Source organism: Macrobrachium rosenbergii, chromosome 29 (genome assembly GCF_040412425.1).
Source record: "Macrobrachium rosenbergii isolate ZJJX-2024 chromosome 29, ASM4041242v1, whole genome shotgun sequence".
Lineage (NCBI taxonomy): Eukaryota > Metazoa > Arthropoda > Malacostraca > Decapoda > Palaemonidae > Macrobrachium > Macrobrachium rosenbergii.
In genome coordinates, this window is record NC_089769.1 from 13,690,706 (window position 1) to 13,834,884 (window position 144,179).

Sequence of the window (144,179 nt, forward strand, 5' to 3'; positions counted from 1 at the left end):
GTGTACGTATTATTTATCATTCGAACGGCCATTCTTTGTACTTTATTGTGCTAAATGGCAAAATGTGAAAATATCAATGTTTCTATATAAAAGTCTTTTAGCAAACAATTGACTTTACATGAAAAAAAAAACTTGTTTTGAGCTTCAATTGCTCAGAGGAACACCTATTGATTTTAGGTAATATATATATATATATGAAATTTATTCAGCTTTCCATTGCAGTTTTCACTTTTTTTTCTAGCATTATTTATTACTGAGTAACTACGAAAAATGTCACTGTATATATATACGCATTGAACGCCGTAGTTCGGCCAGAATTTATGCATGCGTAGATAATTCTTTGTACGCCTGTTTGTACATCTGTAAATAATTTCAATGTGCATATATTACATATCAATTGAACGGCCATTCTTTGTACTTTATCGTGCTGAACAGCAAAATGTAAAAATATCAACGTTTCTATATAATAATTGTTGCCGTATATTTTTAGAAAAAAAAAAAAAAAAAAAAAAAAAAAAAAAAAAAGATTGTCCGTAATCTAACGACAATTGCTCAATTTTATTCTAACAATACATACATCTTTCTTTTGTGCATATTATAGGAAATTTATTCAGCTTTCTAATGCCACCTTTATTTTTCTTCTATCTTTATTCCTTACTTAGGTATGATACGAAACGTCAACATTTTTTAATCGGTAACAGCTAATTAGCAAACACATTTATAGCAAAATGATTGTTTCCATGTGAAAGTTCAAACATTTCCACACAATTTACATATATAATAAACTCCCCAAAAACTAATTATTATATTTTTCATGATTTAAAAAAAATGTCTACGATTTTCCTTAAAAATTTCACATTCATCAAGTCTTTTTTATTATTTCTAAGCCTTGCAAAGATTTTCTGATTGCTTTAGGAAAAAATTCAATAATTTGCTGACATCATAAAGCAAACCAGAAGCCTATATCAGTTATAGTTTGGACGTATCGATTTCTACAAAGAAACTTTTCTGCACGAGCCCCACTTTTCCCTCCAAGGTACGCGTACCGGGTAGCGCTATAGGAACCCCCATAAGCACGAGAGGGTTAACCTGGCAAGTCTAAGTTTCTGACACCACTGCAGAGCAAATACTGTATAGTGATTTCAACTTATATAATCTTTGTTTGCCATATTATTCCAAAAAGGTCAATTTCTGTTTACTATGCTCAACAAAATCAGGTGCAAGTCACATTCCATATAGACCTGAGAGATGCTCATCTTGCATAGAACAATTCTATTTCAATTATCTACAGTTTTGGTACTTAACCCTTTAACGCCAACTGGACGTATTTTACGCCGACAAAGGTTGTCTGTCGGGTGCCAAGTGGACGTAAAATAAGTAGACTACAAAAAGTTTTTTTAAATATTCACGGAAAAATACTTATAGGCCTCGTTTGCAAAAAATTTTAAATTACGCACCTTGAGGGGTGCTGGGAGTTCATGGATCACGCTGTTGTTTTGTTTATAAGCGTGACCCAGCTGCACATGTGCGAATTTCTTTCTTATCCCAAAAGAAAGCATCAGCTAACTCTGCTGAAAATCTCAGAAATTCTTTAGTCACTTTGTTGTAATTTTTTGCACAGTTTTCTATTAGCCTTTACATAAAGTTTCATATAGGAAAATGTGCGCAATTTCATGTAAAAAACAACAAAAAATAACTCATGGTTGTAGCTTTTATCAATTTTGACATTTTCATATAAATCACAATAAGTGCCAAAATTTCAACCTTCGGTCAACTTTGACTCGACCAAAATGGTCCAAAAATGCAATTGTATGCTAGAACTCTTACTTTCTAGTAACATTCAATCATTTACCTTCATTTTGCAACAAACGAGAAGTCTCTAGCACAATATTTCCATTTATGGTGAATTTTAAAAAAACTTTTTCCTTACGTCCACCCTAACTCTGCTGAAAATCTTGTAAGAGCCTAACGCCATCTCTTCCAAACACGTGTGTTTGTCATCCATCGGAGTGGACAAGACAACCAGAGCATCTCGTTTTCTTTCTCTGAAGGAACGCGATTTCAACCATACAATATTTCCGTCTGTTTCTCCCTAACCATTGTTGTCTTGATGTATGTACAATCACCACTACTTGCATTGCCATGCAAGCATCTAATCATGTATTCATAATGTTCCAACGAATCTTCTGTATCAAACTGTGTGTATGTTTCTGTTTGTGAAGATGCCAAACGTCTCGCCACTCCGATGGACGACGAACACACGAACACACACGTGTTTGGAAGAGACGGCATCAGGCTCTTACAACCTTAGAAATTCTTTAGTCACTTTGTCATAATTTTTGCAGTTTTATATTAGCCGTTACATAAAGTTTTATACAAAAATGTGTACAATTTCATGTAGAATACAACAATAAATAACTCATGGTTGTAGCTTTTATCAATTTTGACATATTTTCATATAAATCACGTTAAGTGCCAAAATTTCAACCTTCGGTCAACTTTGAATTGACCAAAATGGTCGAAAAATGCAATTGTAAGCTAAAACTCTTACATTCTAGTAATATTCAATCATTTACCTTCATTTTGCAACAAACGAGAAGTCTCTAGCACAAAATTTCCATTTATGGTGAATTTTTGAAAAAAACTTTTACCTTACATCCGCGCGCACTAACTCTACTGAAAATCTCAGAAATTCTTTAGTCACTTTGTCATAATTTTTGCACCGTTTTCTATTAGCCGTTACATAACGTTTTATATATGAAAATGTGCACAATTTCATATAGAATACAACAAAAAAATAATTCATGGTTGTAGATTTTATCAATTTTGAAATATCATATAAATTACGTAAGTGCCAAAATTTCAACCTTCGGTCAACTTTGACTCGACCAAAATGGTAAAAAAATGCAATTGTAAGCTAAAACTCTTACATTCTAGTAATATTCAATCATTTACCTTCATTTTGCAACAAACGAGAAGTCTCTAGCACAATATTTCGATTTATGGTGAAATTTTAAAAAAAAACTTTTTCCTTACCTCCACGCGCGCTAACTCTGCTGGAAATCTCAGAATTTCTTTAGTCACTTTGTCATAATTTTTCCACCGTTTTATATTAGCCGTTACATAAAGTTTTATATATGAAAATGTGCGCAATTTCATGTAGAATACAAGAAAAATAACTCATGGTTGTAGCTTTTATCAATTTTGAAATATTTTCATTTAAATCACGAAAAGTGCCAAAATTTCAACCTTCCGTCAACTCTGACTTGACCGAAATGGTCGAAAAATGCAATTGTAAGCTAAAACTCTTACATTCTAGTAATATTCAATCATTTACCTTCATTTTGCAATAAACGGGAAGTCTCTAGCACAATATTTCTATTTATGGTGAATTTTTTAAACTTTTTTTACCTTCGCGCGTTACGAATTCATGCATCATTTTGTGATAATATTTTCTCTGTGTTGCTTTGATCATTTTACAATTTGTTGTACACCAAATTCATCGCAATTTAGTGTACAATACAACGAAAAAAAAAATAGCTCATTAGCTTTAACCGTTTTGCTCACAGCGCAATTTGTATACAATTATATATGAATTTTTTTTTTGCGGTCATTTATTCCAATATTTATATATGATATTTTTTTTTTCATTTCTGATGGTTGCATACTAAACTTCAGGCAATGGGAAAAAAAAGGAGCCAAAAATGAACTCTTAATCTTAAAAACTAAGCGTGCTGTGATTTTTTGAAAAAAACTTTCTTTCCACTTTGGCGCTAACTCCCAAACCCCGCTGGCATACGGCAGACATTTTTGTAAATAGAGGCTCGGCGTTTAACAACAAGAGAAATATGTACCAGCCCAAACCTATTGAAGCCTTTCCTTGAACACTTTTGGAATGCATTCCATAATGAGCTTTAAACATGGGGAAAGACAAAATATGTTCAGTGTTAAGTATGATGACTCATTATTCTTTTATAAAAATTTAAAATTTCATTGATTATTCAGTTAACTGAAGTACTTATAGTGAATATCTGTAGCTACCAAACCAAGATTTTCTTTCAGATCATTCCGATTCCACTTCGATTACATAATGCAGTATTTCTCAAGGTTAAAAAATACAATTCAGCACTTACATTACCTTTTTATATAACATTATACCTTTTGTCATCTAAATCCTACACGTTTATTTCAGCAAATAAAACAAATTAAATTACAATTCTGGTAATATAAAACTAAATACCTTACATTTCTGGTAATATAAAACTCAATACCTACTCTTAAATGTACCATAGGCAGAGGCAGTTACATTTGCACTGAATGGTTAAATACTTTTTCCCAACACCATTAATACTCTTTTGTAATATGTTACAGTCATTCAAAAATATTTTCCTCTGTGACTGCTGATATAATTTCCTCAAACTGTTCCCTTCTTTTCATCTGTTTGTCTATATATGAATTTAAATACCTAAGCCACAATTCCAAGTTCTCTTTGAAGTCTCTACATTCTCCTATGAAAATTTTACAGAAGTAATGTGAGGACATTTGCTCTAAATCAAAACTGTATTGCACTTTTGCAATCTCATCCTCATAAACCTTATCTAAAGAATCATGAGTCTGACATTCCTTGTCAGTAACTCTTACACAAACATTCTTCGTTTGATAACCGAGTTTTTGTTCTCCACGGTTTACCTCTGTCAAGAGTGTTAGATACTGTGATCGTTCTTCCCTAAGAGTTTCCTTCAGACTTTCATTACTTCGTTGCACATCTACCATTACATGCATCAAATGGTTTGATTTTATTTGTTCTTCTCGGGCAAATGCCTCAGCAATTTCAAGTTTTGCCTCTACTTCCTGAGAATGGGTTGAGGAAGGCAGAGCAAGCATTTGTAGCTCTGGTTTTCTTATTGGTTCATAAACACTTGTCTGTCCTATTTCCACAGGAGAGTGATCTGTTTTATTCTCTTCTAGATCTCTTAATTTCATATTCTGAGCTACATTATTCATTTGTTCTCTCTCAAAACTTTCCTTTACAGTCATAACTTCTACCTCTAATTCCTGGATTTTCATTTCAGCTGCATGAACTTTTGACTGCTCTTCATGAAGTAACCTTCCTAATTTCTCATTCCTCAACTGTTCCTCCCATAATGAAGACTTCAGAGTTTTCATCTTATTTTCCAGATGTTTCTGCTCATAACAGAGCTGACTTATATATTCTATATCCTGGGAACTGGGACTATTGCTGAGTTCATATGATAACTTTATGTTTAATGCCCTACAAAGCATAATCCTGAATTCATTCCAATGATTCACTTGATCAATGAGTTTAGTATTGTAATCTGCTATTTCATTAAACTGAGTAACTAATATGGAATATTCTTTTCTCCAATCTTCATTTCTCTGTTTCAGAAGTGACTTAAATCTAATCCCTTCCTCTTTTAGCTTAAAAGAGAGAGATTCCTTCACTTTCTCCAGTTGTTGGTACTGAAACTTTTGAGCTGCAAGTAACTTTCTCAATTCATTTCTCTCACATTTCAAGCTCTCAATTTCTGACACTAGTCCTTTGCTTTGTTGTAACTTTCCCTTTATTTTCAAGTTCAAACCAGCTTTTTCATCATTAGCCTGTACCTTCCTAATACTTCTCACAAGCTTTTCATTTTCAGCAACCTTATCATTAATCTCCTGTCTTGCTAATCCAAGAGAACCTAAAGTTTTACAATGTTCATTTCTTTCAAATTTTAATTCAGTTTCTAAATTCAAGACTTTACCTTTGATGACATCATTCTCATTACGCAAAGTACTTATTGTGGCAGCCAAGGTTTGTTTCTCTTTACATATAATTTCATGCAAATTTTTCAAATTCTGATTTTCCTCTTTCACAGTAATAACATTCTGCATATTCTCCAGGGCGTTCTTCTTGAGCTCAAGAATAACGCCTTCGCTTTCCTTTTTACTTCTCTTGCTTTCCTCCAAAACATTAGTATAATGACTAATCAACTGGTCTTTCTGGTTCACATCTTTCAAGAGGTTCTGGTTATGCAACAATAATTCATTAACTTTTTCCCTTTTTCCTCTCAGTATGTCCTCTATTTTGGTAACTTGGTCATTCTTCATCTTGATTTCTGCTTCCTTTTCCATTAATTTCTTGCAAAGTTCCCTATTTTCTGAATTCAAGGACTCAATCAATTCCTGTAATTGTCTTTTTTCAGTAATCCATGATTCTAAGGAATGTCTGAGTTTCCTATTTTCTTCGTCAATATGCTTTTTACTTTCAACTAAAAGCTGCTTTTCTGTTTCAAGTTCTCCACAAGAACTTTGAACATCTTTAATCTTAAAACTCAAAGATTCAACAACTTTTGAAAGTTCAGATTTTTCAACATGCATTTTGTTCACTATTCCTTCCAACTCCTTGTTTTCTCTGCATAGTGACATCAACAGTTTCAAGATTCTTTCCCTTTTAGCACCAGCACAATCACTTTGTTGTACTTTTAATGAGGTTGCTTCCTTAACAATTGGCAGGGTTTCTGTCTTATCTTTTAACACATCAACCTCCTGTGTCCTTGAATACCTCAGTGTCACTTCAGTAACATGGGACAAACTTTTCTGGCATTCTTGAAGATTTATGCATTCTTTCTCTTGAGGGACTGACAATATCCCCAAAGTCTGTTCAAGCAGCTTTTCAAAATTTGAAAACTCATTTTTGACAGATATTAACCCTTCAACTTTGTTTTGAAGTTCTTGTAAGGTATTCTCCTTTTCCTTTAGAATGCTTTCATATTCAGCAATTTTCTCATTCTGCTCCTTAAAAAATAGAATATTGTCTGAACATGAATGAACATCAACAGCTTTACATAGTTTTTTCTCTGTCGGAAATTCATGTGCTTCTTTATCCACATATTCTGGCTCTGTTATTTCTTTCAACTTCATCAGAGCTGAAGTGTTGTAGGTCTTCTTTTGCTGAAGGTTCAAACTTGAACATTTTGTTGTTTCTGGGATAATTCCACAAGCAATGCTTAGCTTTGGTTCTTCAGCATTCTGACTGTTCATTTCCTTTGGTTTTTGTTTTGTCAGAGCCTCAATTAAGTTAGCTATTTCATTCATTAAGATTTTGATACCATTTTCAATAGATAGTGAGTCTGTTACCATTTGTTCAAAATTTACTTCATAAGTTGAATAATCAGGCTTTGGCAGAAGTGATTCAAATGCTGCCTTCATGTTTTTAAGGTTACCTATATATTTACTGATCTCGATTGTAAAATTCTTCACTTTGTCACTTACTGCTTTTACATTAATAGACCCCAAAGTCTTGATATCAAGGATTTTACTGGCATCTGCATGTTCAAAGATCAGCTTCTCGATGTATTTCTCTTTTACTTGTTTTGATTTTAACTTGACTTCTCTCCTAGCTTTTTCAAACTCTGCTTTTTCTCTGAGCAATTCTACAATGTAATTTCCTTGATCTGTGATGACATCCATTTTGACTTTCAGTTGAGAATTTAAATCTTCAATACATTTTTCCTTCTCAGCTATTCTTGATTTCGATGTTGCCTCAATTAAGGTTTTTTCCTCGTTAAAATGCTCTTGCTCTTCCTTAGACCTTAACTTCTCCATAATTTTCCTATTTTCTGCCTCTAAATCTTTTAAAAGCCTAACAGTCTTTTCCTTACAGCCCATAGCTTCATCCCTCTCCTTTAATGCCTTGACCAAAGCCAAATCTCTTTCCTGAATAAGCACTACCTTTTTATGACAGTCTTCTTCTATTGACTGAACACGTTCTTTGAAGCTTTCATTATCTTTTTCTAAGGACTGATACCGTCTCCACAGTTGGGCCACAACAGCATTCCTCAACAAATTCTTAGCATATACACTTTCATTATCAAATACTGAACATTCACCACTTTTACTAACTTTTACTTTCATTTCTTTAGAACACTCAGCCAATGCAAAGACCTTTTTTGAACCTGATTCTCCATTTATGAAATTTAATCCCAGCACATGTCTTACCTCAAAATGGCCACCTTCATTACTTTTTCTTTCAGAGTCACCTCTACTTTTATTTGATTCACCTCTTTCCTCATTTATTTTAGCATAATTTGTTTCACAACTGACTTTCTTGCTTAAATCTTCACCTAAAAATTCCATTCCACACTCCTTTAAAGTTTTCTTTCCCTTTCTCTTAGTATGCTGTTCTTTCTTGTTCTTAAAAATGACATCCTTCTCTAAACCCCTTGAAAAACTTTCACAGTTCATACTATTTGTTTGTTTAAATACTGAGAAACATTTACCAGTGTACAGGGTGGAAGAGGTAGCAAAATTACTGTCAAATTTTAATTCTGATGTATCTGAGACAAATGAGCTCTGGCATGTGAATTTTCTCCTTTTCTTACCATAGACGCACTCTTGTTCTTCCTCCCTTTCTCGTTTTCTTGAAGCACTCACACTAACTGATGTACCTTCCTTTCTTCTTTGAATTTTATTCATAGGATCTATATCATCATCATTCCCTTCAATTTTCCCTGTTGTCTCACTGCTAATTAACGAACTACTGCAATCCTGCCTCCTGTGAAAACTATCCTTGTCTTTTAGTACTTTTTTATTAGATTTTTTCAGTGTTGTATTTTCATTACATGCCTGGTTTAGAAAATCATTAACTCCAGATCTTTCACTCTGGACAATGGAAGATGCTGAGTGTTCATGCATCACTTCTGGGTTGTACACATTGACCAGTTTCCCTTCTTGGCCATCTGTAGTGAAAATTCCTCCAGAGTTTTTCATTTTCTCATCGGATTGTGAAGAAGTCTGTGGGTATGTACTCTGCTCCTCTGTCCTTTTATTACGGTTAGCACCCTTTTGTAGTAATCTCTTAATCACAAGGGCACACGAGACCTGGTTCACTTTCCCCGCTCCACCTCCTGAACAACTGGGTTCTACAGACATTTTTCCAGAGTCACATTCCGGATATAACTCTTCTTCATGTATCTTTGCATCATCTGGCAGACAGGCTAACTCCTGTGACGATGAAACTGATAATCTGTCCACAGTGTTACAATCTTGTCCTCCACTTCCAGGGTTTCTATGCAACAAACTTAACTTTGCATATTCCTCTGATGCATAAACATTATGTACTACTCTTTCCTCAGCAGTATCTTTTGCCTCAGCTCTAAGAGTCAATGCTTTCTCCTGAACTAAATTCAAGCCTACACTCTCCAATTCAAAACACAAATCATTTTCTATTAATAACTGCTTAGGTTCAGGAGCCTTCTCCTCATCTGGAGACTTGAAGGATAAACAGTCTTTCTCATGGCACTGCTCTTGAGCATATGGTCTTTCATGAGTTCTTTTACAATCTACAATTCCATGACATACAGAATTTCTTTCTGGTGTTACACATACTGCATGAGCTTCAAAAGGTATAGGAGCTGCGCTCTGATTACAAAGACTAATATAGCTACAAGGATCCTGGAACTTGTCCAGAATGTGATTATTCTTTTGGGCATCAATTAAAATTTCAGTTCCTTCCACATTTCCATCACCAATCTTTCTGCATTTCAGTTGGCGATGACTCTTCTGTTTAACATCCATGAAATCCACACTAGACTTTTCTGATTTTTTACTGTTCTTGCATTTTAAAAAATCACTGCAAGTTTCATTATCCTTGTCTGTATTCTTTTTCCCATTCAACTTATTACCAGAAAACTGGCACTCATGTCCAACTTCATCACTCTCTAAAAAGTTTTCAAACTGCAAAAACCTACCAAGTTTTTCATCAGTTTCCATACATGAAAAAATCAGCAGTGTTACATCTGCAAATAGCATTTCCAGATCTAAATAATCTCTAAATACATTATTTGAAGACATTCTCTCTCTAAGTCTTATATCAAGTTCTCTAAGGATAGAAATAAGCCTAGGCATTTCATTTTTCCTTTGTTTCAAGAGCATAATTAATTCTTGGTTGTGGTCAACAGATGAAGTAACTCTGGAAACCACTGACCCTAAAGAGTCACTTTTGCCTCTGTTAAAATCAATATGATCATAACCATCTACGGATGGCACTGAGGTGTTCTCTAATAAACCACTGTCTCTCATTGCTTTCTGCTGTGCTAAAACTATGTGAGCAAAATATGAAGCTTCCTGCTGAAGCTGTCGAAGTGATATATTCTTCTCTTCAATATCCTTTTGGAGTATTTCTGTCTTCTCCTTCAGTTGTTCAATTTCCAGTTGTTTACCTTCCATGGCAGGTGCTGACATCTGTTCCTGAAGCAACTTTACTTGGTTCATTAAACTGGTAATAACAGCTTCAAGACTTTTGATTGTGTTATTATGATTAGTTATATCTGCTTCTAAGGTGCGAATGGTTCTATTCTTATCGGATATTATATTTGAACATGAAACTAGACGTTCCTCTAACTCTTTCAAGTGTTCTGACTGCTCTTTGCTGATACTGAACGCCCTTCCCTGGCAACGAAATTCTCTTCCCTCTTTAGGAACCGTAATGATTCTCTGATTTTTTTTAGTGTCCTTATCTTCCTTAATCTCTTTCAGTCTGCGCTCCAAACTACAAACTCTGAACTCTTCATGTAACAATTTTTCTTCTAATTCTATAACTTTATCTTCACAGTCCTTCATTTTTACCCGCTGTTCGTGTGCCTTACTTTGATAAAATAATAAATCTTTACACATTTGATCCAAAAGTAATTCCTGTAACTTTGCTGCATTTCTGTTTTGTGTGAGAAGTAAATTTTGTTGACTAATACAATTCAACAAACTTTCCTTGTCTTTCTTCTTTACAGCATGATGTTCATTTTGTAAAGATACTGTATCAATATAACTAGGTGGTGTAACAACTTCTGCAGCTGCATCTGGAATGGTTCTAACATGGCTGTCTATTGTTGTCATGCAAGTATTTGAAACAATTGGGGTAGATCTGCTAACAGTACACATGGCAGGGAAGTCTTTGTAACTCTCTTTGGCACTTATTGGATTCCAGAAGGGTTTTGCGATTACTGGTGAAGAAACACAAATACCATGGGATACAGAGGAAAACACGCAAGTTTCTCTGACCATAGATGATGGCGAAGGAACTTTTGGTACTACTGCAGGCCTATGCCCTATCTCAGATACTTGGGAGATCATGCGGGTACGAAGAAACACCCCTGGATCAGGAGCTACTCCAGACAATAACTGAACACTTGGAACTGGAGATTCCAATGGAAGGCCTGCAGGTGCTTGCATCAAGCCACTCACTGGGGTCACTGTTGAGGAGAGTTGGCTATTTGACAGAACTGGAATACCTACCAGAGTATTTTCAGGAATCTTAGAAGATACACAAGGGTGTTGCTCAAATAGGGTATTACAAGCATCTGCAGAAACTGCATTTGTTCTATGGCCAATGCAACAAACTGATGACTGATACCCCTGAGAAATTTCCTTACATTCCATAGGCACTGGTGACTCTCCCTCTATTCTGTTTGTTATCTGTGTTCTTGCAGTCATTCTGGCAGATTTTGGAGGAGGGGGGTCTACTTTTGAAAATAATGGCGATCTAATCTCAGCACCTGAGGCCCCATCTGGATTTTCGTTTGCAAACGAATTACTACTGCTGTGTGTATCAAGCGCGATGTTCAATGCAATGTTGACTTTATCACCTATATTTTTAGTCTCCCTAGGATTTCTCTGAATATTGGGTTTCTCCAGCTCAGACTCAAGATAAGCAATTCTTTCTTTCAATTGTTGGTTACCTTTCAAAGCAGCAGATTTTGAACATTTTAATTCTTCTTCCAAAGACCTGATACGACGGTGACACGACTCCAATCTCTTATTCGCTATTTTTGCAACTTTATGTAATTCTTGAATATGCACCACTTTTGTCTTAATTTTAGTTTTATACTTAACAAGTTCAGCTTTATTGTGGCAAGCTGATGACTCAAGTACCTTAACATCATGATACAAATCTAGCAACATCTGGTGAAACTCTGCACCAAGAGGTTTGCCAGTAATGATCTCACAAAGAGTGGTTAAAATCTTATCAACCTGAGCAACACATTTATACTTGTCCTTCTTGAAAGTAGAAACTTTTTTACCAACAACCTTCTTCCTACTAGTGACAGAGTCATATTTATTGAGATTACACACACTATTCAATATGTCACACAATTCTCTTATTACAGGGGAGCAACTACAACCACATAGTGTTTTGCTGCTTGCTTTTTTCTCAAACATGTTTGTAGTTGATGGCTCACAATCTAACTGCTTACTGTACCTCACTGATATTCCTAGTTCTAATTTGCTGTCTCTGCTAATTCTTTCCGTTCCTTTTTCTTCCGGTTCAACATCAGAACCAAACTCCTGATTAATGTCCACAAAATCAGTGCTGTTAGTTGCATTCTGAAATGGTTTACAAGGTGCATTTGATATACTTTGCTTACATCCATCATACTCCAATGCACTGTCCTGAACCTTCAGACATTTAGAATTCATATCAAATTCATCATCAACACAATTAGCTAAAGGATTTATAGAAGATGACAAATCTCTCCCAAAAATAAGGCTTTTATAAAAGTTCAGTACTTCATCTCTCATAAAGTCTTTTGTTTCAAACAGCACACACATTTCATTACACTTTGGGAGGCAATATCGGGAACTCTGAAGAATACTTTTCCATCTATGTCTTTTATCAACCTTTGTTAAATACTCAAAAAGTGCTTTTAACAACTTTAACTGCATCTGATAAGCCTTACTATGGTCTCTTATTTTTGTATGACGAATTCTTTTAACCCATTTCCAAATATGTTCATCAGTAAACATACCACAGTTAACGGCAGCATACATAATTTCTAAAGTAAGAGATTCTGAAGGTATCGGGACCAAGGTACCATCTTTCAGAGCATTTGCTTTTCTTAATATGGAACAAAGGCCTTCTGCAGTACAAGGTTCAAAGTTATGCAAATTCACACCTTCTGACGGAACTGCTGTAGAGTATCTACTTGTTTTACTAGAGAGAGACTCCGTCTCCATTGAAAACTGATTATCTAATTTCCAAGATTTGCCTGCACTAGTTTGAGGTGACTTATTACCATTAAAAATTGAACTTGATCCATCATTACTCTCAATTACTTGATTTTCTACATCAGTATCATCCTTAATAACTGCTATGAATGAACTATCTTTAATGTCAAAAGTTTTGCTGTCAGACATTCCTTCTGTTGAGGTATCTGTAGCAAACACTGATTCATTACTGCTGCCTTTTTTCTTACTTGTCACTTGAGTTTCACTTCCAGTATCCTGGGCTAGAGTGAAAGATGGAGTGTTCTTAGGCTTCTTAGTGAGATACTTATTTTTTACCCCTCGCGTTAACATTTTTCTGATGCGAGTTACAAATACTGGTCTTTTTTTGAAACATTTCTGGACAACTCTTACTTCACTAAAATTTCTATTACTCTGAGATAATGGTTCCAAGGTTTTGTTCTTTTCATTACTAGATTTCATTAACCCATAAGCTTTAGCACTCTCTTCTATATGACATGTGTTAGAAACTTCACTTTTAAGAATGTTTACACCTCTTGTCATATCCTGTTTCTGTTCTGAGAGAGAAATTTTTTCATTTTTATAACTTGAACATTCAATCTCCATTGCTTTTTCATAACTAGTAGTTCCTATAGAATTTTCACTACTCTCAGAAACTCTTCCCATAGCATAAGTATCATAACAATTCTTCGTGACATTTTTCTGAGGTAAGCTATAGTCATTTTCTGCAATCCCATCGGATATCCCCAGCAAATCATTTTCCTGTTTCTTCTCAATTGTCAACTGTCTGTCTTCATTTGCCTCAAAAGATATTTCTTTCTCACTCTGACATTTTATCTCCTTTACATCAATCTCTGATTCATTTAAGCTGTTACTAACCAAAGGTGCACAACATGCAGAAACATGACATTTACCTGATGGTCCACCTTCTGTTTCTTGAAAAGACTCCTCCAATTCCTGTGGTTTCAAAGGCTCACTTCCGATTTCTTTTCGATTCTCATGTTTAACCACATTTTTCTGGTGGTAAAAACTTCTTGATGTCAGAGTAGATGATGAATTGCGCTGTAAAGAGTAAAGGTATTAATAGCAGTAAAAAGAGTATATGCCAAAATTTTCAATCTCCCACAAATCATAAAAATTCCGAACCATTAAGCAATTTGTTTAAATCAACTACCAGTAATTTGTTTGAATCAACTAAGTTTTATTACTGGTGGCAAACAAAAATGAGAGCTTGCCTTAGAGAAAGACCATAAAGAATGAATGAATGAATAAAATTTGGGCCATACAGTACAGCACTAGGGCCCACGAGGCCACCCAGTGCTGATATGGCAACAAATACATTATTAAAAATTAGTGATTAAAAACTGAAAAAAATATACGGCTACATAAAAATTGTTCATAACATACATTTACAAAACTAAATTCAAAATAGATTTAAATGTTGTTAAAAACCTGGTTTTGATGTAGAAAAAACCTATTTTTGGTAGCTGCTGCAACCAAAGGAGTCACAAACTCATGGTTCTCCCAACCAATAAAAAAAAATTCTCTCATAGCTGGCTTCAGCCAAAATAGTGCTTGTTGACACTGATAGAACATAAATGACTCAGGACAAGAGGGCTCTATCTCCTGTCCAAGGCAACTACCTTGGTTTACCCTTCATCCGACTCACACAGATGTGACAACAGCACATATGTCAGCTACTTTCCTCATTACATCCCAGGTCTGTGCAAAGTAATGTTCACCCCAGTCCCATACCTTTTCAGGGAAAGCTGGGTGGGTTTGAGGACTCACAGCAGCTACCAAAAATAGAATTTTTCCTACGTCAAACTTGCTTTTTTGATGGCGTTGCTGCTGTTCGTCCTCAAAAGGAGCTTACAAAAGAAAGACAGATACGAAATAGCTTAGCTCGTAATAAATAAATACCAAATACTTGGATAAGTTTTTGGGCCATATTATATTCACAGATTATCAATCATTTTCTTTATATTCCAGATATCCATTACAGTTTGGAGAAAGAAAGAAAAGAAAAAAGAAAAAAAAACATATGAACTTATATATGTATCATCCCTTGTGGCTGTAAGGTGACTCACCAAACTATGTTGGGTCTGCCTGCGGGATTACTGTGCCTTCCCCAAAAATATCTCAGCATGGCCACCACTCTCATGGCAATAGTTTCAGGAATCTTTGATCCAAGGCCAAGTCACAGGTTATCAACCATTTTCTTGATTCCAGATACCCAATAAGGTTTGGCAATAAAGAACAGGAAAAATACAAAACCTATGTATGTACTGTCCGTGACTTAATTATGTCAGGTCTGGTTACGGGATTACAGAGCCTTCCCCAGTTCAGGAATACTACCTCTAATATGAACCCTGTACACTTGGAGATTTCTTCAAAAGAAACATTTCCGAAGAAAGTCAAAGACCTACTCACCTCTTTGATGTCATGTAACTTAGGAAAGGAGTGAGGATCTGCCTTTTTAATAAGGACACTACCATAATTCTCAGCCCATGCAGAGAGTTGTTTGTTTGTACTAGGTGTAGAAGAGGACCATCTGGGATGTTTCCCATGATATCTAGGAAAACCTTAGAGTACTTCAACTGGGCATAAATACTTTATCTAAAATACAGAGTTACCTTATCAGAACAGGGAATTTTCCCTTTAACCTGTTAAGCATTACCGACAACATACCACAGTCGCTAACCTCTATCACACCGCCTTCGACAGAGTAACATGTCCTCCCTCTTTAAGATATAGACTGGTGCCACATTGATCAAGCTCAAAAATACACTTTACTCTTATACATGCAGTAGGAACATCTTTTGGATTTATGAGCTAAATTGACAGTACATGTAAATGGCAACTTTGTTTGTAATGGAAAGAGAGTCTGTTAACAGAGGATACCTACCTCTCATCTACCAGTATGCTCCAGGCATTTATTGTTAAAATTATATTTTCATAATAAAATTAAGTTTCATATATACTTAACAAGTAATCACACAGCTAATGTATCTACCTCACGCAGCAACTTTTCTGAATTTTGCTGTAGAGCTTCTTTTGTTTATTATGGTGAAAACCTGCCCACTACTGAGGAAAGAAGGAACAACCAGCAGCCATATTCAATTTGTTTGCGCCCTCATGTCCAAAGAAGGGTGGAAGGTGGGCTCTGATTAGAATCAGAAATTACTTGGTTAAGTATACATGAAACTTAATTTTATTATGAAAAACTATCATTTTCATATAAGTAGCTTACCAAGTAATTACATAGATGAATCCCACATTTAACCCTTTAACGCCGACTGGACATATTTTACATAGACAAAAGTTGTCTGTCGGGTGCCGAGTGGACGTAAAATACGTTGACTACAAAAAGTTTTTTTAAATATTCGCGGAAAAATACTTATAAGCCTCGTTTGCGAAAAATTTTAAATCACGCACCTTGAGGGATGCTGGGAGTTCACGGATCACGCTGTTGTTTTGTTTACAAGCGTGACCCAGCTGCGCATGCGCAAATTTCTTTCTTCTCCCAAAAGAAAGCATCAGCTAACTCTGCTGAAAATCTCAGAAATTCTTTAGTCACTTTGTATTTGTTCTGCTCCTCTCTCCTTTGTTTGTCACCTCTCGTCAGTCATTACAGCCCAATTGCTTGTTTCGTTTAGAACCTGTCGATCTCGAAAAGCGAGATCATAATATTGGCGACCTTTGGCCAGGGTTGGTTCTGTTTTGGCTGGCGGGGGTGTGGCAGCATTGGGGAAGAGTATTTTGTTTGTTAAAAAAAAAAAAAAAAAATTTTATTGAAATTTTTTTTTTCTGTTAGGTGGGGAGGTGTTAGGAACAATCGTTTGCCGATTGTTCCCTTAGTGGGTTGTTGCCTCCTTTGTTTTTGTTTGTTTTTCTTTCTGGCGAGCTGAAGTCTGATGAATGGCGTCAGACTTCGTCAGTCAGGTTCATAACAGCAACAAGTCAGGTTCGTAGCAGCAACGAGTCAGGTTCGTAGCAGCAACGAGTCTGGTTGAGGGCAGCAGCGAGCCAGTCGGGGTAGCAGCAGCAGGTATCAGTACCTGCGAGTCAGATCCTGGCAGCAGAGCAGTGGAGAGTTTTTGAGGACGAGATGGTTGCCGTGTCGGCTCTGTCACGGTCATCGTAACTGGAGGAGGATGTCAATACGTTTCTTGGAGGACGAGATGGTTGCCGTGTCAGCTCTCATGGTCGTCGTAACTGGAGGAGGACGTCAGTACGTTTCTTGGAGGACGAGATGGTTGCCGTGTCGGCTCTGTCGTGGTCGTCGGTACTAGAGGAGGACGTCAGCACTGTGCATGAGGACAAGATGGTTGTCGTTTCGACTCTGTCGGAGTTGTCCTGCAGTGTTCCTTTGAGCTGCAAGTTTATGTATTTAGTTCTGCTGCCTGGGTACTGTTTATATTTTTGAATGGCTTATTAATTTGCTTTCGTAATGTTTACTGATTTGGTTTTATATGTAGATTTTCCTGACTGTTCAATGCCTATTGTGTTGGTAATTTGTAATGTCTGTTGAGCTGCTCATCCTTATGATGCTTTTGGTCATTTATATGTTCATTTATGTATTGACTCTTAATTTATTTTATTGCTTTGATCATTTATTGTTCTGAATTTATGTAATGTAATTATTGTGCTGGTCACTTGTTTGTGCTGCTAATGTTTATTATGTTTTTGACTCATTTATGTTTTACTGACCAGTTAATTGTTGCTGCTCCTTGAAGTGATTAATTCACTTGTAATAATGTCTATTTAATTGTTTATTCTAAATTGAACCAAGTGACTCACTGTAAATATGTACTGTATATAACTTTATTGTAAATAAATTAATTTTAAGGTAATTTTTTTTGTATTTGTTCTGCTCCTCTCTCCTTTGTTTGTCACCTCTCGTCAGTCATCACAGCCCAATTGCTTGTTTCGTTTAGAACCTGTCGATCTCGAAAAGCGAGATCGTAATAGTTAAGTATACATGAAACTTAATTTTATTATGAAAAACTATCATTTTCATATAAGTAGCTTACCAAGTAATTACATAGATGAATCCCACATTTAACCCTTTAACGCCGACTGGACATATTTTACATTGGAAAAAGTTGTCTGTTGGGTGCCGAGTGGACGTAAAATACGTTGACTACAAAAAGTTTTTTTAAATATTCGCAGAAAAATACTTATAAGCCTCGTTTGCGAAAAATTTTAAATCACGCGCCTTGAGGGATGCTGGGAGTTCACGGATCACGCTGTTGTTTTGTTTACAAGCGTGACCCAGCTGCAAGCATGCAAAATTTCTTTCTTCTCCCAAAAGAAACCATCAGCTAACTCTGCTGAAAATCTTAGAAATTCTTTAGTCACTTTGTCGTAATTTTTGCACTGTTTTCTTGGTATTCCTCAGAAAAGAGAGAAAATCCAGAATTTGTGTCAAACTGGTCTATAAAGATGAGACATAGTGGTTGTGGCACCATGTCGGAGGACTGACCACTTGGAGTGATACACGAGGCTAGAAGACTTCCTTCTGCACTTTGCAATAGCCTTTGAAGCTTCCCTTGAAAAACCCTTCCCTCTGACAAGCTTATGGACTGACAAGCAGTGGTTCTCAACCTGGGGACAGACTAGGGAGCGAAGGGAAAATTAAAGAATTCTAGAATTATATTCGGCAACAAGAGTGAGGAACTAATATCCAGAAGTTTACGAAAAAAATGAAAAGTATGTCTTACTTTTAGTTAGACTCGCTAGGCTTAATTGTTTTTGTATTTTGTAATTATTTACCTCTCCCTGTCCCTCGAAACTGTCTGAATTGGGAGATTTTACTTGTTGGGGAATAAAAAAGGTTGAGAACCACTGTCTTGAGGTTGTCTGATTGGTGATACTTGTCCACCAACAGAACAGAAATGGTCCGGGAACCTCTCCCTCAGAGGCCAAAATGTTGCTGTGAGGGTCAAGGTTGTACTGTGGTGTGTCTCGAACTTGTTCAATACTTCTCTGATCATGCTGAAGGGTAGGAAGGCGCAACAGTCCAGATTCAACCAATCCTGTAACATGGCATCTGTGGCCCATGTAAGGGGATCCAAGGCTGGCAAGCAAAAAAGAGGAAGACGATGGTTTCTGGTGGTGGCAAACAGGTCCACCATTGGCTTGCCCCGCAACTTCCACAGGTCTAGACATACCAGGGGATCCAGGGTCCACTTGGTGGGAAGGACCTGCTTTGACAGCTAAGCTCATCTGCCGCCACATTCAACTTTTATTGGATAAAGCAAGTGATAGGAGTAACTCGTTTTGGTCAGTTTTCGATCCCTATCTAATTTTGCTAAGTGTGATTTCAAAGCTTTCCACTTTTGTTCGTCCCAATCCTGATATTCTGAACAAGTAAGATCTATATTACAGATTAGAGTCCTGCACCCTACTTTCACATATTTAGTGACAGAATCAAAAGAGATCTTAATTAATCTACTCCTACAACTTTCGGAACAGTACAAAACACTAAAAGAACTAGAGTCAGACATCTTGGCTAATTAAAATAAAATTAACAGAGCTAACAAAATTACTAAATAGCAGAAGAAAATTTTCAGTGTGCACGAAAAAGCAAAATCCAAATACTTCACCAAAATATTGGTAATATATAAAAAATTATGATGACTGCACAAAACTACTGATGTTAGTCGGGAGCCAGCAGAAAATTAATTGAAGCTCTTTGCTGAGTTGTAACCTATCAGTCCCAAAAGTGGGCAGGACCTTGTCACCTACACAAACGATAGTAGCGCCACCACGAAATTTGAATTCTTAGGCTGCCATGTAGAAAGCTAGTAACTACGTAATTACTTGGTAAGTCACTTGTATAAAAAAGACGGATTTAAGCATGTGCAGGAGCATGACAAATTTCTAACTTTTCTACAACTTTCAAAGAATTCTGAAGGCTTAATATCATCATAGACACATACTACGTAGTTCCAATATATGATCAATGGTATTAACCAGATATAAATGTTGTTAAAAATAAAAAATTATGAACTGCTTACCAAAGCCTCCCATACACATTCCTTGTACATTGTGAAGGTAGACCAAATGTGAAGTTCAATGACATATGACTGAAAACCCCTTACAGAACATTTTTAAGCCTGTGATGTCTTTCTGTAAAAAGAAAATAACTTTGAAAATCACTGAAAACTGTGAGCATGTACAGGTATAAACAATATATATAAAAATGCTGGGAATAAACAAAAACTTTAAAAGAAATTTGATTTTTTATATAGCTAACCAAGTCTCATTGGGTAAATACTGAACCTCAAGAATACTCTGAGAAATTGGTTTATCCAATTGGAATCCTATCACTAGTCACCGAGGATCAAAAAGACATTTTTTAAATAATTTGTATTGAGCTTTCATGTAGGGGTACTGACCAACACAAGCTGGAAACAAGTCACTGAACTTGGTAAGAAGGTGATTAATTAGTGGTTTTGGGGGGAGGGCTGAGGATGATGATGATGATGATGATGACATACCTCCCTCACTTGCCATCATGAACTTTTCTTTGGTAGCAGGAACAAAAGATGGTTGAGATGGACACTGTCATAAAAGACTATGGTTTGTATAATCAAGTAGACTGTGGTTTGTTTAATTAAGCAACATATAAATTACTATCAAAACTTCATTTGTTCCTGCAGAAATAACCCTCACCTTTTAGATATGAGACTCACTCATTAGGTGGGAGGGTTGTTTCTATCAATGGACTGAATGTTCACAAAACCATCAGGAAATAACATGACCCAGTTGCAAAAACTGCAGGAGGAGCAATGAACCCTGTAACCTCTTACAAGGCCAGGCATAGGGCTGCCAAAACAGTAAGGCTCTGGACCTGAGAGAGGGTGAAGAATGGAATGGAATATAGAGTTCAGGCCAAAGGCCAAGCACTGGGACCTATGAGATCATTCAGCAATGGAAAGGAAATTGAGAGTAGGTAGGTTTTAAAGGTGTAACAGGAGGAAAACCTGGCAGCTGCACTATGAAATAACTGTTAGGAGGGTGGATAGCAAGATGGAAGAAAGATATATAGAAGATAGGGGCCGAAGGGATGCTACGGAGAACCTTTAGTAATGCCTACAGTGCACCTGTGAGGTCTACTGATGGCACTACCCTACCCTCTATGGGGCAAGAGGGTGAAGAGCCTTGCTCAAACAAGGAAATGCCCAGAGAACCATGTGCTACCCTTGTAAGGGTTGCACAAGTCCAAAGGATGACATATCTTGGGGTCACAATACACCTCTACTGTCCCCCTTACCATTTTAAAGGAAGAGCAGCAGTAGTCACATTTCAGTCACCAAAACTACAAGACTGGTTGCTCAATTGAGTACCCACCAACAACTAAACCCCAAGTAATTACATAGCTGAATCCCATATTGACAGGAGGTGGGATACAAGGCCAAATTCTACATCAAAGGATTAAGTCATGAAATGAATTGAAATAGAAAAGTTGCTAGCATTGAGGACAATGCTTGTCATTCCTTCTCAGTCAAGAAAGCTACTGCAGGAGAATACTGCCTCTGGTTGGTGCTCATCTTAACCTGTAATGGCATGGCAGTAAAGCCAAGGAGCACCTCTACTAAGTGGGAGCTTTGTAGCAAAGGAGTACTCCAATTGCTAACAAAGCATCAGTGGAAGTTATGCAGCTCAAGGAGTTATCCGATGGCTAGCAAAACTTTAAAAGGTGCCCTTGCCCTGGGTGTAGTACCAAAAAACAACCAGACGTCGTTGTCACCTACACCGAAGAAAAACCACAACCCATCCACTGAGAGTGGTGGGTGCTACGGGTACCTTGTACCGCCCCCCGCCCTGCCAGCTCCTCAAAATTGACACTTTACTTTACAAAATTTAGGTCTCAAAGACCAAGCGGCAGAACCCATCAGGATTACTCAGTGCAGCGATGAAGATGAAATATATAAATTAATGGTGCAGTGACGAAGATGAAATATATAAAATTAATGATGCGATACCATGCCAGTTACTAAAACTTCACAAGGTACTGCAAAAATTTTAAGACTGTTTTAACTAAAATCGTGAGAAGTGAAGATCGAATACACATCCAGTAGGTCGATTGCAGAATGGAAGTCAGGGGCATCCTGTGCTTGAAAGCTAATGAGGTAGAAGCTGTTCTGACATGCTTAGCTTCCACTTAAAAGTAGGCAAACTGCTCTTCTGAACCTGGGAGTTCCACTTAGAAGTAAGCAAACTGCTCTCCTGAACCTGGGAGTAGTCTCATAAATAAAATCCTTTTGGGAAGCAAGACAATACAATACGTTCTAAGCCAGAGGGTGAAAACGGTCCTTCCCAAAACACCAAAGATATGGAAGGTCCTCTGCTTTTCCAATCCTGCTCAAGCAATACCTGAAAGCTCCAACCAGAAAAGAGCTCACTAATCTCCCCAGAGCCAAAGATGAGGGGAAAGTTGGCACCAGACAACTCGTAGCTGGCGCCGGGTGCTCTGAGATGACGCCAAGCTGAAGCTGGCACCAGACGATCTGGGTGCCCAGAGAGGCATTACTTGGGAGATGTCTGATGCTCCTAGGTGCTCGGAGCATGAGCTGGTGCCAGGGTGTAGCTGAAGTCAGAAGAGTTGAAAGTCAAGCAAGGAAGAGCTCGGGAGCTGAAGGGCATTCCTGGGTGCCTAGAGCACTGCTCTCAGCTGACAAGAATGACTTCTCTTCCCTTAATTCTTAAGATAAAAAGAACAGAACCGGAAGTGGAAGAGTCCTCGTTCTTGGCTAGAAGGTGCCTCAGAAGCAGGTCAGGCAAAGGGCGAAGTCTTCCAGCATTCATCTAAATTCGGGGTGAATGACACTTTGTGAACACCTTGCGAATTAGACAAATACATAGGGAAGATGAAGATGTCGAGGTTGTCCCACCATGTCAATATGCATCACTGTAGCAGTCCGTGGGTATGGTACGATTAAGCAGAAGACTTGCAGACTTCTGTTGAGTCAGGAGGCGAACAGAAGGATAGGGAGCCCTCAATCGAGCAACCTCTCTATGAAGAATTGAGTGAAGGAAGCTCTCTGTCCCCATCACTCGATGACAGAGACTGAGCTTGTCTGCCAATACATCCCACTGCCTGGAATATATCTGGCTGAAGGCTCTACAGAGTGGACCAATGTTCACTCAAGCACCTGCAGTCCAACCGAAGAAAACAGGAGGGAAACGAGACCCTCTCATTTGACATATGCCACTATTGTGGTGTTGTTGCCTAACAACACCCCAGAGTATCTCAATAAACTGATCCTGAAACTCTTGGAGGGCCATAAAACTGCCTTGAGTTCCATGATGTTGATGAGAAGGTACTTATCATCCCGGTCACACACCTCGAAGACAACGGTCTTATAGGTGTGCGCCTATTCCCCAGTTAGTGCATCTGAGAACAGAAGCATGTCTTGAGGAGAATATGCAGACATATTCAAAGATTCCTGTCGCTCAAGCACCAGTCTAAGTCTTCCCTAATCCTTTGGGAGAGGAGAGGATTAAGAACTGGAAGCAGATCTCCTTCATTCTCCATGAAGAGAATTGAAGGCAAAGCTGCCCGAGGGGACAGCTTCTGCAGTGATGACAGGACACCGAAAACTAGCTCTAGCCAGGCTGGCTGCTCCCGAAGTCAGGAACACAGGAGAGGAGACGGGACGGAACGGAACGGAAAGGTGGCCGAGATCCAGAGGAAACAGATACTTCTCCTGAAGGATATCCACTGCCAGGTCTTGGCTATGTTGCTGTCATATAGTCCAATGACTTGACAGCCATTCCTTCATCAAGGCACCAGGAGGAGAACATTGTTCCAAGCGCTCTCTCTTCCCGATGGAAAGAGGATTGAAAGAGATGCAAGTATGCGCACTTTCTAAGAAGAAAATGAGGAAGGCTGGGTGTTCTGTGAGTGCCCTTGGAACCTGAGACTTCTTAGGGGCTGAGGAAGGGCTAGGCTACCATTGTCCAGAGGACAAGGCAGCTGCCCCAGCATGTTCCTTGACTACTGTGGTATCTACCTATTCTCTGCGAAAGAGGGGAGCAGAACTGAGTAAAGGTCCATTCCTGAGGGAATGTGACAACTCAGGACTTACCAGACTGGAGATCGGAATCAGGACAGTGTCCCTCTTCTTAGCACCAAAATTGCCCACAGGTTGCTGTCTGGTGCTGGGCAGGCGAACCCATACCCAAGACTGGAACAATCTCTACAAGGCAGAGACCTCTTCAGGAAAAATTGCCTCCAAGGAGGCAGAGCCTTGAAAAAGTGAAGGATCACAGATTCATCAGGAGACTACCTGGAGGGACACCATAGCAGTGTCCTCCAGGTTTGCCGTCTCTTGTTGTGAGAGAGAACACCCTTCACGGCAAAGAGAAACAGCAAGAGATCCAAGTCTGGATGAGCCAGAGCCAGGACAATCTGCTAGTCGGCATAAGACCTCTCAGAGGCAAAAAGAATTGCTTCTGTCAAGGAAGAAGAAGGGGAGGGAGCTTGACTGGGTGGCTCAGCCAAATTGAGCTCCTTGTCCAGGGAAAAGGCACTTATCTGGTCGAGAAAACCCTTAAAACAAGCAAGGACCGTGGCAGCCCTGACAAAACCCCTGCAAGGAGCAGTAAAAAATTTTCACAGGAGATGCCATGGTCTTCTCCAAGATCATCGTGCTGACAAAACGACATGAAGATCTCTGTGAAAAGAAAATCGAGGGTGTCCTCAACCCAAAGAAGCCCACCAAGTCCTCCTGGGGTGCAACACTCCCGATCTCTTCTTCTTGGAGGGATGACCTCACCAGAACCCAAGAAACACCCTCGACTACTCAGACGTAAGGAGAGCCAATCCAAGAACCGAGCCCAAGACGTAGATCCTTGTAGCAGAAATCTGATAAGAAACAAAACTCATTGGAGTCCTCTCTATCCAACTTGCATCCCCCAGCAGCAACCGAAAGGGTTTGAGGGAAGAGGAGAGGAGAAAAAGCACTCTTACCTGTCCTGCTAGAACCAACAGGAGAGGCTGACCACGGGCGATCATCAACCAGATGTGATGACGGCACCACTGAGGAAGGAGAGCGCTAATGCCAAGGCGAAGAGCTAACCCTGAAGAGTGAAAGTTCACTTGAGCTAAGTCTCCTGAAGGAAGGAGAACCTCGACAGCACTCAGTTCGCCGAGCCGAGCCGATCACTTAGACGTGATCAGGGGCTGGATGCGCAAACCGAACTGCACGAGCCAAGTGAGCCAAGCCGAGCCGATCACATAAACTTGATCATGGGCCAGGCAAGCATGCTGAGCCAGTCTCGAAACGCGATCAGGGGCTGGGCGAGTGGGCTGAGCCAATCTGAACTGATCACATTGACGCGATCGTTAGACAAGCGCTGTAAAACCGGATCGCCGATAACCGGGGACTGCCTGTAACGATAAAATTCCGAATAACTTGAGGTTTACTAAAATTTGGATTTTTTTATATATTAGTTGCCCAATGGGATTTTGTATTTTCATAAATTAATTTTTACACTTCATCAATTAATTTACATTTCTTCATGAATATTAAAACTGAGTCAACTGAAAATGTTGCAGACTCTCAGAAAACTTCACCAATCGATCCATTTCCAAAAGTTGATGACTGAAGTTGGTTATATTTTGAGCATTCACATAACACGTTTAACTGTTATTATCACTGCATTCTGAGCATTCGGGAGCTGGTTCATGTGGGCTAGTCATTAGGTGTCAATGTGTCAGACGAGTACTTGCATGTCTCTCTCTTTGGTATGATGAACTCCACTTCTTAACTCCAAGTTTTTTTTTGCTTCAACTTATTTTTTTCACGTTCTTCATTCCATTTATTTTGCCATTTGTTTATAATGGCTACTTTTATATGTGTTATATAATTTTTAAATGGGATATTTACATCAGATCATGTCATATGGGCTGCTTCTTTAGCTGCTTTATCAGCCTCTTCATTTCCTTTGACCCCTGCATGGGCAGGGATCCAACAATATTTCTATAGTTTCCCCATTATAATATAATTTATGGAGTAATAACTTTATTTGTTGTACAATATTATCTTTTTGGCTTGTAACTCTGAATGGCTTCGATGGCGGTTCTTGTCGCTAAAAATCACAAAATTATTACACAAGGTTTCTTTAATTATTTTTAGGGCTGATGCTATTGCACATAGCTGTAATACCGAGGCATTATCAGGTATAGACTTGATAATTTTTGTCTTGGGATACTTCAGCATATCCCACTCTGTACTCTGATTTAGATCTGTCTGTGTACTGTATATTGTGTAATGTGGACCTTTTCAGATTATGTGCTCTATTGTATGTTGTCTATGGTGTTCTAGGGTATATGAATAAATTTTTTATAAACATTTTAAGTGCATGCAAATTCTTATTTTATTCACAGTCCAAGGAGGAAGTAATTTTACTACTGAAGGCAACTGCACATTTATATTCAACGACTCAAACAGTCTTCTAGCTCTAAGAGGAAAAGGTGGTGAGTGATTGTTTATAAATACATCTCTTAACTCAAATCATTTTTAGGTTGGAGAACCACTTGTGTGAATTCTCAAGGCACTCTTCATTGTTACAAACTCTCTATGGAGACAGTGGTACTTCACCATATTCAACTTGCAAAGATGACTTTGGTGAGGATCTAAAGGCTCCTGAATATATTCTAAGGCCTTCATTATGAACTGGGTCTACTGTTTTCAGCGTTGCGTCTGATGGTAGCCATATATTTCGCTTCCACAGTCAATGATAAGCAACACGGTTGCTTTATACGGTAAAGTAAGGGTATGTCTATCAGCTCCCCAAGGAGCGTTTGATAGTTTTTTAATTAGATTTGATACTCTTTTACATTTAGATTTCACGTATGTTGGCTTTCCAGTTCAAGTGATTTCTTATTTTTAAATCTATTTCTTCACCTTTTCTCCACTTTTTGTGTTTATAAAATATTACTGCCAGAGTCTTTTGTATGGATAATTTAAAGCCTACAGATGAGGCCCATTCATCTATTTTTATTATAGTTTTATTAATGATTCGCTCTGCATGTTTTATGAGAGATGCTGCATAACATGGCAAAATCATCCATATACAAGTTACTTTCAATTCCAATAAGTAGATTATTACTAATGTCATTTATTGCTGAAGTATGTGGTCTTCTAAGTTAAATAGAGAATCTTATGTAGATCTGTTACACTGTGACCCAAATTGAGTGGGAGTCAAAATTTTATTTTCTCAAATGTGCCATGTTAGTTGAGCATTGACCATCTTCTCAAGTAATTTGCATAAACAACTTGCTAAAGAAATTCTTCTGTAATTGTTTACATTACTGGGATCCTTTCCAGGTTTGGGGATAGGAATAATTATAGGTTTAGGCCATTCATCAGGAAATAAATTTCGAAGCCAAAAGTGATTATAAAACTCTAATAAGTATGACTTTGCCAAAAGTGCTAAGTGGCAGACCATTTCCAAACAAATAGTCACCTCCAGGGGCAGATTTATTGCTGTTCAAGAGAGCAAATTCCAACTCGTCCATATTAAATGAAATTTTCATAATAAAATTAATATTGTAATACGTATCTGAACACCTGAATTAGCCCTGGTTACCAACCAGCCCGGACTATATCCCCGTAACTTTTACCCATTAACTGGGTAATTAACTGTCAGCATTACCAACACTTACAGGAAAATCTTGTCAAAATGAGTTACCTGAAACACCGTTGGCAACGGTGCTGCAAGTCCCAGCCGAGCGAGGCCGGGTTCCCCAATTGCATAATTCACTAATCAAATTGAGTGGGGAGGAGGGTGGGAATCATTCAGGTGTTCAGGTATTACAATATTAGTTTTATTATGAAAACTTCATATTGCAATACACTCCCTGAACACCTGAATTAGCCTGATTAACAAAATTTTGAGGAGGTGGGATCAATCTAATTTAAGCCCGACCTGCCAAACGGGAAGGCAGGTAACTCTTTATTCACCTGATCTGCCTATATGCATGTATCCTCACCTGGTTAACCACTCGGCAGGATAGGATGCCTGTAGAGAGAGTACCCTCGACATCAGTCTCAGTTTCGGTACTGTCTGAGTCGAGCTACCTCTCATGTGGTATTCAAACCTCCTCATGCACAAAGTAGCAAAAAACCAACCTACCATGTGGCTAATCACAGCCTCCCATGAGTAGCGGAGAATGACAAACCTCCCATGTGGTTAATCAAAGCACTCTCATGTATGGAGGGGTACGATGAACCTTCCACGTGGCTATTCAAAGCACTCTCATGTATGGAGGGGTACGATGAACCTCCCATGTGGCTATTATAACCTTGCATGTATGGAGGAGAAGTTGAATGGGCAAACTCTTCGGGTTCTTCGCCATATGTTGCAGCCGACATCTGTGCAGAGGGGGGTTTTACAGAAAAGATCCTATCAACCTGGCTCAGCCTAGTTTCATTGTGCTAATGTCCTATCTAATGCTCCCCTTATGGATCCTGATCAATGGAGCCAGTCGTCCAGGTACAGAGCGATGTTTATCCCCATAAGCTGTAGCCATTTCAGTAGGGAAGCAAGTACCCGGGTAAAAACTTGAGGGGCCGTGGAGAGTTCAAAGTAAAGAGCCCGAAACTGGAAGACTCTGTCCTGGAACATGAACCTCAGGTACTTCCTGGAGTCCGGGTGAACTGGAATGTGGAACTAAGCATCCTGCATGTCGATCGTAACCATCCAGTCTCCCTGATGGATGGCCAACAATACCGAATGAATCGTCTCCATTTTGAATTTCATTGTTTGAACAAAGAGGTTTAGGGCACTGACGTCCAGGACAGGTCTCCATCCTCCTGATGACTTGGGAACCACTAAGAGGCGGTTGTAAAACCAACCCCCCGTGTTCACATCCTCGACTAATTACATGGCTTTCTTTTCCAGAAGGGCCGATACTTCCTAAGATAAGGCCGAAAATCTCTGTGAGTCTACCAAGTAGGCTGTTAAGCTGATGGGAGGGGTTACTAAGGGAGGTTTCTCCCTCAAAGGGATAGCATAGCCTTCTTTCAATACTTGCAACACCCATGGCTCCACATTTTCCTTGCTCCATTCTGTCCAGAAATGGGAAAGTCTTGCTCCCACTGGAACACGGAGGACGAAAGACTCATTTTCGAGGAGCTGGCTTGTTAATGGGCTTCTTGGCTGGTCTGGAAGTTCAGAGGTTGGCTCTAGGTCGGGACTGGAAAGGGCCTCTGGAACTTCGAAAGAGCTGTTGCTGCAAGGGCGATGACATTCTGGTAGAATTATTGGAAGTAGTAGTTTGTGCAGGGAACTTAAGTCCTTCTGGTGGATTGAGTGAGGAGGTCCTGAGTCGACTTCTTCTGTAGCTCTACTGACACCAGCTCCAAGGTGTCCTGCAGGAACAGACTATTATTGTTGGGGGTCCACCAAATAGAAGCGAAGACCTCTGTGATGGGGTGACTCCCTTTGCTGCAAACCAACACAAGTCTCATTTCTTGAGGACTCCTGTCATGAAAATGGTTGCTAGTTCTAGAGCTCCATCTCTTTTGGCTCTGCCAGCGCACCCCAGCACTCCCAGCCAATCCGGTGCGAAGTTTTCTTGAAGAGACGTACAGTCTTCAATTTCCTTGTCTAGAGCCCCTACCATCCAATCCAAAAAACTGAAGACCTCAAAGATTTTAAAGATGTATTTCAGTAAATAATCCAAGTCTGAGGCTGTGAAGAGAATTCTGGCAGACGAGAAAGCAGAACGATGAGAAGCACCTACGATACTGGAGAAGTCCCCTTGAGAGGAGGCAGAAACTCCCAAGGACAGAGCTTCTGCCTTGTTAAATGAGAGGGAGGCGAACAGAACACCGCCTCTCCGACTTCTCTCTTCTCCAATAACCAGACATTCATTTGAGCGAAAGCTTTCTTCGATGATGACGATAACACCATACTTGGAAGTCTGGCTGTACCTGGTCGTTGTCGCATCAAGTACCTGTAAGCCAAACCCGGTGATGAAGGGACGGCTGGAGAGAAGAATGACAGGTAGCAGACTAGGAAAAACCCTGAGTAGTGCTGAGTAACTAAGAGTGAGCTGTTCCTCTTCTACAGGTTCCTCAACAGACAAAGCAGGTGATCCTGGGGGTTCCATGGTCTCCTGAACTACAGGAGTTGGCTTTTGAAGAAGGTTCAACACTTTATCAAGACAAAGTTGAAGCGGCGCCAACAAGGGATCTTTGATCATAGACGGAAATTCTCTTGAAGAATCAACAGTAGAGAGAGCTTCAAGAGAAGTGCCCACAGAGGCTGGACGCATGGGCGTTGGGCACCCGCTCGCTGTCAAAGCAGACACTGACTTCTGCGACCCCTTTGAAGCAGTTGCAGTACTCACAGACACTTGGTACCCAAAGATGGGTGCTCGGAGAACTGATGCTGAAACTCCCAAGTGGTCATGCACTGGTTCTGCTAGCTCAGAATCTGGGCGCCCACAGACTGGGAAGGCAGATACTGCACGCTCATGCAATGAGCGCTCAGCCGAAGTACAGTACCGTACGCTCATATGATGTAGGCTCGGACACTTGGCACCGCAAAGACGGACTGGCACACACTCTTTCACACCTGAATGGAAGTAAGAATCTTTCGCTGGCAACTCCCAAAAACTACAAGAAGGGAGAGGGCTACGTTCTCTCTCTACCACTCGCTTACGAGGCAGGGGCGAATCTGAATCCAACAAAGCGCCCAGCCCTTTCTATGGCCTTGATACTTTTGTGAAACATCCCCTGCGCTTCTTTGATGCGGGAGAATCTGATTCACTTAAGGATAGGGCAAGCACATCCATACAAACACCTTTCCAATGGCGTTCTTACGCAGCCTGGGATCGAACAACAGGCTGGGATGAGGCAACGACTGCCCGTGGGCAGACCCCACTGACCTCCCTTGGACTGCCAGTTTGCTTCCTCCCATGTGAGCAAGGGGAGTTTAGCAGGGACCTTAGTCAAGGAGCATCGGTGGGACGAACAACCGCCACCTCCAGACACTTCACTCGACATTACACTATTAAACTTGTCCATTAGGACCTTAACGGAATTCCCCATCTGGGAAACAGTATTAACAAGTAAATTAAATTTTTTATCTACCCGTGCTTATAAGCTAGCAATGGCACTGGGTTCAGCAAAATGAGAGCTAGGTAATGGAGTGACATGAAAAGCTGGAGGACTGAAAATGGGAGAAAACTGTCCCAGGTGTCAAAGGGATAGTCATAACATCAATAACAACCCCTGGAGAATGACCTGTACTAGCGGAAGCCTTAGCTTTGGTCCTAGCCATAGCTTTTCTAATTCGGTCACGCTACAATTTGTCCAATTGTGTTTGTGAAGTCTTCCATTTCCCCCTATCCCAGTCCTTACATTCGTCACAATTCAAATCTGGAGAACAAATTTGTTCCCTACAAGTACTACAAATGGTATATATGCAAGTCATATTTTACAGCAGTGAGTCTAGTTTTGCAGCCCTTGCTGCAATACCTAATGCTGGCTAAACTATGGTCAGACATAATGGTCAAAACAAGTCACAATCAAAAATATAAATCCAAATTCTGGCTAAGCTAAATTGCGGCACTACCAGAAACAGAGTACTTCACCATAGACGATCTCCAACCATCAGGCGAAAAAGAATCAAGAGCTGCTAATAACTGGTGTTCAGTCATTAACCGGCAGAAACGAATTGAGCTCTTTAGCTATGTTGTATCTATTCTTCCCCTATAATGGGCGGGGCAGCATACCTACACCCAAAACAAAAGAGCGCTACTATGAGTTTTGAATTTTGAGCTGCCGCGTAAAGTAGAAACTGTCGCAATGTAATTATTTGGAAGTTACTTACATGAAATTTTCTATTATAATACCTGTCTTCTATGGTTTCAAAATTTAATGTTATTAATTCTATACTATTTTTCTTTGTGAAGAAGTGTTACCTAAATTTCTATCACTACTTACTTTTGCTAAGTTTCTCCTATTACATTACTTTTTCCTTTTGGATCAAGTATTCTTTACCCAACTTTTAATATGGCAGGTCTGGGTGGTTTAACATGGGTACCATTTATTTTTCTGAATTTTTCCCTTTTTTTTTGTATGGGAGTATTATTTCCTCCATGAAATGATTCTTCCTTGCATTGCTTTTTTTTTATCCTGCAGATATTTTGTTATATATAGAGGTTTTAATGTTATCAATTTCTAATAATAATATAAATATTGTAAATTTTCTTCAAATATCAGTGTTTTATTAATTTTACTGAACTTTCTATTCAAATTATCTAATCCGTCTTCCAAGTTGGTGTTTTGTTTTTATCAATTGTTAGTTTTTCAGACCACCATGGGACTTTGTTTAGCTGGATGCGATTTTGATTTTGGTATTGCTTTATCAGCAGCATTTTTAATGAAATCAACAAGAAATCTATTTATTTCATTATGATCTTGGACATACTCAAATGGTGGATATTCCTAGTGTGGAATTCATATACAGTAGTACCCAATCTGCTTTATAAATGTTATTTTGCTTGGCAGGATTAATTTGTAATAATGAAATTAATATTAGGAAATGATCACTGGTGTGCAAGTCACCAACTGTATTCCAATCCACTCTGTCTACTATGCCTGTTGTACATAGAGTTGAGTCTGCTGAAGATAAAGTTCCATGTGTTTTAAAAATGTGCCATTTCATTATCATTTTTACAGCATGTCACTTGAATCTATGAATTCTTCTATTTTACTTCCTGCTCTATTTGAGTCTGTACAATTACAGTCCCATATTAAGTTGTGAGCATTAAAATCACTACTATTAATGTAGGTTCTCTGGCATTGTTAAATGATTCTTCAAGTTTATTAATGTCGTAATTTTTATTAGGTTGGTTGTATAAATTATAAATTACAGAATTATTGTTTTTTATTCGTATTCTAATACTCGATATTTGCAGGCCAGTAAAGTTTACAGGTACTCTGTCATAACATACTTTATGTACAGTCAGCTGGGAGTTGAGACGAATTACCACCGATGGAGAAACATGGTAACTCTCTGAAGCAGTAGCAGTTCCTGGACATGCAGTTTATGAATCCTTGCGCATAGATGTTTTGTAAGGAAGGAGTTGATTGGTAAACTCTTTCCTGATTTCCTGTCGCCTCGTACGCTGTTGGCCCAGCGTTCGACTCTCCGACCGGCTAATGAATAATTAGAGGAATTTATTTCTGGTGACAGAAATTAATTTCTCGTCATAAAGTGGTTCGGATCTCACAATACGCTGTAGGTCCCGTTGCTAGGTAACCAGTTGGTTCTTAGCCACGTAAAATAAATCTAATCCTTCAGGCCAGCCCTAGGAGAGCTGTTAATCAGCTCAGTGGTCTGGTTAAACTAAGATATACTTAACTTTTCTCTGATTTCTACATACGGTTATGGCATATTGGTTTCGCTGATTTTATGAGATGTAGCTACCAAAGTTCTTAATTAACATGATTACTGAACATATTCTCTCAGTCTGCATGCAAAATGAAAAATCACAGCTCGGTGAATAACATCCTGAAATTCATTGTACAAGAATTTCATTGTAATGCATTTGTAAAGTAATTGTGTGTGTGTGGGTGTGTGAGAAGGGATAAAAGTTCTCATTTCACTCGTTATAGCATATTCTAAACGTATAAATTAGGATTCTGACTGCCATTCACATCCTTACGACCCAGTTGACTATGCTTTTGCAAGTTGGCTTGGCCTTCTTTGCAAATGGCTAGTGCACACCATTCCATGATAAGGGGATGGCACATGATTAGAATGGCCCAAGTGTAAGCCAAACCTGCTTGCTAGGACTGAGAGTACTGTATTACAAGACTACAATCATCCCCAAGCCGGATAGAATGCCAAGTCCTAACCACGGAATCAGGCACCCCTGGAATCCGTGGTCCAGCCCTAAAGAACAGTTCTGCCTTTGAGCTATCAATCTGATATCTCTCAGGTCCAAAAATTATCTGGTAGGTGATGGTCCTAACACAGTTCCCACTTTTTAGCTTCTAATATAAACCCAATCCCAGCTATGATATCTTTTCCTATTTATCAGGTCCACCGAATTTTACAAAAAGTGTTAAATTCCACAAATTTAGTCCACAGAAATATATAATATATGAGACTCATGGACTCAAACCCAGGAACAAATTCCTAGGGTTCAAGAGCCCACTCACTACGTCAAGGTGGTCCCAAATCGAGGGGGGAGGAACACCAGGGCAGCTGAGGCAGAAGGCATGACAGCCAAAAGCAAACTGGAATGTTTACGTCCGGGCAGGAAAGTACTCCTACCTACCTGACGGTGGTTACTGCTTAATCACCTCATTCCAAGAGTTTAACGGCCATTTCCAGTTTCTCCGTAATCCCTAATGTAAAGGGCTGATGGTTTGTATGTCGTGTAGGAACAAAGGAACTATACTAACCTAACATACCCTAACCTAACCTAACCTAGCAGGCCGTGTTACTTAGCTGGGGGGAAGAGGCTCCCGGACATCCCAGTGAAGGAAACGCCACTTTTTACCACAAGCTCCCCTATAACACTACTCGTGCGCAACATCATTCCAGGATGGCCAGCAAACAACTTCTGAGGTTAATTGGTCAACCAACTATAATGGTAAATCCTTGATAAGCAACCAAAATACTATAGGAAATATCAATTTCCAAAGTAATAACCCATGCGGAGATATTGCTTAGTTCTACCCTACATTGTTCTGTCCAAAAATTTTTTCATTAACAATATTGGTATTCACAAGGAACAGCTCTGCGCGGACTGTACGGAACGGTTCCGCGAACACGAAAGCCATTAGGCTAGGGGGTCAGGCTACGTTCAAGAAGGGAATGGCCAAGGAAATCTACTTATTAAAGGAACCATACTAACCTAACGTACCCTAACCTAACCTAGTAGGCCGTGTTACTCAGCCGGATGAAGGAAACTTTACGTTTACAAAATGCTTCGCTATAACGTTGCGCATGCGCGATAGCATTCCAGGATGGCCAGCATACTAAACATAATCAGTTATGAGGTTAGTTGAAGGTTACTTACAGTCGAAAGACAAATAACGGTACACTCTTGACAAGCAACCAAAATACTATTGAAAACGTCAATTGGTAGGTAATATCCGATGCGCCACCGGCTGACTATCTGACTTGCGATGCAATTCAATATGTTAATAGGATCCTATTTGAATTAAGGCAACAAAATCACTTCAATGGTGGCAAAAATAAGGAAAGGTTACTGACTTGGCCTTGGTAGCGTGGTAAGGCTACCATAGGGGACGCCGACATACTCACCCTTAAACTGGGTAGACAATGGCCATGCATGGCTAAAGTAGTCAAGTTTGCAGCGAAATTGCAGTTATCATGACGAGTCTAGACATCTGATTAGAAAGGTGGAACTATTAAGCTAGTAACATTAAATTATGAATAATTGACTAATTCGAGGCGTAACCAGACCACAACGGACTTTCGTTTCAACCAGTCAGCTAGGACGCGTCACAAGGTACGCCGCCCGCCAATTAAACATGGAGTATGGAGTATGTGGTAGATATAAAAAAAAAAACCGACAAGATTGTCAACCATAAATTAAGAATTGTGTTTTTTCTGTCACATTAGTAAGAGTAATTAAATGGTTATTGCAAATTCCTTCAAGTTTTGAACTATGCCTCAGACTGTTATGGCATTTAACATTCCTATTGTAATTGAATTTACAAATAAAATATCATACCAAAAACTCAAAAAGTAGCTTATCTGTAGAAGCAATGAGCTTGTCTCCAGGCCCAACTATATACAGTAAATATCGTGTCTAATATTATAAAGAATTTACGGATCAAGGGATATTCGCGTATTCACTGCAGTACTCATCAATATTAGTTTGAAAAATCAGTACTAATACTTTAAAATGTCCATCAACTACCATTTGTTCAAGTTTGAAAAGCCAAGCCTCATGATTACCATGATCTAAAGAAGTAGGCTACTGAAGTGAAGAGTCTCATCACCAATCATACGAATGTCGTGACCAAAATCTATGGTTATGTATGCATATAGAAACTGCCAGTGCGTCACATGCACCTAGGCCCTTGCAGAAGACGTACGGTTAATCTGTGAAACAGACGTTTTGTCAATAGAGATTCAAAAACTTTAGATTATTATAAGAATGTGGGAGTTAAGCTAACTGACTGTATTCAGCAGGGCAACATCTACCATTTAGCAAATGGAGTACCATTTACAAATACAAAAAACCAACGTACCATAAGCGCTACACCTTCATATTCATCAGCATCAAGGTTAAGAAAAATATTTATAAAATTACGCAGTACCAAGAGCCTGGAAAACTGGAACGAGGAACAAGTTTCTTATTGCTCTGTTTTCTGTAAAGTCAGAATACATTGATTATTATTATTATTATTATTATTATTATTATTATTATTATTATTATTATTATTATTATTATTATTATTGGATCATGTCAAGATTAGCGAACCCACTCGCAGCAGGGTTCGCTATTCTATGCAAGAAGATTATTGGGTTCGTTGTTCTTCACATGGGAATAATCGGGTTCGCTGTTCTAAACATGAGCACTTCGGTACCAGACATTGATCCCCAGGGGCTAGTATTAAACAAGGCGAAATGCATTTGACCCCACAGGGACTAATAATAAACACGGCGAAACAGTGTAGATGAATCACTGTTTCGCCGTGTTTAATACTAGCTCTCATTTGGAATTGGAGATCCGAACCGGAAAGGGTTGGCCATTCTTGACATGGGGTTCATTGGATTCGCTGTTCTTGTCATGATATTAGGTTCGCTAATCTTGACATGATCCTTATTATTATTATATTATTATTATTATTATTATTATTATTATTATTATTATTATTATTATTATTATTATTATATTTGAGATGATAGTTAGACCACCGAACTCTTCCAAGAGTTTGTTTGATGACGAAATTAAAATTTCGGTGGCTGGCAGTTTTCTTATTTCTTAATAAAAAAAATTGGCATTTGACATTGGTTGCTGCCTGGAGATTTACATAAGAATTGCCTCACTGTTAGTGAGGACCTGCATTTTCTGCCTACAGTCACAGGTTTATGCGTCTATTCATCAAGAATTCACGGGTCAAATGAGTAGGACCAGTTGAAGACGATATAAAATTGCTATAATTTGGTGAAAATTTTTGGTTTGAAAAATTCCACGATATAACGGTAATTTGAACAGTTTCAATTTGTTTTTATCAGATGCATTATTCCACTGTCCGCTATTTACCAAGGAAGCTGAGTTGTAAAGATATTAGATAATCACTGACAGGATTGACCGCTTATGATATGGTCTTAGTAATAGCTTTGGCTGCTTGTTGGCATATTCATTTCCCTTAAATTTAGTTCACATGAGCAGAATCCAATATATTTCCACAGTTACTTTCGTTTCAAGTAATTTGTGGAATGAAAGAAAACTTTTTATATGAGAATTTTTAAGGTTTTGACTTTGAAAGACTTCCATGGCGCTTCAGTCATTGAAAATTACAGGTTCTGAGGTGGCATATTCTTAATAATTTCAAGTACTGATACAGAAATGCTTTATGAAACCAGAAGCATTGTTTATGAATTGATATGTATTCTCAGAATGTGTGGCATCAGATCCTACAACTGATACAGACTTACAATTTTGTCATCATCCGGGTAGGGATGGGGGTTAAAAATTTGAGAGGTTATAACGTGTCCCTTTTTTTAATATCTGATTTATGGCTGATTATGTTTTCGATGAATCGGTTCTGATATTCTTCAGACTACCATGGAACTTTCATCTATTTCTATTCCTTGCATCTTCTTCCCCCAGTCCCACCTCACCCACAGCCCTCCTCACCACATCCATCCAACTGATCCGCTGATGCCCCACACTCCTGCCCCCAATCACTGGCATGTTCTTAGCTCTCTTGATTGGTTCCACCCATCTCTTCTTATTACATGGCCATAGTATCTCAGACGAGCTTGCTTAGCCTTCTCCTTTACATTACATATATCACACATTCTTCTTATCTCTTACTCTCCCTTCTTTCCAGTAGTGATATTCCAGCAATCCATCTCACCATCCTCATCGCAGTTCTTTCCAACAGTCCCTCCTCTTTCCCTTTAAATGCTCTAGCTTCTGCCTCACATAATAGTACAGACCTGATAACTGTCTTATAAATCTTCATTTTGAGCCTTACTTTCATTTTCTTGTCTAAAACAACTCCAGTTTCTTCTTTCCATTTTTGCCACGCTTCTTTCACTCTCTGACTCACTGCTTTCTCAGTACCTCCTTCCTCTGTTATTATTGATCCCAAGTAGTTAAACTCATTGTTCTGTTTTAGCACTGTACCATCCTCCACTGAAAATGTTTACTTCTTCACGTCCTTCTTTACTACTAATCATTAGCTCTGTCTTTCCAATGTCAAATCCTTTCTTTTCCAGGGCTCCTTTCCATGTTAAAAACCTTTCTGTGTCTGATTTAATGACTAAATCATCTGCAAACATCAGTCCCACAGTTCGTTGTTCCTTAATTCTGATGTCAATGTGTCTATAACGACAAGGAACAAGAATGGACTCAGAGCTGATCCCTGATGGAGGCCAACCTCCACAGAGAATGCCTCAGTCTCCCCACATTTTGTCTGTACAGTGGTTCATGTCCCCTCATGCATCATCTTCAGTAACCTTGCCAACTTCTCTGGTACTCCTCTCTTTCTCAAACACCAATAATCTACTCTTCTTGGTACCCTGACATACGCCTTTTCAAGATCCACAAAACACATACAAACTTTCCTGTTTCCTTCTAAATACTTCTCTTGGACTTGTCTTACTATAAAAATAGCATCCACTGTGCTCTTTCCTTTCATAAACCCAAATTGCTGCTCACGTACAGTATATCTATCTAGTCTCTCAAACTTCCTTCTACTATTCTTTCTAGTATCTTGGATACATGAATACAGTTCAGGTATTTCTTGTCGCAGATATTCCGACCTGCCCGATGGTCATTATCTAGTCGGGCGAGACGAAATCTGGAGACGCCAGGTGTGGGAGGCGGTTTATATGCCCACTGAACTTAATCTTCACCATGTGATGATACTAAAATAGTTTTCTTATTGGGGATGTAATGTTTCACTGTCCCATGTTATGTATTGTTGAAAAATCATTGCCACGATTATTTACTGTATGTTGATATTTTTGCTGTCTAAGGTTTTAATTGCCTGATAGCTCTCTGACTGATATTTGGTAGCAATTTCATCCAACTGTTTGTTTGATTTAATTTGTCTAAATGACATTTTCATGCAAGTTATATGATTAATAGTTTTCAACCTTCGATGGCGAGATCAAAATAAATCAAGATAGGGTCTTATTTGAATTTTGCCTTTCTTATTTGGGCTTATGGCCTAAATGTACAATATGAGGTTGTCGAGTTGGTTTGTATTTGATTCTTGAATGGGCTGAAGAAGTTACTATTTCCACAACTCAGTCATCAACATAAGGCTTTCATCTTGGTCAATCATGTCAGCAACTCAAACTTGGGTGAGGCAGCATGCTGTTTAGCCTCACCTACAGGAAGAGAAAATGGAGTGGGAAAGCCTATCCAATTTAGTTAAGATTACTATTCAGGATCAAATTACGATTCAGACCCGAAAGCTCCCCACCCAACAAACCGAAATACATAATTCATAGGCTTTTGAGTTGTGTACTTTGAGTAATAGAGCTTATATATCACCTGAAGTGCATACCTTTCACAATTTAACAACTGGAGAAATTGAACCTAACGATGCCTCTGACAAAAAATTATGTATTGATTTATTTTCAAAACTTGATACTTGATGTTGGTTAAAACTTGGATATACACAAATGTACAACTGTCAGTATTGACTTGCATTTCCTGTGTACTAGGATTTTGTTGTGTGGACTATTCATCAAGTATCTGTGGCTCAACCAAAGTGGCCAATTAAAAAACCAAGATAAAATTACTTAAGTGTGGTATTATTTTGGGTTTTTAGAATGCCAAATTCAACTGATTTCAATCTGTTGCAATTTGGTATTAGGTCTATGGTAAAAAGTACATCATTTATCAAAGATGATGGGTTTAAGAAAAGTTAATAACTGACTAGGACAGTTACATTTGACTTGTCATAATAACTGGGGGGAAAATTATGCACATAGAGAACATTTAATTACCATACATAATGACCTGTGACTCAGGAATACTGTTTTCAATCTAGTCAATTTGAATTTTTCTATGCATTCATGTGCCACATTTATAACCGAGTAGGGCTAACTAGATCACTACGTAAATAATTTTTAAGTATTGGACTACTCAATTACACAAAATTTTCAATTAGTTCATATACTGATCAACCACCTACATGTACAGGATGGGTCTTTCTGAATTCATTGACAATACTCTTCCCCAAAGGCTGAAGAGACTAAGGATCAAAATATCTGTGGTGCGTGTGCAAAACAGTTAACTTAATTGCAAGGTTAGTGCTGCAGAAAAATTAAAATTCTATCTGCTTCAGGTAAAAGCATATTTTATACCTGAACTAATCTATTATTACAAAAGAATTGAATATCATCAAAGTGGAAGTATATAAATTAAATAAGTAAACAAAACTATACTTCTTTTTTATTTACTGTTTATACATCTCATACATTACAAATAATTGTAACTTCTTTTCTTCCTGGTAATGGTCTCCCTCGAAGCTTGTAACACAATATATCCAATATTTTCTATAAAAAAAGTCGGTGATGTATATGTATTTGAATATCTGTGTCTCATTCATAAATAATGAAAATGATTCACGTAGCCAGTCTTAATTCATGATCAGGTTCTTTACACATACAACTTTGAACCTTATTCTCCTTGCAATGTGAAACAATCTTAACAACATTATCTCTGATTATGCAAAATGTTACTTTCCTTGAACACCATGATTTTCAAATATAACATCTTTGAAGAACCACTAGGCCTAGGGCTCCTAATTAAACAGTAGAGCATATTCATCAAAAGGCTTCTACTGTGTAATCTGTATACTAAGCCAAAGTTCTGTACAATCTTCATCTACACAACCTATTTGTTATAAAACCTATCTGCAGCTTCAACTTCACAAACCATCATGCCTTAGTCCCTCAAAACATTATAACATAATTATTGATGGTTATTTGATTATGCCAAGACATAAATAAAAATTCTGATAAACAATAATCCTTGAAGTTTGTCCATGCGATCTTTCTCTCATTAACAGATTCAGTCAGTTGCATTAATGAAGCATTTTAATCACCCTGGAATATACATTTCATTATTTTAACAACCAAATGGTAATTTAATAAAATTTCTGTACAATTAATTAGAAAAGAATACCAAGATCAGAGGTGCAATACTATTCAAAAGGAGACTGAACATAAAAAAATAAACAATCTAAAAACATTTGCTTTACTTAAGTCTTTTGATACTATGCTTGGATTCTGTTTTCCATCAACAGTAAAATCATAAAAGGGTTTCCTTACAATACCTGAACATAAAATATGGCATGAATGATAACCAATGAACACCTGCGGTAGCTGAGGGACTTAAATGCATAACTGGCAAAATATATATACTGTACTTATAAATACTGTACTTGGCTGATTGGTCCAATTAAGTCTTTAATAAAAGCAATTCCACTTAGTTATAAGTAGTTTAAGCAATTCCACTAATTCAGGAACAAAATCACTTACAGTAATCCTCATCAACCTTGTATTATTACTTTGCAAGCTTTACTTATCCTTTAAATTACATGCCTACGCCAAATTTGAGTCCAAGATGAGTGGTCCTTCCAATTCATAATTACTTTCTCAGTGTGGTGTTCTAAATACTAAGAAAAATCAAATGAAACAAAAAATGTAATAACTTCACGAATGCTGAAAATGTCTAAAGAAGCCAAACAATGCTTGCTGGTGTTCCAGTGAACTTTAAAATATCTCTATCCACAAAAATACTGTACTGTAGGTACTTTCAACTATTTGCAAAACATACCAAATGCTCTCTAATCAATTACTGGAAAAAAGTTATTAGAAAAAATATCATGGCCATTCCTTAACATAATTGCATTCAGTATACAAACCTGTTTGTATAGCTTTCATATATTCTTGATCTTGTTAAATTCTGCAAATGCATTCAGCAATTCTAAGTTAAAAATAAATTTCAATTCAGAATGTTTTCAAGTCCAGGTACTAATGACTACTTATTGTCAATATCTTAAAATTCAGCAGTAGCAAAGAAAGCAAAATCTTCCATTTATTTATTGCTTCATTTCAGTAAGACCTAAATTTCTTTCAATATGTCTTAACATAAACACCAAAGGCATCAAAATAAATAATCAATCTATTTATATCTTGTCACATTGACTGTTCTTACAGTGCTTCTATTCAAACACATGGCTGGTCATGGTAAATGGCCTTGTCCTTTACAATAACCAGCTCTGACCACATCTGTTTTTCCCAAGAAGTGACTCTTAAACCTATACTGCTTGCAAGATTCTGGCTTTTGACAATTTTAAGGAATGTAAACCTAATGACCAAGTATAGGATTACTGTAGTGTTGGATAAAAAAAAAAAAAAAAATACAAAATCAGTCATGGATACCCCAGGTATAAATCAAACTATTTCCAAGGCATTTTTGGAAATGGGTATTATAGCAACAATTTAAGGCTAAATCAAAGTAATAGCAGTTACTTTTAAGTAATAGCCTTTCTTAGCAATGGAGAGATTCCAGCTCTCTCTCTCTCTCTTTCAACTTGGTGTTAGGGCAAAAGAAGTTAAAAAAATGAAACAATGCCAAGACAGTTAATATACAAGATAGCATTTCAAGAGACATAAAACTCGGAATGAGATAAAGATTAGATCTGACTTGGGTCCCTAAAACCTTGCAGACACTTTTCAAGATTCTGGATATATTATATTTCTAACAGAACCCAAGAGCTGCATCTCCCTCAATATCTGTGGATGCCACTTTCCAAACTGAACCTCAGTCAAAAGGAAGGGACAAGTAGGCAAAGGTGGATGGGTAAATTAAAATGTGTTCATTTAAGTCAGAAAGAAAGAAGCATCCACAATCACTGAACATGGAATAGGGTACAGCATTCCAACAAAATAGGCAATCACAGTTAACTTATACCCAAAATAAATAACCTTGCTATGAAATGTCTTTTGTAAATGTACTCTATTTAAAAAAATCTAAATTTATGATCACTTTTGTAAATGTTTCACAAGTATGAAAAGAGACAGATGACATTACATCCTTGTGATTAAAATGTAAATTAAAAATTGCATAGAATCTCATTCTTTCAGCCCAAGAAAAAGCAAAATGAAAATGCAGTTTAGGTACAATCATGCAATTGCTGTAGAACCTGACTCTCCACCAAGTATCTTAAATTTTTTGGTCACATCTCCATGAAGGGCATGAGAATTTTTTCACTGGCGAGATACAATTCCCACAGACAATCACAAAGGTAAAAACTGACTGATTACCAATAACTTTACAAAAATCATGTACTTTGCTGTTCCACTCCATTACAAAGATATCTGAAATTATTCTATTCCCATTACATAAGTATTTGAACTCATTGTATATCAATCTTTCCAAAAGATGTTTAAATATATGAATATCCAAAGAGTGAGACTTCATGAAATTAACTTGAAGGAACCATACAATCCACTAAGAAACATAGCAGTAATGTTTTGAAAAGTACACCAAAAGTAGTCATCACTGCTGTGATATATCAACAACAGTAAAACAAGATGGCAGTTCACGAATGAAAATGATGACTACAACAGACTTTGACTCAACATTAAAATCAAAATAACTATGATGGTATTTGCTACAAAATAAAAAGAACATAATCACCAGAAAAATCAACTTGAAATACTTGAAGCAAATATCTGCATTATCAAAATATTCTTCCTTTACAAAAATCTAACCCAGCCTCATATTATTAATTTATTTTAGGCATGGAATTACTACTCAAAATAACCTATCAGTCATTCAAAATTAATGTATTGAGGATATTTTTATGCCATAATAAGCCAAATAGAAAAAATCTAAAACACAAACAAAATAAAATATATACCAACACTGTCTAACAACATATAAGTACCCAGCAACAAAATCACCACATATATAAACAAACAATTCTTGTACCATGGCTTAGTTCTTGTGTATCTTCTGAAGAATTGCTAACCATTTACTGTTTTACTACTACTAAAAATTTACCAACATGATTTTCCAATACTTAACAATTATGGCAGATTGTTAAGTAGTTTACCAGACACTGAAATAATTTACTTAGCTGTCAGAGGACTGGCCCCAATGTGGCAGAAACATTCAACCAACCCTGATCATGAGCTCTCTTTCCTGTGTTAGGAGTGCTGAACATAATGAACCTCACACAGTTCAGCAGAAGAAGAAGAAGAAGAAGAAGAAGAAGAAGAAGAAGAAGAATTTTCTTTTACTGAAGTAAAATACTGCTCAAGGCATCCATTTTTCTTAAATGCCTTACAAATTTAGTTAAAATTTACCTACAAACCAACTCAAGTTACTAAATGCACAGTAACCAAGGAAAAGACATTAAAGGTTAAAACTGCTTCATAAATCATTTGTGGAGATCAAGCACAAACAGCTCAAGGATTGTCATGAGTTTTATGGGGTCTCGTCACCTGATTGCCCTGAACTCAGAATCAATTACATTTAATTACTGCCATACAGGGAATGGGAGAACGAATAATTCCAACTTCTACTTGCCAACTCATCTGTCCTATAACAAAAAATACCCTAAAAATTCTCATTGCATAAACAAAAACCAGACTTCAAAAATTTCAGACCTAATAACATTTGGAAAAAGTCTAACACAATTCCCTAATGAAAAATGACAAATTTTGCTCTACAAGGGTACATATACACCTAACAAACAAAATAAATTTAGAAGATTACAAAAGATATATAAGCCATGGTTACAAGTCATCTCCTCTGTTGGAATCATATCGAAAGGTTTGATTGGAATAACCCAACTGGTGGAAATAACAATTCAACAGAAGTTTATCATCTGTACTAACAAGAAAGATAAAGTCACTTTAAAGAGAATAAATCTTTTGTTATAGACTACACATGCTACGTAAAACAATAAGATGGATAAAAACTTAATTCATTGTTTAATATTATGAGATGTAAACTTCTGTGCAGTCCAACTACTGTATATTACAATTTATTTTTTGACAAATCCTCTGTCATTTTAGACAATTTTTCATCTACTTCCTCAGAATATTGACTGAAAAGATCATGTGATATCCGAAAACTTACATTTTCGATTTTGCATAGAAACAATTTTCATTTTACTGTATCTCCAAAAACCCTTTTCAAGACCAAGGGGTTTAGATAACCATAACAAGTCATAGTTAAATATAAAAGGAAATTCGGAGATTGCACTTTCATAAAACATTACAATCATACAACTCTCATCACTGTAGTCTTCACTCATACAAAAATGATCTATACAAGCATTTTTTCTAATGACTCCTTCAATTAAATGTGTTCACTGTGATACTGGCTGAACTTCTGCTACAATTGAAGCTACACTGGTTCCATTATTTAGAGACACATTTTGTTGATCTTTATGGAATTTATCCACCTGAAAAGAAAACAATAATTAAAGGAATGAATGCCTCAATATCTTCAAAATGACAAAAACAAAATCAGGTGCATTTAACACAAGAAATGGGAAATAATTTTTGAAAAATTTTATCAAAATATTAATGAAAAGATTAATATATAAAGTGTATGAATACATACCACTAGCATTTTTAGGGGAAATAATCCAAACTGAACAACCTGTACAATACATACAAATAATACCATATACCTAATACATGAGTTATCATTTTGGCCCTTTTTAATGAGACTGCTGACAAGATATTATTATTATTATTATTAAGAAAGTTTAACCAGACAACTGGCTTACAACATAACTTCTACAATTACTTGACCTAATTTTCAGTTTCCATGATCAGGCCAATAATACATTAAACCAAAATGTTCACACCTAGCCAAGAAAAAAAAAAAAAAGGATGTCAATAGAAAAGGCTGAAGAGGACTTAATTACTTCTTCTGCCATTGGAAAGTACATCATCTGTGGTTAATGGACCTAATGCATACAAATCCACGTCCTTGTCCAGGATATCTTAAAGGTAAAATGAGGCAAAGATTGACTGACATCTCCTTGCATCTGCATTTATGGCAGCCATAACATCTGGGGTCCTCTTAGAGGTTATAGAAATTTAAAGGTTCTTGACCACCCTCATCCTTTGAAATGCTTAAGTACACCTGATGGAAAACTGTTCCAGTTAGATCTTGGAAATTTGATTCCTTTGCTGATGTGTCAACAAGAAAAGTACTGAATCCTGTCTCTTTGAATGTCTCGTCTTCTTAAGGTAGTAACAGATGTCTCTTGCAAAGTAGAGGAAGTCACTGTATGCAATGTTAAAGTTGGAATGGTCAGAGAAGCAGTAATATGACCTGAGCACCAGCTGTCTCAGATACTGCAACAAACTCAGAAGGGAAAGACAGATTCTGGTGATGAACCTCTGGATACATGACAGCCACTAGGAAAGGAAAGAAACTTTCACACAAATTCATGAAGGAATGCGGCAAGGACACCTTTAAAAGTAGTCCCTTAAGGTCCTTGGTAAAACCTCAAGGAATAAACGTCTCCACCTAGCAGCTGGAATTTGCTCTACAAGGAAGGTCTTTCTTGAAGTGATGGAAAGGTGCTATGAAATACATAATATGTGAATGTAAGTCCTTCAATGACTTAAGTTCCAGCACAAGAGGAAAGGTGGCTCCGTGGTCTTGACTGCAATATCTAAATTTCTTTTGAAGTTCCTAGCAAAACATGTTATCTAAAAATAATGGAATATGATTGGCAAGTTGGTTGCTGTTCCTCTCATAAGTCAAAGGAGTTTGCTGCTCCACCTGCCTGGAAGAGGATGAAGGCCAAGAGACATGAAGAGGCAATGGCTGAAGCACAGACATTCAAAAGGTCTTAACTCCCAAGACCCTGCTCAACATCCTCCAGTTGTGGGGTGCCCTGGCTGGAGCAGAACCTGTGGGAACCTGTGGATGTCTAGTGAACCAAAAGCCTCTTCAAGGCTGGCAAGGATCTGTGATGGTACACAAATGCAGAAGCATATTCAACACTTACACTGCTATGACTACACAGGTGCATTAAGCAACATCTTGAAGTAACCACAGGTTCTAGACTGCTATGTGATGCACAACTGAACCAGTAATTAGACTGTTTCAACTTTGATGCGTGGCATTCTGTTTATGGAATGCTGAAGGTTATACACCAAACAAAATGCATGGAACTTGTGGTTCTGGGCTCATAGCAAAGAGATTAACTGTGCTCTACTGATCTTACTGACTTGCAAGTTCAGTCACTACACCAAAGGCAGAATCTGATGTTAAGGGTATCAGCGAAGAAGATTCATCCTTTTGGTACAAAGATGGCATGATCTGGACCTCCTTGGCCTTTGCCTAATTAAAGATCTTACAAGCCAAATGACCAAGAGGCACAGATCAAAATTTACAACAGAAATTTGAAATTTAAATTATTCTCTCTTTATCCCTAAGGGTGTTAGTTAAACCGGCCTTCATTAGCATCTACTCCTGTTCGTAAGTCTACAGCAATTTTTTTCTCAAAATCACCATATAAATTTTACTTCTCTAAGTAGTGCATATTCCAAGTGTGTTACAAGTAATAAACAAACAAATAACTACTTTCGACAGTCTCCCCTAGAGACTACAAAAACTTAATTATGACCATTCTCAGATTTGAGGTAGGGAAGCAAAAACAGGAGGCTACCTTCCTCATCAAGTCCCTAACAAGATAAGAACATTAAAACTCCCCTACCCATACAGCTCCACTCTATTACTAGAGCACTTACTAACAATATTAAGGATTCCAAACCTTTTTGGGTCAATTTTATGATAGAATAAATTTCTCCCATCTTCATTCAAACCCTTATGCAGTGTAAGAACTCTCTAACACAATATTACCCTAATATCATATAACAAACATTATGATGTTCCACAGGATATTAATTCACAAAACAAAAACTACAAAAAATGATGTTACATAACCTAATGAGAAACATTATTCATAGAGCTGTGCTTCCATTCATTCCCGTAACTATTAGTAATTTTTTTGCAAATGAGTGGTTATTATAATGAAAAGTTTGGTAAAAACCCTCATCAACATAAATAAAAAACTGAAACACAATGCACCTTCCACAAGTGCTGAAGTGTATAAATATGAAAATAAATGTTAATGTTACTGTTCTAAATGCTAAGCTATTCCACTCCCCTCTCTCATTTTCAGGCTTCCTTCTTGCACTGACATTTCTACATGATAAAACATTATCATCTCTCTTGGACTTTTACTCAAGATAGTGAATGTACAATGGGCATGAATTGTTGGATGACTCTGGATAGTTAGTCTGACAAAATGTTAGTCAATCATCTCACAAATGGAATTCGCAAAGTGTACTTACAATTTTCCTGATGTAACTAAGTGTTTTCATATTGGGCTCTTTGCTATCCTTATGCTCTCTGACATTTTCTGGTAGATAAGGTGGGTTGATCACAACATGGTTCATCACTAAAATACTGGGGCCCACCCAAGTTACCTCTTCTATCCTGGTAAAGGAAAATAAAGAGCAAGAAAAATTACATATCACATACAGCATATATAATGCAGTTGAACTGTAAGTGCCCTTTTATCTTAAATTCAAAAAACTTTATTAAAACCATTTTCAGCCTCTTATCACAGAAATTTTTAGAAATACTGGGTGGTCTAGTTTATTTCCAATTTGCTTGCATGCCTTACAATAAAACAAATGACATTTTTATAATACCATAAGGTTTTATATATACTTACCCCATAATTACATAGCTATTTGTGTCTTTTAAATGACAACTTAAAATTTTGAAATTGCAGGTCACACTAGTTTGTTTTGGTTATGGCGACATGCCCCGCCCACTTTCAAGGGAAGAATAGGTACAACATAGCAAAGAGCTTCAATTTGTTTATGCCCTTATGTCTGAGCGAGGGGAGACAGGCGGGCTCCTATCATGTAATTACTGGGTAATAAAAGGCCTTAGGAATACAAATCACTTTAAAGTTTAATATTTGTTCCCAAGGAAATGCAAATCATTGCTTTTTATGTAGGAGAACCATGAAATCCCCCATAAGGAAATTCAAGTCACAAAGTAGCCAATTCTGGCTACCACAACTAATGGGTTCAGAATACGGCTCTACCACTACTCCTTCCCCCTGTTAAAGGGAATAGTGGGGGGACACAAACCTCATAAACTAGATCTCTAAGACTGGGCGCTCAAAGTGTAGTTACTGTATTTAGTCCAGTCCCAGGTGATACTTTGGCATAGATGCTGCTCTGGGAATGATGAAAGGAAGAGAGTGAGTCCAGTTACTACATTCAAACCCTGAAGCTTACACTAAGGTAAAGTACTCGGGCAACATACTTGTTTGTCCAAACAGTGCTGGGTGTCTAGACAGCTTGTTGAGCAAATACCACAGGTCCCAAGGAGAAGGTATCCAGAGACATGTGGGCTACACCCCTCATGTAGAATAAGGTAAAGGCTGTCTGCCTACATCAGATACCTGCATTCAATACCTGGCAAACTTTAAAGTTCCTCCAAAAGGCTAAGGGTGGCCCCAAACCTGACTTTGTGAAGGATGGGTGACATCCTCTTAAGAGGAGTCATATACCTAGAAAATGGGTATTCCTGGAGGTGGTGTCTTTGCACTTGCCTCTACTTACAAAAAGGCAACAACAATCAAGATCACACCAGGTGAAAAAGCATCTCTTCTGGCTCACCACTAACAAAGTCTCAGAGGGAGAGGATAGAAAAACCCTTGAATTGCCCAACATTTTTCTGAATTATCTGATTTATTACAAAAATTGCACACAGTCAGAAGTCTGTAAAGGTGATGCAGGAGCCACCTTTCTCTTCTAAGAATTAACATTACAGTTGTCCGATTTCTTTGCAGAAACATTTTTGAAGGTCTCTGACCATTCATAGCATTCTATTTCTTTTGAAAGGAAATTTAGCAACCAATCTAAATCACTTTCATGGCCTGATCCTTCTCTAAACTACTCCATGTGAATGTAATGTGGCAAATGAGACAAAATCACTGGAATTAAAATTACACCATCCTGATCACCATCAACACCAAGGGTCTTTAGGGAAACAGTCTCTTAGGAAATTGCCTACCAAGCTTCAAGGCACTGATTTCACTAGAATAGGCTTCTTTCTGAATACAGTAAAGCAGTTCCAACTTGGCAATGGCCAACTCACTAACAGTCAACCCACCTGACAGTTTTAAAAGATTAGGCCTACAATTATGACAAAACCTAAGTACCCGGACAATAATTTAAGTTTTAAAAAAGTAATCCCAGCTCTCAAAGACAGCTACCTTGTGTGTTGGACAAGATGAATTCCAAGCCCCCAAGAGCCAGATAAGACACAAAAGGCCTCGCAATTCTTCAAAACACTACGACAAGACTAAGGCTAGCAGAACAAGCCTTGAGGGTGGTCTCTCAGTCAAAGGACTCTTCCACAGGCTCTTCAGCACCTGAAAAGGCTGTGGAGAGTCACATTCCACTTTGGAGGCCAAAGCTATTGAGGTGGGCAAAACTGTTCAGTGCTCCTACGAGCAATCTTCAGCATGTGAATAGGCTGTGGAGAGTCACATTCCACTTTGGATGCAAAGCTATCGAGGTGGGAAAAACTGTTCAGTGTGCCCATGAGCAATCTTCAGTACCTGAATAGGCTGCAGAGTCACATTCCACTTTGGATACACATATCGTATTATACAAACATCAACATAACGAATATGCATCTTTTCCATGGATCTTTTAAAATGTTATGCCTTAATTCACAGTATCCAATAATATTGTACATATATTCTTATATTGATTTTGTATTATAAATTGCGATCATAGTGATCAATGTTTTGGTTTGGAAATCGTTTACGCGGTGTTTATTTCATCCCATTTAACTCAGTTCAGAGTGCTTTTCTCGCCTCTAGTTGGCATAAATAAATCTCCAGATACTTTATTTATATGGGGCAAGGTTATTTTTTGTTATACTGTACAACGTGTTTTTAAGTCCAAATATAACTTAAATACGTCTCGTTATGAATTAATTTAGCTATTTTTTTCGTTAAAAGATGATGCTGGCCGTTTGGGGGCGTTTGTTTTGTGTAAAAAAAAATCAAGATTCTGTTAGCTATTTTCACTTGATATCATATTATGAGCTTTACGTATTTATCATTTATCGGCGTAAAAATAGAAGTAATGTGTTCTTTCATGCCCAGTAGTTTTGATTAAAATACTTTCTTTCCAATTTTAATTACGGTCGAGTTTTATCCATGCTGCCGATGCACGATAATTTATGGTCATTAGCAGCTTGAACATTGTTTTCTCAGCTTCAGCTACAACTTGCAGCTTAAATTTAGCAGTATACTTCCTTGCCGATCTTTTATCCATACCGAATAAGGGTATAATGTAAAAATATATCAGTCCTATTCTACTTAACATCATTTGTACTATAACCTATGGTAATTGATTACTGTACGATGGTTGAAATACAAGTTAAAGAATGTTGTTATCTGATTCGGTGATAAACAAAACAACAGTTTCTCAGTCAGATGTTTATGGCTGTACGCATTTATGCATGAGTATAACGTTACTAACAATACTTTCATCATTCTCTGTTACTTTTTTAACTAGAAGATGGGATAGAGAGTTCGAGGAAAAGAAGCTGGCCTACTGTAATTTGGTCTCTCTCGCTGCCTGCGCCCGCGTGAAATTTAAAATTATTATATAAATATTGTCGTATTGGTATTAATTGCTTACCCCATTGCAAAATCAAATTATTGTAAGGTGAAATATCGTAACTAGAGCACTACCTGAGTATTTTAATAGTTTCATCACAAAAAGTGCATTTAGCCATGAAAATGAGATGAAAATACAGTAATTAGTGAATATTTCTCAGTGAAAAATACTGTGAATTGGCGGATTTTCAGTGAATAATGCGCAAATATGTTCCATGGAGCAATTAGCAAATAGGTGAGTCAGTGAATGATGAGACCACGAATACAGGGGGTTTACTATATATATATTTATATATATATATATATATATATATATATATATATATATATATATATATATATATATATATATATATATATATATATATAAAATAAGATACTGACAATCTATTGATGGCCACCCTTAATAAAAGAAAAAAGTGCCACTCCAGTCAAGTGCCAAATTGGTAACCAACCAGACCAAGAAAGAATGACATACTACGGAGAGCTGGAGAGTAGGGCAGAGGTTTTTCCTCCTTTTCACACCAAAGTAGCTTAACAATAAGTTATACTGTACATTATTATCAAGTTGTCTACTTTCTCTGGTTTTGGAAGATAAAGTATACAACAAATATTCATATTTGTAATTATGTTTGATCATTATTTATGACAATGGTAATGAAAGCTAGGGAGCCTCTTCCTATTATACATACTACGGCATACTATGAAAATTACAATAAAGCAGAGTACTTACGTCTTACAAATAGTTAAGAAAAGCTTTTGCCCATCTGGAGTTACTCCTGCTTGCATTGCCTGGATAAATCGTTGTTTTGCATCTATATTCCGCTTTGCCCGGCTATTAAGCTAAAAAGAAATAAAAGTACTAAAGTTATTCATAGATTTTGTAGCCTAAAATCCAAAACAAAACAAAAAAAAATAGCCAAACTTGTAAAAGTAGTTTTCTAATCAAGAGTGTCAATGCCCTAACAAAAGTTATTTCATAATTGTACAAAGCCTCTTAAAATATCACATTACTCTGCAATAGTTGTGTTAATAGTACAATAAAAGTCTGAGCTACAAAGGGCATCCATGAATTTCTAAGTGATGCCTTTGAGATTCAGGCAAAGATGGGTTAAAATTTTTGTACACTGTTCCAACTTACATACTCAAGCTGTTATATCAACAATTAATCAAATATAAGGGTTTTTTGTTATTAGTATTATCTACAATTTCAATATTATTAAGTACAGTAGTTTAACGATGTCACTCAGCTGAAATACTACCTCGCACAGGCTGGCCAAAAGGGTTCATTTAAAGAATACTGTATCTAGTAAACTGAAGTTCTTTAAAAATTCAATATAACTGGATGAATAAAGAATTACAGAAGATTCCAACATCATTTCTTTAAGTCATATATGTATTGTGAAAACTTTAAATTCTCTGTATGCTGAAGTTACATTTAAATAAGATATATTTGACTGAAATAATCAACACACAATCACGTGTGGAACAGAAATAAATTTCTGACTCACATCAGGATCGAACCCAGGTCTTCCAATTGAAAGGTAAGGGCGCTGCCCACTAGGCCACTCAAGTCATAAAAGAAGTTGGAACCTGAGTGCCACTGCACACAAGGAATTACCTGGGCAAGTTAACTGCTTGCATACCAGCACGTTTTCCCCAACTTCCCGACTCAGCAATGACCCAATTGACAGCATTTCATTTGAATTATCCCTTCTGAGTGAATGTGATGGAAGGGATAATCATATTCACTCAGAAGGGATAATTCAAATGAAATGCTGTCAATTGCGTCATTGCCGAGTCGGGAAGTCGGGGAAAACACGCTGGTATGCAAGCAGTTAGCTTGCCCAGGTAATTCTTTGTGTGCAGTGGCACTCAGGTTCCAACTTCTTTCATGACTTGTGTGGCCTAGTGGGCAGCACCCTTGCCTTTCAATTGAAAGACCTGGGTTCGATCCTGATGTGAGTCAGAAATTTATATATTTGACTGTTGTGTCTGCCTACATTTTCTGGGTACAGTACAGGGATTTAGTTATGCATGGGTCCAGTGTGACTGTGTGAACAATTTAAAAGACAAGATAAAAACTACTTTATTGTGGTGGGGTCTTTGGTTTGAATAAGTCATACCCCAATGATGAATTTGGTCTTCTTTCATTCATTATAAGACATTATTTCACAAGTTTGTCATTTGTTACAAATACAATGGTTTTCATATATTAAATAGTTACTGAAAGGACAGCCTACTTCTGATCAATTCACAATTTTTGCAGCTTTAATCTTTATCTTTTATAGTCTGTGAAATGAAAACTAAATTGGAAGCACCTAAAAATTTTTATGATAATAGTTATGAAGGGCAACTACAGCAATTTTAGTCACAAAATTTTAAAAATTCTGTGGTGGCATATCTTTAATGCCACTGAAAATGACAAATTTCTATGGTGGCATATTTCCAATTATCTTTAGTACTGTATGTATTGCACATAGTTCTGCCCTGAATTTATGAAAAAACATAAATTAGTTTTACTAGGTGATATGGCAGCATATCCTAAGCTTGCTTGGGAACCTCCAGCGTAAACTGCAAAGTGTGAACCTTTGTGTTATGTTCAACTTTGTGTTGTTCACAATACTCTAAAGTATTGTGACTTTTGGATAAATAAGACATATGGGTACAATCAGGCCTTATGGACACTCGAAAGAAGAGAAAGCTTTAGTCCAAGAAGAATTTTAATTCTCACATTTATTGATACATTAAGATGATTAGCTGTCACTGTTAAGTGTGGAAGATGGTTATAAGGAAAAATTACTTGTTTGTATTTTTTATTATATTTGACACTTATCCGTCATGACACAGACCTGTGACTTTCACCTCTTTAAACTAGTAATGTACTGTATATGGGAATTATTTAAAAACATTAACACAGATTCTAAGTCGTTTAATGAATAGACTATCATTAACATGCTGATTCAAATGCTGATCCGTACGATTGACTTTTGTGGTCTAATGATAAATACGGTAATTGCTTTATAAAGAGACTATACAGTCACCATCCTACTTATGAACGAGTCACAATTATATCTTGAATTGTTTGTAAGTTGGTTTTTAGTATGTAAATATGTAGTGTGTAAATTTTGTCAATGTTTATATTCCCAAGTTAACTTGGGAGTCATAGATTATACCATTTTCACTGCATATTTACAAGATGCAGTATTATAAAGAATTATTTTAATGCTAAAAAGGTTAAAAGAAGAAAATAAAATTTAATTCATGTTTGGAAAGTTGTGAACTTGGAGAGAATTTCGCAGGAGCAGTGTCTGACATTGGAAGTTCACAAAGTATACAATGCACACTGCCATCTATTGACAAAAATGCACACTAAACATCTTCTATGGGGAGAGGTAATAGAGAAAATGGGAATTCACAATTCATTAAAGACTGAGTTAAATTGGAAAGATAGAAATAAATAGGAATATTTTACGAGTATGAATAAGTATTCTCGTGATTGAAAGAATAATACATGGTAGTTTATCTTGAGAATACTCAGGATAATTAGGAAAGTTATTAAAAGTACACGTTCTTCTTCTTCCTGTTCTTTGCAAAAATTCTTACTAGAAGAATAGGCATGCAGAGCAAAATCTGAACTTGTGACCATGTCTATTCTTAACTTGAATGTCCGTAAGCAGGGTGGTGACTACAGTACTAGTTTATCGGCAATCTAGGTTGTATGAGATACTTCTCTGATTTGATTTTATGCATCTTTGCATTCACTTTTTATGTGCACTATATGAGATTTCCACTTGGTGTGTATCAAACACCAGAACCTAAGACTTTACTGGTTTGCTGACAGGTATTAATCTCTCATTTTAAGTTTGACTTCATGCTTTCACTGTAATCTTAGATCTTTATAAAACACAATTGATCAGGATCAGGTCTTGTCTGAATTTTCTTTTTTCTTTGTTACGTAAGCTCATATCCTACATTCACACTCAAAGTATTCAACACTTTGAGGCATTCGAGGTGTCTGATTTATTCAAAAGACATGGGTTATCACAATCTGTCCAGGCTACGATAAAGCTATATTTAAAGGATGAATGAACACCTCTCTCATGAGGTGTACTTGGGAATGCAGCCAGACTTATACAATGCTCCCATTGAATTTGGGTCAACAATCCTCAAGACCAAACCCAGCACTAGGAGCAAGGCTTGCCAACAGACTTTCACATGCACTACTAGTATTCTATACTGGAAATCTGACATGCTATCAACCTCACCCTCCCCAAGAGCTTGGGGTAATCAAAATAGCATTCAGTGCCAAGCAGGGTTTGTCATCCAAAGAACATTCCTGACAGTGTTAGAAAGGTACAAAAGGAGCATGTAAAGGGCAAGAAAGCCTTGCTAATTTAGCTACAGCAGCTTTTTAAATCTTGAAGAAAAATGATATCCAGACTTGAACACTCTGTCATTCATACCTACCACCAACAGCCCACACAACCCAAGTTCATGGGATGGAGTCTGTAAGGTTCAAGCAAGGTTTTGAATTGAATTGAATAGAATATATGAGGTCATTAAGTGCTGAAACGGATACTGACAGTAAAAGGTTTGAAAGATGTAACAGGAGGAAAACCTCGCAGTTGCACTATGAATCAATTGTTAGGAGAGGGTGGAAAGTAAGATGGGAGAAAGACAATATGAAAGGAGGTACAGTAAAAGGAACAAAAGGGTTGCAGCTAGGGGCCGAAGGCACACTGCAAAGAACCTTAAGTAATGCCTACAGTGCACTGCATGAGGTGCATTGACAGCACAAACCCCTAAGGGGGCAAGGTTTTGAAGCTCATCATTCAAAACCTATGCCAAGGCCTTAGGTTTAGGAACATTCTTTTAATGTCATATTTATCTTTATGAAAATATTTCCACCTCAAAGTTGTGACTTTCACATTATTATTGTTATTAGTATTATTAATCAGAATGAAGATGTCCAGTGTATACCTTAATAACACTAAGTATATTTAGACTTATTTCCTACTACACAACCATCAAAAGGACAAAGGTTATACTCATGACTGCAAAATGCTAAGACACTTACTTTATCAAGGTTTAAAGATGGGAGGGATGGTAAAGGTGAAGCTGCTGCCTCCTTTAATACCGTTACTTGTGATACATAGCTGAGATTCACCATTCGAATGTCACATAACGATGTTCGACCACTACTAGCAGCAGATTCTGATAACAGTGGTTAAGGGATTGGATATACAGCGTAATAACCAAAACAGAATATAATACACAACTATCCATGAAAAATGGGCCACAGATAATGTCAAAAGAGAAGAGAAAGGACCTTGCACTGATGTAATCCAACATGTAAAATTTTTTCTTTTATACAGAGCAGCTATTACCAAATAATGTAGATGAGATTTTCATATTAAGTAACTAAAAGTACTAACTGAAGTACTACAGAATTCAGCTTTTAAAGTAGGACATGAACCCTCTAGCAAATAATTGTTCCCAAAACCCTGTGTATTATTCAAACATAAGCAACTACTGAAACACTCATGGAAAAAATAAGTTACGTTGAAATTGTCAAAAAGATACAGTACAAATATAAGTAGAAGAGCAAATGCTAAAATTCTAACAGAATGTACTTATTGAAATTATTCTTCTCAAATCTGAAAGCAATTATTTAACATGAACTCTATTCCAAATCATCTCTTATCATTACTTTTCATAGCCATACCAACATAAGTGTCTATTGTGTTATATGAGATAGTTGGCTGCCGGAAGAAAATACTAAATTTGTAAAGTAATTAACAATTTTCCTAAATATACTAAAATTGGCTGTTGAAGTTCAGTAACAAGTAGCTTAATTGGTGGTAAGTAGGGAGGTATGGCATGGCAACACCCACCCACTTGTTAGAAACCCAGTAGTTTTTCCTTCTGGCTTGGGCACTAGATGGGAAAGATTGAGGCATGATTTTGATAATAGGATCTGGTCTGCATATTTATGAACACTGTCCGATCTTTTAAACTATTTGTATTTTTCATAGGCACACAAACCCAAGCCTTTTACATAGTAGTATTCTTCAGAGCAAACTGGAATAGGCTGTTCAAATTTGGTAACTACCAATTGGTGGAAATGGGGTAAGTGAAGGAATACCCTAACTCACCCACTATCACCAAGCGCTTTTTTCTTTGACATCAGGGACAAAATGAGGTGGGGAACATGATTTACACCTCAGGTTTGTAAACCTAGGAAAAATAACTTTAAAAACTTTTTTATTCGTTCCTATAAAAAGTTAAACCATTACCTTAGGTGGAAAGCAGCCTTTTAATCAATTGATAAACAGAAACTCCACCTGGAAACGTCATGTTCCAGGTCATGAAAATGAGCATGGAAGCAATCACTTCTGTAACTCCTATTCGATCTGATATAATGAGGACAGAGCGACAAGGCCCTGAGCCTGAGTGGAAAGTCTGTAATCTTGCTTAAAAAAGGAAAACTCACAGAACCTAGTGTGACCGTCTAAGGAGTAAAACAAGTCAGCTAGCTCAATCTGCTGCTTGTGGGTAAGATCCAACTTCTTCCAGTTTAATAATTTAGTGTTCATACAGGAATACAAATCACTGACTTTTGTGTATGAGACCCATTCCCTATGCAGGAGGCTGTCTCTCAACTCACTGGCAACCTGAATCTCCACGCAGTAATGTCATATTCCTGGTCCTGATACTGAGCATAACAGCAGCAACTCCTATTAGTCTGGCACAAAGAAGCTAGACTGATAGTGTCATAGTGTCCTGAGCCTGACGAAGAAGTGTCTGGAATCTCACTCGTACAGGAAAGTCTTGTAGAGCTAAGTGTAACCCCTACGAGAGGTAGCACAAAACTGATGGATTCATGTTATAACTCTACCACTGAACCCTACCTACTTGTTAAATGGACAGTGGAGAGAGTTGCAACTTATACTCTGAAGCTCTGCTCTAAAAACTAGATGCTCAATTGTATAGCTTACCTGCATCTGCCCCCATTCCAGTACATACATACTTGACCTGAGCTGCTACCTTTCAGAGGGAGGAAAGAAGGAAGATGGAAGAAACGAGATCAACACTAAATCCAACCCGAGCCTTATGCCCTCTGCGTGAGAGGAGCTTGGGTGACTACACAACCTCTGAGTGGCCACCAATGATCCCAAGAAGAAGGTATCCAGGGATTTAGGGGCGATGGTCCTTAGGTAGTATCTGGTAAAGGAGGTCTGACATCAGGCACCTGTCCTTGTCACCTGAGGTGCTGAAAAGTTGCTCCAAAATGCCCTTGACTTCATAAGCTCTTATCTGAACTTTATGTGTGCCCACTTTGCTGGACCAGTTGTCAGTGTGTTTGATTGAGCACAAAGCCAGAAAGAAAAGATGTTCCTGGACACTTCTTGTGTTTGTTGGTACTAACAAAGTCTCCAACACTAGCCAAAGAGGTCAGGGCCTAGGAAACATGCATGTTACTTTAAAAATTTGAGTAATTCTACATAAGAGCCCTGCATGGAGGTACTGTTTACTGATGAAACTTTTCGACTGAACAGTATAGGAAAAGGTGTATATGATGGAGTACAGGTATGAAAAATTTACTTGATAAATTTAAAATCTTTTGTTTTTGCATTCATCACCAAGGGGCTGGTACTAAACAAGGCGCCCCACAGATCTTTTCTACGTAAAACATAAACAAAAGATAGTAAATTTCTCATATTTCCATATATTTTTCAAGTTATCTCAATTGTACTGCATCATATACACCCTTTTCTTCATCCCTCAGCCAAAATAATTTCACTTGATAAGCAACATCTCCGTGAGGTGATCTTCCTTAGAATTACCTAAATTTTTAAAGTAATTTGCATGTTTCCTGGGTATACAAGCCTTAGCCTTACATACATGAACCAGCTGTGATCTGGATAGGCTAACAAGGAGGGTAACCCTGATGGAGTGGTGGTCTAACCTTAATCTCAAACTCATGCCAACTGAGAAATGACAATTTTCTTGCTTCTAAATGCATATTTAAAAACTTATTTCATGGATGCATATACTCTCTCTCTCTTTCTCTTGATCTATTTACCTAAAGACATGCAGCCATAGGATTCCATTAAGGCTAGGCTATGATGACTGCATGATTATATTCAGCACCATAGGCATTGCTAACGAGATAAATGACATACAAATGGTGTTTTGCCTAAAAGTCTGTTTTATTATAAGGGGTAAAATTATGAAACTTTTTATATGGCAGGCTGAAGTGATAAAGATATATGTAAGACACAATCTTAAAATGTGTACCCTATGCAATTTCCTAGCCTAAAGTAGTTAAAAGTTACTAATTGTTTTCCAGTAAATAACAAATATTTTATACACCATAATAATACTTGAATGCAATTCTAAAACTCAAAATAATGATAACTACCAGGTCCTTACCCTACTAGGGTAAATGCTCGGAGCATGAGACACTGCAACATTCGTCCACTGTTTGGACACTTCCAGAAAATGCATTCGAACACACCCCCATCAGCATCAGTGAGATTTGTGCCCCATCTACACAACACGCCGAGACCTCTATGTTCTTATCAAAGTAACAGTTTTCTCCTAAACTATGAAAAATGGCATATTTCAGATTAAACAGAGGTTCATTAAGATTTAGCCGTGCACGGTGCTAACTTACTGGCCATGACGCTCTCGAAACTTTTACTTAAAACACTTTAAAAGTGGACGAATGACGCCATCTCGATATTAGTAGAGTTTCTTGTGTAAACAAACTGCCCATTTCCTGTGTAAATCTGCAAAATATTTGTACCCATAGATGCTGACACCGTTTCCTTGAATCAGTGGTATATGCTGGAGCATTTCAGGGCTTGGACGGGGAACTCTACGAATTTTCGGGACGCCAGAGCGCTAGATATTTAAATAACTAAGTACCTAAACACCAGAATAAGGTTAAAAATTTAGTAAATGTATTACATATTCATTATAATTCATTTGAAAATATTTGTTGTTGGAGCAAACCAGATTCCTGAGACAAATTTCAACGGTTTTGCTGTGAACATTACGATGTAGCTATTTTTCGCATTTTCCAATTTTTTTATTTATTAATATACATTATATACAGTATAATATATATATATATCACATACACAGCATAAATTTTGTCAAATATAATGGTGTTTTAAGTAATAATTCTGGATTTAAAACCTTTATTTCAGTCCTGTACTTTGACGTCATGGCATCTTGACTTTCGTACCAGTTCTAGATAAATTGTTATTCTCAATTTTCTTGCATTTTCACCAAAGTGGTAAGACTCATATGTAAACATTACACGTCTCAGGAGTATACATAGTAATAAGGACTTAGTAAATGAAAAGTCCTAACAACAAAATACTACATTTCTATTGTAAACAGTTCACTAATGCATCGTCCACTCTCGGATGTTCATGGCAGCCAGATGTACAATAAGGCTGGAAAATTGTTCCCACCACATTTCGCTACTTTGATGGAGTAAAGTACTGTAAACAAACATTCTCTCGTATTTTAAGTGGTATTGTGAATGAATTAAGAACAAAATGTGCATAATTACAATCAAATAAGCACTGTGGAGCTTCTGTAGTGATGTCAGTAAGGATAAAACCATGGATTACAGGTATAAATGCATTTCAGTTCAACCACGCGACAGACGGGAATTCCATATCTCATATTTTCATTAGTATAGGCAACAAAATGTTGTTTTATCATGATGATTACAACTAAAATCTTGAGTAATATCTATAAACATTACATATATATGCAATTAGTGTCAGTACACCATTAAATGAGCACTGGGAAGGAAGTGTTCAATTGCCACTCAATTTTGCCTCATCATTTGAGAAGATGCCATTTTGGATTCCAAATTGCCTTCAACACCTATTTTACAAAGACATCACATGCTTATTTTGGTTCGTATGGCAGGTTCCTATAGCTCATTTCGTTAATGAAGCTTCAATCTTTTGAAAGGTTTTCTTAAGTTTAATTTTTTTGTTATTTCTCAAATATCGGGTGAAAAGTGAAAATTCTGCAGCCCATGTGTCTCAACCCTGATCATTTACCCTGCATGATATTATTTTGAAAACATTCCATAAACTTAATTTATTCTGAATAAGAACCATCAATGAGAATGTCCTTGTATTTCTTGTATTTCACTTGTTTTGGGTTTTCCCCCCACCCAAAAACCCACTTTCAAGCTGTGGTCCCCCAAATTGTAGGATATAAGTGGGGTTCACTCTAATTTAAAGTAATTATTTGCCATAATTTAAAGTAATTTTTTGCCAACAATATGAACATTTGAAACATTTAAAGCACACATTAAAACATAAAAAAATTACATTTTCAAATCCAAATTGCATTAATAATTTAAAATAGGCTAAAACAATACCATTTTCTTGAGGACTCTGAACATTTCTGACATTCGTTTTGTTAGTAATCGAGTACTTTTGGATAAAGTGGACCCCACCCTCATATCCTACAATTTGGAGGCCCACAGTGCGAAAGTGAGGTTTTTGGGTGGTGGGATGACATAGTATGAGTGAAAATACAAGAACCTTAATCCTAACAACAGTCCTCATTCAGATTAATCAAGTTTACTGAATGTTTCCACTCTTAATATCATGCACTTAGGTAAGAACCTGCTACCCTAGGTTAGGTTAGGTGTTTCAAGTTAGGTTCCTTGCTAAGGAAACGAACCTCAGAAATGTTCAAAGGACATTAAAAAATAGGAAGATGATGGACCTCTTTTCAAGCCCAAAATGCGACAATGGTTGAAAGTAAAAATGTACCCTTAAAACACAGGACACTGATATTTTCACGCCCAAACTGCAATAATGATTTAAAGTAAAATAATACTACACACACGCGTATATATACACACCCAGTTAAACTACGCTCGATATATTCTGGCTACCACACCAACACAATGGCCTGAACCCAACCAGGCTAAGATGGACTGGCCCGATCTACCGTAAGTTTGGCTGTATTAAAGAGCTGTATGAAAAGGATACTCAAGGTTAAAAGCTTCACATGAGAATCGAATGCTAACACTTCGCCTTGCAACTCTTCATGGAAACAAGTCTTGCAACTGACTGTGCTCCCAATATTAAAACACTCGTTTGACTCGGCCATCTTGCAATGTTCTGCAGAGTATTTGAAACATCCAGCCTGTGTTGTTGTTGTCGCCTGGAGTGAACATAAGAAACGCGTGAAACGGCCGAGTCTCTGTTTCGAGCCCGTTCCTTGTGGGTCTCGATCTCCTACTAGGAGATTCACAGCTCAGCTGGCAAATGTAAACAACGTACTTAAAACACTTATAGTATCGTTGCATTTATGGATTAATAACAAAAGCAAGTCACACCACCTTGGCGTTTATACTACCGTGGGCCGTAAGTAGTGTCGAATCTGGCACACAGGATCTTAAGGCTCAGCTGGTAGTTGTAAACAAGTCGCTGTAATGCCGTCAGTTTTAACTCATTGTTTGTTGTAATAGCATAATCTAGTTGGAACTTTGCGTTACTTCTTAGACGATGTCGAAAAGAATAGAAATAAAGAGCAGCAGAGATGGATAACAAGAAATTCAAAACGTTCGTTGGACTGTTTGCCCGATTAATAAATAAGTCGAATAAGAAAAGTTGAAAAAGTTTGTGCAATAATAATCTAGCTATAAAAAAATTAAATTTAGGTTGGGGACAAGACAATTCTAAGGGTTTTAAGATATACTCAATTGAGATTCCCCCACCGCCCACCCGCACCCTCCCCCCCCCGCTCCCCCGCCCGCTCAGGCGGCCCAACACATTCAGAACTAGAATTCATTACTTTCGAATCATCCTGATATTTGTGTTCGTTCTATTATTTTTTCACCTTGTTAAGAACCGTCTCGGTATAATTATAGTCGCACAGTAAGAACATATAAGAACTTAGAAGAGATCCATCTTAAAATCGTTGTCGAGAAAAAACAAGTATAAAATGCACCGAAGATTCTTCGGGGCAATAGAGTTTTCTGTACTGCGTATAATGCTGTATGAAACTCTCGGCCACGGCCCATGAAACTCCCAGCCGCGGCCCATGAAATTTTCAGCCACTGCCTGGTGGTGGCATGTGTTGTTGGCACCTTTATCGGTGCCAGACGCACGATCATGGCTAACTTTAACCTAAAAAAACACAGAGGCTAGAGGGCTGCAATTTGGTATGTTTGATGATTGGATGGTGGATGATCAACATACCAATTTTCAGCCATCTAGTCTCTGTAGTTTGTAAGATCTGAGGGCGGACAGAAAAAGTGCGGACGGACAGAAAACTAAAAAGTAATTTTGTACTAAGATATCAATAATTCAGCGAGCTTATTCGCCTGTCTCGGTTTATAGTTCCCAGAGCCGTTGTTTACCCATTTGCCCCATAAATTGTTAAATATCGTTCATACAAGCAAGGCGCAACAGTTTCACTGCCTCAACGCCGCGTGACGCCAGGGCCCTCTGTGAAACTCGTTACAGTATTCATGTGTCACCTCTGCCACATCTACAAATCTTAGAGCAACTCTGGCGATTGCCCCTTCCATCCTTGACAAGAAAGACTATACTATCTTAAATGAGTTGATTCTGAGTGCACAGTATAATGTGATTTAATGCTTCCGAAGTAATGTTGAAAAGGGGATTAACTGCAAAAAAGCGAATATATTGAAAATTTGTAAATGAATGGAATTAATGTAACGAAAAACTGAATAAATATCATAGAAGAATCCAAAGTAGATCAGTTCAAAGGGATTATAAGACTTCCAGAATCCTTCACAAAGGGAAGCGTTGGTAAACTTGATAAATTTCATAGGTTAGGAAAACTAAGTATGAACGCAGATACTTAAGGAAAAACAAGTTTGTGTGTGTTTCAGGGGCGTCATCTGGTCTCTAAAAAGGGAGGGGACATTTTGAAAATTATATGGTTAACATTGGCAAGCGAAGCGAGCCCATCCAGAATTTTTTGGAAGAAATGAACTTGATTTAGTGTATTTTAATGCCATGTAAATATGAATGTATGGATGATATTAAGGGAGAAGGATGACTGATATATCAATATTAGTCAGTCACAAGTTTAAAGAGTCCACAATTTACAGACTGGCTAAAATACGGTACAAGTCTTCTGTGACATCCTCAATGTACAGTTCCACTTAACTCTGTAGATACTATGATCAGTATTTTATATTACAAACTTTTACAGTATAAGTAATAAGGATAAAAATAAACTTTTTATTTTATGTTGCTATATATTATAGGATTTATAGGACTCCATTGAGTCTAAAATAATAGTGTCCTGCAACAATAAAAGCCTTTTACTCCAATGTGAGTTTTAATATCTAATGTTAGGGTTAGCAGCAAAAGAGGAAGTGAATGAGTGAATGACAAGAATGAGAATGTACTACTTGTGACAGTACTATGGAAAAGCAAGAGAAATTATAGAAGGCGATAATACTGAATGAATTGATTGTTGAATGTATGAAACGAAAATTTTGCAAACAATAACAGTTGGTTGAGAAGAGAAGTAGTGGTGGAGGATAGAGATACATGGAGGCAATTCATTTGTGGGCATCCCTTCGAGGATTAAAGCATTTTTGCAATTGATTAAAAAACTGTTTACCTCTGAATACAGCCAAACAATATAGGTACATTAAAAATTGCCAAAAATATTTTCCCGCGTGTCTGTCACTTTGTTTGCAAATCTATTAGCTATGTCTTGAAGGTCAAGTGCAGCAAGCCGTTCTCGGTGAACATGGCAGATCATAAGATGGTTAAACCGTTTTTGGGTCTTGGTGGAACGCAGCCAAGTTTTCATGCGCCTAAGTGCGCTGAGTGACCGTTCAGCCTCACGTGAACTTGCCGGAGAGACCAAAAGAAGCCTCAGCAAGGTCAACCTGTGGGAACATTCTTCGAACTTCCGGCACCATATTTGCAAATGCCTTTCGGTAGTCCTCAGCAGATGCACCATTGAACTGATTATGGAAGAAATCAATTTCCTGCTTTAAGAAATCAGAAAGTTCTGGATATCTCTTGACTGACTCCTCTTTGAATGACCCAGTTAAGAGAATTTCACTTAAGTCGCGGTACATTGTGAGATCAGATGAAGTGAAATATTCATTTAAATACTCTGAGACACTTTCAATAACTTTGAAGAACTCTGCTCTGTAATACTCCTCTGCACAATTGGGAGTATATTCCTGAGAACCATCATCAAGCGACCCCCTCCTCCCCCACACACACATATATATACGAGTATATATATATATATATATATATATATATATATATATATATATATATATATATATATATATATATATATATATATATATATATATATATATATATATATATATATATATATATATATATATATATATATATATATATGACAGGACTTCTGAACTTACGTCTCTTAATAACGAACAACAATTCACGCTTTAAATTCTTCTGGTTTACAGACTGTTTATTTTTTACAGGTACTGCTCTAGGTCTCACTTTATACATATAGTACTAACAAGAAGCCTACCTTCTTCAATATGAACATAAGGTGAAACGCCTAACTTGACTACATTAAAAAAACACGAACTACTTCAAACTTTACAGCAAAATTCATTCAAGAATATAGTGACTAAAGAAAATATCGTTGCATCCAAAGATTTACTTGAGTTTTATACTTGAACAATCTAGTGATCTATGATCATGGTATAACTGAACACCTAAATTGTTTCAAGATTGAGTTTAATGTGGGAATTCGTGTGAATATGGTAAGAGTGGGGTACTTAATCTCCGTGCCTAGAAACAATGGCAAAAACTCCTTGGTGTGCAGTTTAAATGCGTGTTTAGGGTAAGAATTTAAGTGTGAAAATGGCTACAGTGAGGCATTCAATCCTTGTTTCTGGAAATAGTGACTCTAGCACCCTGGTGTGTAGTTAAGTGTGTTTAGATTAAGAATAAAAGGGCGAAAATGGTTAGAGTGAAGTACTAAATCCCTGTGTCTGGAAGCAATGGCAAAAACTCCTTGGTGTTTAGTGTACGTGTGTAGTTAAAGTGTGTGTTTAGAGTAAGACTAGAGGTATGAAAATGGTAAGAGTAGGTTGCTTAATCCCTGTACCTGGAAGCAATGGCAAAAAAACTTTGGTGTGTAGTGTGTGTTGTGTATGTGATTGGGGTTTCTGCAAAGCATGTCAAGTGCCCAGAATCCTCCAGTAGAGAATGATGTTTGAAACAAGGCAAGGAGCACAAAGCAGATTAAAAAAAAATATGTGTAATAACACTTCAGAAAACCACGTAGAGACTTCTGCAAGGTACAACATAATATGTAGAGGTGCTTCGAGAGAGAGATGTATCACGAAGATAAAGAGGAGTCAATAGCTGCAATCTTACTATTAATAGATTCGTTAGAAGGTAAATTGAAAACATGGAAGAATTTACAATAACCAGATGGTACTACAGAGAAATTGTACTTTAAAAAAGCACAATCATGAGCAAAGTAGATCGAGCAAAGGAGTCGTTTCAAAGGAACGTCCCTTCATGTACTACTACTACGACGATTACTGAAGTTTGATTTGATCAAGACTTTTTCTGCACACTCATGACTGCCTTAAGGAATGATGTGAAAAGCATAGCCAATTATAACAGGAAAAGGCCAGCATCCCTCACACAAATAACTACAGGATATTACAGTGTAGGACGGCGAACCTATACGGTAAATATTGCTTAGCATTTTAGTGTTCAGGAGGCCAGGATAGACTATGTTGGGTCCTAAGTCAAGTACAGTAGTTGAAGGAACAACTGGGATGTAGCCTGTAGCTTATATATTATACTGTATTTTATTTCCACAGGCACAGTTTATTGACTGGGTAAAATATAACTTAAAACCATTATCGCGTTTTGGATTTAAAAATAAACCATTATGATATTTTGGATTTAAAAATAAACCATTATCGTATTTTGGATTTAAAAATGTCATTTGTTCCGTCACGATATACAAACCGTCGGTCCTTTACATTACATACCTAATACAAAGGACCTCAGGTTTGCATAGTTAGGAAAAATACAATTTACTTTCAAAAATTGTGATATTAAAATAACGAAGCCAACCATACCTAACCTAACAACCTAACACAGGGTACCAGGTCTTTACCATAATGCATGGTATTAGGCCTGTAAAGGAGACTTCCTCACAAAGATATCGTTTATTGGGCTAATATAATTTTTTGACTGAAGAATATGGAAAAAGGTGTCTATAATGCACCACAGGTGAGATAATTTGGAAATTTACTGAGATAATGAGAAATTTACTGTTTTTATTTTTTTACGCTTTCATTCTTGAGGGGCTAGTACTAAACACAGCACCCTGCGGAACTTCCGTCATGCTTAGTACCAGCCCCTTGGAGATGAATGTAAAAACATAGACAAAAGATGGTAAATTTCTTATTATCTGGTAGATTTCTCAGGTTATCTCACCTATACTGCATTGTATGCACCCTTTCCTATATTGTCTAGCCAAAAAATTATAACAGTAAATGATATCTTGTGCGATCATCTCCTTTATATTAACCGTAGTTGTTCTGATACGAATACTCCTTACACCTCCATATATAGGAGATTCCTGTGCGCTGTGCATGACTCGGCTGACTGCAGACTCGTTCTACTGAAATCCACTAGCTGTTAACTCACCCACCCTGGTCAGACCTCCCCATGCTTAGCCCAACTGCTTTCCAGCTGAGCGTGTGATAAGACGTCTTTAGACTCTCCAGAGCCTTGTAGTCTCTCGATTAGCTTTGTGCAATTTTTACTTGGTTTGTGCTTTTGCCCCTCTCTTTCTACTGAACTTTTGTGTCTGTGTTTTACATGTGCTTCATATGTGTCCTTCTTGTTCCCCTCCTCCTTTGACTTTGTGTCAATGATCCAGATCAATCGTTACCTTGTCCTGTTAGGGAGCTGTGGTACTTTCCAAAGGCTCGACATTCCTAACTTGGATGTCGTCGATGTTTTCGCTAGCACTATCCCTCCCAAGGAAGAAGTGTCTAAGGATACATCTTTCTCCTGGCTTTGGAACCTTTTTGCCTTGCCCTGTGGTGGCTACTCAACAAGTTGTGTTTTCTTACCCGGCTCCTTCAAGAGGACTAGTAGCATCTCACCTAAGGTGTTGGTTCTGGAAATGAGAAGGTTTCCGAGAGTGACTGATCTCTCCTCCTCCTCCTTCCTCGTCCTCCTATTTCTCTTCCTTCAGGATGGGAATGGGACTCGAACCAACACTTGCTGGATCTGGCATCTGATGCGGTAAGACTACACATCGAGCACCGATTCTATTTTTCTTCTAAAATCATAGAAGCAATTCCTCTCCCTCCTCTAGCAAGGGGAGGAAGGAGAGACTGGCAATAAGGGAATCCCTATCTCGAGTGTTCCTTACAGCCTTCGACTATAAGATTCTTCCCAGCCTATTTTGTATGAGTTACATTTCCTCACTCATGCGAAAAGGTCCAGTACCTGATATTTGATCTTGCAGTTTCTACACTCCAATCAACATGTCCAGGAGGAGTAGCCCAGGTGTGCAGAACTCCAGTCATTTCAAAGAGACTCGCTCAGATTCCTCCCTCCAACCAGTGAGTCTTCCTAATGTAAAGGACTGATAGTTTGTATATCCTGTCAGAACAAATCACAGTTTTTAAAAGTAAATTGTATTTTTCCTAACTATACAAACCTGAGGTCCTTTACATTACATTTTATGCCCGCCTCATGCCACCCCTCAATCTGAACTTGGACCAAAAGGCAAACTGGAATGTTTACATCCGGGCAGGTGGGTATTCCCCGCCTACCTGACGGTAGTTACTGCCTAACCACCTTGTTCAAGAGTTTAACGGCCGTGTCCAGCTTCACCGTAAGTAATTGCTAATGTAAAGAACCTCAGGTTTGTATGGTTAGGAAAAATACAATTTACTCTCAAAAACTGTGATTTTACGTCAATGCCCGGACAAGAAAATCATATGGTAAATCAAGTTGTCTGTGCTAGTCAACCCCCATTTAGTTTATATCTCATGTAGGGGACTTGAATATTCCTGAGATGCCACTTGCAGTGAATGTGATAGGTGATTCCATTTTTAACACTAGGTCTTTGGCATGCAACAGCTCCAAGATGCCTCCCTTTCTGTACTCTTTGTTGCTTTTGCTATTTCACTGATAAACAGCAGAGGGCTCAGGACAGATCCTTGATGGATCCAATATTTATCTCTAAAATCTGGTGTTAAGGTACTTGACATCATCAGCTTTGTAATGCCCATCTAATAATGTAATGATTCACTGTCAAATGCTTACTCAGAGTCCATGAATATGTGATATAATCTCTTTTTTTGTGTGGTATTTGTCTTATAGTTGCCTCCTTATAAAATCCTTTTCCACTTTTTACCTCTGCCATAGAACAAAAATAATAATGATATGATAAATTTTAAACATTTTCTTATCCTCTCCTCCACATCCTCTTCAGTATATTTATAGCATGTGCAGGTAGTTTTATTCCTCTATAATTTCCACTTTGTAATAGCCCTCTTATCTTGTGCATATTTCTTTCTAGCTCTTTTAATTGTGACGATAATTGTTGATAGATGTCTGTTTAAACCATGATGAACTGACTGTTCAGCCATGTAGTTTTATCAGTTGCAGTAATGCCAGAACCTTTTATAGCAAACATACATTTATATTTCAGGAATTTGGTTGGAATAATGTCGCAAACAAGCAAGGCATATGACAGTGATCAGGAGTCCATTGACATGAATGACTTGCCAGATTTTGGCATAGGACATGAAGGAGAAACTACTACGGCCAAACAGGTGTGAACATTTTTGCTGAATAGTTTGTTGTTATTACCATAGTTTGTTAGTTTGTTTGCTCAAAGATTATTGATTATTAGACTTTTTCCTTAAATCTGTATTCCTTATCATTATAACTCTTGTCCCATAACAGTCCAGCTAATTAAAACAAGAATGGTGTGTTCTTATAAAGTACAAACTTACTGCTGGTACGTTATTATTTTATTGTGCTCATAAAGGAAAATGTCATAAAAAGTACAGTATATGCTTGAGTATACCCTCAAACATGGGAACTAATATGTGGGATTGTAGAAAGTCATGGCTACCATTGTTATAACTTGAGTATTCTGTATTAAGAGATTAAAATAAAGTGTCCAAAGATATATCACACAATTCAACCACATTGTTAACAACCCAAAAATACAATTTCTTAAGAAAAAATTTTTTTAGTACAAATCAGCCACTTAATGGTTACCTTACTGTGTGCCAGCTAAATCTTTATAAACATTGAAAAGAAGAGTAGGAGTTCCCATTTTGCTGTCTGCACATCAAATTCCAAGGTCTCCTTGTTGGTGCAAATTAATTCCAAAAGTTATCTGATCTTGCTACAAAAGAGAAGGGATTGGAAAGTGGTTTCAAAAATATGTTTCTTAGAGTTATTTGTTGGTATTGGAAAATCTGTTTTGTTTTTAAGAAATTGTATTCAGTTTATCGCACACCTGTCATTTATCGTAGCCTGAGTAACCATTTAGGTATTATCAAATGTGATGTTAGGACCTTAGGAGCAAGTAAACTTCTGGATGCAGTGCCAACAGTGGCCATGGCAGTGCAGAGCTCTTTTTTTTTTTTTTTTTTTTTTTTTTTTTTTTTTGTCAGCCTTATTGGATAGTGTCTCAGGCTTGAACACTTCTGAAAGGACTTGCAATGTCTTCTGAATTTTTCCTTGTTTCTGGGCTGACAACCACCATATTACACAGTGCCTTGGGTGCCCTGGCTACCTATTCAGTTTTTTGAAGCCATGATGACACCAGTTTGGTCTCCTGGTGCTATCAAGTGACCTGCCAATTCTCCAAAAACTGAGGTAGAAGGGAGCAATTCTTAAGGTGATTGCAGCACAGAAACCAAAAATTTTTCATTTTTGTCTGGTAGTGAAATGAGCCAGAGATGTTGTGAATCCCATTTTCGTCAGAAGAAAATGCAGGGAAAGTCCAGATCTTCCCTCTACTTCTACTACACATCAGGGAAGTCCAGTGGTGTAGAGGGAAATATTAACAACAAGCCTCCAGTGTAAGTGTAGGAGCTACATTGTAGGATAGTAAGGAGATAGATATCTTGATCCCAGGCATCCCCTTGCTAGCCCCAAGAGTTCTTGGATCTTGGAGTTACCATGCCATATAAAGAAGCAGTCCAGTTTATAATGGTACCTGTAGACCTGCCAGATGCAGAAATCTGAAGCCCAATAACATCTTGACATAGAGGCAGTGCTCCAGAACATCAGTTCATCATGATTGACAGGCCTTTTTAGCCGAACTTGAATGGCTTTGGAATGACAGAAACAGAGGGTCCCCTAAAACACCCACAGTAGGCCATGTTATTTGGGATGAATCGTACCTATTGTTAAGAGAAAACTATATCTTTGCACTGGCAGGTGTGATTGGCATCCAGAATAAAGAGGATTGCTTGGGTGACCCTAATGGCTATCTAGTTCACCTGTTTTCCACTAAGTGTGTTTTGATGTTTCAGTTCTCTTCAGAATGTTTCTTGTTGTCATCCTATGCAGGTCATCTGTGCATCAGCCAGTTTGGCTGTTAATTTTTCACAATAATGTGACTTTTGCTTTGTCTTTTCAGTAAGTCTTCAATGGGCAGGAGGAACCAAAACGTAAAATTTTGCAGAAATGAGTTCTGTGTTAACAGGATGCAATAGATAGGAACACAGAGTGTGTGCTGGTTGAAGGGATTAAGAGTGTAATATCAGAAATAGGTGTGAAAATTGTAGGGAGTGGTCAGTTGAAGTTTTAAGAAAATTCCATAAATAGAGGAAGAGGAGAGAGTCAGATAAACTGAGGAAGCACTTCCTTAGATCAGGGCATAGGCCCAGTAATTTTTCATCACCAATTCATACTTTTTCCTGTACTCTTGTCTCTCTCCCTCCTCTACCTACACCTGAGACTACAACCTCAGTCCACCTTCTGCTCCCCCTGTGATTCAGGAAGAGCATATTCTCAAATTAGAATAGGAGCGTTGTCTTATTTTAGAATCTGATAAAGGTTTGACTGACTATTTTGGGCAATCAGTCTGTGACCCCCCATAGCGTGTGCTCTTGTTTTGCTGTCCCCTTAAGCACCTTCTGGCACCTTTCTTCCCAAGTGCTCATGGATTTTGATTGAGGAGTTAATTCTTATTACTCCAGCTCCTTCTTCTGGTCTGGCAGACAAGCATATTGATGTTGACTTCTATATTTTGGTGGGTGGTTGATGGTTGTACTTCCCTTTATCCTCATTTGGTTGAGGAGGTAGATCAGTCTGTGACCATCCACAGCATGGGCAATGGATGCTTTGCTGCAAGACTGGTTGAGTCTGATTTTACTTTTCCACCTTTTGTAATTGTACGAAAAGTTCTCAACAAACTCAGAGAATCCAGACACTCCAGGATAATTGTAGGAGCCCCATGGTGGCCACAAAGGGAACGCTGTCTCTGTCAATGGGTCTTCCTTGATCTCTTCCATTCAGGAGATATCTACTCAGACACCTTGAGGTTTCCTCAAAACCTCCACATTCTTCTGTTAATGGCATTGAAACTATAGACTCTCTCTCTTGCAAGAAAGAGGTTTTTCTGAGGCATGTTTAAATTAGTCTGTTCTTAAGTTTAGAATAGACTTGGCATCTGATTTGTATCAGTGTTTTGTCTGTTGCTTCTGGTGTTGCTCTAGAGGGATTTTCTGCACCTTTACCTCTGTAGATAGCATTATAAACTTTTTTGTTTGTTGCAACATGCGAACAGCTTTGATTCCTTCCACCAAAGGATATAGGTTGATGCTTGCCTCTGTGCTATGTCAGATTCAGTTAGATGTCACTAACAATCCAGATGTTAAGGATATTTTGAGATGGAACCACTTAGATCCAAATCAACCTCTATCCTGGGATTTAGATGTGGTTTTAAAGTTTTTATTAGTAGAATCGTTTGAGCCCTTAGAAATGGTTTCTTTGCAGCATTTAATGGTGATAAAACTTTTTTCTATCTCAAGCAAATGCTAAAAGGTTGAGTGAGTTTAAAAGTATTTTCATGGAATGTAGGCTCTTGCAATGGAGATGCTGTTCTTATTTTTTTGCCCTTTTTCCAGAGCAGAGAACCACTTTTAAGGCAGAACTGAGAATTGTCAGAATCCTGAACTTGACCTCCTTGGGGGTTAATGAGGAAGGGGTCAATTTGTGCCTAGCAAGAGTGCTTGATTTACCTGGACAGATTAAAACCTATCAGAGGCAAAATTAATTGTTTATTTTGTGGAGTCAGGAGGCCTAACACTCCAATGTCTAAAAATGCAATGCCTCTTTTCTTTTGCTATTTGGTTAAATTAGTACATGAAAAGCTTAATCCTGACTTTTGTACCTTGACTAAGGTAAATATTCATAATGTAAGAGAAATTTATACTTCATTTAATTTTTCTAAAACTGTGTCTGGAAGATGTAATTAACATGGCACAATGATGTGATTCCATTTTTACTGTGATCTGCCTGAAAGATGTGGAAATTTCATTTAAAAATTGTAAAGCCCTTAGTTTGCTAGTCTTAACAGGTATTCTGTTTTTAGAACTGAACAAAAGAGCAACCTCAGTCTCTTTTTTTTAGTTTTAAAACCCAGTTTGAGTTTTGTGGAGCATGAAGATACATTATTTGTAGAGCATATCTTTTAGCTTTGAGTGTCATTTGTTGGGCCTCTGCTTCTGCAGTGGTAGGTGTCTCCTCAAGGCTGCTGTTAGCTGTCATATACCAGAGAGCCTTATCACCTGAAAGATCAACTTCTGACAGCAGTACTATCCAGGAAGGCTCCCAGATCTGGTAAGAATGCTTTGGGTTTCATGTAAGAAACCTTCAGTTTGCTTAGCAGAGTGGATTCTTGTCCAGCTTCACTAACCCATCATCCCTCTCTGTGTGGGAATTAGCTCTCTCACAGTAAGTAAGGAGATGTCATGGTTCTCTGAAAATGTCCTTACATAAGCACCCTCCTGTACAGGAAGGTACTCAGTCCCTTGGGTCCTACTGCTCTGGTCAACCAGTTTCACCAAACTGGTAGGAAGTTACATGGGTCTTGACATCCCCTGCTTGTGAGGTAACTGGGACTGACTGTGACATTTCCATGGGGGTTCTCAGCTCCAATCCATTGTGGGGACTAACCTCCTGCCAAAGGGGTCAATTTCTCATATAAAAGGCAAAAGTTTGTATTTCTATAGGATCTAATAAAAATTTAAAAGTGATTTGTATTTTTCCTAGATATACAAACCAGAGCTTTTCATGTATTGAAAACCCACATCTACCCCTTCTAATCCGTGCAGCTGAAGGAAAAGTAAGTTGTGATGGATACTCCTCCACTTAACCCCCTTCTCCACGAGTTAACTCCCTTGTTACCAAGTTCCAAATACTGATTTCCAGCTTGAGCTGAAAGAAACCCTATATACAAGGTTCTGGTTTATGTACCTAGGAAAAATACAAATTACTTTTTGAATGGATTTTATTTTGATTTTATTATGATGACAACATAATTTGCCTATTCATAGCCAATGTATTAATATTGCAAAAAAATTCCAGACGTCTGTTAGTATTGGGGACCTGCTAGATGCTGAGAATGCAGAAATACGAACCAGTGAAAGACTGGAAGAAATTGCAAAAGAAATGAAGTTATTCACACTTGATGAAACAGGTAAGCACTCTACTTATTTGTAGATTGTGGGGAACCTTAATCTCTTGAAATTTGTTCATCATCTTGCAAATAGTTAACCCATAACCCCCAGGTATCTGATCATTTGCATAGATGCTAGTCCCTTATGTAAAAATGCCACATTGTAAAGTGTATTTTCATACGTAGTACACATAGAGAAAACAGATTCTCTGTGGAGACTCAGGTACATAATAGTAAGACTTGATATTCCCTTATAGAAGGTGGTGGCTGCTGCTTCAATAATTGCTTTAGGGATTGATAACCCTGCCCACACCAGTTGGAGAGCTTCTAAGAAAATTGTATTGACATATTTTTAAAAATAAAACATACAAAAATTTAACTAAGATCTTACTAAACAAATATATTTGCAATAACAAGCATATATACAAAATTAACGTATTTAAATACAGTTTGAGAATGTAACAGTAAATGAAAGACATCTGTTCTTGAAATTGCAACATAGAAACAGTACGTAGGGAACTGCTCAAAAGATAAAATAATCTAGGTCATAATTTATACTTTGATTTCATCATATTCTGCTGAGGTAATCTGTACCAACATTAAACTTTCCCAGAATGCCCTCCACTCAAAACTTGTAGCCTTGGAGTGCTATGGCCCACCTCATGATTTGTGGACTTTGTCTTGCATGGTTGAATGCAAAAAAGTGGCTTTTGGTTTATCTGAACAGTGTCATGAACTCCACCCCATACAAGTACAGATGGAATCTCTAACTGTAAATATTAATGTGCGTTCCTTTTAAATTGTGCAATAGTTATACTTGTTTTTTTAAGTTTCCAACTTGCATAAGCAACTGAAAATATGACATCTGTCAACTTCTTGCAGGGTTATGTCTCCCAGTCCCTCATTCAGAGCATCTGTTCTTATGATGCAAGTCATTTTAAATTCTAGTACTTGTGTCTGTGTATTTCCTAAAGCTTGTTTCAGCTCATCAGTGCTTTTTGTTTAGGTTCCTCTCCACTTTTTTTCAGTTTCCCTTCTTCACTATCTTAGTCAAAGGTGTTGCAAGATTTATTTAGTTGTCCAAATATTTTAATCAAAGCCACACCCATAAAGCACAGGCTTCAATAATGCAGCCTTGTGCGAAATAATTGTAGTAGTAACAAGGAACTTGTCCTCAAACAGGTATATCAGAAAAGGTAAAAACTGCTTCAATCAAAACTCAATGGCTCTCATTGTGGGGTTAATCCAACCACACTTCCCATATGGACTGTTATTGCTGGATAGATAAAGTTTATAGTTTTGCACCAGGTACCTAGCAGTGTTAGTTAAATAATCTTCATGGTAGACTTGATTTTAAAAATCCACATGTGAAGACTTCAGCTCAGAAAAGTGGTTGTGTGCCAGGCATCCCTGTCTGGGATAGAACAGCAGACAGCAGCATTAGAATTGATTTTCTTGCCCATGGTTGAAGCAGTATGGACAGTGACTCTTTGGCCAATATGAGGCCACTAGGTAGGTGGTTCCATTGAAAGTTAGCAGTTTGTTCTAAACATTTGAAATCAGGAACATTAGAGGGAAAAGGTAAAATGTCTTCCGTTTGTTCTAGTCTTGTAGAAATGAATCTCATGCTATTGCCTGACTGTCCAGGTTGGAAGACACACCGGAATTTGCTAGTATTTGAAAGGTGGGTTTGTCTAACTTCCATTTGGTTGAGGCTAAAGCCCATCTTGACAGGGAGTCTGTTATTACAGTGAGTGACCCTGTTAGGTGGATTGCTGACAAGTGCCACATCCTTGCCTGAGCCATCTTTAGGATGGACAGCATGACTGCACTTAAAGAGGCTGATTGGGAACCCAACCTCTTGATGCAAGTCATCGCTGTTATATTGCTTAGGACCAACAAAATGTGGGTCCTCTTTGGAGGCTTCACTTTTCTGAGAGATAGGAAGACAGCCATCAGTTCCGGGAAAACTGGTGAGACACCTCCTTTAAACAGGTGACCATCTTCCTGCTACCTGATGATCCTCCCAATGGCTTGCTCATCCTGTCAAAGAGGCATCTGTGTGTATTACAGCCCACAAGGAAAGTGGAGTCAGTTTGACATTTTTTGCAGAGTTCCCTTCCAGGTTCACAGACAGAATATCTTCCCTACTACTTATCACAGGAAAAACCTGGTTTGGGTAAGGAACCTTTGAGTCTGGTTAGGAAGACAACCGACTTTGACTTACATCCCAAGAAAGTCCTAACCACACAAACTACCTATTGGGTGTGAGGTGGGATGTGTTTCAGTGTATCAGAAGACTTTTGATTGGAGTCTGTTGACAATCACTCAGACTTCTTTGGTATCTCCCTTGATCAGCCAGTCGTCTAGGAAAGCTACCGGTTGAATGCCTTCTTTCATATAAGTAACTTAGCAAGTAATTACATAGCTATAGTTCTAACTCACACGGCAGCCTTTATTTAAAAAATCGTGGCAGTGCTTCGGTAGTTTAGTGTAGTTAACAAGCCCCGCCCACCACGCGAGTACTGGAAATGACTTAGCAGAAAACCTCATTCTGTTCCTGCCGGCTCTCGAGTAACATCAGGGGTTTGCTGCAGCTTTTGTTTACTGATTTTTGGTTGTATGGCTGGATTTCGGTGAAGTATTGTCGCTTATTTGAGTGACCTTCAAGCTTTATAGCTTTTAAGATGATATTTTCTATTTCTTTGGTCTGATTTAAGTTCATGTATTTTTGCTATTGTAGTGAAAGTTGCAAACCAGATTAATCAATCTTCATATGATTCTCTTATAATTTGCAGTAGGGGGCAGAGATATAGTAGGGAAAAAACATGTGCTAAATGTTATGGTTAACAAGATTAGAAAGCACTTAAATCTCAACTAATCAAGTTAGAGAGGGATAGAAAGGAAAGCGGCCTCTAGAGCCGAGAAACAAGCTACCTTAGCCTATAATTCTACCCTTGCCTGGGTTAGAAGATAGCTCTGCTATTCCTTCTTCCCCACTTCCTGCGCCTGGCTCCCTTGCTTCCAACTCTTGCCATTGCTAGTCTTGAATCTAGATTTCACAAGAATTAACCTAGTAGTGATACAGTGAAGTGGAGGAGGTGGCTACTCGTCCCATTGATTCTCCTAGACGAAAGTCCCTGTCAGACTCCCCTAAACCTGGGAGGAGGCATACTGGAAGTACAAGGGAGGTCTGTGGGGTTTGCCCACAGGTAGTTGCCCCCTCAGTCGAACCTGTTGCTTGTTCCCAGGTATCAGCAGACAGCCACTGGAAAGGTATCTTGACAGGAGAGTGTTCTGCAAGTGGAAGAGGTGGCTCCTCGTCCCGCCGATTCTCCTAGACAAAGGTCCCTGTCATACTTCCCTAAACCTGGGAGGAGTCATACCGGAGGTCCAAGGGAGGTCGGTGGGGTTTGCCCATGGGTAGCCGCCCCCTCAGTCGAGCCTGTTGATCAGTCCCAAGCTTCGACAGACAGCTGTTGGAAAGGCGTCTCTGTGGCTTCCAAGAATTTCAGGATGGGGTTTGCAACACTCAGTGGTTTTGTTGAACAACACCACAGTGGTGGCATACGTCGACAAACGAGGGGATCGTTTTTTTCTCCTGTTTCATTTGTTGACATTGCTGATACTCGAGTGTCCTATAGCGCACTCGACAGTTCTGTTGGCCAGATACATTCCTAGAGGGGATGTATTGGCAGGTGAGCTTGACCTCGGGTTCGAGTGACTGGGACAGAGTGTGATCTCCACTCTTTTCTTCATGAAGAGACTGCTCGACTAAAGGATCCCTATTGTCTTTCTGATTGCCTCCTGGCACAACAAAAGTCTGTAGTTTTCCCCTCTCCTTCGTACCTGACGCAAGGGTTGCTACTATGAGGCATAGCCTACTGTCTTTATGGGAAACACCTCATCTTCCATCCGTATTTATCTGTTTTGCTAGGGGTTCTCAGGCATTGCTCACCCTGAGATGTAGACGGATACTGTAAGACCTCGCCTTTCTCCTGACCTGATAGTTCTGCTTCCCAGGCATCGAGAAGAGTTCTCCTTGATTGAACCTCCTGTGTTTTCAGGACTAAGAGACTTTCCAGCTTCCCTTGCAAGCATAGGCTTTCTTGCTGAGCGGCAGCAGATATAGGCCCTCTGAAGCTTTGTTCGAGGGACTGGATCCATCTTTGCTGGTTGATTTTGTTGATGGAACTACCTCTTGGGTCAGAGTCGCTCTTCAGCAGGTTGCAGACTTCCTCGTCTTCTCCACTGAGGGGGGGGTCTCTCTGATTCAGTCGTGAAGAACATAGGCCCTTGCTACCTAGTTTTCCATTTAAAAATAGCCTTTTTCTCCTCAGTCGAGATTTAGCTACTGATGCGAAGCTTCTTTCGGTCTTGCTGTCCCAGGAAACTGAGGTCCCTGGGCAGCATGTGACTCTCGTGTAGGGTTCCTGTCTCGTGCTCTGCACACGCCCTTGCAAGAGTCGTTGAACAGAGATCTGCCCTGTTAGGACCATCTTTCATCTTGCTCCGGCCTTGGCGTAAAAATGGACGAACAGGGGAAGGGGTTCAATACCTCGACTCCTTCTGGGATGTCGTAGCGGACTCCGAATCCATTGGCATCTTTTGCCAGGTTCGAGTTCTTCTTGATCCTCTCCTCCTTGGACTTTGTATGGATGATCCAGATCAATCATTAATTTGTTCTGTTAGGGAGCTAAGGTACTTTCTGAAAAGGCTTGACATTCCTAACTTGGATGTCGTCAACAATTTTGCTAGTACTATATCTCCCAAGAAAGAAGTGTCTAAAAACACATCTTTCTCTTGGCTTCATAAGCAATCGAAGGATGTACTCTGCAGCTGGCAACGACGATACCTGTACAATCCACCCGAGAGCTCACAAAGTCATTGGCTTAGTCCATCCGTCACATTCCGGAAGTTTCTGTCGGTTTGGAAGCAAGATGTGGTCTCATAGACCACACTCTTGTCTTCTACCTCCGGTCTTGCCCACAGGCCCTTGGAATCTTTTTTCCTTGGACCTGTGATGGCTGCTCAGCTAGTTGTGTTTTCTTACCAGGCTCCTTCAAGAGGACAGGTAGCATCTTGCCTAAGGTGTTGGTTCTGGAAGTGAGAAGGATTCCGAGAGTGACTGATCTCTCCCCCTCCTCCTTCCTCGTCCTCCTACTTCTCTTCCTTCAGGATGGGAATGGGACTCAAACCAACACTTGCTGGATCTGGCGTCTGATGCGGTAAGACTACACATCAATCACCCATTCTATTTTTCTTTCTAGAATCATAGAAGCAATCCCGCTCCTTCCTCTAGCAAGGGGGGGAAGGAGACTTGGGCAACAAGGAAACCCTGTTTCCAATCTTTTCCTTACTGCCTCCAACTCTTTAGATTCTTCCCAGCCTTTTTCGTATGAGCTATGATTCCTCACTCATTCGAAAAGGTCTAGATGTCTGACATTTGATCTTGCAGTTCTTACACTCTGATCAATATGTCAGAGGCATGGTACTCCTCCTCGCTCTTTCGACCAGGGGGAGCAGCCCAGGTGTGCAGAACTCCAGTCAGTTCAGGAGACTCACTCAGATTCCTCCCTCCAATCATTCTAATGTAAAGGACCGATGGTTTGTATATTGTGTAGGAACAAATCACAATTTTTGAAAGTAAATTGTATTTTTCCTAATTATACAAACCTGAGGTCCTTTACATTACATTTTTATGACCACCTCATGCTACCCCTCAATCTGAAACCTGGGTTGAAAGGCAAACTGGAATGTTTACACCCGGGTAGGCGGGTATTCCTGCCTACCTGACGGTAGTTGCTGCCTAATCACCTTGTTCAAGAGTCTAACGGCCATTTCTAGCTTCGCCGTGAGTAATTCCTAATGTAAAGGACCTCAGGTTTGTATAGTTAGGAAAAATATGATTTACTGTCCAAAGTATAAGTGAGTTAGGCTCTTCCCTGCCAAGAAGCCCAGCCACAGCTGCAGTGTAAAATGCAAGAAGACATCATTCTTTTGAACTAGGGATGAAGTGTCTAGGATTCATGAAGACCACAAATATGAGTAAGTTATCAGGAAGGCTTTGTATAAAAATAATTTTGTTTAAAAAAACTATTTCACTTCATCCATTCTAGACAGTATGAGTTCATCCGGAAGATTTCATAATGGCAATTATTTTGCCTTTTTATTTACAGTATTTGTATAAAAAAAATGTTTGTAAGACATTAAAAATAAGAATAGTCCGTAAATGATGTTTTTTCTATTTACAGAATGTGCAAATATGTCTTGTGTGGTTTTTGAAGAAAAACATACAGTTTTGCAGCCACCAGCAATACCTTTTTTCACTGCAAGTCCTCTTCAGCTATATTCCCAAGGTAATGACTTATATAAAAGTAGCTGACTTTGCCATCAACTTAGCATTACTTGCTGTGACTTGGGAGTGCTGTGTTACTGTTATTGTGGGAATGTCCACCACAGTCAAGAGCACAGAATGCTTTGTGTTAATATTATTCAAGGACACTGTACAGTATTGTTATTTTTGGTGCTCTTATTGCTAACCAACCTGATATTTAGCAGAGGCCGTAGTGGTTCACCAAGACTCAGTCAGAGCAGCCTCCTTTGGATTCCCCTTCAGTTGACCCTCACCAGACAATAAATATATATCAACATAACCCCCTGACCAAGCAAACTTTTAAGGTTGGCTAGTTTTCGAAAAAGAATGTAACCCACATGCAAAAACACTAGCCAATTTATCTAGTCATTGTAAACGTTATATTTCTAATTTTTTTTTACTCTGTGTTTCAAAATTACAACTACTGTTATCATGAACTTGAATGCATGTGAGTAAATTATGAAAACACAGATTATATCATAAAAGATATATTGATGAAATAAAGAACTAAAGTAGCAGCATTCCCTGAGTAATTACTTATGAACATGATTATACAAAAATATACAGCTTTTTCTCATGTTCTTTTACACTGTCAGTTTCCCAAGATCATTTCTCTCTCTCTCTCTCTCTCTCTCTCTCTCTCTCTCTCTCTCTCTCTCTCTCTTTTTCTCTCTCTCTCTCTCTCTCTCTCTACATTTTTATTGACATTTATTTAAGGCTGTATAGTACTGTACTTAACACTGTAATATAACATTACACACACACATACATTTCAGTATAAGCGTGCTTGTACATATGTACAAATGTACATCATGTAAAGGTAAACAATGCACTATCTGCATCTCTCTCTCTCTCTCTCTCTCTCTGTCAAAAACTTAATTTTTGGAAATTTCTCTCTCTCCTTGTTTATAAACAAGATTTGAGAGAGACATTTATGTCAATAAATATTGAATGAATATCAAGAAAAAGACTGCACCAGAGAGAGATGGGGAACACATTGTGAAGTTTGCTCTAACGTGATTCATACTTGTACTTAACAAGTACACACGCACAGACTGAAAAAGATATGAACGTAACACTACATATCTGTATCAAGTACAGTACATGTCCATAAAAACGTTGTTCCAGAGAGAGAGAGAGAGAGAGCGAGAGACATTGTTTTGTAACACGACGCTCATGTATGTATGCACACCTGTGCATACACAGACTGAAAAATATATGTAAGTGCTGTAATATTATATTACTTTACCGCAGACAGACGGACAGAGGGGGAGGGGTAATAATAAGTGTGCAGTTTTGCATCATTTTTTGTTAAAACAGACAGATTTTTATGGGCTTTTGTTGTTTATCTGCATTTGTACTTATATCCGGAAGCAGTTGATTTTGAAGATATATCTCTGAAATTGAATGATGAATATTTTTATACCAAACCAGTACCTCTTGGTCTAATGTACTGGTTGAAAATAAGACTCCTTTTGAATAATATAAGACTTTCATTGACCACAAGCTTTTGAAATGGATACAAATATCTTGCAAATGTTCCAGTATTTTTGCCATGATGTTCCTTATTTTTCACAGTCTTTCCTTGGAATGGGGATCTCTCAAAATGTAAAATGTAAAAACTGTAAATGATTTGGTACTGATCACGTGTATGAATAAATTTATCACTCAACCAATAATTCCTAAAATAATGTTTAGATATATGGAGCATGAGTACAGTAATGTTATCACAAAGAACGCTATCATTTCTGCCAGGCCTACATCTTTTCACCCCTGTAGTACCTAAGGCTAACTGTCAATTAGCAACATGCTCTCCGTGGTAATGGTTTGTTTCATCAGTGATGACTTACAATATTTCATTATCCATGAAAATCTTAACATAGTATAATTCCTCACTATCATCACTCAGTCCAGAATCATGTGTTATTCCTGCCACTCTGGTAAAAACTTAGAAGAACCCTAAAAGAGTTCAGAGGTCTGGTTAAACAAATTATTTATAACTAACTAACTAACTCAATAGGTTTGTAATCTCTTCCATCAGTCTAACCTTTATTCCTTTATTTTCTAAATCTGTAGCCAAAGTTCAACACACCTGAATACAGTAAGCTTCACTACTTGATGAAAGAGATCTTGAGTTCCTACCACATTGGTGAAAATGTCCATTCACATTAGTCTCCCTGTTTCATCTCAAATCACTTTTTCGTAATGTGCACTTGCATCCAATTCAAACTTCTGATCTGTTTTCCTATTCATCATTCCATTTCGGTCTTTAGCTACCTAACTCATCTTTTCTTCACTCGAGATTTATAAACTTAGTCACATTGGCAGGTACAGTGGACAGAAACTTGTTCATCATTTATGCCTTCATTTCCAAACATCTTCCTAGCCAAGGTTCCTTAATTGATGAACATGCATTGGCAAAGTTTCATTCTTCCTCACTTTTGCTTGATAAAATTCATTATCTTTTAGATTTTTCTGTCTCCCTTTCATTTATCTTACTTGTTTAGTCACTCTCTTTTACAGTTGATATATATATATCTGATCTATACTCAAAATTGTCTCAAAATTCAACCAACCTTCCTTCCTGAAACCCTCCTGACCCTTCCACCCAGAATCTTCTATTTTCTCTAAAATTTTCCTTATAAAAATTTTTATATTCCCTGAAAAAAATCTGCTATGTCCTGTTCTTCAGTTAACTAACCCTTGCAGTCTAGAGCTCTTCTTGAATCAACAGTATCTCATAAACTTTAAATGGTTTGCATTAAACAAAGAATCACAAGATTCACTCCAGTGCCACGAAAGGTACAACACTCATTCTACAAACCTGGAAAAGAAGACAGAAGCAGGGGAAAATGATAATGAGAGACAAAGCAAAATAAAATATTATAAATAAAAACCATCACATATCCTTTGCTACATTTATTGACTCACCCTTTAAAGCCTAGATACACATCTTAATTTTACAAGTCATCTACATTCAGGGGGTAATTACATGGTTGCTCTTTCCCAACTTCTTCTTCCCTAGGAAGTGGATCTTATTAACTCCTCAAATTTGACTGGGAAACATAATTAGGTATTTTACCATGCCTCCTTATTCGAAGAACTGTTTTCTCTTACAGTCACCTTTTGGTCTCGATAGATATTCTCTTTGGATCAGCAAGGCAATGGTATGTTCGATGTGCAAATAAATTTCATTACAAATTCAGTGTTTTTCAAATACACATGATTGGTGTCCATAAAATGCTCCATCTATCCCCTCCTTCTTCGTTTTAACGTGCTTTTACTCCCATTTTTATATGGGGTAATCCCCTCCAATTGATGAAACACATTAAGAGCAAAGTTTTATACTGAATAAGGGATGTGAAAGTGGGTTATTGCCCTAATTGAGGAATATCCCTCACTTGTATTAGTGGAGCTGTTTTCTTGATTCATATGTGGTCATCCACATTAAATATAAGTATTTTGTCAGGATAAGTAAGGTAATATGTTTTGTTTGCAATATAACATTAAAAAATTATATTGTTTTAAACAAAACAAAAGAAAAAACAAGTCAAAGTGCCACTAAAACTCCTTTGTAATTTCTTTGATTTTGTTACTATTTTTAAGGAATGATCCCTGATTTTATACTTTTATACTCTAAAAGAATTTGTCGTTTTACTTTTCAGATACTCTTATTTGTCCTTTAAGTGAGAATAATGGCCCATTCCAGGACTTTACCCCATATGATATACAGGAATATTTTAAAGAAGGTTATTTAATGGTAAGTTGATTTTATAGCATTACGTTATTTAGGTTAGTTTTGCTAGTTTTGATGTGCAGTAATACCTCGATCTTACACGATTCAAGTTGCATGAATTCACAGACACGCAAAGTTTTCATTGGAACGTAACTAATTGGCATACACAATTTTTTCACAGACACAGGACATATGCAAAATCCTTGAGAAACCCTGCTTTTGTGTTATGTGTAATTTTTTAATTAATTTATAAGTTTTAATGCTTTTAAGTGTAAAATCTGTATGAAAAATTTAATATTTTTATTTTTTTACGTCCAATTTATAGGTTTTCATGCTTTTAAGTTTAAGATCTGTATGAAAAATTTAATATTCATATTTTTTTTACGTGCATGAATATGATACAAAGGTAATTACAGCACACACAGTTAGAGTACTTTTACAAGATGTGATACCCATTCACAAAGTTACTGCATTTTTCAAAGATGATGCCCCTGCAGAAAGTGTTTGTTTAATTTTTGAAGTGCATATGTAAGTTTTCATGCTTGTAAATGTAAAATTGTTATGGAAAATTTGTATTATTTATATTTTTGTACATAAGTATGATACGAAGGCTTTACAGTTACTGTATTATGTCCATTCGCAAAGTCTTTGTCACTAGGACCACACATGACCTCAAGATGAGCTTGTTCAGTCACACTGGTTTGATAAAATGAATTCACTAACGTGGTAAAACATATGAGACATGATTAAGAGCTGTATTAGTGTCGTTCTGTGAAAATTACTTTGTTAACCTTGGAGAAACGTGCTGGTGCAATCTGCATTACATGTAATTACCGCATGTACAGTTAGTGTACATTTACAAGATGTGATGCCCATTTGCAAAGTTACTGCACTTTTCAAAGATATGATACCCCTGCAGAAAGTGTAAGTTTATTTTTAAAGTATTTTATAAGTTTTCATGCTTTTAAGTGTAATATCAGTATTGAAAATTTGTATTACAGTATTACAGTCCAGTATTTTTAATGTGCATATGTATCTCTCTCTCTCTCTCTCTCGTTCGTAGTTAGCGCTCACACATATTTTTACAACTTATTATTTCTCTATACGTCTTTACCTGTACAGTACATAATTTTGAATTGATTGAATTTTACTTTTACCCTCTACAAACATTACGTACATGTTTTCTCTATTTTATTGAATTGTGTACCTTTATTATGACTGTAACTCATGAAGTTTACGTAGTGACGCAAAGAAAACGTCTTTTATGTTGTGAGTGAAAAAGAAAATGGCATCCCATGAATTAGGGGTAACATTAGTATACGTATGTACCTACTGTAAATGCGCTAGCGTGGCAAGTGCAGTACCCATTACGATACTGTACTCTATTTTTATGTCAACCATTTATTTCTTTTTTAGGGGTAATGTATTAAGCTAACTTTTAAATGAGATTACAGTAACTTTAATTTAATTAAAAAGTTAGTTTAATACTTTAGGAGCATGATTAGGGTTATATTTAGTGTTTAAACTTTAGATACAGTATAAGCATTTACAGTCATACCCCAAACTTACATGAGGTTAGGTTCCAGAACTCCTCGCTCACAGTGAATTAATGCGTAAGTTTGGCACGGTCTCCTCATATTATCCACAATCGAATGGTCATGCCAAAGCCGCCATGAAGTCAATCAAGCATCTTATCCTGACAACTGTACCCTCCGGCAACATTGACTGCGAAAAGTTTGTTCGAGGTCTCTTAGAGCTCTGCAGAATACTCCCAATTTCCCAGGCCGCTCCCCTGCCCAGATCTTGTAAGGCCGACCTCTTAGAACATGCATCCCTGCACACCTGGAGTCCTTTTCAAAGGAGTGGCAGGTCAAGACTGAGGACTGTGACCGCCATGCTGCCACCCTTGCCGAGTGGGTTAAGATCCGGTACGGTCAGCATGCCTGCCCCTACCCAGGTTGACTATTGGACAGCATGTTTGGATCCAAGACCTGACATCTCACCACTGGGACAAGGTCAGGGTAGTCATGAGTTTCAGCAGGTCGAGGGATTATGAAATGCGTCTCCCTGGTGGTCATGTATGGTGGCGAAATTGTGGTTTCCTTTGCCCAGTGCCACCTCCTAGTGTTGACCCATCCCCTCTTTCTCCTGTGGCCCCTAGCTTGGACCAGGAAAAGCAGTACTTAGTTGATATTCCCCCAATGTCCCCACGTCATCTCAGAGGCTCGCAGAAAAAGAGTCCACTCGAGAGTATACTACGAGCGTGAGGGGGGTGGAAAAGAGGTGTAGGTACATGAAAGACATACTCAGTATGATATATGAACTTTTATATAAACAGATATGTAATACATTCTTTTATATTTCATGTCCATTATATACCTCCCTAATGTATTAAGCATATGTTATTCACATACTGTATGTATATTGTATGATATGTAATAACCAAACCTTATCCGTCTGGCAGTAATGTTTCGCCAGTACAGGACCACTCTATTTCAATATAAGCACATAATTTGCACCTCTGTGATTTTGTTAGCTCCACTAGACATCAAGAACCTACTTTTGATATTTCGGTGTTTCCTTCATCCCAAACCTTTAGTGATAAGGATAACACATCGAACACACACCAGTTGTGAATGGTTGCTAGCACTAGCTAAGGACAGGAAAAGGTTATAGGGGTAACATCCTCTTCCAGAGACTTTTTACAAACCGGAATTACTAATGGCAATAAGAATAATCAATGAAAATTACCTTTTCTATTGTTTTTTGCTTATCTGATTTAGATCAGGAAGTAGGTTTTTGTTTTTGAAGTTGATTACCTATTGTACAGTAAGTCATTTGTAACCGTAATGTGTCTTGTCTGATCCCCTGCATAATAAGAGAGAAATGGTACTGGAGGAATTTCACTTTTGTCATTCTCAAGAACTTGCTAATCATTAAGAAGCTGCATAATTAAATTGTCATGAATGTCAGAGATTTTTTAATAATAATTATAAGTGTTCAGTGACAGAGTAGTTACTGCTTAGAACTGAATTTTGTAAATGCAAAAGCATGGAAAATAATGGGAAGGGCTTTATGAAAATTTTGGTTTAAGGATGCAGTTGGATAATGTTTGATTTTCTCTTATTTCAGAGGCATAGTCTGTCGAAAAGAAAACCAGGTGTACTTTTGACGTATGTTTTCCATGTTATGAGTTGCACCAAAGATACAGAATTGATGCACTCGGCCTTTAGAACGTTAAAATACCTAACAGAGGCCAATGTCATAGAGGGAAATCTTTTCAAGGACGTTCTCTTAGCTTTGGCTAACCTTGGTTAGTACTTTACTAGTTACTGTTAATGTTATGTTCTTACTAGATTAAGGTACGAATTTTAATACAGTATTAAATGTTTGTCCACAGTTGTAAATTCTCCTACTTTAATTTGATCTACCAGTGTGGATGATGTTAGACACTCTAAAGTTTTGTGTAAGTGTATTATATTGTGGAATTGTTTGTTGTGACGTATTAATTTATAAACATTAAGACTCTAGTGAACTCGTGTAACAGAGTCTTATTTATTTTGAGCTTACAACAGCCCAGTTACAAATTCCACTGAGACAAAGTCCTTTGTGTCTGCAGAAAAGAGGTACTGCTTAGCCATTCCAGATATTCACTTGAGGTTTATCATGTTCTTGGGGAGCTTTGAGCAGTCATGCCCACCTTATGAACTCAGGCTGGAGCGCGATGTGACACTCATTCTCTGCAGTCTCACCCAGTGTCACAAGCTACAGAGGGAGGCTTTGCACCAGGATGTCACATTCAAGACTATCTTTTTGCTGGCCTAAGAATCAGCAAAGAGAGTAGATGCGCTACTCCATATCTCTTACATAGGTAAAGATTTCATGTACTGTACTGTCCTTTTCCCAGGTTTGGTGCTGATGATGCAGATGAGAGATTTGAGGTTATTTTTATCCTCTTCATCTGAGGACTTTGTAGGTTATGATTGCAAAGAGAAGCTGTTGTTTGTAGTGACAGTTTTGCAGTATTATCTGTACAGGACTCAACATCTTAGGCTTGCTGTCTTATTCTATCTTGTGGAGGTCATCAAGGTGCAAGAGTTGTCTGGAGAGGGTGAAAGCTCATGAAGTCAGGGGTACTGTTCCCATTGAGTTTAAGAGGAACTTTTGGTGTGATAGGTAACAAGGGCATGTGTCTGGCACAGCCAGGACACCACTGTCTATTTCCGCTTAATTCTGCTCCTAAGGGACTTTTGTTGCTGCTCAATAAGTTGGTAACAGCCAGATCTCTGCTAGGACAGAACTGCTTCTTGACTAAGGTTTACAGTAGTGAAAGGTTGGTTGATTGAAGGGTGACTGTCACCTTTGTCCCTTTCTCTTTCTTCTTTGGTAAAGGACCTGTTTTGAACTAAAAAATTCAGCACTCCCTCTTCAAAACTTTAACACATTTCACAGGAGAAAGCTTATTACTAAGAATACAGTCTGCTACAGACTCGGTTTACTCATTAGGAGGGTTTGACTGAGTGAGAGTTAAAAACACCTAATGTAATTACTCTTGCCTCGTCTCACTTTTTAAAATAAAATTGGAACGTTTTATCACACTCAGTCAGACTACTTATAAGATACATAACAGGGTTTTACCTGCAAATATTTTTCATACCTAAAGTCCTTGAAGGCTAACTTCTGAGCTGATTTGTCTTCAACCTTTAGTACTTATTTGTTTGCTTTGCTTTGACAGTTACAGTCACCTTGACCTCCCTCCTAAATTGATATTTAGGCATTATATAAGCTCATGGTTGTGATCAAATAAACTAATTTTTTATTGCACGACAGGTTTTTTTTTTTATACAAGTCCATTAATCATAGTGAGTTCCCTCCTCCCTTTCCCAGACTCTGGCTTCATATCATTTCCAAAACAAAAAAGGCTAAGGGAAGCAGGCATTGTGCTACACAGGACTGAGCATATGTGATGGAAGCTTCTCAGTCTTAACCAATACAAGTACTTGTGACTCAGATTTCCACATCCAAAAGAAATTAACTGTATGATTAATGAACTTTGTTAGAAAGCACATTTTTGCTATAAAAGCTTTTTTCTGTTTGCAGAATACTCACCACTTATTTTAATGTACAGTATATGTGATTTTGACAAATGTTTTATTTATGAAAAAAGCCAATTTGCTCTTAACATCTTGATTATCCTCTAGGTGGTGATATCTCCAAGTTTGGAAAAGATATATCTACACTATCATCACCTGTCGTGAAATCTTCAACTGAAGTTCACATTAAAAAAGAAAAGCCACATGGGTTGTTTAAAGAAAATAAGATATTGGTAAGTTACTTTCTTTTTCTTATTATGTAATAGTTATTGACAGTGAACATGTTACATGCTTGCTTCCTCTTTGAATTAGGAAGTAAGTGTATCAAATTTAAAAGACCTTTAAAAGATCTTTATGACGCAGAAAAATGTATACAGAAATGAGAAGCATGACAGGAATGCAGTATTGAATACAGTATCCCCATTTTTACACTTTTCACATTTCCGCGTTTCATTTTGTTGCAGATTTTTGTGGAACACATCATTCACTTGACCGCAGGTGAAATTTCACTAATTTGCGGATTTTTCTTTGGGCCATATCTCTAAAATTATCACTAATTTGCTTTTTTTCATAGAGCAACAGTTTGTATTCACTAATTACTGTATTTTTTCATTAAAATATATGTATATTGAGAGAGAGAGAGATATGTATTTGTACGTAATCACAAAAATACTAATATGACATACAGTAAATATTTCAGAATCATCTTACAACACAGGAAAATATACATAAAATAAGCACCCATTGCATTATATACAATGTGGGCAGAACGATGCGCAAAGTTACGCAGACCAAAGAAAATGTGCATGTCTGAATGATAAGGGATACGTAAGAGTAACAGTTGTAGGCTTGAACTTAATTTTGCAACATAACTTTGAAATGATATTAGGGTGGTCTGGGGTGATAGTCTGAGGTATATTTTTGTTTTAACTATCAAGTTTGGTGATGAACTATTAAAGTAGGCAGTTATAAGCATTTCAGGGGTGTACATAGCCTACTTAAGAGTAACAGTAGTAGGAGAGTACTGTAATGTAAGGTTACTTTGCATGTTTTTGGATGATGACTTGGGGTGCATTTTTGTTTAAATGATACTAAATTGTTTTGGTATGGTAATTTTTTTGAGGTATATTTTTGTTTGAACTATCAGATTAAGCAGTGAAATGTTAAAATAATCAGTTAAAAGCATTTTAGTTTAAGGGGTACAAGGTATTTGGCAGTTTTAAGCCAGTTGTAAGCATTTTTAGAGGGGATTTTTGCAATTTCCGCAGATTTTGCATTTCCTCATAGGTTCTGGAACCTATTCCCATGTAAAAATTGGGGAGCACTGTAATCTACTGTGTGTATATATATATATATATATATATATATATATATATATATATATATATATATATATATATATATATATATATATATATATATATATATATATATATATATATATATATATATATATTTTTGTCTGTATTCCTATGAATATCATTTTGAAACAAAAGCATGTCATGTTAACACTTTATATCATCTCAACTTTGCTTCTCCCAGTGATCATGGTCCCTTCTAAAAGAATTTAATTGCTTGAGATTGTGTTGAGACTGAGTGTTTGTTTATGCAGTCTCATCAGTTTAAATATGCTTAATCCTATGGTCAGCAGCTTTGGTCAGGTATCCCTCTAGGCAGGATCCTTGGTGGTACATAATAGTGTAATTAAGTCATTCCCTGTTTGTCAAACAAGCAACAACTTACTGCCTTTGCTGACAAAGACATTTAATTTTGCACTCACATTTTTTACATTTTTCTTTCTTCATCCATATTTCTGTAGGATGTCAGTATTTATCCAATTTAAATGGTATGTGTATAATTCTTCCAGAATAATATTAAACATTGTGTGTAGTTATCATTCCTTGACTGGAAGTGTTGTCAGTACCTTGCTGGCTTTTGATACACCTGTTCTCTGTGCATAACTGTTGTGCACTGTTACTGACAACTTTTGGAGTAGGTAGGTTTTTCATAGTAACTTGGTGGACTTTCTCATTTGTGTTTTAGTTAAATTTATATCCTTTCAGTATGAGATAATAATGTATTAAAGTTGTTGGGTGTTAATTAAACTAACAGTGTTATTGTCAGATTCAATTGCAGTAGTTTGATATATTAACAAATGCAGGAAAGAATTTTGTATATCCCACTGGGAAGAAGGTTTGTAATCAGACAGTGATACTGTCTGTATTTATATTTATGAAGGCATCGTAAGAGATTCTCAAATAAGGGCTCAGAAAGATATGGGTTGATAATATGAAGCCTGGTATAGTGGAAGAGTATTAATAAAAAGTAGATCCATTTGATTGATAGTTCTAGAAACAAATTTCTTGAAAAAAACACAGTATTAATGGTAATAGGATCCCCATGTAATAAAACTCTCCTAAGAATCTACACTACATTGGTGAATGGGGCAAGATGACTAACGTTAGATAGGTCCAGATGTGTTCACGATGTAAAACAAACTCAACAGAAACATGTTGAGGTTCTCAGCCTTCTAGACTCATGACCACTGATGTCAACGAGAGAGAGAGAGAGAATGCAGTTTACATATTTATTTTTCCATACATATAAAAATTTTCAAATTGTGCATTTCCAGAAGATTATGGTATTTGACAAATATCGGAAATTATCACATATCATATGATGATATCGTTTAATGTACGGTCAAATTATCGTATTAGTACAATAATTATGGTATGTCTGGGAACCCTGGATAGATCTATGGTTGGTTGCATGTGTGTACAGTGTGTGCCATTTAGTGGTACATTGTGTAATTGCTGGGAAATTATGGCAAGCAGCCTAAACATTGGAACCTTTTTGTATATGCTCATGAGCTGGATGAAAGTGTGTCGCAGGCCACATTGGGCCTGGAGGCCACAGTTTGTCCACTTCCATCCTAGGTCTTGCTGGACATGACTAGGCCACAAGAACTACAAGACATAATTCAATGAGACAATGGCCTCCTTTTGAACCCATCTATAGAATAAAAGAGGAGGATATAACATTTGGTCAGTAGTGGAATTCTTCCTTGTCATCATTAGAACAAATGCTAAAAAGCTTAATATCAACAATTGGAGAAGATATGGATGGGATATCAGAAATTCCAAACCCCAATTTGGAAACCCATTGCTTCATCAGTCACAGCTCAGGAAAGAACCCTTGACTTCTACAAGAGATTGTAAACCAGTGGTCATCTTGGAGGATGTGAATATCATCTAATTAACATTTGTAGAAAAATACTATTACCAATAAGTTAGAGACATTTCACAATAATGATGCTAGTGACTAACATATAAAACAACAAGCAGTAGAGGAAGCATAAATTGATAGTATTTACAACAAGGTCCTGGTGTCCAAAGCAACCAAAGTGGGGAGAGACTGTGAACTGCCTGAACTTCCTTATGCTGCATTCACACTGGTGGCAATGCAGAATTCTTATGAGACCTTTCACAGAGAGCTAGATTTATTCTGGGCAGTGAACAGCATGCTAAAATTAGTATACAATATTATGAAAGAAGCATCCATTTATTTTCAGCTACCTTTCTAGCCTTAACATATCTCTTCATCAATTTAAGAAGCAGGTTGGTCTATTTATTACAAGCACAAACTGTTTATTGCTCTTTGAAGCACCTCAAACTCTGGACAGGATCCTAGGTATTTGTTGGAGGCTAATTGTAATTCCAAGTTCTAGATTAAATTTGGTATTGTATGGCTTGAGTAGCCTATCAAAATAATTCAGAATCTTCAGTTCTTTTGAGGTAGAACTAGGTGAGAGTCCCCTTTTCATTCTGGCTCTAAGAATTTAATTGGAAAGGACTCAAAGGATGCCTTAAAATGTTAACTAGGCTTCCTAGTGCCTTCTAAAATTCATATTTTTTCCTTGGTCAGAGCTACAGGCTATGATCTTCAGGGAAACCATTACACATTGCAAAGGAAAATAAAATCAAGGGTAAAGAGATATTCAGTTTTGCCATAATTTTTCTTAGTGATTGATGTGTGGAATTTTCTTAAGAGCAAAATTAGTAGCAGCTGCATGACTAGGGTCCACACCTATCATCTCTTTTCCCTGTTATTGTATTCATCCAGACACTGACCAACCAATCCACAACTAACTCACATGTTAGTTTCTTGATAAGTAGAAATGGTTGTGCAACTTTCTTCTAAGCCCTGATGGTAGGAGACCTGATGGTCCTTAAATATTCCATGTCATGCTCACTGAATGCACTTAGATGACTCTAAGGTACCATTTATTTATTGAGATGCAGATAACATATGCCAACTTGGCTGTTATCCCTGATCCACATAAAAATGACAGTTAATATCGAAGTGTTTTTCAATGCTTTTCCTCTACTGTATATACAGTAGCTATTTGGCATTGGTAAGAGTAATGGGATTGTAATTTTCACAAAGCATATGAAAAGTTTAATTTTTTTTAATCTTCTTAGATACAAATATATTTTTAGTAGGTGTGCCCTCTTCTCCCCCTGTGATTAGCTTACATCCCTGAAAAGCAAAATCAAAGGTTTTACTGAGTGAAGTGTGGAATTGGCATACCCATACTCTTTCATGACACATAAAAAAAAAAAGGCTTTGCAGCTTCAGCTAGGTGTAAATACATTACTAAAAGGTCATAAGATTGTATATGAGAAATTGTGGAAAGAAATTCATATGTTTAGATGTACAGTACATTAAATTTTATTTGTTCCAGATTTTGAGATTCCTGGCTGTTCATCTCAGAAGTACTAACAGTTACTCTCCATCAGAGGTAGATGATCTTTTAAAAATATGTTTGGCAGTTTCCTTAGATCCTCTGATGCTAGATAATGGCTATGCTAATGCTAAAGACATTTTTAATGTCCTGAGCTTCTATCCATCAACTGAACGGTTTGAAGAGGTAAGTTTACATTTTTTAAGTTGTCATTTCTTGGATAAGATGTGCGTATTTGTGATAAATGCTTGTTATTTACTTCTCATATTAAATTTTACTTTTTCAACAGAAATACATTATTTGATGATAGCCTAATCTTGTGGTGGCAGCAATCTCCAGACATGTTCCAGAAGAATAAAGACCCCTTCCACCTGCCAGAGTACATATCTGGGTCCTGGGATCATCCAAAGTGATGAAAACTGTTCATTTAACTGCCAGTTTGGAGTATGGCAAACACCTGTAGTTGCATTCCCCAGAAGTTTAAAATCTTAACAACATTTTTGAGTCATTAATTCATGCTTTTCATTGATAATTACACTTACTTTCACTTTACTTTCCTGTTTTGTATGTGTTCCCTTGCCAGCATGAATGCTTGTAAAGTACTTGGACCTGTCAGTAGACTTGTAAGTATGTTTTCTTTGGACATCCAACTGTTCACCTGTTTTTGACAGCTTAAATTCTTAGCTTTAGATCCAACATTAAAATTGGCAGCCAAAACAAAAATATTGGAAGGGAATCATGCTTCCCACATCAGTATTCCTTGGGGGCTGGTACCATCAGTTTTTAAACCACATTCTTTATTCCAAATACCCTGTAGGGTTTGGTAACAAAGAACATAAAACCAAACACGAACCTCTTTTGGGATGTAGTTCTCTAGTGACTGGCCTAAATATGCTGGGTTTGGTCGCAGTATTGTTGCACCTTTCCCAGCCATATCTTAGCATACCCACCACATCCAGATGACCCCTGGTTTTCCACTCCAGCATCTATGGGTCAGGACTAACTATACTGTCTCTGATGACCATCCTGAACACTCTTGAGACTTCTTTGAAAGTAACATTTGTGACAGAAGCCAATGATATACTTACTTTTGTAATGTCATGTGACTTAGGAAAGGAGTGTGGGTCTGCCTTTTTAATAAGGGCCACTAACTTTATTCTTTGCCCATGTAGAAAGAGTGGTTTGTTGTGCTAGGGTGTAGGAAAATCGGACCTTCTGGGATGTTTGCCGTGACCTCTAGGTAGATCCTAAGTGCTTGAACCAGGCATAATGTTTTGTCTGACAAATTGAGCTTCCTTATCAGAATAGGAGATTTGTTCATTTAAGGGGTTCTCATTCTTGGCCAAGAATGATGGGCCTGGGGACAAGCTGTTTGAGTGATGTAGCATCCCCACCTAAAAGAGTCCAGTTCATAAATAAAAGTTCCTGATACCAAAGCAGTCAAGAAGATCACCTTTTGCAGCATGTGAGTAGTGGTTGTATTGGGCCCAATGAATTGAGGGGCTGACAGAAGCCGAAGCATCTTATTCAGGGACCAAAGACAGGCAGTCCCCGTTTATCGGCGGGGGTTCCATCCTGACAGTGTGATGATAACCGAAAATTGGCGATTTCCAGGGCTTATTGGCACCTCTGTTAGGTATGTATCAGTGCCAGTACCCAATTATGGGTGCCAATAAGTGGAAATTGCCAATTTTCTGCGCTGAAAATTGCTGATTTTTGTCGCTAGACAAGCCCCATAAAACTGGATCGCTGATAACCGGGGACTGCCTGTAGTTGGAAGCCTTGCAGGAACAGGTCTTTGTAAAGCAAAAGATCGGAGGAGGGAAGTAACAATTTCTATATTAGCATCAGTACTAAATCTGTAAAGTAAAGGTTCCGTTCATGTTGCTTTGTATGCCATGACTGTTGTAACAGCAAGGCATCTGTCTTCAACAGAGATCTCAACTGGGCTCTCAGCATGGATATAATCTAACCATACTTTCCATATGGACTAGTATTTGCCGAATAGACGATGTCTGTAGTTTCTGCACTAGGTACCTAGCATTGTTGGGTGAGTAATTTTCACATTAGACAAGATTTAAAATTCCACACGTGAAGGTCTCGGCTCAGAAAGGAGGACGCTAAGACGACTTTCCCCCCTCTTCTGTCTGGGATAAAACCGCAGACAGTAATGGAATTGAATTCTTCACCCATTGTTGAAGTAATAGGAACCAATGGCTATTTGCCCCCTCAATGTGGGACCACCTTGATGTGGTGAGGAGGCTCTTGAACCCCAGGAATTTGTTCTCAGGTTTGAGTCCAAGAGTCTCATATATGATTAGATATTTGTTTGGATTAATTATTGTGAAATTTATCACTTATGCTAAAATTAATGAGACCTGTTATATAGAAAAAGCTATCAGCTGGGATTGGGTATATATCTGAAGCTAGATAGTGAGGACTGTAGTAGGACCATCAACTACCTGTTAATGTTCGGACCTGAGAGTTATCAGATTGATAGCTCAAAAGTGGAACTGTTCTTTAAGGCTGGACCACAGATTCCAGGGGAGTCTGGTTTTGGGTTTAGGACTCTCGGCATTCTCTCCGGTTTGCCCATAACATGATTAGGGTGGGGATGATCGTATTCTTGTAATACACAGTCCTTGCAAGCGGGTTAGACTTACACTTGGGCCACTCTAATCACGTTGTGCCATCCCCTGTGGGGTAGGGTAGGGATGCTGACATTTGGGAGTCAGTTCTCATTTGTCATTGTTGGAGGAATAAACTCCATGAAAGGCTGATGATATCTTGTTAAGGTTTTCAGGTTTATTTATTTATTTTTTTTTTACTTCAATCTTTATGTCAAGTAGTTTTAAAGATTCAAATACCCCTGGGCCCATTGATGGTAGCGACTTGGCACAGTTGACAACCGCTGGAACCTCCTCTGATAACCTTTCTCTGGAAAAATCAGAAAAAAATCCTTATTTAATTACACTGGAACCTTATGCTCTAGTACAAAGCAAACCAAAAAAAAGCAGATATCTTTACCCAACCTTGACTCACTTCGACTCCCTCTTTGCGAGTGGAAGTTGGTCAAGATTCCTGACCTTAGAAACAGAAGAAAATGTCAGCATTGAAATTAGAAAACTTCCAGTTGAATTGACATTCAACTACTGAAATGTCTTTCAGACAAATAAAGGATCAGGTGTGGTTGATAGAAACCACAACAAAAAATCAATCAGAAAATTACTTAACTGTAAAAAATATTGATAATATAAAGCTACATATAAAAAAACAAGCGCTGTAAAACCGAATCGCCCAAAACCGAGCCCGCCGATAACCGGGAGAAGAGACAGTAACAAATTAGTGTATGTATGTAAAAGCAGTAACAATTCACATAAAAAAATAAAAAAGGGAATTTCACAATAGATTTAACTCAGTGATACAATATAAAAACAATCAAATGCAATACTGTACAGTAACAGTAAAAAACCGAAAGAGAGTCTTATCTTGAGTGAGTGTTCGGGACTGCACTGAGTGAGACAGTAAAGAGGAGAAAGAGAAGATGATGGTAAGTTATTGGGTGGGAGATGGGGGTTCGCTTCCCACTGACTTTCCAGCTGTACCACTGTGACCAGGCTCGGATGATTTTTATCTTTCACGACGTTTTGCCCGTTTCCTTTCACTTAAACTCGACTTCCTGAATCACTTCTTTTTGTTGTGATAAAGTACCTGTTGAGTGACACTTGCTTTTTACAATTTTTTTCACTGTAAAAGTAACTCGTCCCCAGTTTGACATTTTAGAAAAGAGAACCATTATCCCAGTTGTTTTATCGCCTTCCCACTACCTCCTTCTGTCCCTTACATCCACATGGCCCTTCCCCTATCATCCAGGCCTGAGGGAATCCCATCTCTCCTCCCACAATCCTGGCCGGCCACGTGCCAGATTCCACCAAACAGCTCATAAATAGAATTTTTAGCTCGTACGCGGAAACAAAATTGTTCTAAAATTTTACTTCATATAACGAAAATACAAATAATGAATCACTTGTATGCTGAGGCACCACTGTGTCTTTCTAGTTACACATCCTTTCTTTTTGGGATATAGAAAGATTTTTTTCTTTACCTTGTTAGTTTTATTATACTATTTGAAAGTTACAGTTACACCTTTAGTTTAATATTTGAAAAGGGTGAGAATTTATTAGACTAAGTGAATTTTACAACCATATCTTTAATTGTTCACATGGGAATACAACCATGTCCTTTTAAGTGAAGAATATATTTTGCTTATAGAATTGAATGGCTGAACGAACGAAATTACAAGGATAGCCATAAAGTGACACTGGTGAGTGAGTGGGGTCACTCCACAGCTTCCTCACAGATGCCCTTCCGCCTTAGCTTTCAGCCTTCCATGTGAGGTTATACGCTGCTTTCCTTCTGAATACCTTGGATAAACTTGGCTGTGTTCAACAACAACAACAGCGGCAGCTCCTGCAATGAAAACATGCCTTTTATGGCTAAGAGGCATTGCTAAATATGTGAAGGAATATTAACACGTGGAATGTCCATATGGGGAACTGGAAGAGAGTTCAGTAGAACTTTACAGGTTGGGATTGTCTTCTGCAGCGCCACATGCTGTGGAAGTTCTTCCCTTTGGGATGCAGCATCATTTCCAACAGGTGTGGGTAGCAGTGGTCCCATTTCCCTACCACTCAAGGGATTTTTCCAACAACCAGACCCCTGTTTGGAAAAATATGTGCAAGAGGCTCTCCTAAAGGGAGACAGAGAAAGACTTGTTCATCTATCACCAGGTAAACCTCTTCAGTGTTCCAAAGAAGCTCTGAGTAGAAAGTAATCCTTGACTTGTCAAAGCTGAACAAAAGGGAGTTCAACTGTTGGCTTGCCTAGATGATTTGGTTAGTCTGAAGGACCACCAGAGTCGGGTGCTTACAAAACCTGAAACTGGAAAGCGAAAGACTCTAGTCAATGGTTTCCTGAATCCTCTCTGAGCAAAGCTTATTTGAAGAATTTCATTACCTGTACCATGTATAACCTGGCTAGGTTAAGGCTGCTTCTTTTTCTTTTGGATTTCTTCTAAAGAGCTGTTGACAGCAGGATTAGGCAAATGGAAACTGATGGGTTTATATGAGAAAATAGATTTTGTTTATAAAATATTTAGTTTTTACCTAATAATCTTGTTGTCAGTTGCATACTGTTTTGCCATTGACATATGTTTCTGCTATACAGTACCTGAAAGTATAAATAGTATTAGGACCCTCACAGTTTTTAGAACTGATGTTAACTATATGCTAATTTAGAGATACCTTTCAGAGAATGATGAATTTAGTGAAGGATATTTCTTTATACTGTGACTATCATCATCACATCATAGCGCATGTATGTTCATATTACTTGCCTCCAGTTCAGAAATATGGAATAACATTAAGATCTTCACTGGCATTTCATCAAGCTGAAATTAGCCTTGAGAGAGGGAAGAGCAACTCTGTTTTGATAAATGTTTCAGTAAGTTTCTTATTTTTTCAAATTTTGTTTTCTACTTAAGTATTTTTATTGTCCAATTATAGAAAGTGGAATTGTTTTTTAAGTCTTAGTTATTAGGAGAATAAAGAGGATTGTACTGAGAATGTACAGTAGTAAAACTCTGTCAATACAATGAACACCTCTCCTTATTTTTGCTGTACTGCTTGGAATGGTGGAGTGGTAGCCAAGGATAGGCATCAGTAGAAGAAAGAAGCCGTGGGTCTTCCTCTCTGGTAAGTATCTCTTACTAGAGAGAGCCCTCGTGCTAGTTACATTAATGCAGTAGTTGACATAGCTCTTATATGATATGAAAGCTTAAATGGTAACTCTAGTATTCATGCCCTTTGCTTACTCACTTACACTTTTAGGGTAAAGTCATAAATTTATTTAAATTAATTATTGCTAATACATGTATATTCTGTGTTTAATATCCTGTATGCACTTGTAATTTAGACTGTTCACAATGGTAGACCTGTGTGACTTATGCCCATCCTCATATATAAGCAAAATTAAAGGAAAAATAAATCACGGCGCAGTTGTACTTTAGACAGTGATAAATGTTGTCAACTACATAGTACAGTACTATAATGTCTTTGTCTGTTTACATTCATGTCTTTATTGTTATATAATTGCATGTATTTTTTCAGTAAATTCTTGTTCTAGTGTGTAAGAAAATTGCAAGAAAAAAGGATATAACAGCAAAGTATAGGAACAGTCTATAAGAAACACATCCCAAAATATCAACAACATTGTGGGGCTTGGTGAAATTTAAAATGGACTGCATGTCTGACAAAAGTACTTTTATTTTCAACTTTTCTCTTTTGCTTAAGGGCTGTCCTCCTTTTGATTGCCCTTAGGACATTGTCATTCCACCATTACATCTCTCTCTCTCTCTCTCTCTCTCTCTCTCTCTCTCTCTCTCTCTCTCTCTCTCTCTCTCTCTCTCTCTCTCTCTCTCTAGTCACTTTCTTGATTCTTCTTTTTGACTTCTTAAGTTCTCATTTTCCTTGTTTTCTTTTGACTGGGTCTGTTTCCATTTTTCTTTCCATCACTGTCAAATCAGCTCTTAACAGTTTGTGTGGTGTTAAGCATGTCTCCCCAGTATAACAGTGCAGTCCTTTTCTTTGATGCTGTTTTTACTTTTGATCATAAAAGCCATCTGAATTACAGCTTCTCCACTTTTGTATATTATCAGCCTCTCTCTACTATCTTAAAAATTATGTATAAGGCAGAATCTCACTGCTCCTTCTTCCCCATGATTTCTGTCTTCCATAAAATATCTTCCCATCACATCCTAAAACTATTGCCTATATTTAATTTTTATATTTATTTAGTTGCAGTTTATTTATTTATATTTATCTATACCTATACTATACTTCTCTTATTCTCATTTTTTATATGCTTTTATTTAGCTGGCTTTTTTGTCTTGTTTGTCTGGGTCACATGTTGTAACTCAATTTTTGACCTGTTCCCTTTTTCCAGTGGACTTGAAAATTTGCATGGTTACTCAGTCATGGTGAATATACAACATTACATGATCAGTAGGTCAGCAGTGACCTCTAGTGACCCTACAGTGTTCTCTCCCAGTGTCTCAGGATTTGTATGAAGTGAATAACTCATTGGATTTTTCATACCTTTTTTGACTCAGTAGAATAAGTTAATAACTACGGATTTTTCAAAACTTCTTTGGCTCGACAGGATAATATAGAATATCACATTCAATTTCATTAGCTACACTGTGAAATCGGTTACATTTCCTGTCAAGACTAAAAAATATAAAATAAAAATTCTGTAAAAAAATGTCTTTAAACATGCTTTCATTAAAATACCCTAAAAAGTAAAAAATAATTTTTTGAGACACACTAGGATTTTCTTACAGTTAAGAATGTCTACAAAAATAAAAGCATGGGCACCAAACATGGAAGGAAATGCTACAAGAAAAAAAACATTATTTTTTGTAGCATTTCCTTCCATGTTTGGTGCTCATGCTTTTATTTTTGTAGACATCATTAATTACAAGAAAACCCTGGTGTCTCTAAAAAGAATTTTTTTTACTTTTTAGTGCATTTTAATAAAAGCGTGTCATAAAAAATTTTTTATTTTTTTCCTTTCACATATTATGTAAGGGTCTTTTGATTTGATTTCTTAAGGTAGTTTATACCTAACCTTAGCAAAAAAAAAAAGCATTGCTGTAAATTGTTTTAGGATTTCTCAGTTTTTTCTTTTTAATTATACATTATATGAATGGAATATAGAAATTTGGCCCAAGGCCAAACACTGGGATCTGTGAGGTCACAGCACTGATAGGGAAATTTATAGTCGAAAGGTTTGAAAGGTGTAACAGGAGGAAAACCTTGCGGTTGCACTATGAAGCAATTATTAGTAGTGGGTAGAAAGTAAGATGGAAGAAAGTGAATAAGAACAGAGATACAGTAATAGGGATGAAAGGGGTTGCAGCTAGGGGCTGAAAGGACACTGCAAAGAACCTTGAGTAATGCCTACAGTGCCTACAGGGTACATATTTGAATTCTGAATTTATACTTTGAATATTATTTCTATCTTTCATTCACAGGTTGGGGATGTTTTGGATTTGGTCAGAGAACAAAGCCATGTGTTTAGTGGTGAAACTGACAGTTCCCTCTTATTGTCAGTTATAATTTTACTAGACGTATGCATTAATGATGAGCCATTGCCGGTTGATCAAAGGGTGAGTCCCATATTTTGCTTTGAAATTTGACACATACACATATTTAATTCTTGTGACGTAAAGAAAGATCTTGATTTAATAAAAATACTATTTTCCCCACTTTCTCTCCCTGACAGATGAACAACAACCCTTTATTTAACTAACCTAAGTGTTATACAGTATGAATTTTATTCACAAAAATGTGTTGAGAGAAGTTGTGTGTATTTGTATATGGCACTTACAAATTTTTAACAAAAATTAAATTAACATCTTCATATAATGCTGTTGAGCATTATTTTTTAAGATTCCTGTGTACTCTTCATTTTATTTATCAAGTTTCCATTTGATTGTCGTGTATGTTGTCATTAATATTTTTGTCCTTTATCACTACTGTATTATAGGCTCTTATCCTTCATGACCTCTAATTTTATATAGTTTGTGTAGTTGTGAACAGACCATCAAAATTTAAATGACTGTACCTTACAAAAAACAAATTTTTGTGTTTGTTCATCTTTTACCACTCAGTAAGTCAGATCAGTCAAGTGCTGAATATCCTTTTAAACTAAAAAAAAAAGTGATTAACGGCAAGTGACATCATCCTGTCACCAGTGTAAGACCCTCTTCTCACCTTCCCAAATCACTGATTTACGTTGCACATAGATTTACTTGTTCTTACAAGAGATGAAACTATTTTATTTGTTCTCTCTAAATAAGTGTAAAACAAGGAGTTAGATATTTGGTGAGACTTGAGTTTTTAACATAACAGAATCTAGTCTTCATATTGCCTAGGTCTTTGGTTAATTATTTGCTTGATTTGCTTAGGAGGTATAAGAAAGTAATGGTTAAAAGCAGTCTGTTTCACATACTTCATCTTATTCATCATTGAAAAAGTCAGTACTAAATGTGAATTCATTTTAGAGATTTTTAATAGCATAGCTGATGTTCATTGTCAAAGGAATTACCCCTTATGCTCCTGCTAAGAATTCCATAAGATGGCCAGCCAATATAAAATAATTCTCTTATATGTGGTCTTGGGTGGAATACTGTAGTGAAAGAGTATGAAAGGACTCAAGGCAGGAGGTGCCCCCCCTCCCCTTCCTAAAGCAATTACATTGGTCTATCCATTCACCCTTCTCATATAGATGTGGCAACAGGGCAAGAATTGGCCATGTTCTCCGTTACTCTTAGGTCTACCATTTTGAAGACACCAGGTTGTTGGTGCACTAGCCTTGAGTTTATTCTTATCAATGAGATGTTGCAGCTACCTGCTGAGGAAAGCTAAATGCATAGTCTTGAGCCTCGAAAAAATTTAGTTTGTAAACTTTAGCAATTAGGCATAATTGTCAGATTTGCTGGTCGGTGTATATCTCTCAGGGCTAGGATTGCGGGTTAAACTAATAAGCCAGATCATGTGCTCTGTGCTTCCTTTTAGCCTTAACTTCCTTCATTAAATCACAGTACAGTAGTTAGAAAATTTTGTAATTTAAAATCAGTAGCTGATGGCTTTCCATTTTACATAGGTAGTTCTAGTTTAAAGTGCAAGGAATAATGTTGTAGCCTAACATTTCCTCCTGGTAATGAAATTATGACTGTGACTTGCATTGCCCTTGTGCTTAATTTCGTAGCTTAATTTTAAACCATTTTTTCGTACTATAAATTTTTTCAATTATAAATGAATGGAAAATGTATTTTTGGTATGTGTACGTTACTTCACTGGACAGTTGCGTTAGAATCTTAATTAAAATGTTTTAGGGCACTTTCTTAGTGGGAAATAGAAAATACATTCCCATACCAGTTTATGATATTAAACTAACAGTTGCACCGACATGGTTACCGTTGTAAAACTAGATGCAGTAATCCTGTAATCTTGACTAGTAGTTATTGATAAACTGAAGTATAGTATGTTTGTGGTATTTTAATTTACTTTTGCTAGGCTAGCTTCCATTATGAAATATTTATATATTTGGGATGAATCTTACCTACTGTTAAAGGTACCTTACATCTCCACACTGATAGGCAAGTCAGCATTAAAAAAAAAGATCGAATGGCTGCCCGGATGACTGTCTAGTTCACCTGTTCTCCACCAGGTGTGTTTTGAATGTTTAAACTCTTGTCAGAATTCTCCTTGCTGCCATTGGGTATAGGTACTTGTTGGTATTTCATGGCTTTTTGCTGTTATCATGGCACTACATTTATTTTTCCTAGGATGCCTCCACTGGAATCAAAGCTAAGAATGTTGGGTTCTGTAGAAATGATTACTGTGTTACCAGAGTGTTGATTTTTTAGGAGCTACACACTGTTTACACCTGCTGCAATGGTTTTAAGTGTGATCTTCAGAATAGAATAGAATACTGTACATTGTTGCAAGACTTATTTTATACCTTTTGGGGCTAAGTTCAGCCCTCAGGTCCAGGTAGATGGCCAGTTGCAAGCCTGGCATGCTTGGAGAGAGATCCTGGGCCTGTAGTTCAAGTCTGTGGTGGACCTAGTCTTGAAACTGCAGCTCAAGGACATGATTTGAGTCTGGCTCTAGAATATCTGATTATGACCTCATGATAGTCTCCACCTGCAAAAACATTTAGTTGGGAAGATACTAAAGCTGCAGACTTGGAAGGGTGCTCTCTCCAAACAGGTCATTTTGACCCCTACTGTGCAAGTACTTAAACATACGGACACCTCCTTGACAGGTTGGGGAGGCTATTTGGAGGATTTTCAGGTAGCTAGATGTTTTCTTTGCTCTAAGGAAGTGTCACATCAGTTTCTTGGAATTAAAGGCAATCTTCTTGTCTCTCTCTGAAAAGTGAAGCCTTCAAAGAGGACCCACATATTGTTGATCCTAGACAATATCATACAGATGAATTGTATCAGGATGTGCAGCTCCTTTCATTACAGTCATACTCTTTATCCTGCAGATGGGTTCAGCAAGGAAGGGACACTTGTCATCAGCCCACTGCATGAGTGTCATTCAGTATGATGACCCTCTGTTGAGGCAAACAGCACCTTCGACCTAGTGAATGTTGGACAGCCCTGCTTTTACCTGTCAACCTGCTAACACATCAGGAAGGGGACCTGTTTGTTATTCAAGAGATCCACCAACCACCAGTGTGTCTTCAAATCTTGAAGTTCGGGCAATAACAAGATATGTATTCCTACAGAACTGGAACAAATGAAGGGAAATCTACCTATTCCTTCCATTGTCCCAGATTTTTAAAGGAGTTGGACAGACTTCTAACGATCAATGGAACTGCTGCTTGGTGGCCTCAAATTGGCCTTACAATGACTGTTTCATTCCACTAAAATAATGGACAAGGAAATCAATTTCATTGCCCTATGTTGTTCTAACCCAAACAGTAGGATGGAAGTCACCTACCCATCCCTCATGTGGAACCATGCCCTTCATGTTTTGATTTTCTAAGTTTAGTTGTCCATGAAAATTATATATTTAATATTTCTAGATACTAGGTGCTGTGAATTCTGGACTTCATCTATCTAGTAATACCAGTCTGTATAGCAAGTGTGTTGGATTACCTCCACACAGGGAAGGGTTTAAATGATGATTCCAAAAATTCTAAAAATATTTACGATCCACCTGATTGAGGCCAAGCCTTGCTTCTACCACACTGATAATGCACAAGCCTGCACCAGCAGAGCCCTTGCTCTATGGGTCTAGCATAAACTCGAATCTGTGGACCTCAATTAATGGCATGCGCATTGGAAATGTGGAGAGGGTGAGGAAGGAAATTGATGGTATCCTTGCTCCTCAACCAGGACTTTTTTTAACGTTTACTACAAGAAATGTCTTCAAGAAGCAATATATGCATAGACCCAGATGTCTTTGCTACCAAGAATTTTGCCATATATTGGCATCTTAAAGTTGCAAAGGCCAAGGAAAGAAGCCAGTGTACGTAAATGTTGGTGATATGGAGCATGGTTCCTGCCAGAAAGATCTTCCAAAAAGTGTGATGTGTTAATTATGGACTAGGAGGTTCAAAATTTGTATTATAGAGAGAGTAAACTTTAAAAAACCAGATCAAAGTTAAAGGGTAATTTTATTAGGCTTGGTGTATCATATTCAAGGATAGTTTCTAACTACAACCTACACAATAAATCTTCATATTAACAAGTAAGCAGCATCTCCAACATCCCTCAGATTTCAAGAAATTTAGAAGTTACAAAGAGTAAGAGACAGGTACCAAAACAAAATGAATTTGAGGATCTCCACTACCTGGCATAGAAAAGATAAAAAACCAAGGACCAGTTAGGAAATGACCCCACATTGATTCCATTTTCATGGGACCAGCACTGACACTTAATGGTGTTCCCGCCTCTCTTGAGGTAATGCCTCTAATGTATCAGCTGGTGCAAGAACTTCTTCAGAGGTTGAACCAGATACCTTATCTGGTCCTCTTGCCTTGTCATAGGCAAAAAATACTACAGTCCCAGATCCTGGGAATTGTTGCAGTGAAAGTACGTGAAAAGGCTATCCCACAAGATGCTCATAGTTCAAACAGCGCTACTGTACGTCCCTATAATACAAAAAAGCAAAACAAAGACTTTTGCAAAAAAAAAAATTTGTTTTCAGGGCTCAAAAAATAGATTTTTCTTTCATTTTGCAACAGAATTTTCAAGGACAGCCAGCTAAGAATGAGGAAATTAAGAGGCATGTCTGTGGCTTTCTCCTGTGACTATAAGGTTACAGGAAACTATTCTGGATGGCAGGGCTGCTTGTCTGAGAAAATATTTAAGGTATCACATTCAGTATATTCCAGAAATTGTGGATGGTATCTTATGTGTACATGATGTTCTTTAAATTCCTGTAAAATTGAACACCTATGCAAAAGACAGCTGCGCAAATAATTTTTCATAGGACGTATACATTATAGTTCATATATTTTCCTCGTAATGAACATGTTCCCCTTGAATTTGACTTGTGTGCATTATCTTGGTCACGAACAGAGTGAAAAGTGTGTGATGACAAATAAGACCAGTGGCTCCAGCCCTGTGGGTAATGTTTCATATGCACGTTTTAACTGTCACTTTTCTCAGTATAAATATAATTTGATACTGTCTATCACCTTTGACCAGGCATATTGATAGCAACATAGGTTAGAAAATTTATATTTGGAACTTTCCATCACTTTATACAGCTATCTCCTGTTAATGCCTGCCTGTATTTTGTTGTATTTTATAGTAATAGCATTGTATTTCCATGGTAAACCTGTATATATTATCATACTTGACAGGCCAAATTGCAAGAGCTTTGCAACACCTTGGAACTTACAATAAGGAAGAGGAGAGGAAATATTGATGACCAGAACACCCTCCATCTGAATTCCTTTATCAATCGTTTCATGGTGAAATGGAAGCAAAAAGCTGTAAGTTTCGTGTTTTTTATCAAAGTTAAATGTAAGGGATTATTATCAGTATTTTAATAAAGTTCTAGTAGTTTAAACAGACAACAATTTCATATTTCTAGTCTGATAAGATATTATTATTATTAGGTAGTTTAATTAGGCCACCAGCTAAAATGACAGTACACAGTCTTCAGGTTACGACGGGCTCAGCTTACGACGTTCCAAGTTTACGACGCTCTTCAAATATATTCATCAAAAAATTATTTCCTGATGCTACAACACATGTCCCAGGTTTATGACGCAGACAATGCTGATCCGACAGAAGAAATAAACAGCAGAATGGTAAAATTTTAGAGATTTTTTATGAAAGACAATAAATATGCAGGTTATGTCATTTTCAACATACCCAAAGGATACTCAAAGGATTAAAAGTAAGGTTTTCTTATGATTTTTGACGATTATTTTGGTTTACAACGATTTTCGACTTACAACGTGGCATCAGAATGGAACCCCCTTCGTAAACCGGAGACTGCCTGTACTTAATTTTCATAGGGTTGGCCTGTAGACTGATAAGGCTCACCCACTGATTTGTTTCTGTATGAGAGGTAAATATGCAAACCTAGTAAAGATGGAAGAAGTTGACAGTATTTAGAAAAGCTCAAAAGGAAGAGATGACAACAGGAGGCACACAGTAATAAGCTAGTTACCAAAAAAATACAGCAAAGAACCTTGAGTGCCATCTGCATTATGCTCATCTAGGTGCACCAAATGGTAACCATTTTCAGGGAATCTGTAAGGGAAATTTCTTATAAAATATTGTGTATATTACACTTTATAGTACAATGGGGATATTGTATTCTTATTTTTTAATGCTTAATATTTTCATTTAGTATTTACATTTTCTTGTTTTCTTGGTAAAAACCTGGTTGGGAAAAAGTTGTGCAGCTTGTCTGTGATATTGATTTTAAATTGTTTAGCAAGGTGTTTGCTGCTTTCATGTTGAAAGATATGCTTTTTTCACTAGCATTTTTCTGGGATATGTCACAATATAAACTACCAGTGTTCAAGATTGCTTTAGAGTTGTACAGTGTTTTAAAAAATGAAAGCTATTGTATTTCATTTTTCTTTATTAATGATCTAATTTACAAAACACTAGATAATATATTCTCTGTGTCTGTTAACTGACTTGATAACATTTTTTTACGTATGTATCAAACATGGTGGAAGTTTATGGTTAGCATAAGCTTTTATTTCAGATTTAGGGAAAGCAAGTGAATTTGAATTTTCCCATTGAAATCAAAATCTCTTTCATTCTCAGGGCAGTGTGACCAGACAACAAACATTGATGGAAATGAAAGGCAGTTACACTTCCCCAGGCTGTGGTGCTAGTCACACGAGAGAAGATATGTCAAATATTGAATGAACTTTGTTAGCTATTTTTTTTATTTGGAAAGATATTAGATATTCTAATCAGTTTGTTATTCCAAGTTTTATTTCATGGACAAAATGTAATTGACCTTTAAACTGAGTTTTTATTCCACAGTTCACATGAATTTGCTATAAATGTGGAAATATATTGGATCCTGGCTTATGTGGGCATTAAGGGAAAAAGAGATGCTGATAAAATAGCCAAAGCTACAACTGCTATGACCAGATCAAATAGTCATTCCTATCAGTTATTATTTACATCCTGAAAACCATCAGATTTAATAAATGGCAGTCTGTAAGGAACTATGAATCTGAGAACAACAAATTAAAAGAGATCAAACCTGTTGTTGGACTATGGTATTGGCCATAGTAACAAGAGTATAGCCATCAACAAACTTGAACGTACAAACTAGGTAACTGTCTATCTGTAACATGATTTTCCAGGAATATCTTTCATGCTCCGAATGTCTTCATTAATGTAGCAAATGCTATGCATGAAAAGTGTGTGAAATTTCAGGACACAGCTTCCCAATTGTATTCAAAAATATTTTCACCTACATCTGGCCACACTAAGAAACCTGCAGGAAAGACAGATTACCACTCACCAAGCATCCATAGGTCCCTTCTGGAAGTCAGAAGATGTGATAGTAAGTTGCTTGCATAGGGTTAGCTTTAACAGTTTACTGGGTTTTCAGAAATTAAAACAAGGATGGCTGATTTTAAAACCAAATACACTATTTTAAATCTTTCAGTTTGTGGAAGGTTTAATCATATCTTGCTGTGAGAATAGAAAGAAATTAGGATTTTGCAAAGCACTGATTCTGCCAAAACTAACTGATGACTGTAAGTTTTTTTATCAGCTAGATCTCATTAACTTAAGAGTTTAAGTTCTATCCACAATACAGATTGGAATAGCAACAGAAGCATTTAAATCTTCTCTTATTGAGAGTTTGCCACTGGATATAGGAGAGGCACCTCTAAAACCTCTTTTCCAGTCCTTATTGCTTTGTGGTTGGTGTAGGTTTCAAAGACTCCCTGCTTCCCTGATGAGCCTTGTAATGGAAATTTATTTTCCACTTTGCAGAGGTCATCCTAAAATGCTGCAGCCTTTTTCTTTTAGAGTGAAATTGATTTTAAGTAATTTAGATATCCAAATTGAAAGAGTAGTCATCTAACTATTCCTCCTTGAATATTATTAGAAATCACTTATCATAAATAGTTTTGTTCTTCGAAGATAGTTACATCAGATGAAGAACTATGTTTTATATTTTTATTGCACTTGGCACAGCATAGCAAATTATTTCCAGTACTGCACATAAATGCAGATGACTTCAAATCTAGTTCTAACTTTGTGTTTTGGATACTTTTTCCTTTAGTGGATAGTAAAGGCTGCTTTCCAAGCTGTGCATCCACTTGTACTGCAGAGCTTCATGGTACATTAATGAAGTTGAAAAAAATTTTAATATACAGGTACAGTGGACCCGTGCTTAATCGCGATTTAGCATTCGTAGATTCAGTTATTCATGGATTTTTCTGTGGAACGAATTTTTCAATAAATTGCGGAAAATTCAGTAATTCTCAGATTTTTTCGTCGAGAAGTATTCAGTAATTACTGTATTTTCATTGTTATTTTTGTGACTATATACATTTTTTACAATAAAAAATGATTTACTAATTATTAAAGTTTAATATTAATTAATGTGAACACTGCAGAATATCAATAAAATGTTTTTTTTTTTAATGCATATTAAATATTTAGATACTATAAAGTACCTGTCAGTTCCTAATGTTTCCCCAGTGGACTGTAAAATGAAAACAGGACAGCTTCAATACTATATGAGAGAAAATGGATGTGCCTGAATTTATTAGTTTTCACACTTAGCTGTAAGCTATATATTTTTAAGGGTAATGTTGTAAGATGACTTTAGGATGATAGTTTACGGTATATTTGGTATTTTAACTATTAAAATAATATAGGCAGTTATAAGCATTTTTAGAGGGGTCCTTTTGTGTTTCAACTATTAAAATACACAGTTATAAGCGTTTTTAGTGGGGGTTCCAATATATCGCGGATTTTCAGTATTCGCAGGTGGTTGTGGTACCTAACCCCCTGCGAATACAGGAGGTTGACTGTAGTCCTTAAGTTACAATGGTTCGAGTTGCGATATTTTGAAGTTATGATTGCGATAATGGTTTCGATATTTTCAATGTTACGATGACAATACCGATATACGACAAAAATTGCAACGGGCTCAGGCAGTAGCATATGGTATTATGTTGCCCCGAGAGGCTGGGATGTGTGAATTTCTCACCCTGACCTATCCCTCATTTACGCTCACTGTCTGCAGAGTAAAGTTGGGTCAGTGTTGGTGTGTGATTTTTTCCTTTTGAACTGTTTAAGATGCAAATTGTGCAAGATCAGCACGTCTTCCTGGTGTGACGAGGAGCAGAAAATGAAAATTATAAACCAGCATGCTGTGGGAAAGACAGTCACGGCCTTACCACATGATGAGCATATATCGCAGTCAGCAGTATCCACCATCATTAAAGACAAGAAACAGATAATGTACGCTGTAAAAGCATCCACTTTAATTAATTCCACGATTATAACAAAGAAGAGATCAGGCCCTTTGGAAGAAATGTAGCGGTTAGTGGTCACGTGGATGGAGGACCAGATATGAAAGCATATACCACTCAGCCTCTTGACCATCCGAACAAAGGCGTGCTTGCTTTTCGAGAAACTAAAGAAAAACTTTGATGTTACCCACACCAAAGATTTTGTAGCAAGTCATGGCTGGTTTCAGTGTTTCAAAACCTGCCATGATTTTCAGTCTGAAAATTAGCGGTGAAGCAGCAAGTGCTGATGCCGAAGGAGCCGCTAAATTTAAGGATGCTTTGCATAAGATCATTGTTGATGAAGGGTACTTGCCGGATCAAATCTTCAATGTCAACAAAACAGTGCTGTATTGGAAGCGGATACCTGAATGGTCCTACATCCACAAAGAGGCAAAAATGATGCCTGGGTTTAAGGCACACAAAAATCGACCGACTCTTCTGCTTGAGGGAAATGTGGCTGAGTATAAACTCAAACCATTCATGATTTATGACTCCGCAGATTTGAGGGCACTAGCAAGAATCAGCAAACATACACTTCCTATGCATTACTGGCATAATAAGAGCATGGATGACCACACTCCCACTCAAAGACTGATTTGTGCACTGCTTTATTCCAGAAGTGAAGGAATGTTGTAGGGAAAACAACATCCCTTTCAAAATTCTGCTGATTCTTGACAATGCTCTTGGCCACCCTCAGCACATGGGAGATATCAGCGAGAATGTAAAAGGTTGTGTTTCTGCCACCAAACACAACTTCTCTCATACAACCCATGGATCAAGGTGCCGTGGCTATGTTTAAGGCCTGTTATCTTCAGAACACATTTGCTTAGGCTGTTGAGGCTATGGATAATGAGGACAAAGAGCTTGGAGCTTTCTGGAAGGAATTCGATGCTCTGAATGCCATTCTGAATGTCAGAAGGGCATGGAAAGAGGTAAAGAATGGGATTTGGAAAAATGTGCTAAAAGTGTATGTGAACTCATTTAAAGGTTTTGATAAGGACGGAGCAGTTGTGGAAATTAATAAAAAGATTGTGTCACTTGGGAAAAGTTTGGATTTAGAACTTGAAGAGGAAGATATCCAAGAGCTCATAGATGTATGAGATGTAGAGCTAACGGCAGATTTAATTAAGCTTGCAGAAGAGAGAAAAAAGCAGAAAAGGAAGAAGAAATTGAAGAAAAGCCAGAGCAAAAGTTTACAACAAAGACAATGGCAGAGGCATTTGCCTCAATTGAACATGGTATGAAAGTGTTCAGTAAAATGGATGTGAATTTGGAACGATTTGCTAAGGTTGAGAGAGGACTTTAAGACATTCTTGCATGTTACAAACTCATTTACGAAGAAAAAAAAAATGCACAGTAGATGCCTTCCTTACGAAAATTACTCCAGTGCCATCCCCTTCCACCATGCCTTCCACCACATGAGCCTCGACCCTCTACATCTCGTGAACAAACAGCCAAAGAAATAACAACTGGAGAGGAATGAATTGATGAACCTGCTCCTTTATCATTGCCATCCTCCTCTTCCGACATTTACTAGTTCAACGAAGCTGTCAACAGCCTGGCACCATTCAAGTACACTGACAATGGACCGAATCTTGGTGAGTACAGTACACGTCTGATTATTGCTTATGTTATGCAATTTCTCTGTACAGTCCTGTATTATCATAAGTCAATCTGTATTAAACCTCCAGAATTAGCTGATATTAATACATTAAAAATAAAAAGAATTAACAGTACTGTACAGTACAGTACCATATATGTATAGAGTATACTGTATAGTGTAGGCTAGGCTACTATATGTATAGATTATACTGTATTGTACAGTGTAGGCTAGGCTGCCTTGAACTTATGATATTTTTCTGACTAATGATGGATCCATTGTAATGCATCCTCATCATAACTAGGGGATTACCTGTAAATGAAAATCATGTTAGTATTCTTAGTAATTCAAGAAGTGCATTTGGTGCCCTGACTGTTTTTAACCCCAAGTCTCCACTTGTTTTAGACAGTTTTGAATTGGTATTTCTGTTGATTCTCAGAAGTTGGCAAGTAAATTTTTGCGGCAAAAGTTTCTTTGCCAACTTCTGCTCATCAGTGTCAGTATCTGCACACGTGAGTATGGCAGGTAATGAGAGATGATGGATTGGTCAAGATAGGAGAGCTAAATAATACCCTAAAGGTGATTGCTTTACCATCAGGGAAAAAATTTAGGAGTGCTGACAACAGACATGGGAGGGCAGACTGGTGGTAACCAGAAAATGCTGGAAAACAAAAGGCAGACTTCCTTGAAAATGGGAAGCAGCTTTATGTCAATTGAAGATTGATCATGCTCATTTGACTCTTTTTAATGACAGGGCAGTCCAGCCATTTTGAAAAGATTGCACTGTTCTGTTGATTGTGAAGCATCTGCTGGTCAGTTGTCCCAGTCATAGAGAGTTGGGAGTATGCTTCATTTCAATGTTGGAACAGGGATGGTAAATATCTTCTTTCCGAGGTGTTTGGAGATGAAGTCACATCTCACATCTAAGTCTAGTTGTATATTTAAAGTCTTGTTTATAAAATTAAATATTTTGTCTATTTTAACCCTTCTATGTAATGTGTTACTTTTTATTTTGTTTTCAGTTACATAAGGTTTTACAGATAAAAAAGGTGTAAAATTATTAAGCATATATGGATGAGCAAATGTTTTATATTAATTTAATCATTTTTTTGGTCGGGCATCGGTGACCATAGTTTGTCCAAATAAATCAAGCATTGAAGCGACACACTGACACTGAAAGAGCAGGATACTCTATAGACTGTTTAAAAAAAATAATCCTGCCAATAATTTTTGGAACCTTTGGATATAGCCTAACATTTTTAAATTTGGTTTTAAAACAAATATGTAACCATAATTTTTATTTTATATGACAAAAATACAATAACTTTTAAACCTTGATGATCAAGTTATTACTGTTTAGAAAGACTAGTAAGCTTATTTGGGTACATTTGCAGGGTTACCAGAAGGAAGTATGGGAGAAAAATCCTGTATGTAGTGCAATGCCCCATTACATCACTGATATCTCTCTCTCTCTCTCTCTCTCTCTCTCTCTCTCTCTCTCTCTCTCTCTCTCTCTCTCTCTCTCTCTCTCTCTCTCTCTCTCTCTCTCTATATATATATATATATATATATATATATATATATATATATATATATATATATATATATATATATATATATATATATGTACAGTAACACTAATCATAATCAGGACTTGGGTCACGAGGACGATATAGAGTACTGCTCTCTTGTGCGCTTGTGTGAGGTTTGAAATTTCTTCTGTAAAGGTAATTTTGATCATGTTGCACATATTTCAAGTCTTCCTCATCTCTGTAACGATAAATATCTTGTTCAAGATCTTCAAATCTATGACCTTTACTATTCAAGTTGGCATGTCTCAGCTCATCTCTTGATGCTCTTGTTACCGAGAGTTTTGCACACTGTGGTACCCTGGAGTACTCATTCTTGGAATATGAATGTCTCCTGTTTACATGTTCTTTTAGAAATCCTTTATGTTCATATGTCTTATCAGATATTGAATCATCCTTTGCACCTTTCACCACAACATTTGATACAGTTGTCCAGTCTGGTTCAGGAGGAAGTTCATCAAATTGTAGTGGAATTGTGTTAACCTTACTCCAATATGCAGTTGCTAAATCTGTTTTTGTAGACTCTTCTCTGTGTATTTTTTTTGGAGACATCTCTTTGTGATATTCACCTTTGTGTGGATCATAGTTTTTGGTATTAGGTTCTGTATCTGCCATGATGTACGCATCCTTTTCACTTTTCATGGTGACATTCGATATAGTTGTCCAGTCTGGTTCAGGAGGAAGTTCATCAAATTTTAGTGGAATAGTGCTATCCTTCCTACAATTTGCAGTTGCTAAATCTGTTTTTGTAGACTCTTCTTTGTGTATTTTTTGTGGAGACATCTCTTTGTCATATTCACCTTTGTGTGGATCATAGTTTTTGGTATTAGGTTTTGTATCTGCCATGATATATGCATCCTTTTCACTTTTCACGGTGACATTTGATATAGTTGTCCAGTCTGGTTCAGGAGGAAGTTCGTCAAATTTTAGTGGAATAGTGCTGTCCTTCCTACAGTCTGCAGTTGCTAAATCTATTTTTGTAGATTCTTCATTGTTAGAGTTTTCACAGCTTTTATCATCACCCTTCACCTTAACATCAAGGACAGTATTCCAGCTGGTTTCTGTTTCAGAGTCATCTTGTTTCTCATTCATGATGTAAGAAAAAACTTTTTGTGGCTCTTCAGATGCACTGTTTTGTATAGTTGAAGTTAAGCTGTTATCAGGTGTAGTTTCCTTATGTTTGTCTTTGTGTAATTTTTGTGGAGATATTTCTTTGTGATGTTCACTTTCATTGGGATCACAGATTTTTGCACCAGGTTTTGTATCTGCCATGATGTATGCTGTGAAAGTAAAGGAAAATTTAATAATTAGGGTATGATAGGCAATGTGAGTGTGGCTGCATAACCCTGCATGTTTGTAACTGTATTTCTTCTGAAAATTAATATAAATTTTTATATATGAAACTTACCAAGTAATTATATAGCGTATGATTCTACTTGTGCGGCTCCCAGCCCGAGAAGAACCCTAAAAGGGTTCAAAGGTCTGGTTAAACAAGTCATTTATAACTAACTAACTCTACTTGCACGGCAGCTAAGAATTTGAAATTCGCGGTAGCTTTCGGTTGTTTTAGTGTAGGTGACTAGGTCCCACCCTCTATCAGGGGAGAGAGGGTACAACACTGCTGATGTCAACTCCGCACACAAATCCAATATCTTGTGAAAGATGTACCATCCTAATAACAATCAAACATATCTTGATTGACTGTCCCAGATGGCAACATGAAAGAAATACTTATTTACAAAATAAATCAATAAAGGATATTCTAGCTGAGAGTAATAACTTTTCAATTAATAATATCATTCTCTTCTTAAACAAAATTAAATTGATAAATAAAATATAAAATCTCCCCCCCCTTTTTTTCCCTCCTTCTTTTCCTTTTTTTTCTTTCCCTCTCGATTTTTTATTTTATTTAAATTTTTTTCCCTTTTTTATTATTTATTTATTTATTTATTTATTTAATTTTTTATGTATTCTGTTCCCCCCCCTTTTTTTTCTTCTAGCCCGAGAAGAACCCTAAAAGAGTTCAGAGGTCTGGTTAAACAAATAATTTATAACTAACTAACAACACTGCCGAATAGCATCAGTCCATTTCTGCCTATTAACGACTGTAGTTCAGTTGTCACAGCAGCTATTGTTTCGAGATTAGTCACTGGATGGTTGCTTTTGTTCTCCATTTGGTGACGTATTCCAAACTGGAATGGCAGATGGACTGAGTTGGCGCAAACATGTCCTTCCCACGGAATGGGCGCTAGATCCACAGGTTTGCACCGACCTGTTGAAGTTGTGGGGTCAACCGTCGATAGACCTGTTCACGATGTCGAAGAACCATCACCTCCCGCTGTTCTGCTCTCCGGGCCCGGACCCTCTGGCATGGGCAACAGATGCCATGCTCCAGAATTGGCCCTTCCTAGACCTGTATGCCTTCCCACCATACAACATGGTGAGGGAAGTCATCAACAAATTCATATCCCATCAGGACATGAAGATGACTTTGGTAGCACCCTTTTGGCCTTGAAGAGAATGGGCCCTGGATCTCCTCAAGCTGCTAGTCGACTACCCTAGGCTCCTTCCACAGAAGCCTAAGCTTCTCAAACAACCACACTTCGTTTTCATTGCAACCTATCCGCTCTTGCTCTGTCAGGGTTCAGACTGTCAGGAAACTGATCAGAGCAAAGGGATTTTCAAAACCAGTTGTGGAAGCAATTGCTAAGTGTAGACGTCAGCCTTCTTCCAGAGTCTACCAAGCTAAGTGGGCAGTATTACTTGGTAAGTTACATATATAAAAATTACATTTTTATAATAAAATAAAGTTTTATATGTACTTAACAAGTAATTACCGAATCAGAGCCCTCCCTCCTCCCCTTTCATTGACATTGAGGGCATAAACAGACCGACGCTATTCAGCGGTGTTGTACCCTTCCTCCCCCGATAGAGGGCGGGACCTAGTCACCTACACTAAAACAATTGAATGCTACCGCAAACTCCAAATTTTTAGCTGCTGCGCGAGTAGAAACATAGGCTGTGTAATTATTTGGTAAGTATATATAAAACTTGATTTTATTATGAAAATGTCATATTTAAAACTAGAATGGTGTGATGAAATATGAAAACTGTGAAAATACAATTACATTAAATTTCTATAGTAACCTTGATACCATTTATATTTGTTTTTCAAATATTTAGTAATACTGTAGTACATGTCATGCCACTGACATGGACAGAAGTACCAGTTTTTGTGTTTAAATCTCCTTAAGCCCAGGAACTCATATGTAAGATATTTGAGAGCTTTTGCAAATCCTGGGTTACCTAAGGGCCAAGTGGTATCAAAGCTTGGGAGTTTTACACATGAAAACAAGAGTATCACTTATTCCATATGGGTGAATGACATAAGATTACAAAACTCAAAGCCCAGAAGGTGATGCATAAGACTGTGCCAAACCTTCAGGCTAGTTAGGAACTTCAAATAGCATTCACAAGCAGTGGCACAGTTTGACAAAGTGTTAGAACTAATTTTTGCTTATCTCAGGCAAAAATAGGATTAGGATCTTGTTTGTTCAATTTGCTTCATTCAGCCTTTATGAGCATGCTCTGACCTTTGCAATGGTAGATTAGCATACTTACTAGTTTCTTCTTATGACAAGGTGCAATTATTGTTACTGTTAAACATTTTTTGTGATAATGAGAGAGAGAGAGAGAGAGAGAGAGCCTTTGTGACAAACAGTGAAGAATACAAAAGAAAGAGAGAAAGAGGTATAGATAGCATAAATGGTAATAATAGGTTTGTCAGATGTAATTATCATTACTTAGCATTTGACTGCTGGTTTTGGAGTTATGGAGACAACAAATTTTCAGTGTAAAAAATACAGAGAGAGAGAGAGAGAGGGAGCGCACAGAAATCTTGATGAAAATAGAGAAGTAAATGTGAAAGAACTCGTGTACTTTTGATTAATGACTGCATTGTAGACAGAATTATAAATATTGTATGTAGTAAGGATGTCACCTTCTAAAAAGCCTTGCAGTAGTAGACATGGGTTAAATTTAAGGAATATTGGAATGATTTTAAAATAAGTTGCATAGGTCCTTCCTTCTAATGATTAGTGCAGGCTGTTTATTTGAATGGTCTTTTATGAAGTTGACATGTGAATAACAACATTTTGCTCTAAGTTCTGTAAGTTACTTGTGCATCATGTTAGTTACCTGTACAGTTATCACAGTCAAAGGAAATCCTTGCTATTAATGATTTTGGTACCTAGGTTAAGATTTAAAACACTTCTTCCAAGTCATTAGAAATAAAATGCAGGGTTTAACTGTTTTCGGTCTTACCCTGACTTTAAGGTTTTGTGAAAAGAGCAAATTTTGTTTGCTAAGTGACAAGAAATATATAATTTTCATCAAGTTAGATAATTTACTGTGTATTTTGTGACCAACAAGAATTACCGTGTAATTTAAACAGCACTTCCTATGTCTTACCCCCTAACCATACGGTAATCTGCTTGGTTGTGCGTTCCATTCCATTACTCTCATACATTACTAAACGATGATCTCCCTTCACAAACTAGGTGTTAATGCAGATCAGTTCAAAACTCAGTGCTGTTTTCAGTTCATACACTCCATCTTTGTTCCTCACTCCAATTCCCTGGCCTCCATGAACCTCCTCATATCCATTTCTGCTCCATCCAACTCTTTCATTCAGATCTCCTACTATGATTATTTTCTCTCCAACCTTTCCCATTCTAATCACTAATCATAGTTTTCCTTAAATGTTTCTTCCCTTTGTTCTGGCAGCCTATCTGAAGTATGCTGAAATTATATTAGGAATATCTTCCCTTACTACTATAATATTACCTTTATAAGTTTGTCACTAGCTCATTTTACTTCCACCACTTTTTTTTCACACTCAATACTGACTGTAACTCTCATTTCTTCCTATCTGTGACCCACAAAAAATAAAGCCTAAACCCCTTACCTGCCCTAATTTACCGCCCCTTCACTCACTTTGTTAACGACAGTGGTGAATCCTGTGTTACTTTGCCTGATTACCACACCAGTAGGGGGGATCCTGATCCATGTCAGTTAAGAGGAATGCCCTAGCCCTGTTCTCATTCTTGCCACATCCAGCATGGTTTCAAGATTTGGCTGAAGTTTTTACAAATTCATTTTCTTGAAGTTGTCAACCGCAATTATCAGCGTTGGTCTTAGCCTTTGACTTAAAAGGTCTGTCTGCAAGGCACCAGTTGTCCTTTAAGTTTGCATGTGTGACATGTAAGGATACAGTAGTAGTAATCTTACACCCCACCACCAAGCCTCATACTCTTCACCATTTTTGGCAATAAAGGAAATGTATTTGATCAGTGGCTTTACAGATGATATATCTTGGGTGATTTCATGACATCTCAACAAAACCACATTTCCATAATTTTCTGACAATTCTTCTGATATTTCACAAATACTAACTTTTTTCTTTATTTTTATTGCCTTTAAAAGAGCAAAGCTACACAATTTCTCATAGAGTCCATAATATTCAAGTACCTCAGAGTTTGATATTTGTATGTGCAGTTCTTTACACTGCTTTGGTCTTCAATAGAAACTGGTGTAATTCATTCGAAAATGGAAATTTAGTGTCCTTACCCAAGTTCTACAATGTTTCCAAGACTGCAAGCCCAAATTAGTATTCCAAACCTCTTAATACGCAGTACTAAAGGGCAGATAGAGTCCATGATAGTAACAATCTGGTTTTAAGTGTTAGATAATTATATCTTATCTATAAGAACACTGTTATGTTGGCAAATCAGTACCGTTCATGCATTCTTAAAATAATCATCTTTAGCTGCTGTGAAAAATTATGATTTTATTTTTACCATGTTTAGTTCTGAATGTTATTTATTCAGAAACAAAGTTTTCATATAAATTTTTTTCATTGTATTGATTAGCTTGCCTTTATAGGTCAGTTTAGTTTTGAAGTAGTCTGGCAATTGATTAGATATAAAAAAGCACAACCCCACCCCTTGAATACTCATGAAGATGGCATAGAACTTGAGCAGTCTTCAACTGGATAAACTTAGATGAACTATTAAATGACTGAGAAATAGAGTCACGTTTATGAGTGCTGAGAAATAGAGTCACATTTGAGTGCTGATTTTGCCCAACTAATTCTATTTGTAGAATAAATATTGAATGAGAGATTTCATATGACATTATTATTGCAATTTCATCCATGCTTTATTTATGGATAAATAAATTAGTTAATGTTTTCTAGGCAACAAAGAAAAATCCATTCTTTGTGTATTTTGATGTTTGTCACTCTCCTGTAAAAGGTTAAGATGAAGGTATTCCTTGTCCATTGATATAAATCTTTTTCCCAGTCAGTGCCATAGAACTCCAAGTAGACTTATATATCCAGTTCACTATACCGTGGGAAGAACTTACACTCAAGGGGAATTATAATTGATAAGTTGTTCATTACCAGCAGGATTCGAACTGTTGCCTGATTAAGGAACAATGGTAGACAGTGACTTTGACCACTGAACTATCAAGAGAGATGTAAATTGACATTGACTCTACTGTACACATGCCTGTCCAATTCAGTTTCTTTACTGTACTTAGAATTGACATCAACCCTCCACCATGATAGCTGATCGGTAAAGTGTAACACTTAGCTAATTATGAATTTTTGTCACATACACACATTACTTTTTACATTCATAAATATTTAGCCACAAATATCATTTGATATTTAATTTACTATACCTTGGAAATACCTTACACTCAGTGGAAAGTATAATTGGTAAGTTCCTTGTCACTGGAAGGATTCAAACTGTTGCCTGGTTTAGAAACAAAGATAGACAGCAACTTTGACTACTGAGCCATCAAGAGAGTTAAAAAGCTGATAACTACTCTGCTGTACTTACACCTGTTGAATTAGGTTCTGTCCTTAGAATTGATATCAACCCATTTCCACCATGGAAGCTGATTTGTAAGTTTGAAACGCTTGACTATTTATGAATTTTTGCCACTTGAAAAAGTGTAACTTTTTTGGATTCACACATGTAACACCACAAATATCGTTTATTATCCAATTTACTATACTGTACTGTACATCGGGAATAATTTATAACCAAGGGAAAAGGGAATTGTAAAAGGTAAGTGTTTCATCACTGGAAGGACGAACTGTTGCTTGGTTTAATGAATTGGATATAGCAAATTATTTTTGTGGTTTAATATTCATGAATATAAAAAATGTCACACATATATGCGACAAAAATTCATAGTTCAGCTATCTTGATGGAAATGGGTTGATATCAATTCTGCAATACAAAACCTGAATTCGACAGACATATATACAGCAGAGTCGATATTACCTTATATCTTAATTGATGGCTCAGTGCTCAGAGTCACTGTCTATCAATATTTTTAAACTAGGGAATGTTCAAATTTTGCCAGCGATGAAGCATGTATCAATTATAATTCCCATTTGGCATAAGTTATTCCAGAGAATATAGTGTGTTAGATATTAAACAATATTTGTGCCTTAATATTCTTGAGTACAGAATAAAAGGCACACATTTATAAGTGACAGAAATTCCTAATTGCCCGTGTTACAAATTTACCAATCAACCATTCTGATAGAGATAAGTTGATATCAATGCTAAGTGTAGTCTAAATTTGACAGGCATAGTAGAACAGTCAATATAAACTTATATTTCTCTTGATGACTAAGTGGTCATTATTTCTTAACCAGGCAACAGTTCGAATCCTACCAGTGATGAAGCAGTTACAAATTTTACCAATTGTAATTCCCCGCGGATGTAAATTATCTCTGAGGTATAGAGAACTCGATATTAAATATTTGTGGCCTAACATTTGTGAATATAAAAAAAGTCACATAATGAATGTATGTGACAAGTATTCCTATGTATTTATGCAATATATATATATATATATATATATATATATATATATATATATATATATATATATATATATATATATATATATGAACTTTATCACTTACGCAGTTGTAAGGTACATCTGAATGAGGAGAATGTCCTGAAGCAATGGTGAGAGGAATGATTATTCCACTGTAAGAAAGTAAATGTGGTAGAGGTAGCTGCAAGAACTATGGGTTCATGATGTTAATTAGGGTACTAGGGAAGGTGTAAGGTAAGCTAGAATTTTGATTGAGGAAGTAAGAGATAGCAGAGGGATTGGTAACTAAAGAACTGTGAAGAGTTAAATTGGTAGGAACAGCGTGGGTTAAGTGTTTGCTGTGAAGTGAAACATCTGAGAGGTTTTATTTTACAGAAGTGAAGTATGTGTGAGAATTTGGAGATAAGAGTGGATGGATTTGTGTAAAATAGGTTCCGAGGACAAGCGAGTGTTTTGTTTCCGTGGCTGTTTACTATCTCCATGAGTGGAGTAGTGCAAGAAGTTGGAGAAAAGGCAATAGTTGTAGGTACAAAGTTATGGTTGAACAAATGAGTAGGCTAATGATTCACTGATCTCCGCAGATGAATAATAACTGTAGACAGTGAGGAGAAATTGTAGAAAATAATGAAAGCCTGAAAATAATTGCAAGAGGAGAGAAAGAGTAAATGGAAAAGGGTAAGATGGAGCAAGAAATGTTTATATGGGTGGCAGAATAATGGAAGTGGTCAGTTCATATAATTTTTTGGCGTAAGTATAACTTGATAATAGAATGAGAGCGAAGGTGAGTAACAGAACAGGTGAAGCAAGGAAGGTAATAGTATAGGGGGATAATCTGTAAGAGGACTTTTGACCTATCTCATCAAGAAGTTAACATTTGAATATTGAAAGCGAATGGCCGAAAAAAGAGTTACAGCTGCTGAAATGAACTGGATGTGTAGCATTTGATAAAAAGTGTTTGATTACCGAGTGCTTGGAAAACAAACATATATACTCATGACCAATTGAGACTCTTGAGGGGTGCGGGACCCTTGGGGGATTGTTTAACTGATATATTATTTTCCCTTGAAACAGGTAAAAATCTGATGCTGAAGGAAACTCTTGACAACATTCAGAAATGTTTCTTAAGAATATCTTAATTTGTGACGGGAAACAGAGCTATCTTTAAAAATTTGCCTTAAATAAAATATTTGATGATTATTCACAGTAGCACTTTTTTGTCAGAATAGATCGCATTTTCTTCGGTAAAGCATGAAAACCAAAACAATGGTGAGTTGCCAGTTAGTGCGTTTGGACGCTTCAAAATTCAGATCCTATAGCTTTACGGCTCAAATTAACATAACGAACAAAGCAGATCGTATTGAAATTGTTAGCGTAACCCGTTATTTTTGTAGTGGAAATTGCCATAATTTTTATTTCTTGTTTCCACGCCGGCTGTGTATGCAGAGTAACAAGGAAAAAAAAGTGCCATTTATATGACAATGCGTCGGACGAAGTTTCATTTCAACTGCAGCTGGTCCAAGTAAATAACTTATGTTGTAAAGCTTTCAGAAAACCGGAAAATAACACTACACAAATTTACACTTAAGTATATTCCCCCTTAGAGTGTAAAGGTAATTGACTTACGTAATATGATGAACTTCAAAAATACTGCGATCGCTTGTAACGCAGAGAACGTGTTCACCGTTCACGAGTTTCGCCAACTTATTGTAATTTGTAGACGGCATTCCCAAGATATCCTTGGCCGATTGTTGCTGGCTGATGTTTCCCACGGTAATATTTTTCAAAAAGACGAAAACATACAAGAATCTTGGCATGAGTGGCTGGTCTTGTGCCACGAGATGCATATCTTGAATTGACATCAGGATTATAACGGTGGTTAAGGTAAGAAAATGTAACTTTACCCTGTTGCATAGTAGGCCATAGCCTAGGCATAACCTAGTATGTTCGGAAACCCTTTTCAGAAATTTTAATTTCTGGATGTCAGAGTAATACTGTTATATTTTAATAATTTAATTTATTGCCAAATAATTAAAAGTACAGGCTAACTCTGGTTGGGGACCCTTTTGGTGGGGGAAATCACTTGGAGGAAACAGACTGCCATGTTGTTGTTAGCCTATGGGATGGTTCCGCTCATTCGCAAGTCATTAGGGGGCCATATGCGTAATTCTTTACAAAAGGTCCGCATCAATATTTGGGGTTTGATGTGTTGGGTTGTGCCCCTAAGGGGGGGTCGCAGGGGGGGTGAAGCCCCCCTGCTAGGCCTAGGTAGGGGCACGGTGCCCTAGGTTAGGTTAGGTGGTTGTGTTAAGTTACTGTACATATTAAGGGGTTTTGTATTATTTTAGTAAGGTCAAACACCAAATATTGATGCGGACCTTTTGTAAAGAATTACCGCCATATGTTCAAGAAGGGGGTAATTCTAAGCCGGCTGTCCGCGGTGAGCTAGACTGTGGCAGTTGGCGTTTTTCTACGTTATTTTACTTGCTTTACAAGAATTTAAAGTAATATTTTGTTGCCCGGTTGTAACTAAACAGTGATTGACCTTTGAAGACTACACGACTTGAATTACCTAACGCTGGGTAGGTCTAAGCCGGCATTCCGCGGAAAGACCCCACCCCCCACCTCCATAGCTAATACGGCAAAATTGTAACCAGTAAACACCTCTAGGGTACGTTATGTTGGTATTTTTAGGGGTGTTTACTGGTTACAATTTTGCCATATTATCTATGGAGGAGTGGGGGGCTTGCAGCGGAATGTTGGCTTAGACCTACCCTGCGTTAGGCAATTCAAGTCGCATAGTCTTCAAAGGTCAATGACAGCTTAGTTACAGCCGGCCGACAAAATATTACTTTAAATTCTTGTAAAGCAAGTAAAATAACAAAGGAAAACGTCAATTGCCATAGTCTAGCTCACCGCGGACAGCTGGCTTAGAATTACCAAGAAGGGAATGTTTGAGGAAATTTTTTATAAAGGGAACCAGGTAATTCTAAGTATTAGCTCCACGCCTGTTTTTACCTTGGAAACTGGTTTTTTCTACACTTTTAGGGCTTCTGATACTGGCGGTGCATTTGTTTGTTGTCGGCCAAATGGAATGTCCCTTCGCCGTGTTTAGTACTGGCCCTGGGGAGGGCGGTACCCCTACATTAAGTTATTGCACTTGCTGGACGGGACATGAACCGTTCCAAACAGACGTACCCGTGCTCTGTCTTGTGAAGATCGCTTATGGAAACCCCTTGATGGGTGGACTTCAGGGGTTAATTGCAGGTTAATTACATTCGACCCCCCAAAAATAATGTTAAATTGTAAATTAGCAACCAAAATACTATAAGAAACTGCCATTTCTCACTAAATATCCGCCGTGTATCTATTACTTAGATCCACAGGGAACCATACTAACCTACCGTACTAGGCCATGTTACTTAACCATGGGCCAGAGCCCCGGGCCCCCCAATGAAGGAAACTCCAGTTTTTTCCAAAAGTTCCACTATAACACTGTGCATATGTGTGAAAGCATTTCAGGCTGGCCAGCACACAATAACATATCAGTTCTGAGGTTAATTACAGCCAACTGACAAAAAAATAACTGTGAATTCTTGATAAGCAACCAAAGTACTGCAGAAAAAGTCCATTTCTGAGGTAATACCCCATATGGGGTTGTTCCATAGCTGTACCTATATAGGCCTAATATAGGTCTACTGAGATTTTTGTCTTATTTAGACTATTTGTTCATTATACATTAATGGCTTTTTGTCTGTTTTGTAATGATGTAAGGAACGATTAAATAGGGAAGCATAAGAATAGAATCTTAAAAGAGAGAAGTGGAAAAAGATAAATTATACAGTGATCGATCGAGTAAGAATAGAGAGAGAAAAAAAGAATAAAGAGAGAGAGAGAGTAAAAGAACAAAGAGAGGAGAGAAAGAACAACAATTAAGCCTTGGTTGTTATGCATTACCGAGGCTAGACATGTTGAGTAAGCTAAAAGTAGGAAACCATCTTTACATGAACTCAAAACAATGAGTGAGTGGATCACGGCCAGGGCCATAAAACCGATCATAAAATCTTGAACCTGTGTCCTCGCGACTGAGCTGACCGAGCATAACCTTTAACCTCGTCAGGAGTCAACGTTCCAGCCATATCTAGCCATATCTATAACCCCGCCTTCAATACGAGGCATTTACATGAATTTCCATGAAAAGGGGCTGGACAAAGAGAAGTAGTTCACCATTTCTCCAATTAGACATTCTAGGGAGGAGCCATAAACAACTCCTCCTGAGGTCATTTCCAATCAAGCTGTTTGAGGGGAGGCCTCACAGATAATATCTTCCAATGAGGTAACTTCAAGGGAGGAGATGGAAGATAGCAAGGAGAAACAGGGGTTCCAGAGAAGAATGAAGCCAGAGAAGGAGGAGAGCGTCGCTAGTCACCAGTACGAGAAGACGCAGTACTTCCCCCTAGCTCCCATGGTCCCAACCAGACTCTGACCGCAGGATACTTAACCAGATTCTGTCCGCAGGCTACTTGACCATACCCTGACCGTGGGCTACTTAACCAGACAGAAACTGAACTTCAGCTAGCAAGAGTGGTTTTCAAGAGAGTAAAACTGTAACCGTAATTGTACTTGTACTGTACATGTAATTAACTTTCATCATTAAAGTAAGAAGCCACTCATTTCATCTCCATTACTCCTTTCTGAGAGATATAATTACATTTAATATAAATCCCTTCTAAATAATAGACTAGTGAGCCGCTGACTTCGAGAAGAGACACTGTGGATGAATGCGTCGCCAACTTATAAGAAAGACGCAGGTAAGAAGGGAAACAATATGTACACGATCTATGAAAGGAAACTTGTACACGATAATTTATTGGCTGTTTGGTGTCTTTCCTGGTGTGAAATCAGCCACTAGGCTGTTGGAGAAGTTGGCCAAAGGTTATTTCAGTTGCATTAGGCCACCGAGGACACTGTGGCTGTGCCCTGACCTGACCTAACCTCCTTCGCTGTCCTATTACTTGGTCGTAACTTCTTTGTTGTCTTACAACCCCATGATAACTGTAGCTGCAGGTGTAGAATCAGCCCGTAGGCCACCGAAGGTGTTGATTGCAGACCAGGGGTGTTATAGCCTAACCTAAAATGAATAAAAAAAAGGCCGGCAATATCTAAATTCTTTATAGAGTGGTTAAGGGGGGCAGAGCCCTACCCTGGCTGATTCAAGGCCCAGTGCTAGTGAGGGGAAGGTTTGGTTAGGATTTATTAAGTTTCTGCAATTTATAGCAAGAAACTTACCCAGAGCTTATACAGTACTCCTCATTGAAGAAAGTAGCTATTTGGAAATTTGTAGTTTTAAAACTGTATACGTACAGTGCCGTCAGAATTGCGATAATTACATCAACTATTTCCTGTATCTGTATGTGAAATGGCCCTGGCCAGGTGACTCAGTCTTTGAAAATAGGTTATCGTTTTGTGACATTTGTAAGAAATATACATGTACTGCACTTTCAAATACAATAGTGGTTTTTCCTGTAAGTTGGTAATACTGGCAGATTCCTGTTACATCCCTTTGGAAAGTGCATTGTGATGTAGGTGGTTGGTAGTGTTAGGATTTCAGACATATTACATTTGCCTCAGTAGTTCTAAGCCATGTGTCAGTTTTGCCCCCCTCCCCCATATTGTCCCCAAACAAGTTCCTCGCTGGGTGAGCGGGTTCGTCAGCTACCACTCTGTTGGTCACCTTTGAATCTCCGACCAGCCAGTGAAGGGCAAGAGGAATTTGTTTCTGGTGATAGAAATTCATTTCTCAGTATAATGTGGCCCATCTGTAGGTCCCGTTTAGGTAACCAATTGATTCTGCCACGTAAAAATAAATCTAATTCTTCAGGCCAGCCCTAGGAGAGCTGTTAATCAGCTCGGTGGTCCAGTTAAACTAAGATATACTTTTTTTTTTTTTTGTCCCCAAGCGGATGGTAACCCTCCCTCCCTCATACTCAGTATAGTGGCCCATCCTTTTCCGCCTCTTACTCTTCTAGAATGAGTTAGCCTGGTGTTAGACAGCTCTTGACTCTCAGTATTTGCCCCAGATGCCTTCACAGTTACCTGTTGATGTCATGTTAGAAACCCCTTCTTCCCCCATCCAGGCAGGCGACACCACGGTTGCCAAGGTTATAGGTGATGTCATGCAGGAACCCTCTCCCTCTCCACTTGTGCAGATGGCTTCGTCCAAGGCCACCAGGACCTTGCTTAGTCTGTCTACTCGGTTTTTATGGTGATGTCATGCAAGAATCCATGATGTTTTCACTGATTTGGTCCTCTGTTTAGACTAGGTTTTCAACTGTGATTTGGTTGATTCTCCTTTGGTATTTGAGCAGTGCATAGCTTGCCTTGTTCCGTTTTCACTTCCTTTTGCCAAGGATGATTCTGTTAATCGGCCCTCTTTAGTTTACGTATACCTCAGCTCCAGCTAAAACAAGTATGAAGTTACACGGATTGTGGTAGGCTGTGTTATCATGAAGTGGAGCCTTTTGGAAATGGATTATCAGTTGAAGAGAAACTGAAACTGTTTTGTGTTATCAACGCTGCTCCTAACTCGAGCAGTGTTTTGTGATCGCACCTGTGCTTGTAGAGTGAGCCTTTAATGCTAGCTTTGGGGTGCCATTGCATCTTTTTCCAGTTTTGAAGCTGATTAGAGCTGGGTTAGGACTTGCACATGATATTTTTTCATCATCTGTTCAACTTGCAGTTTCAAGTTCTTGGACCTAGGAAACAAAGACTCCTCTAATATGTAAGGTAATTTAGCCTACCATAATTGTGAGGCAAAAGTATGTTTGAATGCTGTATTTAATTCTTAGTGCTATAACCCGATTAATGTAAGAGTAATATACAGTATGTGCAATGTTTCTGCATGCATATGTAGGTATGTATGTATATGTAGTATATACGTATATAGATAATGTATGATGTCTTCACAATCTACATCACCCTCCTTAGGCAATGTTATATAAGGCATATACTGTAGGCCTAAATTCATCATAGGCTACAATACTTTAGGTTAAACAATCCCATGTTTACATACCTTAGGCTAAGGTAACGTAGGCCTAATGCCATAGGTTAGGCTATCATACCGAAAAATAAACACTGGCCTTGGCTTCATGGCCAAAATTTTGGGGTGTAGGGGTGGATATATCAATCTATAATAGATAAATAGATACATAGAAGATATGATGTTAATAATAGATTAGTCCTGAAGATGATAGACCCACTTCCGAGGATACAGGCAGGAATGTTTTATTCCTTTCACAACTCAGATGTAAAGTAACAGAACAGTTGTGTAAAATCATATAAGGTAGTGTTGCTCAACCATTAGTACTGTAGGGTTTTTTGACAGTTGTCCATTATTGTCTCCTTAACCCCTTCATCACCTAGATGTCTTGATTCAGGAGATTAGAAATTCTTAGCACTACCTTCAAAGTCTTCCCTCTAGGGTCTTGCCACTACAGCCTTTTTTTTTTGCATGCAAGTTCTATGTAGAATTTCCCAATTTACTCTGGAGTTCCACTTCACCAGAGTTCTGGCTCACATTCTCAGTGGAGAAATTTTACACGTAACCTTAGCTGAAGTTTTGAACTCCCAGTTCCATTAGGCTGCGTAGATCCTCTGTAGGCCATGTGCAATTTTTTCAGAAGTGTCTGGCAAAAGGGTCAAGTAGAACATTTGGTAGTGATGGTTCTCATGGAAAGATACTTTATACTTTTTGTTATATTTTACCCCTATCAACTTCCTAATATCCTTCCCTCCACACCCTTCACACAGAAAACTTCAGAGTTTGGAAGGGCAATTTGGACAGTTGTTATGCAACAAGGTCATCAAGCCAGGGGCATGTCCTGTCTCAACAAATTTATTCATATTATACTTCATTTTCTGGGAGTTACTCAGTTTGGTCCTGGCGGCTTTTCGGAAAGACAAAGGATAAGTTCTGTAGACATGTACTTCCATATCGTGGTGCTTCTTCAGTCGAAATAAAGTATTCTCCTGCAAGTTGAAGTTATGGCAGTATGGATTCATCTGCTTGGTATCAGAGTACTGTAGTTCTCCCATATTTGGACGACTTGTTTGTTTCTCACCAATTTGTTTTTTATGATGAGAACTGTGTTTTATGCCCAACCTTAGGAGTGGAAATTTTGTCCAATGTTGACTCTGTGCTTTTCTGACCCAGTCAGTTGTTTGTGTGAAGATGAGGATCAACTATCTCTTGTTAGAAGTTTTTTCCTACAAATACATAAAAAGTTAACAACTTTCTACCACTGTTGAGAACTATATGGGCTGGCCTGTAAACCTCAAGAATCTTCACACTGTCCTCACATGTCTTGGTGGCTGATTGAAGGGCCATTCTGAGTAACATTTGATGTCAGGAAATGGAAGTGTAAACATCCTACAGCTCTTGGCAGTTTGGAATAGTCTTATCCAAGTCTCGATTCTTACATAAGACAACAAGGAGACAAATCAAGAAATTTGTTTTGTCTTAAGGCCAGGTCTCCAGTCAGATAGTCTCCTCTTCCTCAAGTTTGCTGGAAGTTGTGGAACCTTTAGGGAGACAAAAACCACCCATTTGTTCATGACTGTCCAAAACACTACACTACCAGTTTACTGCTCTTCATGTCAGGATCCTCAGGTGGTAGACGTTTTTCGTTGTCTTACATTCAGGAAGGATCTTTGAAGACAGTCTTATTTGAGAAGATTCGTTCAAACCTCTACATAGTACTTCATTTAAATGTCTGGAGATTTTCAGTTGCCTGTTACTAAATTAGGAGGGTATTTCTAGAATGGCCAAGGAAGCAATCCTTAAACCTGGAAGGCCCTCCACTGTTAGACTTGTGTTTCAATAATAGCGGTTATTTTCTATCTTGGTGCTTGTCCTGAGAAATATCCAGCACCCATTCTACTAGGTATCTTGATTTAACTCTACCTGTATCTCAGATACGCAAAGTAGTTTTCTGTCACAGCGATCAAGGATCCTACTTTACATTGCTTTCAGTTTTACATCATGCTGACTGGAATATTGCTCACAAATTAAAGTTTGAAAAGGTTCAATCTTTTATTTTGGGAATTTCTTCTTCCAATCAGGATTTACGATGAAATTTAGACGTAACCCTTCAGATGTTGACATAACCTCAGTCAAACCCTTTGATAGAGCATTACTTGTGAACATTGAAGACACTTTTTCTTTTAGCTCTTGTTGCGGCAAAGTGTGTTAGTAACCTTCAAGCCCCTTCTTGTTGGGGGCTTTGTTCTAGTGGCAACCTCACCTCTTTTCTTTCATTTCTCAGAGAAAAAATATAGAGGAGTAAGCCCTTTTCAGTTTTAGTTACAGTGCCTAATTTAACTGCTTTGGTAGGCAATGAAGAAGTGGCTGTCTTAATGTCCAGATTAGACCTAGTAAGAGGTTATATTAGTGAGTTTCAAGCCCTGTCTTGTTCTTTAACTTTGCTCTACTGGCAACCTCTCTCTCTTCCTTAAGTGCTTAGAGGAAAGACAAAAAGACTTAGGATTGAAAGCCCTTCCTAGATATGTGAGTGCCTAATTTATCTGCTTAGGTAGCAATGGAATAATGGCTGTCTTATGTCCATTAGAACTCTTACCTGGAGGAGAACTTAAGGATTTATCTGTGGTGTTAGAAGGCCAAACATTCCTATGTCCAAGATGGCTAAAGCCTATGCACACAGAGTTGATTCCTGAGTATTTTGCCTCTTTTTAGAGGTAATCCTCATGGCTTCTGTACTGTAAACACTTCTTCATTTTCTTTAAATCGTTTTTTTTTTAAATGCCGATCACACCAAACAGCGTGAAGATAAAGCTAACTTTAATAGTAGGTAAATATCCAAATAATTAATTTTATCATGAAAGTTATCATTTATCCTACATAGACAAACCATAGCCTTCCATACATGGAGTATCCTGCACATGCTGGACCGATCATGTATTGACTAAACAAGGGTGGTATTTAGATGGACATAGGGAAGAGGAGATGCCCATTCTTACCCAACTGATACTACCTTTTGCCCTTTTGGCCTGTATTTAGAATAAAAAACTGAAAGGAAAACACAAAGCAGGGTGGACGAGTTGGGTTACCTGCAATATGAAAGCCATAGCAACATTTCACATGGCTCTCGACCAACAAAATTTTGAAAGGAGATAATTGAGAAACTCTTGAACCTTGGGTTTGGAACCAAGGAATTCCTCTTGGTCACAAATTCTTGGATGTAGGAGGAGAGAGACGAGACACAAGAAGGGCTTCCAAGACTACTCTCGTCAAGAGAGGAGACTTGAGCCACTGTTCCTACTGAGGAACAATGGGATAAGAGTGATGTCCACTGTTCTGAAACCTGAATAAGTTACCTAAAGCCAAAAGACTTCTCAATGATACAACAAGGCTAGTGAAGATTACCCTAATGGTAAAGACTCTTTCCAACAGCAAAATAGCATCTTGAAAAATACATCATAATGTGAAAGAAGCCACAAGAATTGCTGCTTCATTGCGGTGTGCAAGAAATCGGGAAAATGGGACTGTGGTCCTATTCAATCCTTGGAGGCCCATGCTGCTGCTCCCGCAACCAGAGGAGACCTGATAGAACTCTGCTTCCTAGGGCTTTCCAAACTCCATAGCCTACCAAGCCAGACAGGTCTCTCATCAGAGAATCCACGAGTTGTGGTAGAGTTGCTGTCAGAACCCTGTTACAACTTACTGCTGCCCCATTGTTGCAATGCTTGGTAAAGCTGAGAAAAAGGCGAGGAACAAGACCTGGAACTGCTCTTCCATTTCCCCAACCTGTTGTGCTTATGAGAGGTGGATGAGCTCAAGTAACTCTCCCTGGAGAAGGATTGCTCAGACCATGCACACTCCAGAAATGTGAACTTCTTGAGCATGGAAACAAAGTAGGTTCATCCCAAAAACACCCTGAAAAGGGCTGGGAAAGAGAACCCTCTCTGTGATACCCTGAGGTGTTGCAGTTAAAGAGCTACTCAGTCTCCTTTCCACCACAATCATGCTACCATGTTGGATCAAGAGAGTAGTATATCTCATTACCAGTGGTAAACATGACCCTCAGAATGGGTACATGATGATCCCTCACTGAGGAGGTTGCTCAAACCCCTTTCCGTGTAACTCTATAGAGGGGGACAACTTGTTGCACCAGGCAAATGAGCCAAACAACCTCAACTCAATGTGAGGCAAGAACTCACCGAGAGATAAGGGAGCAGACCCAGAGTCCAAGCATGCTGGCGCTTGATGCTGACCCTGCCTGGGGAAAACCAATCACTGTCTGTGACTATATGCCCTCACCCTCCCTAGAGGGGGAGTGTGTGTCGAGAAGAAGCCTTATCAAGACTAGACTTCTCTGTCTTGATGCTAAAAGGCACAAGATTCAAACAAAGGAAGTCGCCAGAAAGACATGTTGTGTAACATCAGTTGGTTGAGAATGGGTATCTCCTTTCCCCTATCCCCATCTGGATAACACCCTTGTTTAGTCAGTATACAGCTGGTCCAGAGCATACGTGGAAAGATACTCCATATATGAACGGCATAGTATTTATATCCCTGTGGGAACAAACAAATCCTTAATACTTAGGTATTTAATATTTTGAATACAGAATATTTTACATTTATAGGTTAAGAATTGACAAACTTACAAATTAAAGTTTATTTGTACATTTCCAATCAAGCCTCCAAAAAGGGCCATCAGTTATGGAATAGTGAAATATTAAACAAAATATAAGTATCCTCAGCTGAACACAGAGTCCCTTTATATACTATTTTTATACAAACATTAGACTCGGTCAACCTGAATACAGGAAAAATACAATAAAATACATTACAATGATACATTACTTCTGGATGATATCAGATTCTTTACTCCTGTACAATTTTAATCTACATTTTAAAGAAAAATGACATGATGATACCCTAACCCTAGGGAATCAAAGTGACATGCATTTTCATGATGATATCACCAAGGTGGAAAATAGTATCCTTAACATTACTTTAAAGGACTCCTAATGACTTAGTCCACACAGTGGGGCAATTTGGACGACAATTGGTTTTGGCTGGCTTTTAAAAGTCTAGGGACAACAGGAAGTAATCACATTTACCGATGCTCACAAACATAATAAACTTTTGAGACATAATCAGTAAGCATCATAAATTTCTCTTTGAGACTATTTTAACTAAATATTATGCATATCTAATTTATGGACAGGGAATAACTCTATAAATATATACATGGATTCCCACAAATGCATGGTCCACATGTATTTGTGTTATCCATATTAAAAATATTTCATCTGTGCCCCAGTACCTCAAGAGCTTATGAACTGAATCCTTATCCAACTTAGAAGAAAAATCTAGTATGAGATATAACTGCAGTTACAACCAAATATATATAAATAAATATATATTAATTTCCTATACAAAATTCATCAGTGATAAGGATACATCAATTCTAAGACCCATAAATCTTTGGTTTATTTGTCACACTTATCTGATAACTTGCAAGAATTTTTATTCCTGCTGAAAGAGTAGATACTCCTTGAAAAACTACAGAAGATAGCCATAACTCTCCTCTTTACACAGCTGATACTTGAGCATCTTCCTCTTCGTCTGAAAAACAATTTTATCGTCAATAAACTTCTAAAATAAGTGCTACTAATACTATTTACTTTAAAGCAGAAACTATTACAATTAAACCATGAACTTTGCTTTAGTAGATTTTAGCATAATTCACTAACCAGCTGTTAATTTTTTATCTGTAGATACAAATGGGTGATATTTATATTCTTTTGTAGTGTACAATTAGCCTAGAATCTGAAAACACAAGGATGGAATATAAAAATTAATACCATAACTTCCAAAATGCCAAATTTGTATTAGACAAACATCACACTTTGTACAGACTCCACATAAATAAATCTCATTAACCTTATAGGGACCATGGGTAACATGCAGCATATCATATAAAAGTTATCAAACGAGAAGAATCAGAGGGATGAATGAAAATATTTAGGATACTGTAGGCATGGAACTAAATGAAAAGGACAAAATATAAAAAGATTGAAATTTAACAAAGGGGCAACATTTTTTTTAATCTAGTGAATGAGTATAACTATAGGATGTCATGAAAAAGACCAACACAAAATTAAAATCTAAAGAGGTTAGGAGACCCGTGGTAAACAAAGTGGAGAACCCTAGAGCCACTAAAAACTGCAAAACCAGTCATGGATTAATAAAAACCAGAAGGGTGGTTAAAAAAATAAAACTGTAATATTTTAAGTGGCTGTACTTAGTGTAAAAGATAAAGAGGAAAAACACAGCTTGATCATGCTAAGGAATCCCAATATAAAACATGTTAAAACTGACAAAAACCAGTTTGCTGTTCATTTACAGATACCTGTACTACTGTTTGGCAGAGTTCAGACCCACATCAAGCCCCTTTATTACCTAGCACACTGGTCTTAGAGCAAGGGCCATTGGAGACATATGCCAGCCTAACCTAAACACCAACCAACCTTATGCTATAGGGAATTCAACAACAGAGGCAGTCTTTATACTGATCAATCTACTCAAGCACTGTGAAGATGATATGTTAGAGGATGAGATCAGAGTACTCCATACATTCGTGTTACTTGAGAATGCATTTTACCAGAGAATCATGACAAGTATGTCTGTACTGTGATTTGAAGGATTTACAAAAGCAGAGGATACCAAAAAGACTTGTTAAGCTCATGAACCACACCATAATACAAGATCTAGAGTAAAGACAGTGACAGGTATATCAGAATAATGTGAGGTATAATGGTATCCACCAAAGCTCAGCAAGTTCATCTGTATAGTTTATCATGCAGTAATGAAAGAAGCTACAATGAACTACAGTGAAGGACACCTCTGGGACAAGTTGGATTGAGGTGGCCATGGTACTGGAAGAATAACAGGAAGAGATGGAAGTATCAAAAAGATGGGAAGGTGATACCAAGATGAAAATGAAAATCAGGGTAAGGAAAATACAGGTTACAGTGATTAGAAAAGATGCTGCACAAGAGTTGTGGGAGGTAAACACAAAATTGTGCTGACTTGAACATATGGTGTCACATGATATCTTCAGGCTTGCAAAATATAAATGGCATAAGGGATTTTCAATGCTCGAATATTAGAAGAACCAACTAAAAAGAAATGTGGATGAAGGTGCTTTAAAAAAGAGAACAATGCTAATAAACTGTAGTGTTGCGGACAAAAGTAATCTCCACAAGAATTTTCCTCTTTTAATTCATGGCTTAATTAAGGACACACGATATGAATTAAGTAATAAAATTAAGATTATGAAACCAAGCAATGGGCACTACTAGCCATTCAGAGGTATGAATATCTGTACATGATCAAAATTCAAGCAACAGATTTATAGAAAGACCATTTTTATTTGATGACATCAGGTTGTCAATATTATATAATCAATGCCGAATACCTCACTCATTGACATGCCATGCAGTGAAATAGCTGTTCTCCCTGTATTAAAAAGGATATGCAAATAAATTATATTTTGTTAGATCTGTCTGACAGGAGTTATACTCTGTGACCTGTCTCCCATTCCCAGTGTAACGGGAATATGTAGTACAATCGTTACTGGTACTTGTTTTGGGAAGTAAGCAACTACACATTTAAGACTATCGCCAGTGTTGACTAGCAGTTGCCCAAAAACCTTACAGCACTAATCTGTGTGCCTAATTTGAAAGTGTCAAGCATATGGAATTACTACTAACCTCTTCTATTATTTTTCTTGTTTCTCTAGATAATATGGCATTACAGATAACTGAGAGTTAACTATCTAAAGGATCTGGCAACTGGGAGACAGTATATGAAAATGGAAAAATAAAACCTGAAAAGAAAGGAACAACAGAGGAAATACTACCCCTACTGCCACTGAGCATTGCTATTTCATGGTGCCAGTTGAACACTAGTGTAGTAAAGTATTCCACCGTACGAACTTAATTATAACATGTCAGATAAATTATTTGAGAACCCTTGGGAAAATGAAAAATATTAAAGATACAGAATCATCAGAAATACTGTGATTTCCCAAAAGCAGCTGCAGAACTGGTCATTATTTAGCTGCTCAGAAAATATTGAAAATAATATTATGACAATAATATGCAAAGCGACAGAATACTCTACAGAGTTCAAAGTATATATATATATATTTTTTTTTAAGGGGTCAGTTATGAAATCAGTTCTTTCCACACTTATGTCATGTGCATTTTATGCTTGAATTCCCAAGTTGTCTAGGTCTTCTTGTGAGCAATTTCTCCAGGGTATTCTGGGTTTTCCCATTGTTCTGTATCCTGCTACTTCTAAATCTACTACCCTGACTTAACTTATAGCTTAATGGTTAAACTTAAAAATAACTACTCTTCCATTCTCTGTGTGTATCCAGACCATCTTGATTTTAAAGCATTCCCTGTTTATAATATGATAATTCTAATCTCCCCCATGAAACAGCATTTTGCGGTACACTAAAATACTTATTTTGTTATAAGTACCATGTTTTTGCTGCATAGGGAATTAAATAGTCCTTAATCACACATTATTAATGGTTACTATTGACTAGTGGTTCACTAATCTCTTCCTATGTTATTCAAGCTGCTACTCTATCTCTTACACACTTTTTCCGTCATTAATAAGCTCATTTTTGTTTATTCTCTGATTTTCAGTCTTCTCTCTCTTTTACAATTAGACATTTCTAATGTCTAAGACTTGTTCCTTCAAATCTACAGTACATATATCTCTCATAGAGGCCTCCCTTCCTGCTCTTTTGCAGCTTCCATTTTTTTTTTAACATCTTGAGATGTCACGCTTCCCTGTTAGTTGTTGTCCCATGGACTCCATTGTTGATTGTGCAAGGTGTAAGAAAAAAAGAATTTAAAAAATTTTCCTACCCTCCATGGGAAGTTGAAAGTGACTCGGTATTTACAACCGTGTTGTCAACAGTCATAAAAATATGTTAATTTTGCCAAGTTATGCATGTTTTTTCTAATAATTTGATTTGATTTTGTAAAATTATAATTACAGCTCACAAATATCATAACAGATAAGAACTAAAATCAGTAACAAATTCTGAGCACATTTATTCTAAAATTTTATGAGATTTACTGAGCTGGGGAGATGCAGTAACTTTTTGTGAGGTATACATGTTTTTTCTAATATTTCTTTGCAAAATTACAATCATAGCTGACATATTATCATAAAAGATAAGAACTCAAACCAACAAAAGATGTCCTGGAGCTGCAAAGAAGCAGTACATCCTCCTTTGAAATCCATAGGGACATTGATGATATGTTTTCCATGCCGAGGTAGTAAGTTGCCATAAGTCATTTATGGACCATTGAAGTGTTATGAACCTCTTCCCACTAAATTCATTCAAACAGTATGGTTTGTATTATTAATACTCATATGAGGATTCCTGTTCATCACCCAAAACCTGTTATAGATACTCATCTGAGGATTCCCATCCATTAAGGGTTAAATGAAGTACATGTATGATTTTGTCAGTTTCAGGCATTGCTTTAGCCTCCAAATCGCTTTGGAGTTTGCTCATTATTTGTTTCTTTAGCCACAGCTATAATACCTGCTGCTTCAAGTTAGTGGCATACTTTAACACCTTCTCCATTGTGTGATGGATGATTAAAAAGGTATTTGATTTTTATTTATGGGATTACATTAAAAATAAGCAAGTTTTTAACAAGACAACTGTAACACAACTCTTAGTAAACATGTGTTAGTTATGGTAACTAAAACCGGCACAGCTGTTTATTAATATAAACTGCAGGACAGTAAAAGCTTTAGCATAATTTTCAGAGTTGAAAGAAATGTAAATTAAGAAAGAAAAGGTAACAATAATGCAACAGATGCTGGTAAAGCGAGTGGTGTACCCAATGAGAGCACTGATTTGAAAAAACAGCTCTGAGCTCGATCTGGAAGAGAAAACCCTCAAATCGATATTTCCATTTCGCACTGATATATCCTTAAGTATGATGTACCACAGTCCGTTATACTGATGTGCTACTGTATGTACTAAAGAGTTCTTGGACAAGCTTCAAGACTTTAAAAATTAGCTAATGAAACTACAAACTACAATTGTAGCCACATAACTTGCATTTAAATAATTTTTCATTACAAACTGTGTAATGCATCATCATGACAAATTATTAGAAATTATGTAACCAGAGTACAACACAATACTCTACCATCTAGTCACCTGAAAGTCTGATACATACAAACTCAAAATAAAGTGTAAGTCAAAAATTTTAAAATTAGTGCAGTTAAATTTAGCTCTCAGTGAACTACTGATTTTCCCTATCAAGTGCTACCAATCTACCTTTCATGAGCACATGCATACAGGCACCCATACTAAAGACATTACATTAAGAGAGATATTGGTATGAGTGGTTTTTGCGTTCCTCCTCTAAAGCAATGGTTTTCAATATGCCTCATGGCCATCATAAATTATAAGACAAGTATTGCTTAGGCTTAAGCTTCAACATTTCACAATTCAAATCTTGATGCCTGCATTAAGTGCCTGTATTTTTTAATGTACAGTCAATGCCAGTAAACATTATTATAAATAGCCAGACTAACATGCAATTTCTCACCAGCTTTGCCTAAATTGGTGAATTAAATCAATCTTAGGGCATTAAATTTTCTTCAGGCTGTCAAAAACTACCATTTTAAATTGTTAATTTTACAATTTAATACACTTTTTTAGTTTCAATGTATATTTATCTATGGCATTCTTAAGATACATGTCTTTAAAAATAGTTGCCTGTATTTCAACTTGCAATGCAAAATGAGGAGCATTTCATCAATTGTGTCTGGGAGGCATTTGTAAAATTTTTAAACCTCTTTAAATTACTGCATCCAATTACAACTTTCATTTTCCTTCAGGATAAGGATTCCACAAATTTTCCACACGGTAAATGTTTTGCAAAGGAGGCTTCATGGTCTGAAATGTCGAATAACGTGGGAATTTTATGTTACAGGTATGTATCTACCATAACTAACATGTAACTGTAATAAGAAAATTGTATAATGTTAGACTCAGAATAACAACCCATAAATTTATCATACGAATATTTTACAATGCAAACAAACATTAATGCAAAATTCTAAATAGCAAAGAGAAAATTCACGCTTACCATCATGATGCGAATGGTGATAATATTGCACTCCATCATGTGACAGCGCTCGCCCCATTTGTTTCATCCTTTGTTGGGTGGCTACATAGTCTGGAGGAACACCTGGTGCCCCACGTCGAATACGGCTGTTACACACACCTGAGGAAATTTTATAATCATTCATCTTTTTAAAGAAATGTATACTGCATAAATATTTTCTTCCATTACATATAAACAAATTACAATCTATAACATAATCCAGTCTTTTCTTATTATTTAGTTCAATGGTAACTTGAGGAAATATTTAAAAATGGGTTTTTAATTAAATATAAAAATGAAAAAGCAGATACTACAAGATATATAATACTCCTTAAATTTCAATAAATGGGTGTGAATAAGCATGCACAAATATATGTACACCATAAAGTTATTAAAGTGTCATACACAAGTAACAACAAAATGACTAACCCATCAAATTTACTAGTATATTCTTGAAGTTTTAACTCTTTCCCTTCTTAATTCTGTAAGAATTTCTGTTCCATGTTTGACAATTTGCAATTCTTTATAAAGCATCATGGTATCATGGAGTTTAAAAAATAACATTAAATAGGGAAATATTTTAGTAAAGCCAAGCTTAAATTTACACTACCTTCTAGTTTTTTTTTTTTTGTGTAATAATGATACCATACAATTTGACCTAAATAAAGCTCTAATTTTGAACATATGAAAACGTGTGGCACTTCTGCACATAGCAGCATTAATATTTCCCTAAAGTCTGAATACTACAAAAAGTATTTCTTTTGTAAATTATGCTGTTACCATTTACATGTTTAAATTCCTTGCATAAAAACAGAAACCCAAGTCCATATTTAGAGTTTGGAATAGATAATTATTTCATTGATGACCACCTGGAGGACTTTTGGCTATGCATGAATTCTTTATGATAAGGGTTTTTGGCCAGTATGAATGTTGTTGCTTGCTTCTTGTATTAACACTTAAAATATTTCATAAAATTACATCCTGTTAAACATCCATACTTATCAATTTTTAAATTGGCGGGGAACTAGAAAAACAAGGTACAATATACAATAATATGTATAAATATGGTATATATATATACGTATATGTATTACAAACCTAATGACAAGTAGCTAAACACTGTCCATGAAAGGGAAACATGAGGTTTAATTGCAATGGCTAGCAGCCATGCAGGGTACAGTAAACTAAGGTAAATACTCATTGAACAGTGACCAGGTATACAGAAGAAAACCAACTTGATACAAAACATTAAATACATATTTGCCCATTCAAAAATATAAACTCATCGCCCTATAGCAACACTTCAGCTGTCAATGACAAAGTCACATATTTATTATATGCTTCTACAACACCTTTTTAAAAACAAAACAAGAAGTATTTCTGTTAACCTGGTTTGGGCCCCTTTTGTCTAAACCAATGAGAAAACATAAAAAACTTTCTTAATACTTAATAAATGACATGTACTATTTCACACATCTCTTGCACTAAAGTTTTACTTTTACCAAGTGGC

General features: G+C 37.3%; 5 protein-coding genes across 17 annotated transcripts in view; 1 reads left to right on the forward strand and 4 right to left on the reverse strand.

Moving 5' to 3' along the window:
- Positions 1–4,125: 4,125 nt before the first annotated feature.
- Positions 4,126–35,580, reverse strand: LOC136854605 (golgin subfamily B member 1-like). Its single transcript, XM_067131115.1, has 3 exons — positions 35,338–35,580; positions 20,046–20,157; positions 4,126–14,082 (listed from the first exon to the last, which is right to left on the reverse strand). The coding sequence occupies exons 2-3, from the start codon at positions 20,073–20,075 to the stop codon at positions 4,372–4,374; spliced, it is 9,741 nt and encodes a 3,246-aa protein (XP_066987216.1). The 5' UTR covers positions 20,076–20,157; positions 35,338–35,580; the 3' UTR covers positions 4,126–4,371.
- A 5,095-nt stretch (positions 35,581–40,675) lies between these two features.
- Positions 40,676–63,303, reverse strand: LOC136854606 (protein LSM12 homolog B-like). The gene is made up of 5 exons (XM_067131116.1): positions 63,056–63,303; positions 57,091–57,227; positions 52,744–52,853; positions 48,643–48,787; positions 40,676–45,722 (listed from the first exon to the last, which is right to left on the reverse strand). Exons 1-5 carry the CDS (start codon positions 63,174–63,176, stop codon positions 45,627–45,629), a joined length of 609 nt encoding a protein of 202 aa, XP_066987217.1. The 5' UTR covers positions 63,177–63,303; the 3' UTR covers positions 40,676–45,626.
- A 3,594-nt stretch (positions 63,304–66,897) lies between these two features.
- LOC136854607 (uncharacterized) lies at positions 66,898–112,432 on the forward strand. 3 transcript variants are annotated; one of them, XR_010857746.1, is made up of 13 exons: positions 67,601–67,760; positions 70,761–70,884; positions 75,668–75,779; positions 82,013–82,117; positions 85,800–85,894; positions 89,003–89,183; positions 91,072–91,196; positions 95,708–95,893; positions 101,018–101,209; positions 103,800–103,934; positions 109,157–109,288; positions 109,455–109,609; positions 110,586–112,432. XR_010857746.1 is itself a non-coding variant. In XM_067131118.1 (12 exons), exons 2-12 carry the CDS (start codon positions 70,777–70,779, stop codon positions 110,688–110,690), a joined length of 1,476 nt encoding a protein of 491 aa, XP_066987219.1. In that variant the 5' UTR covers positions 66,898–67,760; positions 70,761–70,776; the 3' UTR covers positions 110,691–112,432. The 3 variants fall into 3 exon arrangements, 2 of the variants coding, with proteins under 2 accessions (XP_066987219.1, XP_066987220.1); XM_067131118.1 differs by lacking the exon at positions 109,455–109,609 and having other exon boundaries at positions 66,898–67,760; XM_067131119.1 differs by lacking the exon at positions 109,455–109,609 and having other exon boundaries at positions 67,590–67,739.
- A 4,077-nt stretch (positions 112,433–116,509) lies between these two features.
- Positions 116,510–122,257, reverse strand: LOC136854608 (uncharacterized). Of its 2 annotated transcripts, none has more exons than XM_067131121.1 (2): positions 121,496–121,516; positions 116,510–117,780 (listed from the first exon to the last, which is right to left on the reverse strand). In XM_067131121.1, the coding sequence occupies exon 2, from the start codon at positions 117,770–117,772 to the stop codon at positions 116,549–116,551; it is 1,224 nt and encodes a 407-aa protein (XP_066987222.1). In that variant the 5' UTR covers positions 117,773–117,780; positions 121,496–121,516; the 3' UTR covers positions 116,510–116,548. The 2 variants fall into 2 exon arrangements, with proteins under 2 accessions (XP_066987222.1, XP_066987221.1); XM_067131120.1 differs by lacking the exon at positions 121,496–121,516 and adding an exon at positions 122,129–122,257 and having other exon boundaries at positions 116,512–117,780.
- Positions 122,258–136,101: 13,844 nt separating this feature from the next.
- Positions 136,102–144,179, reverse strand: part of PDZ-GEF (PDZ domain-containing guanine nucleotide exchange factor) — a 372,186-nt gene continuing 364,108 nt past the window's right edge. For all 10 annotated transcript variants that reach the window (XM_067131131.1, XM_067131128.1, XM_067131127.1 and 7 more), the window contains 2 exons: positions 142,652–142,789; positions 136,102–137,072 (listed from right to left, as the gene is read on the reverse strand). In XM_067131131.1, the coding sequence (XP_066987232.1) occupies positions 137,038–137,072; positions 142,652–142,789 (173 nt within the window). In that variant the 3' untranslated portion in view covers positions 136,102–137,037. The remainder of the gene's footprint in view (positions 137,073–142,651; positions 142,790–144,179) is intronic.

What these genes read in the sequence shown, in the direction of transcription:
- LOC136854606 (XM_067131116.1), bottom strand. Translation starts at nt 63,176, where the DNA reads ATGGCCGAGTCAAACGAGTGTTTTAATATTGGGAGCACAGTCAGTTGC. An exon ending in TGTGAAGCTTTTAACCTTGA is followed by an intron (nt 57,228 to 63,055) that starts GTATCCTTTTCA and finishes CACTGTTATCAG; the next exon opens with AATCTGCTGCTAGTAGTGGT. An exon ending in CATCTTTAAACCTTGATAAA is followed by an intron (nt 52,854 to 57,090) that starts GTAAGTGTCTTA and finishes ATTTCTTTTTAG; the next exon opens with CTTAATAGCCGGGCAAAGCG.
- LOC136854607 (XM_067131118.1), top strand. Translation starts at nt 70,777, where the DNA reads ATGTCGCAAACAAGCAAGGCATATGACAGTGATCAGGAGTCCATTGAC. An exon ending in TCTTCAGCTATATTCCCAAG is followed by an intron (nt 82,118 to 85,799) that starts GTAATGACTTAT and finishes TTTACTTTTCAG; the next exon opens with ATACTCTTATTTGTCCTTTA. An exon ending in TGAAATGGAAGCAAAAAGCT is followed by an intron (nt 109,289 to 110,585) that starts GTAAGTTTCGTG and finishes TTTCATTCTCAG; the next exon opens with GGCAGTGTGACCAGACAACA.
- LOC136854605 (XM_067131115.1), bottom strand. Translation starts at nt 20,075, where the DNA reads ATGTACAAGGAATGTGTATGGGAGGCTTTG. An exon ending in AATGTGTATGGGAGGCTTTG is followed by an intron (nt 14,083 to 20,045) that starts GTAAGCAGTTCA and finishes TACTCTTTACAG; the next exon opens with CGCAATTCATCATCTACTCT.
- LOC136854608 (XM_067131121.1), bottom strand. Translation starts at nt 117,772, where the DNA reads ATGGCAGATACAAAACCTGGTGCAAAAATCTGTGATCCCAATGAAAGT.